Source organism: Plecotus auritus (genome assembly GCF_963455305.1).
Source record: "Plecotus auritus genome assembly, chromosome: X".
NCBI classification, from domain to species: domain Eukaryota; kingdom Metazoa; phylum Chordata; class Mammalia; order Chiroptera; family Vespertilionidae; genus Plecotus; species Plecotus auritus.
Window position 1 is genome coordinate 145,701,846 of NC_137784.1, and position 144,179 is coordinate 145,846,024.

General features: G+C 39.2%; 1 protein-coding gene across 1 annotated transcript; it reads right to left on the reverse strand.

Moving 5' to 3' along the window:
* Positions 1 to 11,988: 11,988 nt before the first annotated feature.
* On the reverse strand, positions 11,989 to 101,019 carry TSPAN7 (tetraspanin 7). The gene is made up of 8 exons (XM_080653331.1): positions 100,492 to 101,019; positions 29,461 to 29,649; positions 25,443 to 25,517; positions 24,422 to 24,517; positions 22,910 to 23,065; positions 18,551 to 18,634; positions 13,184 to 13,259; positions 11,989 to 12,914 (listed from the first exon to the last, which is right to left on the reverse strand). Exons 1-7 carry the CDS (start codon positions 100,570 to 100,572, stop codon positions 13,191 to 13,193), a joined length of 750 nt encoding a protein of 249 aa, XP_080509457.1. The 5' UTR covers positions 100,573 to 101,019; the 3' UTR covers positions 11,989 to 12,914; positions 13,184 to 13,190.
* Positions 101,020 to 144,179: the final 43,160 nt, after the last annotated feature.

Sequence of the window (144,179 nt, forward strand, 5' to 3'; positions counted from 1 at the left end):
CTGGTCTAATTAGAATATTACGCTTTTATTATTATAGATGTGACCTCAATAAAAACTGAATTGCCCTAACTGGTTTGGCTCAGTGGATAGAGTGTCGGCCCACTGACTGAAGGGTCCTGGGTTCAATTCTGGTCAAGGGCATGTACCTTGGTTGCAGGCTTGACCCCTGGCCCCAGTCGAGGCACATGCGGAAGACAATCAATCGGTGTGTCTCCCTCACATCAATGTTTCTCTCTCTCTGTCTCTCCCTCTCCGTTCTACTCTCTCTAAAAATCAATGGAAAAATATCCTCGGGTGAGGAGTAACAAAAGAAAATGAATTAAAAAATTATAAATGCCGAATGCAAATTTCATTTGCCAAACCCCATTTCTGGGAGTCAGATGTGGTGAAAGAAAGAAAAGGTGCCTTCCCAAAGGTGCCCTCTTCTGAATTTTCAGTCACCTTCTCCCCCCTTCAGCAATCCCCTGTAGTTTGCTTTATGACTTAAATGCATAAGGCCATTCTATTTACTGCCTTCAGTAGTTTGAGCTATCCCTCCCCTGGAGGAATTTCATAGATAAACTATTGCACACAATTACATAAAATAAATTTAACTAGATAGGATGAGTAGCAAGCAGACTAGTCTTTCTGAGTGATTCTACTGAGTTCATCCCTGGTAAAGAGGGGAAATCACTACATATAAATGAGATCTAGCTGCTGTCTTAACCAGCTGATAAATGATACCATCTGCTGGAAAGGAATTCTCAATGCCCTCACCACTCCCCCATCCATGTACAAGAATAGCCATTTCCCATTCATTATGTACTAGATTTCATATGCAAGGAGAATGTCAGGCTGAGGTGGGCTGTGGGTGGGGGTTCTATCTGAGTGACTTACACTATAAACCTGGTTCACCTGGTGGCCAAACAGCTCACACTTTCAGGACATCAATCAGTGTGTGGCCTAAATCAGTGTTCTCAAACTTGGCTGCACATCAAAATCCTCTGGGGAGCTTTTACTCCCAGATGATTGCAAAGCACAGCCAAGATTGGAAACCAGTGACCTAAATCAGCACCTCTCAAATATTTGTGAATATGAATCCCCTGGAGATCTTGTTAAAATGCAGATTTGGAGTGGGGCCCGAGATTCTGCATGCGTCACAAGCTCCCAAGCTAAATCCACACTGCTGACCTAGTCACATTTTGTGTAGCTCTGATTCCTTTCAGTAGCATCATAATCAAACTCAGTAATTTTTATACATAGAACTGGTGTGATCCTCAGGGTGAAAGTCCAGTGCTCACCCACAAAGCTAAACAACCATGATGATAGCATGCACATTCCTTGCTAATATATATACCACGTGCATTGTTATGCCCTTCTACAGGAAGTTAACTCTTCTTTGCAAGAGAATAGCTATTGTTAGAGATTAATTGAATTTCTTGAAGAGTCTTCAGGGTCCTTATTTGGGGAATGATTTTAGGTTTGTTTACATAACCATAAATGGATGGTTTCCATACATACAGACAGCCATCAGGAGCCACACTGCCTGATCCAAACTTCATGCATGTACAAACCTCACTTCAGTCCACCTTTAAATTAATTCAGATGAGAGGATATCAGAGCCTGAGTCCCCAGGCTCAAAAGTAATTCAAACATATAGTGAAGCTTGGACTATTTAAGATAACGTAAAGTTACATCACCAATGTTACCAATTTTTAGTTTTTCTTTAAAACATATCACTAACTAATCTTATTTATTCACACATTTATCATCTTGCTTCTGTGGAAATGTAAGCTACATGAAGGCAAGAGCCTACTTTGTCTTGTCACCTCTGTAGTCACACATTCAAAAATAGTGCTTGGCATAGTGTTTAATGAATATCTATGGAATGATTGCATAAAGGAAATTTACCAAAATTCTTATTTTAATCCAAACCAGACTGATCCATACCTTCCCTCAATGTGGTGTCCAAGTCAGCACTGCCACACTCTGGGTTTCTATACTTTCAGCCCTGTGGTTGTTGGCAGCTGAACTGTACAGATCTGTAGCTCCAAAGATGTGTGTGAGCTGGCTATTTGAAAATGGAAGTTACTGGCATATGCATAGTCACTTAATTAGCGAAGATGGGTAAAATTGCCTAGGAGAAGAGCATGCAGAAGATGGCCCAGGCTTAAGCTCTCATGAACTCAATATTTAAAGAAGAAAATGCTTAGCATGCCCCATTCCCTTGCACACAAAGCCCCTCTAACATAACGTAATTTCTAGGCCATTACTATTTTGGACAGTATGTTGGATATATTCATTTATTGGTTCATCAATGTCCCCTTAAAATTTAATCATTTTGCTACTAAATAAATTACAAATAAAACAACCCCACAGCTCCATTCATTTACCTGTAATAACCATCACTTAAAATAATTAATCCTCATGAAGTAATGGTAATGGAAGAAAGGGTAAAAAATCAAATACCAAGTCATTTATTTTTAAAGGTTTCTCTTCACGGATATTTTAACAAGAGGTGTGTGGAGATGGGATAATTATTAGATATTTTTTCAAGAGAGGATAGACATGCAGAAATGACAAAATCTTCCAAGATAATGGAAAAATAGCTCTGATATACTTGAAAACTTGCAGCATTTGATTCTGCTGACCATCAGTAATTCTAACTCTAAACAGAAATATTTCAGGAGGTCGTGCCAAAAAAAGCGTTGGCTAATCTTGAAAGAAACACCAAGATCAATTAAAATGGACTTTAAACTTACTTGTAAAGCAGTTTTCTTCCTAAATTTAGTTGCTATCTCAACTGTGTATGAGTCATTCACTAAGTCCCAAAGAGGGGGGAAAATCAAGTATAGTTGTGGCAGGCATCCTCTAAGATGGCCCTCAGTGATCCCAGCCTCCTGGCGTTCACACCTTTGTGTAATCTCCTCCCCTACTTGGGATAGACTTAATTCACTAACTTCTAACAGAATATTATAGAAGTGATGGCATATAATTTCTGAGGTTAGGTTACAAAAAAGTGGCTTCTTTCTTGAACATTCTCTCATACTCCCTCCTCTCTTGGATTTCTTATCTTGGGGCAAGCTAGCTGTCAAGGACCCCTATTAGAGAAGCCTATTAGATGGCAAGTGCCCAATGCCTGCCAACAATCACCTGAATGATATCAGAATCTTATTTCCCTTCCCCAAGTAGAACTTTAACAGAAGATCACAGCCCTAACCAGTAGTTTAACTGGAACTTCATGAGAGACCTTGGGAGCTAGAGGCACCCAAGTAACCTTGACCTGAATTCTTGATCCATAGAAATTATGGTAGTTTTCTTTTTTTATTTTCAGCTGCTAAGTGATGGGGTAATATGTTATAAAGCAATTTATAGCTAATATAGCTGCATTTGTATAATATATTATATTGGCCTTTTCACAATCAACTGTACAAACCTGAATTGTTCTGGTAGAGAGATGAATTAACAGCTTACACAATCTACTATATACATAGAAATTAATCAACACTGCTCAAAAACAAACATATCCTTATGCTTCTTTACATTACCCATGGTCAAAATCCAATAAGTACTCAATTAATCTTCTTTGAATTAAATTATATTACTCCATGGAAACATCACACAATAGGTCAAAAGGATATAGAACAGATAAATGAACTCCTAGTCAGGTATCTCTCTGCAACAAACAGTTTTGGGTAATAGGTCAAGCATTTTGTTTGTTGCAGAGAGATACCAGGGCTAGGAGGAGTTATCTGTTCTTGGATACTTTTAGTGTTTATTAGCCTATTTATACAAGTTATGTCGGAAGTTCTATTAGAAGACAGAGATCACCACTTTTCCTCCTCCAAGAAACAAAAATCTGGGGATTCTGACTACAAGTTTAGCTGAGAATCCAGGTTGAATCATAGTACCACTCATGTTGAGTTGTTTGAGTACACTGGGAGAAATTATGATATAACCATGAGATAAAAATAGTGATATATTAACTGGAAAACAAGGCATAAGGTAAAAATAGAGTGTCATAGAATTCTAGAGATAAAAAATAATAAAAAGATCAATAAAACCAAGAGCTGGTTATTTGAAAGGATAAACAAGATTGATGAACCTCTAGCCAGGCTCACCAAGAAACAAAGAGAGAGGACCCAAATAAACAAAGTCAGAAATGAAATCAACCCCACAGACATACAAAGGATTGTAAAAGAAATACTACCAACAACTCTACTCTAACATCTGGACAACCTAGATGAAATGGACATATTCCTAGAAAAATACAATCTTCTAAAACTCAATCAGGAAGAATAAAAAAAATCTGAATAGGCCAATAACTACCAATGCAATTGAAGCAGTAATAAAAAAAAAAAACTTCCAGCAAACAAAAGCCCTGGTCCAGGAGGCTTCACACGGGAGTTTTACCGAACATTAAAAGAAGAACTAAAACTTATCCTCCTCAGACTATTCCAAAAAAATTCAAGATGAAGTAATACTTCCAAGCTCTTTCTATGAAGCCAGCACTACTCTAATCAGAAAACCAGATAAAGACACTACAAAGAAATCGAATTACAGGCCAATATCCCTCATGAACATAGATGCTAAAATCCTCAACAAAATTCTAGCAAATTGGATCCAGCATTACATCAGAAAGATCATACACCATGACCAAGTGGGATTTATTCTGGGGATGCAAGGCTGTTACAATATCCACAAATCAATAAACATTATACATCACATAAAAAAATTGAGAGACAAATATCACATAAACATATCGATCGATGCAGAAAAAGTATTTGACAAAATCCAACACCCTTTCTTGATAAAAACTCTCAGCAAGGTGGGAATAGAAGGATCATACCTCAACATATTAAAAGCCATATATGATAAATCTACAGCCAACATCATACTCAATGGGCAAAACTAAAACCATTTCCCCTAAGAACAGGAACAAGACAGGGATGCCCATTTTCACCACTCCTGTTTGACATAGTACTGGAAGTATTAGCCATTGCAATTAGACAAGAATAAATAAAAGGCATCCAAATTGTAAAAGAAGAAGTAAACATGTCATTATTTGGAGATTACATGATATTGTACACAGAAAACCCTAAAGACTCCATTAACAAACTACTAGACTTAATAAATGAATTTGGCAATGTAGCAGGATACAAAATTAACACCCAGAAATCTGTGGCTTTTTTATACACCAATAATGAACTCACAGAAAAAGAAACTAAAAAAAATCCCATTTAAACAATCCCATATACCATTGCAACAAAAAATTAGGATGCCTAGGAATAAACTTAACTAAGAAGGTAAAAGACCTGTACTCAGAAAACCACAGGACATTGAAAAAAGAGATAGAGGAGGACATAAACAAATGGAAGAACATACCGTGTTCATGGATTGGTAGAATCGACATAATTAAAATGTCCATACTACCCAAAGCAATCTATAGATTCAATGTAATCCCCATTAAAATACCAACAGCATATTTCACAGACCTAGAACAAAATCTCCAAATATTCATCTGGAATAAAAAAAGACCCCGAATAGCCACAGCAATCCTGAGAAAGAAGAACAAAGTTGGAGGGATCACAATACCAGATATCAAGCTATATTACCAAGCCACAGTTCTCAAAACTGCCTGGTACTGGCACAAGAACAGACATATGGACCAATGGAACAGAACAGATAACCCAGAAATCGACTGAAGCCATTATGTTCAATTAATATTTGTCAAAGGAGGTAAGAGTCAAAACAGTGTCTTTCCTAAATGTTGTTGGGAAAATTGGACAGACACATGCAAAAAAAGAAACTAGACCACCAACTTACACCATACACAAAAATAAACTCAAAATGGATAAAGGATTAAATGTAAGATGGGAAACCATAAAAATACTAGAGGAATCCACAGGCAGCAAAATCTCAGACATATGTTGTAGCAATATCTTTACCAACACAGCTCCTAGAGCAATGGAGACTAAGGAGAAAAATAAACAAATGGGACTACATCAAAATAAAAAGCTTCTGCACAGCAAAAGAAACCATCAACAAAACAACAAGAGATCCCACTGCATGGGAGAACATATTTGTCAATGTTATATTCGATAAGGGTTTAATCTCCAAAATTTATAGGGAATTCATACAACTTAACAAAAGGAAGATAAACAATCCAATCAAAAAATGGGCAAAGGACCTAAACAGACACTTTTTTAAAATGGACATACAGAAGTCCAAGAGACATATGAAAGCACTAGAGGCCTGGTGCATGCATTCATGCTCCAGTGGGATTCCTCAGCCTGGCATGTGCCCTCTCACAATCTGGGAGCCCTCAAGGGATGTCGGACTGCCAGGGATCGGGCTGAAACCAGCAGTCCGACATCCCTGAGGGATGTACTAGTGCACCAGGAAGGACCCCGAACCTGGGCAGGGCGCTGCACCACTCCCGCTCATCCCAGCCCCACTGTGTCTGCCGCTGCCACTCGGTAGCACTGCTGCAGAGGTGAGAGAGGCTCATGCCACCACAGCAGCGCTCGCCAGCCATGAGCCTGGCATCTGGTGCCTATTGGTCAGCTGAGCAGCGCTCCCACTGTGAGAGCACACTGACTAACAGGGGGCAGCTCCTGCATTGAACAGCTGCCCCCTGGTGGTCAGTGCACATCATAAAACTAGTCAGCCAGTCGTTAGGTCATTCAGTCATTTGGTCGCTTAGGCTTTTATATATATAGATGCTCAAAGTCACTAATCACCTGAGAGATGCAAATCAAAACGACAATGCGGTACCATCTGACACCTGTCAGAATGGCTATCACCAACAAATCAACAAATGACAAGTGTTGGCGAGGATGCGGAGAAAAAGGAACCCTCGTGCACTGCTGGTGGGAATGCAGACTGGTGCAGCCATTGTGGAGAACAGTATGGAGTTTCCTCAAAAAACTAAAAATGGAACTCCCATTTGACCCAGTAATCCCACTTCTGGAAATATATCCCAAGAAACTAGAAACACCAATCAGAAAGGACATATGCACCCCTATGTTCATAGCACCACAATTCACCATAGCTAAGATTTGGAAACAGCCTAAGTGCACATCAGCAGATAGTGGATTAAAAAACTGTGGTACATCTACCCAATGGAATACTACGCTTCGGTAAAAAAAGAAGGAGTTCTTACCATTTGCAACAGTATGGATGAGCATTATGCTAAGTGAAATAAGCCAGTCAGAGAAAGATAAGTATCACATGATCTCACTCATTTGTAGACTATAATGAATACATAAAATGATGAACAAAAATAGACCCAGAGACAGAGAAGCATCGAACAGACCATCAAATCCCAGAGGGAAGGCCAGGGAGGGTGGGTGAGGGTAAAATATCAACCAAAGAACTTGAATACATATAAGCATAACAAATGGGCACAGACAGTAGGGGGATGAAGGCCGGGGATGGGGGGCAGGGTCAGGCTGGGAGAGGTCAATGGGGGAAAAAGGGGGACATATGTAATACTTTCAACAATACAGAATTTAAAGAAAAATAAATAAATAAAATTAAACAACAACAACAACAACAAAACCAACAAGTTGGACTTGGGGAACAACTAAAATAAATGAAGAAAATATTTGTACATAAGACCAGTTAAGTTTCTGGCACATAGTTTAAGGACATAGAGTTGATTTATTCATTATCCATACAGTAATTTGAGAAACTGAAAAGTTTTTAGTTATGTGTCCATCACTGTGGGGATATAAAGGCAGTATTGACATAGTCTTTGCCCTCATGAACATTACTGAAAGATCCCAAACAACTGTGAGTTAAGTGACTTACACATGAAATAATTAGAGAACAAGAAAGCAACATGTTAAATATTGCAAATAACAGAATATAGAACCTGGAAAACTGGACAATAAAGAAGCCACACACACTAGGCAGAACCTCAAATATTGGATAAAATATGCTTAAGAATTAAATATATATCTCAAGACAAAAAGATAAATCTTCAAGAGACAGAAACAAAGAAACTTAAAGCTAGAGCAATAGGTTCATTAGTTGCATTCCATTGAACCTACTGTACTCTTCAATGCCTTGAGTAAAGGTTTAATTCCTACAAGGAGTCAAGATACAATAATCTATATCTCATGACCCTGAATAAACCCAGTGAAAGGAGGAATAGAAAAATCCTTACAGAAATAACAAGCCATGTGAAGGTAAGAAACTGTCTTACAAAAATTAAAAACACAAGAAAACAATCTGCTATGAATGATAGCAAACACAACATACAAGAGGATGAGCACACATGAACTTTCAATATTAGGATATTTGAAATAAAGGATAAAAATAGTTGAGGGTTTTTAGAGACAGGATGTGAAGTCAGTGGAAAAAGAGGCCACTGTAAAGAGCTTTTAAAAAAGAAAATAAAAATATAACTTATTGAATATTAAGCAAATTAGACAAATTGAAGAAGAGAACTGGAAGACAACTGAGGTTATCCTTGATGGTCTATAAGAAATAAAGACATGGAAAAAAGGAAAGACATACAAGATAGAATTAGAAAGTATCCATCATATATGGTAGAGGAGAATGAAAGGAAAAGAGAAAGTCTTAAAGGCAACTAGAGAGAAATGATAAATTACCCATAAATGAACAATTAGACTTATTATTAATAATAGTAAAAGAAATATTCACAACTACAAATCTAGAATTTTATTCCTAGTAAAACTATCATTCAAGAAAAAAGATGAGCCCTAGCTGGTTTGGCTCAGTGGATAGAGTGTTGGCCTGCGAACTGAAGGGTCCTGGGTTAGATTCCAGTCAAGGGCACGTGCCTGGGTTGTGGGCTCGATCCCCAGTAGGGGGCAAGCAGGAGGCAGCCGATCAATGATTCTCATCATTGATGTTTCTATCTCTCCCTCTCCCTTCCTCTCTGAAATCAATAAAAATCTATTTAAAAAAAGAAAGAAAGGAAAAAAGATGAGGGTGAGGGCATGAGCGGGGGGTTGGGGTGGCAAGGGGGGTTAAGGACACATATGTAATATCTTAATCAATAAATTTTTTTAAAAAATAAAAAAAGATGTCATGATTTTTCAGACAAAAATTTAGATTATTTACCACGTATAGACCCCTTGATGAAATAACAAATTAAAAAAGTTACTTCAATAAAAACAAAATTAAACCCAAAAGTATTAAGATGCAAGTTGCAATGGTTAAAACAAAACAAATAATAACAACAAAACAATTATGTCCACATGTAGAAAAGTTTAAATAAACTCTACAAACACTAACAGTGATAATTCATTTGGGGAGACAGTAGAAATAAAATGTCAGGCAAGAAAATATAGAAGTTAAGTGAGATGACTGGGATGAAAACATTCCAAGGTCTTTGTGTTATTTTGGAGGAGGATGAACATTCTAATTAATTACATTTCGAGAATGTATGTTAAGAAATTAAGGTTAACCACTAAAAGAATAAACATACAACATATAATTTCCAAGAGAATGTAGGGCAGAAGAAAAACATGAAATTAATAGTAGACAGAAAAAAAATAATGTGGTAGGAGTAAAACAAAATACATCAGTAATAACAATGCATAACTGGACCAAATTTTTCAGTTATGACTTTCTCAGATTTAGTTGAAAAAGAAAACAAAATACAGTTATATGCTGCTTAAGAGACATCTTAAATATTACACAGAAAGGTTAAACACAATGATATAGAACAAAAACCTTGGCAAATACAGGGGTGGGCAAAAGTAGGTTAATAATAAAGTAATAAATAATGCAATAATTAATAATACAAGAATAAACTTTGTGTTTCGTGTACACACAACTGTAAATCTTTTTCCCACCCCTATATTTATCAAAACTAATTATAACAATTGTAATATCAGACAAAATAAAGTTTAAAAGACAAAACATAATTAGAGATAGAGTATAAGTGCATAATGATATCAGAAATAATTCATCAATGAGAAATAATCTTGAACTTGTATGTTCCTAAAATATAACTTAAAAATATATTAAGCAAATTTAAGAAAATCCACACTCACATTGGGGGATTGTAATAATTCATTCTCAGAACCTGGTAGGTCAAACAGACAAAATACTCATAAGAACACAGTTATCAATTTGAATAATTTTTGTAAGATTTACTATTTGGATATATTTGCAAGCTTGGTCTAACCTCACACCTATAATTAAAGAAGACACATACTTTTTAAGCACATACAGAACAAACACTGCCCACATACTAGGGCACAAAGCAAGCCTCACCAAATAAAAAAAATCTTTATCTTACAAACTAAATTTAAAAATAAAAAGGACAGTCTCAAATTCTATACATTTGAAAACTTTAAAAAACAATTTGTAATTTACCATTCCATGCATGAATCCTAATGGAAATTGCAAAATATTAGAACTGAATGACAATAAAAACTGTAAATCAAAACTGAAATGCAAAATAGACAAATTTCTGGAATGATTAAAAATGAAAGAAAAAAAATATTAGGAATGCAAAAGGTAACAAATTTAGATGCTATTAAGATTTCAAAAATAAGACATTATTATAACAACTTCATAAATTGAAGAAATGGGCAATGTTCTAGAAAATAACTGATCTAAAATGTTGGACATATATAGAAATTACTAGGACAGTTAGGACTGGAGTCAGCAGGAAGAATATCACAGAAGAGATGGTCTTTGAAGATGGGAGGCATTGGGAGAGGCATACCAAACAGGAAAAATCAGAGGAAAAGCATGAGGTAGAAATAAACATGCATTAAGCAGAGATAATCTCAAGTAAATGAGATAGAAGTAGGGCACGAGGTGAAAACAGAAAGGGGGACTCAGATTCTAGTACAGAGGTACCTTACACTGCCTATACATTAAAATCACCTGGGAAGCTTTAAAAAAAACTCAATGGCCAGGCCAAACCCCAAGAAATCAATCTCTGGGGTAGTCTATGATTATAATTTCAGATATCTTTCAACTTAAGTTTTGTCAGAGGCTTTTAACACTAACAATTAAATGTGTGCAAATAATAAAAATAAAATAGCATAAACAGTAAGAATAAAATACTATAAACAATAAAAATAAAATAGTATACTAATGAATGCATAGTTTACAAAAGGGTGAACCACATGAGTGGGGGTATTTAGGATTTTACAGAAAAGCCTCATTTCAATATATAATAAAGTAGAAATTTTAAAATGGACTTGGAAAAGTTTTGAACAACATGTTTTCTTAGAAGATATCTCCTTAATTCATGAAAAATATTGACATTTTGAAAAGGGAATATCTGAAGGTGTGGGACAGTGCCCTTTGTAAGCCTTTTAGGGTTTATCCCATGCAAAGTTCAGGCTAATAAATGCACATACCTATATTGGAATCTCCATACTAATTACAGGTTGTTCTACAGAGAAGGGGGGCACTTTTTAGATCCACTTATTTGGAAAACAGATCAATATATGTTTTACTAGCTTTTTAAAAGAATGATTCATTAAGAAGGAAAAATAGATCATAGATAATACATATTGTACCTATTGCTAAAATGCATTTTCAATCAAGTGTAAGGATTTCATACTTCAATGCAAACTGTGTATTGGGAGCACTAAATGGTGTTGTGTGATGTCATCTCTTCCTTGGATTAAGTGCATTCAATCCAGAGATGAAAGTGTAATATGTACTGTGCTCATTAGAATACATGCTCATTAGAAACAATGAACGAAAGAATAAATGCTCATTTCCTTTTCCTAAACAAAGATATTCAGACTTTTAAAACCTCTGCTGAAAGTTCTATTTTTGTAGTCAACAATTTATTCTGTTCATGATAAATGATGTAAATTTCTAAAATTCCCATTTAAAAAAATCTAACTCTTCAACATTTACACTGCCTGATGCTATTTTGGTGTGGGTAAGATTGATGGAAGCATTTATGGAGGGGTGTGTCAGCCTGTAACATGATGGAATAGAAATATGTGTTTAAAATTTCTGTAATAACCAAAGAACGAAACCAGAACACAGTAATTTGTAGTGACTCTATTTATTAATACATGTATCACAAATGTTCACAATATCAATGCATTCTTGTTGGCATGCTAGAGGCATTATTTTTAAAGATCTTTTAAAAATATTTTGACATTTGTTCCCCCTTCACACTCATTTTTTAATTGATTTGATGATGTCCTCAATGTCTGTAATATCAATGCAAAGGTAAAGTACAGAAAGAAGTAAAATAACACAATAGCAATTAATTGGAGAAAAACAGAAGTAATATTTCCTTCATGTGAAGCAACAATTCAGGTTTTTAATACAGGTTTCAAGTGAGAGCTATAGGTGCACTAAACTGTCTATACATACTAATGAGCGAGGAGACCACCTAATGCTCAACAATTTCCTTCATGCCTTTTCCACCTCATAAACAATTACTGATGTATCTCTTTACATGTTCTAGGCAGCCTGGAGAAAGTAAGAACGAGCCTTAGTAAAGGGATAACCAAACTATAGGAAATTAAGCCAAAAGAACAGATAGCTGTTTATCTATATCAAGGGGTGTGACATTTATCAATCTTAATGAAGAGTTAACAGGAGCCTCCCAAAAACATGCAGGGCCCAGGCGGCCAGTGATGGAGTGATAACCAGTCACCTATGGTGAGTTGCAGTTAGACCAAGTACAGATGGAGGAGCCTTGGGTAGGCTCCACTAGGACTGGATGCAGGGAATCTGGCTATACTCTGGCACAACAGGGCTTCACAAAATGGAACACTACACATGGTTTAGGTTGAAAGGCAGGGTAGAGACTGTGTGGGAGTATCAGTTGCACACGGGGTACAAAGTTAGGGGAATAGGTCAAGTGTAATATGTACTGTGCTCTAACATTCTCTAGAAGTCTTTCAAGGATTGCTGCAGTTCCTTTATTAATTCGGGTCTCTTATTCCGTCGTTCTTGAAAGACTACGAGAGAGATTAAAACATGTGAGTGACTCACCATTAATAAGGATTTAAAATAAGGTAACAATCTGAAAAGAGTATTGATACATTTTCCACAATAGTGGTGATCACATCTCCTTCCTAGCAGCACCACAGAAATGAGGTTTTGTCAGATGGACCAGTGCCACCAAGATCAGGTACTTAAGTGGCTGGATAGTACCCTTGTGCTTTGAAAGGTAGTATGTGCTCCAAAGGGAGAAACCCGAAATTAAACACTCCCCACTGCCACTCACCTTCTCCTTACACCATCTCATATTGGTTGGCCGTGATGAACCGGGAAAGACAGCAGGCCAGCAGCATGCCAATCAGCTATTGCCAGGAGGAAAAATGAGAATAGGAATCTTAAGCCACTGAACTACACCATGCTTTGACATCCCCCCAAATATATTTTAGACAACTGAGTGCTTTTGTACATGAATGGGGAAAGGGCACTAGAGAAAATGATCAAACCTGATTTCATCTGTGGGATCTAAGACTTAGACTGTCTAATTGCTGATAGAGGATAACTAGAGGTTCTTGAACTGGCCACAGGTTCTAGTTCACTCTGGCCATTTAAAAGCAACTTTTGAGTCCCAGCCGGTTTGGCTCAGTGGATAGAGCGTAAGCCTGCAGACTGAAGGGTCCCAGGTTCGATTCCAGTCAAGGGCACATGCCTGGGTTGCAGGCTCAATCCCCAATAGGGGCATGCAGGAGACAGCTGATTAATGATTCTCTCTCATCATTGACGTTTTTATCACTTTCTCCCTCTCCCCTCCTCTCTAAAATCAATAAAAATAATTTTAAAATAAATAAAAACAACTTCTGACACATAAGTAGTATTAAAATGTGTTTTAGGTTATAAGAGTAATGAAAAAATTAAGTACCACAGAATTAGTGAGAGATATCTTTTAATGCCCCAATTAAATTCAAAACCATAAGCACATGTATTGGAAGATATTTCAACAAAGTATGATACCCCAGCCATACCCAGCTGACCAAATAATAGTTCTTCCCTCGAGACAATGAGATGCTATTCTTGACCAGATGAGTTTGCCAGTGAAGAAGTAATAAAGTCATGGCTTGTTAGAGGCTGGGGGATTGGGGTGAAAGAGAAAGAGGAAAGGGGGGCTTTAATTTCTCTTTGTCTCTCAACCATGTAGATATCTTAGGCATAAATGAGTCCATCTACATCTAAGGGCCACCTGAATAAGCAATATCAGCGTATCTCTGCCTCCTCAGAGGACCTCAATCATCTACCTGTGTTTGTGCCTTGACTTAAACTGTAGCATAGATAGATCTGATAAAAGCTGTTGTGACACTATGAAGACATCCTTAAGCACATCTGTTCAGCTCGCTGGAAACCAAAATTCTCTTTCTTGACTCTGGAGGATTAGCATGCTTTACACAGGAGCCCAAATGTACACTTGAATTTAGAGGGTGCAGCTTCTCTTAGCCAAATTGAGTCCCTTCTCCTTAAGCAATTTGCCATATTTTATTGGATCAGAGTTGGGAATGACCTTTAGAGAAAATTGGGAACAGTGTCGCTCCAAGTGTGGCCTCAAGACCAGCAGCATCAACATCACCTAGGGCCATGTTAGAAATGCTAATTCTCGGGCCCCACTCCAGGCCTACTGAATCAGACACTTGTAAGGCCTAGCAATTTGGTGTCTTAACAAACATTGCAGGTGAGAGAACTAGTCATTTAGTCCATTTAGTCACCCTTATTTTAAAGGTGTAACACCTGCGGCCAAACTGGGTCCCATTCTTGGTCAGGGCAACACCTGAACTATGTTCTCCTGAAGAGTTTGTTACGCTGAAAACTCCTCAGGACAGAGACCTCAGAGTTACCATTCACCCTGCCTGTGGCTGGTGAAATGCCTAATATAGTTTAGGCAGTTATAGTTCAGCTTATTTATATTTGATTGACTAAGACTTTGTACTTAGTACCCATCTAATTTTTTGAAATAACATTTTATTTTATTTTTACTACTATCTGCCTTGTCAGTATGTATTCTATTTTCTTTTGAGTTGTTAAACCCTCAGGGAGGTCCTACTGCTTCAACAACTGAGAAACCAGAGAATAGGAAGAGAGGCTAAGAGAGTTGTAGGGGCTGTCAGCAAAGACAAGAGATGTCAAAGGCAACAGGGCAAGGGTGTCTTCCTCTGCCATCACAGAGTTGTAAAGGCAACTTTCTTAACAAGAAAGTGACAAGCAATAGATAAAAAATTTAGATCCCTGTAATGCCTGTGGAGATTTTATTTTAATTACTTAACTGGAAAACTAAGTAAAACTTCCATGACTTTAGGAAAGTGCCAAGGAATCTGGCTAGAAATGAAATGGTATAAATGTTGTTAGGGACCATCTGAGGCCCTGAAAATACTAAGGGCATGAGTAAATAGTTCTGTTAGCCTTTTTGGGGCCATGTCTTATCAAGGCTATCAATAGCTTTGTCTTGCCTTCTACATAGAAAAGGTAAACAAGTCCCAGAACAAAATTCCCAGCCAATAATGAATCATCCCAGAAGCCTGTGAGCTCTGGGGGAGGTTCTACAGTGGTGAAGGTCAGGGGATGGATGGGTAGGAGGAGGATATATTTTTTTGATGAGTACCTTTTTTCTTCCAATTCCACCGATTCAAACACTTTCATTATAAAAGCACAGAATAAGTTCCCTTTAGGTGCTATCTGAGGCAAGAACAAGGGTGAACTTTGGCCTAAATGCTTAATAGAGCAGACCAGGTGCGGAGGTCAGAATTGTAAACCTGGATCTATAGTAGATGCCCAATCTCAAGCAAGCCATTCAAACCCTATCAAAACACACTCAACCTCTTGCTATAAATATAAATAGGGTAGCAGGACCTGCATATCAATTCCAGGCAAATGGGCTTTTCCTTGAGAGGGCAAAGGCAGTAGGAGAGAAGTATAAAAGGCCTGCTTTAAATTAGTTAACAGGGCCAGAGTTCTTGCACATTCTATTAAAAGACTACTCAGCTTAGTTTTCTTTTTACTTTATACCATCTTTAATTTCTGAGACAACAGGTGTACAAATCCAGTTTGTTCCAATAGATGATAACATGGAGGTCACAAGAGCAGGTGAGGAAAAGAAGGAGGAGGAGGAGGGCAGTGAGGAAATGTGAAAAGATAGAGTTCTGTTCTTTATCTATATACTTTGGTCTGTCTGCAGCCTCTACTCAGTAGAGCTCACTTTATTATACTAAAGCTACTAGTAAGAGATAAGCTAACATTTGCTAAATTTCACTGTGACATGTGTCCTACAATTTTTGAACATGTGTGGCTAAAGGTTTGGTTCTAGGTCACTGACCAGAATCAGTACGGCTGGTAGTGGCCACCATTGTTCCAGAGAGGGATCTACTGGCATCTGGAATTCCACTTCAGCTTACAGGAACTCTGAGGCTGCTGGAACCATTAAAAGCTGCAGTTTCTAGCACATCTGGCTAATAAAAGACAGCCATGGCTATTCCTCTCCCTGCTGCAAGCTGAGCATAACAAGACTCAGGTCTCTTCACCACTGCATCTACCTTGCCATGTGAGTGATTGGTACTGACTTTGCAAAGTCACTGGGCTTTGTGTTTTTTGTTCTCTTATCCCAACAACTATGTGATACCTCATGAGACCTAAACTCTCTACAGAGAGTTTCTGTTTGGGGGTTCCTTGGAGCCAAATCCCCTCTCTTGCTGCCTCATAGGGCCACAGAGAAAACTCAGCAATTCCACATAAGGGATTTCTTCAAGGTAGCACAGAGAGATTAATGCTCAGCAGGCCAGATAACCACTTGTCTAAGCACAAATCAAGTTCTTTATGACTTGGGTCACCTCACTAATGAAAATAGGGTTGTCACTTCACTCCCTTATGGCCACATGTGTATATTCTTGGATGATGTTTCATACATGAGATTCTAGGCTCTTTGAGGCTCTCTTCTCCCCATGCAGACTACTGGCATCATGTCCCTTTATGGTTCTAGGATAGCCATTAGTGGGGACTTCAGCATATTCTTACCTCCAAAGGGACAGTTCTCCTCAAATGCCCAGAAAAAGTCTGTCCTGTAGGTGGGTATGAACCTGTTGCTGCACATATATGTGGAAAGTAAACTGTATGTGCAAGCTGTCAAGTGCATCTTGTTCATCTGCATCAAACACATGGTTTGGGATCCTCTAAAATGCCCCTTTGGCCATTACAGATATGTTACTGAGATGTTATTACTGAAATATGATAGCAACCAGAAGAAAGTTCAGGGCAACAATTTCCTCTGAAATGTCTCTGGAGACTGAGTTAATTGGCCCTGTTTGTGACAACACTCTGGTTTGTCTCTGTGTGAGTGTATTGAGATTTAAATCACTTCACGAGTTTTAAAAAGCAAACCAATGGTCAATGAATTTTGGAACTGTCACAAGAATGACATACTCCTATTGGCTGAGCCCACATGCTCTTGTGAAATGAAACGTCACGCAGGTTTTTTGAACCTGCTTGGAACAAAACTTTTTGACTTATCTAAGGCAAAGCCATCTATTTTCAAAAACTATCAGGCTAATGTTCAATTCCTAGATCTGACAGTCACATAAATATGTTCATCTCATGATAACTTATTAAACTGTATACTTTTAAGTTATGCACTTTTCTGCATATGTCATATTGTAATAAAAAGTTTTAGACTTGAATAAGATCAAAGTGCATCTGTTCTTAGCAGGAAGGAAAAGTACAGAGGGGTGGGGAGAAAGTAATTACAGTCTGAGAGAGCCAATACAGAATTCAGGCAGGTGAAATTAGAGCTGTGGACACATTACTGAGATAACAATAATTAGGCTTTGTTGGAAAAACGATCTGTTGGTCTGAAAAAATTCTAAGTAAAACATAAAGGTTTTATTTAAGTATATATGCCAATCCTTCTACTCATAGTAATATTATAGCAACAGTATATTATTCAGCCAGGAGATCAGAAGCGTGTGGGACAGTATACTGCCTGGTGGTGATGGACAAAATTTTAGATTTAGCTTAATCTTGTTCCATCTTTAGTTTGCATAATTACCTCTCGCACTGTTTTTAGAGGCTGGGTAGAGATAAAGGAAAATAAAATGTAATATACAGAAATTTGGTTTCCTCTTTAGAAATAATAGTCAAACCTAGAGATTAAAATAATAATCACAAAATGAAGTTGGCTAAATTTAGGTTTTTTTTTTTAAAGGGAGAGACCTCATGCATAATCTATAGGAATTAAGAACAGAAAAGTGATAGGTCAAGCAGGAAAAAAAGGCTTCCCTCCAATCCAGATCAGCCATTTGATGTTTGGAGTTGTTTATGCTCCAATTAAGCCAGCATTTTGTTCAGTTAACCTCCATTTGACCTATAGAAGAAGCAAGTTGTTTTTCTGGAGCTAGTCATTAATTGAACTGTAACCAATATTCCCTTGATGGCAAAACTTCATTTAAGTTGAAAAAGGAAAATCAATAAACAGATGACCTAAGGACTAATGAGCATGGAGCTCTGACCCCATCTATCAGCCTTTCCCAAGACACAGTGAGGCAGGCAGAGTCTGGAGACCAGGGAGGGAAAGGAGAGCAGGAGACAGGGAAAAGGCTTGACTGGATCACACAATTATGTAGGCTACCTGGGAGAATGCAATTCCAAAAGCCACTCCAGCAATGATTCCCATGTTAGTCTCCATGAAACTGGTCACCAGATCGTAACAACCCTGGAAACAGAGAGAGACCGTCTCAGAGGCATGTTTTATCCAGGCCAGACTGGACTGTGTTAACGTTTTTAATTCACCCTAGGAACTTACCAGCATTCTTTTTACACTTAAAAAATAATGAAAAATTTCAAACATACAAAAATATATACAGAGTAGTACAATGAGCCCCCAAGTGAACCTTTCTCTAACATCACAATTAAAATATGACTAATCTTGTTTCATTTAAATCTCTCATCCCTTGGCTGAGTTATTTTAAAGTAAATCCAATATATATATATATATATATATATATATATATATATTCACACACACATATATATATAATATGTTGATCCTTGAACAACACAGTGGTTGGGATGCCAACCCCTGCATAAAAATCCATATATAACTTTGACTCCCCCAAAACTTAAATTGATCTTCAGTATTCTCAGGGGTTTTGGTTCCAAAAATCCCTGCAGACACCACAATCCGAGGGTGCTCAAGTCCCCTATATAAAATGGCTTAGATCAATGCATACAATTGGCCCTCTGTATCCACGGACTCCCAACCATGGTTGAAAATAGTACATGAATTTATTGGGGGGGAAAATCAGTGTATATGCAGACCCGCACAATTAGTTAAACCCCTGTTGTTCAAGGGTTAACTATATATTCACTGGCAAATATCTCAGTAGTAGAATTAAATTTAGCAATGAATCTGTAAGACCTATGAAGCAAACACTATAGAGACACAAAAGTAAACTTGAACAGATGAAAAGGCATTTCACATCCTTGAACAGGAAGACTCTGAATCATAATCATAGTTAATAGAATTTTAACAACAAATGGAAAAATCTTGGATAAAGTGAAATCATTTGGTCAGAGAGAGGTGAGTGAATGCCTGCCAACTTTACGGCATTTTAGGATACTTCCTAAAGAGACTATTATATTTGTTTTTTAAAAAAATGGGGAAAACCTAAGTTCTAGAGTCTTTCCTACAAATTTACTATATGCCCTTGAACAAGTCACTTTTCCTTTCTGATGTCAACATCCTTACCCATAAAATGAAGGGAATTTTCCTTGAACATACTGGATTACATTTTATCGATCTAATACAGATAGGAGATACCAAATGTACATCACCCATAATGCAGAGGCAAAAACTCACTCTTCCTGTTAAAAACCTCACAGGTCAAACAACAGGGAGGGAAAAAGGAGGGAGAGAGAAAGGAGGGAGAGAGAGGGAGAGAGAATGAAAAAATGAGAATGAATTTATATGTATATCCATTTGAAACTGAGCCAAATCAACCTAGACTTCTGACATATTCAGCTTTTTGGAAGACTTGGTCATTTTCTAGTTTTCTGTAAAAGAGCTTCAATTGGGATGTATAAAGTCTATGAAAAATCAAGACATTAATTTTATAACAGAGTAAAAGGGACTCTTATTTATCAAGAAAGACACACTAAATTGTCATAACCTGTAAAAAAAAAAAAAAAAAGAACAGTGTCTCCCATTTTTAAATTCAAGATTTAACCATTTAACATTTTTCATAGCCTGTAAAAATTCTGCCAAGGCTGAGTCTTCTAATAAGTGATATTTTATGTATTCACAGTCTGTTTGCAGAGAAAACAATGCATTAACTTAGCAGCAGTGTTTGACACATGTTTTTAATGCAATGGACAAACTATACTCCTTAGTTACCTGACATAAATTTGAAGGCCAGGGCAGGGGTGGGAAAGGAAATACATTATTGCCATGGAGAGTTTTGAAATTTGATTCTCTCTTTATAGTAGAGGCTTGCTTGCTAATTTCATTTTTACTAGTGAAACCATATAATCACACTATTTTTCAAAAGACAGTGACAGAGCAGTTTTGGAGAGGAAGAATTCAAAATGAGAAGGGTGGTGAATATTCTAACCATTTCCCAAATGATAGTAGCTAACACAGTGTTTTGCTATGCTGGCCATTATTATTGTGGCTTCTCCCCACAGCGATGGTCAATGATCTGGTAGAGGAATGAAATTCACATCAGCACTGGTACTAGGTCGGCTCAAAATATGGAAACACAAACCCAATTAAAAAAAAAAAAACTAGAGAGAAGTGAGGTGGGTTATTATTTTACTCTGCAAAATAATTTGGCAAAGATTTTTCTGGCTGATCCCATACATAGAGAGGTCACCAGTTTGATTCCTGGTCAGGGCACATGCCTGGGTTGCAGCCTTTACCCCCAGCAGGGTGTGTGCAGGAGGCAGCTGATCAACGTTTCTCTCTGTCTCTTTCCTTCCCCCTTCCTCTCTCTAAAATCAACAAAAACATATTTTTAAAATATATAAAGGAATTCCTATGGAGGAGGAACTCAGCCAATACTTTTGGCCAACTGAACCTGCAGACATGCCATGATCCTGCTAACAGAACCAAAATAAAATCTGTCTCCAAAACAAAGCAATTAATATAACTGTTCTCAGCTCCTTCCTGTTCTCTCACAGTTATTTGTACAAGGTAGATTTCTCAGGGTGTCAGATAAGAGCTAGAGTCATCATTATGTGATCCTTCCTATGAGGACTGGCTGGGTCATTTTTAATGGAAGCCACAATGTGGTAGAGTGGAAGAAAAACTTCATCGTTGTCATAACATTTACTATATTACAGGTAATAGTTAATATTACAGTTAACATTTACCGTGTCCTTATTCTGTGCCAGGCACCATGCTTTAGATACTTTATCTTCTTCAATCTTCCTATCAATCCTAAGGGGCAGGAACTATTATTATCCCCATTTTACAGATGAGAAACAAGACTGAGAAAGGTTAAGTAACTTATTAACATTGCATGACCAGCAAGTGGCTGAGCCAGAATTTAACCTGGAGTCTGACTCCAGACCCTATGATCTGGACTTCTAGACCCTCAACTTGCACAAAAGAAGAGGAAGTTTGGGTATAAAAAATACTTTTATCAAAGTTGAGGTTTCTGCTTCTACAAATGACTTCCTGAGGCTCTGGTACACCAATATCTCCCTGCCGCAAAGCTCTTCTTGCCTTTTATAAATCAGAGTAGCCACCTTGTGCTACGTAAGGTGGCATTTCATAAAATGGCAGCATACTGACATGTATGGGTGCTTGGTGGGGATGTCCATGAAAAAAGCAGAAGTTATCTTACTGATGAGAGGCAAATGGGTTTCAAACTTTAGGTTCATAAGAAAATTTCAGTAGGAACAGATGTCCTCTTATCCAAGACAAGAAGCTGTCAGTACTGAACATGTTACCTCCCCAATCCAATAGCAAAGTCATAAGCCCAGCATGACAAACCAAGCTTCTAGAATGGCAACAATGCCTTACAGTTTTTATGCAATAAATACCAACATTAAATGGGTAAAATACAGAAACCAATATCTTAACATTCTGATTCTCAGAAAATGCTATCTCCTATGAATCATTCAGTAGTTGGCCCAGATCACATAGAATTTTGAAGACCTTAAAAGAATAGAATTTTATCTAAGAAAAGAAAATTTACCTGATGGCCACATAACCACAAGTAAACTCAATAGTAGGGTTTTATTCTCCCTCTTGTTTACCAAACTATATTTTCTATCTGGCACTTCTCTAAACATTTAAGAATATATATGGCCTTCACATGCATTTGTACCTTATCTTTAACATAGTCTATGTAAACAGAATAAAGAACTGATATTCCTTTTCTGACTACTGAAATTTCATATTCCTCAATTCCACTACATATTAACTTTCAAATATCTTTTAGCCAGTTTTTTCCTCTCTAATTTCTTTTGGAGTCAGGATGTTGACAGTGAGTTGGATTAGAGTTGTTTATTTCTTTTCCTATGACAATGAACTCCCTAAAATAAAGGCCACCCTCCTAGCAGAAACAGATGCTGTCTGTCAACTCTACTCCCCCTTCCTGCTAAGGACTGACACCCAGCTGTAAATGATTTCGTGTTTAGTAGATATATTAAGCAGAAAAAAAACACTCAGAAAGAAGAAAGCCAGCATTCCCCGTCTGACATCAGCATCAGGTTTAACAGAAACCACTTGCTAAACCTTCCTAACCATGCCTGGTAGATTCTTGCTGGGAGAGGAATGCGGAGCTGAACTGAGTTACAGCTTTCTCCTTAGAAGTGGGCAGCCTCAAGTACCTCTTCCAGGCAATAAAGGACCACAAAGGCAGATTCTTGACTCCTTCCTAGACTACCATTTCTTACCTACTTGTCATAATCTCACAGAAACAAAAATGACCTCCCCAAACATTCACCACTGGTCCCAATAGGACTGAAAGGAAGCAAGTACCTTCTGGTAAACTTTGGTGGAGGCCACAGTCAGATTGTGCAGATCCTGGGGATTACAATCGGTGTCATTCATGCAGCAACTTGGGGGGATGCCATGCTCTTGGAAGTAGGGGCTGGTGCTCCAGTTGGTATAGTTCTGCACACCACAGCAGCTCAGCTGTTAACAGGGAAAGGAAAAGAATCAAAGTGTGGCAGATCAAAGACTGTGTGATCTCCTCACTCACCGCCCTGTAACTTTTAAAAGAGAAACATGGGCCAAGCCTCTGAGTCAACAGGCACAGCTTTGGTGAGTAAAGATGAGTTGAAGCTCCGCTAACAATTGTTCTCACTGGGAAGCCCATTTGAACTCAAAGAAGAAAGTTCTAAATGATGGGTCATGTTGGCGTTCTTATGACCTCCTTAAATCAAAGCAGTGGCCTGGTTATGCATCAAAATCACCTGTGTCAGCTGGGTGCTGTTAAAGGTATATAGATCAACTCAATCAGGACTGCTGATGGGGAAGCCAAGGCAAAAATGGTTTTAAAAAGCTCTTCAAAGGATCTATACTAATAAGTAAATAAATGTTCTTTTGGGGGGAGGGAAGATACACATAGAGGTAGAAAGAGAGTTGGTGTTGCTAAACTATAGCCCACCAGCTGCCTGGTTTCATAAATCAAGTTTTATTGGAACACAGCCAGGCCTCTTTGTTTACGTGTTAACTATGGTTGCTTTTGTGCTACAGAGGCAGAGTACTTGTGACAGAGACTGCATGGCCCTCAAAGCCTCAAATAGTCACTATTTGACCCTTCACAACTGCTGACATAGAGAATATTAAAGCAAATGGGGTAAAATATAATTAATTAGTGAATCTGGTTAAAAGGCATATTTTTGGATAAGTTTGAAATTTTATCAAATAAATTAACCCCAAAATTAAAATGCCTCTGAAATATATCAAAAATACCCTAATAACAAAAACTCCCCAGGTGATCCTCATGGGCATCAGGCTTTAGCACCAGCACCTGCCCTGCTGAGTGCCTGTAGGCATGACACTTCTATTTTCCTACTATCCTTTGTAAAGCACCAGGCTGTCTGGGCCATTCATATACCTGACAGACCCTCAGGTTCTTCTTGGTCCACTCTCTATCCCCAGTATGCTGCAAAAGCCTGTGAAGGTAGTTTACTCGAGTTCTTCACCCAGACTAAAGATAACCACTTCCAGAATGCCAACCTTTGGGAGCCAACTCTAAGAAAGGCTGTCATACACTCACTGCCTACCTCCTTTCCAAGGCTTCAGATTTTAAGGTCAAACTTGCTTTCATTGGGATCCTCACAATCCTTACTTAAAAAACAACAAACAGAGCCAGTGATGCTTCTTGACAGTAATTACCTGGATAACTGGACCCTGGACAAATACCCTAACCCTTGGAAATGGAATGTGATCAAAAGTTTGAGAACAGGAATCAGCAGCAGCACACAAGTCTAACGCCACACCTCACAGGCAGTTCCCAGCCCCAGCTCCTTCCCTGGAACTTACGCTGCGCTGCACATGGTCCACTGCCTGGCTCCTCTCATCATTGCCATTGTAATTCTGCATGGCATCCATGTAAGTCCTCAGGAAGGTATCCTTGATCTATGGAAGACCAGAAGGAATAGCTTTAGAAATATAAAATTTTACATATAAATTAAAAACAAAGAGCTGTAGGGGTTTGGGATCATGACTATCTTTTTTCCTTTTCCCTCACCACCAGGCATAACAGCAGGGCTCCTTATTACTGGGATGTAGATTTTACCCACAAGTGGCAGGGGTGGCCCAAAGGGGCTCTGGGGAGGAGAGAAGAGAGCACAGGCTGCTTTGGGGAAATCTAGCACTTTGCCTTTGGGACACAACTAGTTTGGCTTGCCTTCACAGTCTCTGAAATCGTTATATAGATAAACACTTATGCTTTGCTGACGTAGCTATCTTAAAAGGAGTATTTAATCTATATTGAAGGTCACTGCTTTAAAACAAGGTGGGGAATAATTTTATGTAATATATATATATAAAAGGTTAAGTGACCAACCATCTGTCCAAATGACTGACCAGCCAGTACATATGACACGTACTGGCAATTTAAAAATAAACATTGACTCGTACATGCACAATACATATACTAGTAAAGCTCTCGCTGGCACCAATCGCACATGTATGTTTCGATCTGTCACTGTCAATCATGAATTTGGTTGAACACTTCTATTATAGAGAAAGGGCGAATAGTGATATTAAAATATTTCTTCTAATTAATTTCCTTTCAATGTGCACAGATCCATGCACCGGGGCACTAGTAACTATATAAAGAAACAGAGTGAGGATCAAGAACTAAGTTTTTGAGTTTGGCTAAATTCCTGCATTTAGAAATTTATTGGCATTTCAGCCCATAATATGTGATATTTGGAAAATAGCAATACCACTGGAGATGCCAGCTAGCCTATATGTGCCCTATACACATTTCAAGAGGTTTCAAATTTCCTCCTCCCAAAGATTCTTTAACTAAGTGATCCACTTTGTATATACTCACCTCATGACGAAACACAAACCCTGAAATGCCAGCTACGAGCTCAGCCAGGAACACCAAGGACAGAAACATGGCATACTGAAAATCAAGTGGGCAGGAACAACGTCAAATATGTCAAGATTAAGAAGAGTGCTTCTTGTCAGGGAGAATTAGACAAACCCTCCTTTTTCCTAGACCAGTGGTCGGCAAACTCATTAGTCAACAGAGCCAAATATCAACAGTACAATGATTAAAATTTCTTTTGAGAGCCAAATTTTTTAAACTTAAACTTCTTCTAATGCCACTTCTTCAATATAGACTCGCCCAGGCTGTGGTATTTTGTGGAAGAGCCACACTCAAGGGGCCAAAGAGCCACATGTGGCTCGCGAGCCGCAGTTTGCCGACCACTGTCCTAGACAAAGCTTAGGAAAAGTTTAAAAATACTCTTCTCCAGATTTACCCACATGAACCTCAATATAGGAATATGTCTGTTTAATAGGAGGAAGCATTTTGGGACTAGTATCATGCCTGTCAGCTCAGGTTGACCAAGAGAAATCTAAAAGGGCTTTCTACAACTTAAGGTATCCATTATTTTTAATGTTAGAATCCTTGAGCTAGTCTAATGTCACACAAGTCTAACGCCACACCTCACAGGCAGTTCCCAGCCCCAACTCCTTCCCTGGAAGGTCACTCTGGAGGTCACAGGACACAGTTCCACACTGTCTGGGAGTCCTTCATACCACCTTCCTCTTTATGGTCATTTGGCATCTGCCTGCACCTTCATCTAGCATCTGCAAACCCAGCTCTACCCACCCACCCCTTGTAGATCATTTAGTTTTCAAACTGTTTCAACTGCTGGAAAGACTTCCTTTCTCTTGGCCACAGTCTGCCTACCTGTAACTTCCACTCACTGGTGTTGAATCTGCTTTCAGGAGATATAAGAACCAGCCCCCTCTTCTATACAACAGGCCCTTATATGGGTAAACACAGCCATGGCGCAACCCTGCTTTTTTCCATTCAGGCACACTACTCCAGTTTCCTTAAGTAAGTCTCATATGAAATGGCTTCAAAATCTCTCGCTTTGGAATTGTATCCCTCCCATACTTACAGAAAAATCAGAATGTGCACAGGTTGACCTCCCTTCCTTAATATGGTGGTCAGACTCAAATGCAGCATATACAACAATGGTCAATAGGCTACCTACCTACCTTTCTTGTTCTGCACAGTACGTGGAGTTAATAGCCTTTTTAAAAGCCATTATGCTACACTACTGACTAACAACGTTTGCAGGCACCTAAAACCCTTAGTGCTTCTTTCTCATTTCATGCTTCCTGTACTTTCCAAGTTGATTTTGTGAGTGTGCATGTGCATGCCTAATTTCAGGGATATTACATGGTAGTTACAAGACATTAACGGTTTCCATTTTTGTGACTTTGAAAAGCAGATGAAAGGAAAGAGAATTGATTCCTTTCCTACAAGGCATATGTCTTACAATATGCTTCTCATCTCAAACTATATAAAAGCCCTCAATATTTGGAATGGCCCTAGATGATGCTGTGGAATTTAGATAGACTGCACATGGCCATATGACTTACTTGTAAAGTGTACACATGTCCTGTAAAGTATAAATATATACACAGGATCATAAATTCGTTTTCTCAGCTAGTGGTACATATATTAAAAGGAGGAAGTACTGGCTTAAAATGCCAGTTTCATTTGAAATATTAACAAAAGTCTCTACACACTTAAAGTACAGCCACTAAAATATGAAGCACACAGCTATGAGTAGAATGCCCTATGTAAACAACTTCTCTCTTTTGACTTGGTACAAAATGCAATTAGAAGCATATTTTACTCTAGGGAGACTCTCACACCAGGCCTAGACTCCACCAGGATTCCTCCTAAGTTTGAGCCCTAGTCTTTCTGTGGTGAAACTCTTAGGAAAGAGGCAGCCTCTCTAGGCCCCATAAAGTAAAAATAGTTATTTTCAGTTGTTTTGCAATTAATGAGGTTAAATGAGGACTGTAAAATTCTAGACTGACACTTAATCAAGTTACTTCCTCTCTCATCAGCAAAGTCAGCAATATCCTGTCTTTCAGAATTTCCCTGCTACCAGAACCTTTCAGAGAATAGCTTCTTCTCCTTCACAAGGCCTTAGCCAAAGTCTATTCGGAAGAGCTTGTGCTAAATACAGATGTTAGGGTTCAAGTTTTCTCCAAATGAAAATACTATAGTAAAAACTATCCTGTCTCTGGAAAGAGACATTTATGGGTTCCAATACCAGCTTTCTGTACTGGTATATTAGCTATATGAACCTTGGCAGGTTATTTAACCTCAAAGACTTTATCCTGTAATGGAAATACAACCTATACTTCATTCAGAGATGGTGAGAAATAAATGTAGTATGCACACAGGATAGCATCTGGCAGGTAAAAGGAACAAAATGATAATTTTTTAAATGTAAAAAATAAAAACTTTTTGTACTTCCCAAGAGGCTCATCTGCTAACAAGTTCTCAAGTGTTAGGAGAAAATGGTAGCATGGTGTGGCACCGCCTTCAGAAGAGGCCAGAGATAACTATTCCATTGCTGTATCCTCTCTTATGCCCCCCATTCACTCATACTATTTGAGCTGGAAGAAACCTTGGTGATTTAGTCCAATACTATTCTTTCATAAATGAGGACAAATGTCCAAAGAGATTACATCCTTGCCACTAAACACATAGATAGTGTCAGAATCAGTCAAGTCTCATGACCAGGTCTCCTCCATTATTGTTTAGACAGATGAATATTTAGTAATCCTTCTTTACTATGCATTTGAAGTTAATTCTCCTCTTGCTGCCCTGGTGATTTATTTAACCATGCATCCAAAGTTGAGGACTACTATACTAAGACTGAAACAAATCCTAGTGCTTGTAAAAAATACAAGGAAAACTCAGGGTATTAGCATAGAGTAGCAGCTGAAAGCAGCAAAAGTGCCTCAATATGGCTTTGCTATGGTTTTGCCACCAACCCAAAAGAATCAGTGGTGGCCAGGGCATGTCTCCTGCATGGTCTGCAGAAGAGAAAGTGACCAAATCAACCATGGCTTCCATGAGGTTGTCAACAAAGACACTGACCTGTGCCACTTTGGAAGGTGGTTCCTTTAGAGTGAATTATCTTTACACCCACATCTATCACTACATGGTATTAAATGTTACTACAACCTAGAGCTAAATGAGGAAGCACAAACAACAAAGTACTGGTGGACACTTTGCTAATGAGTTCTCAAGTGTTACGAGATGCCTTTGCTACCTTTTATCTATAAAAGCCTTTAACATTAACTTTCATTAATGAGGAGGATGGACAGTGAGTAGAGACTTAGGCAACTATTCTATTAAAAAATTAAGAATTGCAGTAACAACCTTTCAACAGCCTGCCCTTATTCTTTGGGAAACATCACTGCTCTGTCTGCCCTATTGGAGTAAAGGTACCCAGCACTGGTCCTGGTAGCCAATAGTTGGCACTGCATCAACCCTCTGTTGAGTGGAGAAGCTCTGGATTAGCTCAACTCCCATAGAACCAGGGTGTACAGGTTTCGAGAAGAGTGTGCCCATGCATCCACAGCCAAGTTCAAGGACACAGAAAGTATTTCTCCAGTGGGAACTTGGAGATGAAAGACTGCTTATGTTTGGGATGCTGTCTTGCCCACCAAAGCTGCACATCACATGCTTGAAGAGATTTCTAAGACAGGATTCAAAACTGGAACAGGGTGTCTTGCCACAAGGATATAAATGGCCTATTAGAACTGATTTCTCATCATTTACCTCAGGGGACCAGGACTGTTTTTTGTTTTTGTTTTTGTTTTTGTGCCAGGCTGTGTTTGGGGTTGTTTTTCCCTCCAAGGGATTAAAGGGTGGATTATGTAAGAGTCTGGACTAAAATTAGAATCAATGAATATTGAGGTCTTATCTGTGGCTTCAAGAAAGGCCACTTTGCTTTCATGTGATTGATATTTTTGCAAAAATGAATTGAAAAAGCAGTATGATGTTGTGACATACTCACCAGTTTCAACATCCATGGGCTACCACGGCATGTAGCAAAGCATCCAAACAGGCCAAAAACAACGATAGTAGTGCCAGTTCCAATGAGGACATAGGGGGCATTTGTGGAGTTCTCAGCAATGAGGGAGATATAGGTGCCCAGAGTGAGTTTGCCCCAGACTCCAACAGCCAGCAGGATCACCCCAGTGATCTGAAAATGGGAAGGGAGGAGAAGAGACTGTAAAACTGCTGCTGAGAGAGGTGACAATCAGCGTGGCCTGAATATGACAACTCCAGTTTGCATGAGCACATTGGCAATTGCTGTAGGATTCCCTACTACCCTTTACCTCTTTGCACACAATATGCCACAATTGCCTAATCCTCACAGCTTCCAACTACATGGTAACATTTAGTCTAGCCCAGTGGTCGGCAAACTCATTAGTCAACAGAGCCAAATATCAACAGTACAACGATTGAAATTTCTTTTGAGAGCCAAATTTTTTAAACTTAAACTTCTTCTAACGCCACTTCTTCAAAATAGACTCGCCCAGGCCATGGTATTTTGTGGAAGAGCCACACTCAAGGGGCCAAAGAGCCGCATGTGGCTCATGAGCCACAGTTTGCCGACCACGGGTCTAGCCCAATGGTCTGCAAACTCATTAGTCAACAGAGCGGCAAACCGCGGCTCGCGAGCCGCACGTGGCTCATGAGCAGTGGTTTGCCAACCACTGCCCTAGACAGAGTAATGGGAAAATGTTGAAGACCATTAACTAAAGCCATCATAGAGCAAAGACACTGATTTTGTACAATTAGATCTATCTTATACAATCCCAAATGCAGTTACATTAATCGGAAGTGAGGCCAACAATAAAGAATTTTTAAGCTGCTTAAGAAGTATATCCTAATACAATTCTCAGAGACTTTCTAGGTCTAGGCTGAGAGCCACTACCTGACGCAGAGCTAGGTGTAATCCCAATAGTAATGTCAGCCACCCACTTCAAGGGTATGTGAGTACATAGCATGTTTTAAGGACATTTCACATGTTTTAAGGAACAAGGTAATTTTCTTTCACTATTTTCACAAAAATCTCTACAAAAGCAAAACTTTCAAAGTATTTTTGAATCCATGTTGATTCACCACCTTATTTATATTACTTTAGTCAATATAAAACAACAGAAGAATCCAAATAATTCCTGGAATTAACTTTAATGCGATGTCTCAAACCCTACTGATCAGGCCAAAAGAAATCCCTACAGTATGTCTAAACTCTAGAACCTTGCATCAATTGGGCCCTTTCTTCACAAGATAGACTTGGGGCTGCATGCTATGCCTTACTCTCCATCCCCTGAAGCTTTAGCTACTGAAGCCAATGGTTGACTGTGTCTGTAGCTCCAAAACTGGCTTCTCCTTCAGTTTATTAGTAGCTTAGCAACTTAGCCCTCTGCTACCACTTCTGAAAGCTTATGAGGCAAAAAAAAAAAAAAAAAACCTGGGTGTCCAAGGGATCTCTTCCCCATACCAAATGCCTCAGTTCCCTGTCCAGTCTGCCCATTCAAGTGAGGAGTCCAGATGACAAACTGGAGAAAACCAGTATGATACAAATCAATATCCACCTCACCAACATTTCCCCTGTTGATCAATACACTGTTCACTGTTCCATAACATCTGTAAGTGAACACCACCAGATACATGCTGCATGAGGAACCAAACAGCTGGGCCAGTGAAGATGCCAAGGCCTCTCTCTGTACATTCTGAAAACTCCTTATGCAATTTGGAGCCATCAAGCTCCACCATCATATTGTTTCTCTGTGCAGGGAAAAGAACAGAACCTGCACCTTTTCTCATATCAGGTGAGAGTGGGCTCCACATATTTGGGGAGAAGGGTTCAATAGAAACAAGAATTTGGTGATACTCCCTTACCCCTACCCACAATAGCCTCTCTACTTTGTATTAACTATGAAAGAATTAAAAGCTTAAAATCATGAAAAGATTGAGGAACTAATGCAATTTTTATAAGGTAAAGGAATGGATGTGATTAGTCTTCAGGAGAAAATGTCTGACATTACTATTTGGGAGATAGTGGCCAGGTGGAGGTCTACTGCTTTTGAAAAATTCCAATGGAAATGACCTTAATGAGATAAGACAACCAAGGTCTCAAATGTTGCCAAGAGTTTCACGTCCTCTGCTGACACCTGGTGGTTGCTACAGAAAGTACCTTCCTTGAACAGCCTCTTCTTCCATATTCCTCCAAAAGGAAACATAAAAGGTTTTTCACCTACCAGAATCAAAATGTAACATTCAATTCTCCACTTATTAGGAATAAACAAATTGAATTGAACATTAGGTAGAAATGGTGGTGCCTAAGCTGTCTTTTATTACTCAATGCTTAGCACAGTGCCTGGCACAGAGTAAATGCTTAATATTCATTGACAAACAAATGTATTTCATTTCTCTGGGTCTTAGAACCTCTATTTTATAAAACAGAGTCCATCAAATGCCAAATACTTACAAAACTTCTCCATAAGGTAAATACTGTGAGATAAATTAAAAATGGAACCAGCCGAAACCGGTTTGGCTCAGTGGATAGAGCGTCGGCCTGCGGACTGAAGGGTCCTGGGTTCGATTCCGGTCAAGGGCATGTACCTTGGTTGCGGGCACATCCCCAGTGGGAGGTGTGCAGGAGGCAGCTGATCGATGTTTCTCTCTCATCGATGTTTCTAACTCTCTATCCCTCTCCCTTCCTCTCTGTAAAATACCAATAAAATATAAAAAAAAATAAAAATAAAAAAAAATTAAAATGGAACCAAAGAAAAACTTTCTCCCTTACTTCCCACCCGAGCACTATCTGCCTAAAGCTGTAAATATCACAATGTGTTAAACAAAAGCAAAAATTCGATTAAGCTAATCATTGTTTATTTAGACTGAATATAGGTCTCATTTAGAAACTTGCAATTTCACAAGACTGTCTACAAAGATTCAGTAATACTTCAGACATACACTGAGCAGCTGCAGTCCATACATTACTATTACCAGCCATTATTAGAATGATATTGTTTTAATGAAAGTATACACTACTGACCAAATTTGAGTCTGATATTATCATATATTTCTATGACCAGTGATTTCATAAAGTTCACTTACCACCATAACAAATATTATATGTGGTTGTCAAAGTTAACACCAATTCTGATTTTAAGGCAAACAGTATTAACATTTTTATTCCTTTTCTTCTTTCCAAAAATAATTCCTCCAAGTGTAACCATTGCTTTGTATAAGAAATATCTCCTCATTTAAAGTACAAAGCCTATAATACCAACTTGTTAAATATTCATTTAATGTAAATTATACAAATATCTCCCCCCCCCTTTTTTTTTGCAAACCTCAAGGTTGCCTCTTAAAGACTGCCAGTGGGCACCATATTGCATGGGGAAAAAAACCATCCAACATCTTGACATTGACCAAGTTGGTCATCCTCTAAGGAACTCTTCCACTGAATGACATGAAGACTGGGATAGCTAGGCCCCTTCAAGGACCCACGTGCTAAGAATCTAAGACCAATCTAGAGAGAAAATGCCTTCTCAAATGTTGGTCTTCTACTTAGACATTCCTGATGGACAAATTGTGTTTGAAAACCCAAACTCCACATATTTGCAGCCTCATCTCCTTCATGACTCTCTGTACATTCTATATCATTCCAGGAAAGTGTAGTTCTCTGTACACTTCCCATTCTTTATTGCTTCTTAACCATTGCTCTTGATGATCCTATTACCTAGCTTTGTTATCCTTCCTATCACTACCTGTCTACATCCTAAACTCTTTTGGTACACTGTACACACTTATCTCAGCCTCGTTAAACAAAACTTACTCTGTAGTATTCCATTGTTTGTCATGCTGTGCTCTATTCCCCCTCCCATGCACATCTAGTACTATGATACCAGTAAGGGCAGAAGCTGTGTGTCTTGGACATAGTCAATGCCCAATATGTCTGTTGAATGAATGAATAAGCAACCAATTGTAGATTTGACAAGGGGAAAAGTTTCATGTTATCCATCCACCTACTCTACCCTCTGAAATTATCTGAAAACCTAGCCAATCTGAGTTAGCATTGTAATCTGGAGAAACAACAATGCTAAGGATAAAGAAGAAAGGATTCAATAGACAAGGGAGAAAAAGGTTGGGCTGCAGTACACCCTGAGGTGAGTAAAACCATATTGGGTGGTGGTAGTGGTGGTCAACTTGGGGTATTATAAAACAATTGCCAGGCCATGGGAGAGGAAAAAAAAACTACAAGCAAAGGAGCCAGGGATACTGCACTTTCATGTTTCTCAGATGCCCAGAGGCATTTTACTTGATCCCACTTCCATTTGTGCTCACAGACCACAGACATTCTGATTAAACTTGTGTCATCAGAATAACAGTGTGAATCTGTCACATTTACAACTTAATTATTTTATTAAAATTATTTGTGTAAATGATTAATGTTTTAAAATAGACTAAGAACCCGAATTTACTGGGGCTTTTCCACAGGCTTCAGAACTCAGCCCAGATGAATGGCAAGAGGAGACCTAGTATATTTAAAAGGTAGATAAATGGAAGAGTTCGTGGCTGGGGGTTAGGATATCAGGATTTCAGCTATAGTTTAGTCACAAATTAGCTGTGTGGCCTTGGACAGATCAGATAACCTTTCAGGGCCTCAGTTCCCTGTTCAGTAGGACCAGGAGGCGGGCAAACCTGATTTTCAGTGCGTCCCCCATCTCTAACATTCAACAATAAATATGAACCTCAAGCTTCATATTTATTCAAATTTATTAACTCTGAAATATAATTATAGATGTACCATTGGGCAAATAAGCACAAAAAAGTTTATGAGGTTCTTCCTGTGACTGACAAACCATCAGCAGTGGGAGTAGAAAGTCAACTCATTTCTGGACGCAAACCCCACTGTTCTGCCAGCTTTCCAAGGTGACAAGTGGTTGCTGGGTGAGGGAAGGAAACATGCACAGTGAGTCATGTGTTATAGTTTTACACAGACTTCCAAAAATTCGTTAGCTCACTGGCATAACAACAAGCTTTCCTTTTAAATGATGACACTGCTATCTTAAGAGCAACAAGACATATGTTTTGAGCTTCTTCTTTCTAGGCAAGTATGTTAACCAATTCAATCTTTTTCTCCCTTAGTTTTATGTCTATGTATATGTATGTGGAAGAGAACACACAATACATGGTGGGGAGATCAGTGGCATCATTAAATATGAATAAGGAAATTGAGAACAATGAGAGGATTAAGAGGATTTTAAATGATGTTAAAACTGAATTTGAGAACCAATAGGAAATCTCTCTGTTCTAGGTCCTGTTTTCTGTTGGTTTTGAGGTGACACATATAACATGTTCAGATGGCAGTTATGGATGGAAGGCTGGAGTTCAGAATTTAGGATTTGATCAGAGCTGCAAGTGAGGGTTCAGGCCAGAAGTGACAGCTGAAGGAACAGTGTGTCTCAGGAAACAAAAGCAGAGGATGGTTGGAATGACAAGGGCTAAGGCTAGAACATGAGAGGACAACACTGGAAGACAGGTGATAGGAGATGCAGAACACAGTGGACACATCTATGAAGGTAGTTGCTAATAGGAAAAGTAGGAGACATGGAAGAGACTTTCTTTCTCTTCTAAAAACTTAATGGGGGAAGGGAACACCACCACAGTTCATTGACCCCATGTATGCCAATGAGCAGACATGGTACTCATTTATATACCCAGTACAGCCCACTAAGATTATATTTATTATTTAAATATTTCATTCTATAGCCAATTCATAGAATTCAAGTTCCAAAGAATTCATTTGTCACAAACTTTAGCTTCCATTTCAACTTTATCAATGACTATATAACCATGGTCTGAAGTGCATACTGTCTAACACAGTGGTTCTCAACCTTTCTAATGCTGCAACCCTTTAATACAGTTCTTCATGTTGTGGTGACCCCCAACCATAAAATTATTTTCGTTGCTACTTCATAACTGTAATTTTGCTACTGTTATGAATCGTAATGTAAATGTCTGTGTTTTCCAATGGTCTTAGGCAACCCTGCTAGCAGTTCTCAACCTGTGGGTCGCGACCTGGGTAGTGAAGCAGCTAATCATCTCATAGGAAATGACACTAAGAATGCATTAAGTCCAGCAAACAATGCTTCCTTCTCCCAAATGTCTTCAAAATACAACCACCAGCTTGTACCAGTCATGTTGCATATCTGTTTCTTAGTTCTTCATCTGTGAAATGACTAGTCTGGCTCTAGTCACATCTATAGGAGCCGAGTGCTTAAGTTTTATCTGTCTCCTTGAATTGCCCAAATGATCCTCAGAAGGGCCAAGATCCAACGTTTGCCAAGGGCCTGTATTGGTTCTGCTTTGTAGTTAGTCCATGGGAGTCTAGGTAAGGAGTGGCTTGAGCACGTGACAGGCTGGAGACTGAATAATCTCTAATGGCCTAGAGGCCCAGGAACTGATGGAAACTAATATGGTGACAGTACTTTATGAATTAAACACTGAGTCTGAACACGGTAGAGACATTTGAAATAGGCCTATCACAGAAAATCAGGGCTACATGGCTGCTAAAATCATAATAAAGGGTACTTATTAAAATAGCCTTTTACTACTTGAATAACTAAACCCCTTCCAATAAGGCCCAAGCAGTTCCAACTTATACTTAATTCTATTATTCAACAAAGTGTCACATTAAATTTCTAAACATGTTTTTAGGATCTCTGTATATCTCACTAGGAAAGAATGGACATCCCTGAATTGGTTTCTCATTTCCTGTATATTACCCTACAAGATTCAGGATTTTAGGTCTCTTCCCTCTTTAAAAAAAATCCCAAAAGAAAGGCCCTAAAATCCTTTCACTACACACTTATTAGCACATTGAGAAATATCCCATTATGCCATGGAGAAATTTTAAGGGCAGCTTATTCTGAGCCTCTTGGCATTACATTTTTATTTATACTAGTAAGTATTGTTGATGAGTTCTCCTTAAAAATTTACACTAATAAGGTGTGTCGTACTCGAACTTCTAGTCTCCAAGAGCATGTAAAAGGAAGAAGTAAACAAACCAGAGGTTAAGGCTGTCTGGATGTAGCTCACATCTCTGGTTTTAGTAATGACCCAGATATATAAATAGACTGCATATACTGGTAGGTGAATACCTATTATGAATTGGGGCCAGCAAAGCCACTTACGAGGAGATTTAGGTACTTAGAAATCAGGAGCAGCTATAGTGGCTAAAGTGACAGAAGAGTAATGTTTTGGGGATTCCCTCTATGACACTTCTCCTCCATGGAACCCCATTTGATTTCACTTGTATATAAAATATGTTAACCCAGTTAACACATAAAACATGAGTATTAGGAGTATGAACAGCATTAGCATCATTAGCAGGTGGCTGACCAAGTGCAGGAAGCACTGTAAAGAGAAACCACTTCCTTTGCTTCCATTCCTCAGTGACCTAGGACTGAACCAGCTGTGAAAATATGGATAAAATTCCAAACTAATAAGAAAAGATATTTTAAAAGAAGATCATGTCAGGATAAGCTTTTAAACAAGCTACAACTATATTATTTATGTGTATTGATAGAAAGTTTCTGCTGACCACAAATGTATCATATCCTGTATTGTTAATTGTGTATACATCAAGATTTAAAGAGCCTTGTGGGAGGAAATAAGGTCCTTTAACTCCTTTGTAAACACCAAAGCCTCACTCATATCCTGTGCCTGATTTTCTAACACATCATGTCCTTCAGACATTCTGTCCTAATATCTATTTTAAGTAGAATCACTGCTTATCTGATCATAATTCCCAATTTTTAATTTGAAAGCCAGTCACTGTGCATATAGTGACCACATAATAGAAGCTTCATAAATGCAGAATTAACCTTAGTATCAATCTCTTCTTCAAATTCAGCTCTCTTACAGTGGCCATGTCCTTGAGAGTTACGGGATAGGAATGAACCTGAATAAACTAGTCCTAACAATTATTCCATAAATGTGAACCTACATGCCAACCTGTGACTGAGCAGTACATGTTTCTCTTATGATTATTATGTTGAACAAATTTAGATTTCTAGGAGTTCCATTATTTTAAAAAGGGAATTTTCTTTGCATAGTTTCTAAATGGGATTATCATCTTCAAAATACCAAAAACAAAACCATAGTCACATATATATCTGACTAAAGATGGATATATATATCCATTATATCTTACACATACCTGTGTAAATAAACAGGAATAAGTTAGAACTTAGTGAAGAAATCTATTAAGGCTTGTGCTCTATCTGGCTATGAATTAATGGGGGTGAGGGGGTGAGGGGGGTTTGAGGAACTCACGCCTCTTTGTCCATGAAATTGGAGCTGATAACACCTAATGCTAGAAGAGGGCCTATTATTGAGTAAAAAAATATGTGGAAGAGGCATGCATGTAATATTCAATAATAAGATACTTACCTCCTTTCGGTAGTCCTAACTTTCTCGTGGGATGACTTAGGGGTCAAAATCACTTTCCTCTCAACATTCAAATATCCTCACTGCACAAATATGTGATACTGCTACCAATAACACATAGGAGGAAAGTTCAAGTGTCTAATGTTGATAGGTACTCTGGGGAAAATATTAACTGAAGCGAATTGACCAAATAACAGGTTTTTATCTGAGTGAAACTACCTGCCTGGTCCTTGTAAAGTCAAGTCCATATAGTGGACATTGCTTCTCAAAATGCTTCACAAATGTCTGCTTTTGACCACAAGGGGGCCTAAATAAGAACACATGGGAATGATTTAGTCTAATCTATCACCACTAATGGAAATGTAATTTGAAGCTCTAACAATCTATAACTCCATGAGGTCTGTAATTGATGGTTAGGAGAATGAGCAGTGCTTATACCAGAAAAATGTCTCTCTCTTAAAAAAACAACAACTGTACAATAGTTAGAGAAAGGGTAGTTCCTTACTATGTGCTGGACACTATACTAAGTGTTCTAATGTAGTCTGACTGGAGAAGTTTCTTTCTCCCAAACCCTCGACTTCTAACAGTTCTATAAGAAAACCTCAAAAGCTAGTGTCATCCATCCTGGCACTGATGCCAGATTGACTCTCAACCCTGAGAATTTGGCTGCCACAATTAAAAAATAAAATACGCAGGCATAGTCACTAATTTATTTATTTAAAAAATGCTCTCCATTATTCCTCCCCATTGAGGCAGGAAGCTCTATAGAAATGAAAACATGTTCTGCTCCACGCTACATCTTGACACTTTAAAAACCAGGATGGGAAATAAATATCCTGATGTATATGTTATGATGAGCCAGAAATGGTAACTATCACAAACAAATCCACACAAGGACCATCTGACTTTCAAAGCAGCTCTGGCCCAAAGTGGTGTCCTATCTGCCTATCCCATAGCCTGCAAGGGGGATGTGCAATCCTTCATAAACTAAGGGCACAGTCTGAAAACACAGTTAATTGTGTATGTGGCTGGAATAAATGGCCTTTATTGAGCAGTACTGTGCTCCCTATATGCTTCATCCCATTTATTTTTTTCTGTCACATTTATTTTTAATCTCTGTTTTACAGATGAAAAACAGGCTTTGAAAACAGCGTTAGACATGATGCCTGTGTTTTAGGCCAATTTTCAAAAGTCTATATTTAAGCCAGTATTAGGAAAGTTAACAGAAGGAAAGATTTTTGTCTCAATACAAGGAAAATTTTTCTAGTAATAGGCATTGCCCAAAATGGAGTGGGTTGCCTTGCAAATGTGACAACAGAAGGCAACCATAGAAGAGAAGTTCTATGGATGGAAAGCCAGCAGGGAAATGCAGAATTGCCTGGAAGGTTGTTTGATGCTATTGTTCAGGAAACCTAGTGATTTTCCTCGCCAATTATCTCCCTGGATTTTCATATATGACTGAATAGGAGCTTTGCGACACAGGAACCAGGGAAACCGTTTTCCCAGATTCTGAGTTACATTTCCTTTTATCTCTAAAAGGAAGTGAAAGACCACATAATTTTTGTCACATAAAGAGCAATGTAATGAGGTTGTAACTAAAATAAGCTGTGTTCTTTAAAAGGGGATATGGCACTTGAAGGAGTGTTTGCCCTATTAATAATAGCTCTATTTTCCCTAGGCAACTATACTCCACCATTTCTCAGCTAGAGTAGAAATGCTGGGTGACTTTAAGAATCAGTGAAGCTGGTTAAATATAAATGTACAAAAACTATAGAGGCAACCTTCATACTTTTCACATATAGACAAAGGTTCTTTCAAAAACCTGACATACATTAGAAAAAGAGAAGCTACGTATCTAATAAGGTGCTATTAGTAACAGTATATTGCACCAGAAATCTATTCCGTATAAAACAAGTACATAACTCCTTAGAAGAGCTATGTAACTAGCTCTTGGTAATGGTCATGGGGGAAATACAGCTCTATGTTTTATCCCTGTGGTGACACAGCTGCCACTGCTGAGCTCACTCCAGCATGGTGCCTGCTGGTTCTACCTGCTCAGGCCTCCTATTCCACTGATGCCCAGCCAGGTCCAACCTGTCCTCCAAAACCCAACTAAAATGCCCTTTCTGGCAAGAGGCCTTTCCTGAAAGACAGTAACATTTCATCCTCTTCTGAATGTGCTTAGGATTTTCCATGCTATCTCTTACAAATGGTCTTTTAACTTGTGTTCTACACCTCTGTGAACACCTTAGCACAGTACCAGTAAACAGCTCCCTGAAAACATATGAGTCCCTCTTGGGACTGTGTTAACTATATATATATATCCTGTGGCATCTAGCCTCTGCTTTTGATAAACATGATTAGACAGAGCACTCTGATAGCAAATATGTCTCATCTAGGACACATTACTTAGGCACAAGCAATAGAAATAAACATCTTCCAAAATGCTAGAGGGTATTAATATTTTTTCTTAGTAAATAATATACTAAATTTAAAAAGCAAGAAAGTTTGGGATTGCACCAGGGGCCCTCTTTACACAATGGGAATAACATAATAGTGGCATTTGTTGATTCTTAAGTCATTTAAATTGCAAAACCCTAAACTAACCTATGATATATAAATCATAAGAGTGACTATCCATGGAGGGGACAAGACTGACATGAGGGGGCACAAGGTGTGATGGAGAGAATTTTTATCTTGATCAAGTTGTGTTTTGGGAAAAGGCCTCAAAACTCAAGCAGAAAAAAATGAGTGAAGAAATATTATTATATAATCCCTGGAGGCCCGATGCATGAAATTCGTGCAAGGGGTTCAGCCCTCGCAGCCCCAGCTTCATCCAGAAGGTCGTTCGGAAGGATGTCCAGAAGGTCATTCGGCTGTCAGGTCTAATTAGCATATTATGCTTTTATTTTTAAATATTAGAGACAGCAGGAGGAAGAAAATGTCCTTGTATTTCACGTAACAAGAAAAATATTATCTTACATTTGTAATGTGCTTTACAGTATAAAGTATTTTGTTCATAAAATGCTATATAATACTTGTAATATCCTTCTTGTCATCTTAACATACAACCAGTAGCACTCAGTATCAGTGTCCTACTTACCACACCCACTCAAGAAATGCTTATTTTCTCAACACCAAAGCCTCACTATATTGACCACATAATAGAAGCTTCATAAATGCAGAATGAACCTTAGTATCAATCTCTTCTGCAAATTTGCATATATTTGAAGAAGAGATTGATACCTGTTAGAAATTAACAGTCTTAAAAAGAGAATCATGTAACAAAATTCTGTATAGAAATATATTTTGTTATATTTCAGGAGGCTAGTCACTAGGGAGAGGAAGCTGGGTGTTGCTATGTGACATCATTACCCAGCGCCCACAGGTAATGATGTCACATAGAACAAAGGGTAAAAGATTTTGTACCTGCTAGAAATTAACAGTCTTAAAAAGAGAATCATGTAACAAAATTCTGTATAGAAATATATTCAGTGAAACTTAGGACAAATTTATTGTGATGGTTTATGTATTAACTGAATGTGTTTTCTCCCTTCAATCCAAGTGGGGAATAATTTACAGAACTTAACTAAAAGTCTGTAGCTAGCAAAAACAACCTGTAGAAACTTCTGTTAGAACAGGACAGTGAAGATAATTTTTTAAATGTTTGCCTTTCCAGCTGAGTGTAAATCGAAAAAAATCTATAGTCAGTCCACCCCTTTCTAAACTTCCTTGCAGATCTTTTGCCACAGGGCACCTTAATGTTCTTCAAAGGTCAGATTGTTTTCAGGCTGAATTATATTCAAGATATACATTAGTGCTGTTCTTTCTAAGTGGAGTACAAGAGAATGTAAGTGCTGATTTCAGTGAAGGACCAAGAACTTAACCTGCTCTCTCATGGCCACCAGACTCTGGCAGTCTTAAGACACACATATACCAGAAGTAAAGATGAAAGCAATGAAGTTGCTTGATTGCACATATGCTTGCTCTTTCTCCTAAAGAGAACATTTTAAAAATGGAGTAACACCCCAAATCTATCACTTTAATGCAATTTTCATAATTTCAGGACATTTCATTTCACATGAATGCATATAATTACAGCATATATATCATATATCACTATGCACATAAACTGTGATGAAGTCACTAGAGCTTTCCTCATTTGCAACGTGGGTTCAGTGATGACAGTGCTTTCTTGCTAGGGTTGTTGGGAAGATTAAGCAAGCTGATATGGGTAAAGTACTTAGAATACTACCTGGTGCATCAGAAGCATTCAATTAATGTTAGCTATTATCTTTGTCAACATCATCACTTTGTCCAACCTCCACAATTTTAAAAGTAAGAAGACAGGGCTAGAGAAGGAAAATATTTGCCCCAAGATCATGCAGCTAGCTAGAGGCAGAACCAAGACTAGAATTTAAGCCACTTATTTATCCATACATATTCCTTCAAAGTCTATAAAGTGTCCTCTTTAAAGGCCTCTGAAAAATTCTAGTACAGCAAGCATGTCAAACTCAAAGACTAACATGGGCCAAATAAACAAGGTTTAAGTTTATGTGGGCCACAAAAATAAATAAATAAATAAAAGCTTCAATTTCCATAGAAACATAGGTTTATTTTGCTAGAGACATGCTGAATAGAAAGGGCTGAAATAAATGAGTAATATATATATATATATATATATATATATATATATATATATATAACCCTAAGTGACCATTACAACTGGTCTACCAAATGACCGGTCAACCTAACAACCGGTTGATGGGTCACTATGACGTGCACTGACCATCTGCCCCCTGGAGGTCAGTGCACTCCCACAGCCAACCTCTGATGGCCAGCCAACCTCCCATGGTCTCTCCCCGCAGCCAGCCGACTGGCCCCAATCAGTCCTGATCAGGACTGAGTGAGATGGCCCAGATCACCCGGACACCAGGCAGGCTGAGGGACCCCACCCATGCACAAATTCATGCACCGGGCCTCTAATTGTTAACATAAAATAATAGAACATAAAAATTAATATTTTCTTGAATATTAACTTACCAGACACTGAATAACTGCACAAATTAATAAGCATAATGCAAATAAACCCATTGTTCTTGTTCTCCAAAAGTGAAATATTTCCTGTTGCATACACCAAACAAGTCAGTACAAGACTAATGATGTGGAAATAGGCTGCCAAAATACTTGCTGCTAGTATTAGTGGAGAGAAATGGTGTGCCTGCGTGTAAGGCACATAAGGGAAATGAATGCAACGTGATTATAGTAATCAGTCATTAGCGAACATTGTAGTTCGTTATTAATAACTAGTGGCCTGGTGCATGGATTTGTGCACATTGAAAGGAAATTAATTAGAAGACATATTTTAATATCACTATTTCTCTATAACAGAAGTGTCAACCAAATTCATGATCGACAATGACAGATTGAAACACACATGTGTGATTGGTGCCAGTGAGAGCTTTATATATATTGTGCATGCACAAGTCAACTTAGCCTTTTATAGATATAGAATAAACTTGCTTAATTAGACCTGCTTTCTGATGTAAAATTTTCCAGCCCAGTGAAGCAACCCAACTTCTCTTTCAGGTAATTGTCAGCAACACAGCAGTAAATATCAACATGAAGCAGATTATTATTGTAGATCACGCAGGGAGAACAAAGGGTAAAATATTTAACTACAGCAGTGTTTGACTATATTCTGCACAGTGACAAAATCTGAAGTCATTTTCAAGGTCCACTTCTTTTCAGTCGGGTCAAGTTTCTAACCTTCTAAATCTCTGTTTTCTGGCTAATGAAAAGAAAATACGATTCCACCGAATCTCCTATCTACCTACTCCAGGACTTCTGTGAGGATCAAATGAGATGAGGCACAGGAAAACGCTTCACAGACATTTGGTTAAAGTGTGAAATGTTTGTACCTGGCTATAAAGCAGGTCCTGTTCCTGGGCTGAAGAAACTGCAAGGAGGCTAGTCACTAGGTAGAGGAAGCTGGATATTGATATGTGACATCATTACCCAGCACCCACAGCAACCATTTCCGGGCTGGACTGGGCTGTGGGCCGCATTTTGCACCATGGGATCTTGGCAGTGTTGGCTGTGATTTGTTGGGGTGTTGCTTCGGGGTGGTGGCAGCCGTGTGTTACTTTGTGGGCACCAGGTCCGCGGTGCCATTTCTCTGTGCGCATCATGGCAGCTCCTGCATTGAGCGTCTGCCCCCTGATGGTCAGTGCATGTCATAGTGACCAGTCGGACACTTAGCATATTAGCCTTTTATAGATACAGATTATGTATAACAGGATATTATAAAAATTAAGTTACAAAATTTTTATTAAAACGTTTCTAACATACCATTATATTGGCTGGGCCACAAAAATATTCATTGTGGACCACATACGGCCCATAGGCTGCGAGTTTGACATGCTTGTAGTACAGAGAGGGGTATGAAAGAGTTTCTGGGAAATGGGTAGATTTATCAGAACTGTTTATAGTGACAATATTTAATTTATTTAGAAATTCAAAAATCATTAAGAAAATTCAAAAGATACAAGTCAAAAGGGACACTCATTAAATTACTGAACAACCAAGGTACACTATGCTGTATGAAGATTTATTTTTATGTTAGCGTGCCTTCTCCCTATTCCCAATAACTATCGTCCAGTCATACAGGTTGAAAAAAAATTGAACATCACAGAATGTCACAAGAAAAACAGTGCTGCTGTTTCTTAAACTCAAGGTCAGAAGCATCAGCACTTTTCAGCAAAATGGTCTCAAAAACAGGTGACTCAGAATAATTTTAGCCTATACATCACTCTATTGAATCAAAATATCTCTCCTGTGCATAGTTTACTGAGAACAGAGGGGTAGTTTGAGCTCCACTAATTTTATCATACTCACTGGAGCTATTCATCCTACACTAAGAGCAAAGTTCATAGTGTTGGAGTGAGAGAAGCACAGAGAATTCATGGGATGCTATGAACTCTGGTGAGTTACCCTATTAGTCTTTTATAGCAAAGATATCAGCCCTTCTGCCCTTCCTTCTCATTAACTTTCATTAATTACCACCAAAGCAAAATGGTTTAAATTCCCAATTTTTCCTCCTTAACCTCTGCTTTGTTCCCTTGTCACTGATTTTTTTACTTTCATGTCAAGCTTCCATACAATTTTGTTTTCCTTAGTAAAATTGGAGAAACTAGTTTATTATAGATCAAATCTGAATTTCATGTTTTACTATTAAGTACTATTTCCTGAGCCTTACCAACCAAGCACATTGCTAAAAATGTCCCCATTGTGACCTTTTTTGTATACTCTTTTTTATTTGTTTGAATAAAAAGTGTCAGCTCTATACATTGCTCATAGTTTCTCCAACCTGAAAAAAACACTCCTTCCCATCTTTCAATATTCTACCCATCCTTTAAAGTTCAACTTGGGTCATGCAATTTTCTTTGTTCTTAAACTCCAACAAACATCTCAAAGGAACAAACTTTCACTTGAGAAAGTTCAAAGCCTCTCTTTAGAACTGCAGACAGTATAAATTCTTAGAGAGGACTACACTCTGAGCATCAATCACACTGGAAACTACTTGGGATCTCTCATTGGAAGGCTGTGCATTCATCTCTAAGGCCAAGAACTTACTCACAAATCTTCTTTGGCATGAAGACTGAGCACAGTCTTATGACCAGATGCAAAATCTAACTCCTGTGACTACCTAACCTTGGGTGGGACCCTGGGCAAAGCTTCCCTTATCTCATGTGTCAAGTAGGGATACCATGCTTATCTCATGGAAGTATTGTGAAGATTGAATTAATTACAGCTAAAGTGCTCCATGCTATGCCTAAAACTTAGAAAGTACTCAATAAATGTATTCCTCATCACTGCCATTTAACCTCCAAAGCAGAATCAATCTCCTCACCAGCAGATGTCTCCAACTTACTGTCATTGGAGAGGTATGAGGTGTGATCTTGCTCTAATCTTTACTTCTTATATAAATGTCAGAGTCCCTGAAATTTCACTTTAAAAGGCATATTTTGTATTAAAATTATAGTATTTTAAGAGAGAAAAGTATATTTTTTTGTTAATCCTTATCCAAGGATATTTTTTCTATTGATTTTTTTAGAGAGAATGCAAGGGAGAGGGAGAGACAGAGAGAGAGAAACATTGATGTGAGAGACACATCAACTGACTGCCAATGGCCTGCACCCCAACCAGGGCCTGCAACGGAGGCACATGCCCTTCACTGAAATCAAACCCATAACCCTTCAGTTCCGCAGGCCAGTGCTGTAACTACTGAGCAAAACTGGCCAGGGCAAAAGAAAAATATATTTAACAGGCAATATAATAATAGCAATCCATCTTTAGTAGTAGTCATTCTATTTTTTACTGTATTGAAAAAGTTGTTTATAGGTAGCAATCAGATTGCACCCTAGAGTGCATGCTTAGTGTTTTCGAGAGAATATGTCACATAAAGTTAAGGTAATAAGTAGACACAATTTCAATTAAAATGGACAGAATATAAAAGGCTACACCATATTGCCAGAATTAGGGAGTTAGTGGGAAGAGAGGTATAACTCCCTAAGATGTTATACCTGTAGGGAGCTCCCCTTCCTTCCCCCAGAGTTAACCAGAGATTCATGCCATGCCCTACAAAGTCAGGACACTTAGTAGAAAATCCTTAACACTTTCCTTCAACAGACCATTCAAGAGTTGGGGGGCTTCATGGTACTCTTGGGAGCTCCAGGTCTGCCATAATAGCCAGCCAGCCCTCCTGGGGCTAGGAAAATCTATTACCTCTTGAGGGGCCTACAGCATACCCTAATCTTGACACATCCTCTGCTTCACAATAAGCCCCAAATCACTACAATATGAAACATTTTTTTGCATCACTTGACACACCAGAGGCATTTCTCCACGAAGAAGCTTCCATCAATAAGGAGCCTACTATGTCATAGGCCACCTGTGTGGCACAGCACTGCCATCCAGGGAAAACAAACTCCTTGCTATTAGAGAAAACCATTGGCAGCCATCCATGCTGGCAAACTGCTGTGTATATGTGCACACAGAAAGATTTCCTATCAGCAGGGGTTTGCTCTCCTGTGAGGAAAGATGGCTGTGTTTCAAGAGGCACCGGGAAGGAAAAACTGAGTTCAACATCTCCAATAATAACTAAGTAACACAGGAAGGAAACCAAGCTCTGCTGAACTTGGCTACCCAAGGTACCCAAAATGGACATGAAACAATGACTGCCATGACATTTCTAAATCTAGGACCAAAGCCATAAGATTATGTATCTCTTAGATATGTACATGGCCTTGAGCATGTAAAATGAAGTCAGATGAGGAAGGAGTCTTAGAGGAAGGAAATATGTGCTATGGTACACAAGGTTAAAGCAACATCAGAATAATTGTATTCATGGACACTCACAGGTCATCTGAATTAAAAACAGCACTTTAGGAATTTTACAGGAAGGAATTTTGTCTGTAAGAATACTCAACGGCCAATTTTCAGGATACCAAAAGCAGCAGTAAGCTAAAATCCTACCACAACACAGGAAGTTCCAGTGTGGCCAGCTAAGGGAAAAACCTCCCAGAAAGTCAGGATGAAACAGTAAACCTGGATTATGAATAGGAGTACTTTCTTATACCCACATGTTTTGTGAGATCTAAGCAATTTGCCCTGTGATACTTCTTCAGTAGGACCATTGTTTTATTAGAGAATGTACTGGAAAAAATCACTGCCTTGCCCTCATACCAGCTCTGCTAGTCACAAGGGGCACAGCCAGGCCCATCCCACCAGGTGCCTCAGAACTGTCCTCTACTGTTGGTATCATCTTTCACTTCTGCTCAACATGATGGCCTCAGGGCTAGAGTTCCAACTTTTTCCATGATGCTCTACTCTTTGTGCTAATTGTCAACTAAAAATTACCTTCAGGATTTGCTGAGGGGCCTCTCTAATCCCAAGTGTACGAAATTTGTTTGTGAACAGGGACAACTGTTTGAAACAAAGGGTAATTTACAGTTTTAAATGTCTCTTTATGAGGAAAGAAGGATTAATATTCACTCAAAATTAGAATAATGGTTATGAAACAATTTGAGCAAAGGAAAAGTAAAACAATAGCTTTTGTCCTACTGCTGAGTGGTTTGACTTATTAAAGAGTAGAGAGAGCAGATACACTTAAGCTATTCTAATCAGTAACAATGAGAGATTTTTGCACTATTTGGTTCAAATGTGGCCTATCTGAGGTTAGGGTACCCATGTGCAAAAATATTTTCCCTAATTAGCAAGTGCATATAAATTAGTGGGGCTGCCAGTAAGGAATTTTAAAAATTTATCTGAAAATGAGTAATTGAATCCTTTGCCAGAAATAGGAAGCATGCAATAAAGTTGTTCATAAACTAAGGCCTGCATGGCACCCCCTGAATTTTTCAATGGGTTAGCTACACAGACTCATAACCCACCTCACCTGGAAAGGACATACAACTAGTGGAACAGTGTTTTAGAGAAGGGGTTAGACTTTCACTGTGTATTTTACTGTTGTGTGACTTGGGTGGTGGGCACACAATGCAATATACAGACGATACATCATAGAATTGTACACTTGAAACCTATATAATCTTATTAACCAATGTCACTCCAATAAAATTAATAATTAATAAATAAAAAGAAAATAAATATAGCAAAGGGAAAAGTATTTGTAGTACATGGCATAATTCTTCACTATATCAATGCTTCTTAGCTCACACCCAAAGACGACCTAAGACCTAAAACTCCTTGGCCATTAAAAATGGCTATAAAAATGCAATACATTTCAAATTGTACTAATTTCCTTAGGTCAGCAGTTCTTGTGTTTACCTGGCAACATGCAGGATGTGCTTCCGATATTTCTCTCACTATTAACTTCCCTCTCCCTGCATCTCACGAAAACCACTAGTCAGGTGATCTAGAAAAGTAGACAAGGGTAGCAATGGTGTACCTAATTTAGGAAGAAGAAACAATTTCAGAGCTATCAATTTCAGCAGAGGATGGAGGCTGAGGAAGAGAGAAGGACTGATTCCCCATTTCAAGCTGCAAGAGCCCCAACTAGAAGATCCATGGACAACACTTGAGTATCTCACTAGAGTTTTGATTCTTTTTCCAAACCCCTTCACACACTGAATGACAGCCCCTACCATGATTCTGATAAATCCTGTTCCACATATCAATGCTCAGTGGAAGATACATTTCTTTAAAGAAATAGACAGAGGACAGGCTGCTTATAATTTTTGAGCATCTGAAACTATTTGCCAAGTTTCTGTATTCAAGTAAATTTATAAACAAGTTGGCTTCTCATCAAAATTTAAAACTTCACAGTAGGAATACACATTGTCAACGTTAGGCCAATACTAAGCTACATGACTGATTTCTAAAATAAATAGGCAGAAATTTCTCAATACAGATCTCAGTTTCTAGACATATCCCATATGTCAGATTTACAAAACAAACCTAAATATCTATCTATATCTATATTTATATCTATATTTATATCTATATTTACATCTATATCTATATCTATATCTATATCTATATCTATATCTATATCTATATCTATATCTATATCTATATCTATATCTATCTATATACATATAATCCCAATATGCAAATAGACCAAATGGCAGAACAACTGAACAACCAGTTACTATAATGTGCACTGACCACCAGGGGGTGCACGTGGAACATCACAGGCATTGGCCGCAGTGGCATAGTGGAGGTGAGCGGGGGTGCCAGACAAAGGCGGGTGCCGGTCTGTCATCAGGGTGAGCCTCTAGTAGTTACTGGAAGTTCTTTTTCCCGCACATGCTGTGGTCCCACCTGGCACTTCACATCTGCTGCCAGTGCCCGGCGATGGCCCCAATTGCTCTATGCTGTCAGCAAGTGTGAGCAGCAGCTGCCGGCCCTGATCACCCCTGAGGGCTTCTCCACCTCCCCCTGCTCCTGAGGGGCAACTGGGGCAGCAGCCACCACTCACACCTGCTGATGGTGCCAGCCGCACTCACACCCGCTGCTGGCACCGGGCCCAATTGCTCCACACCATCAGCAGGTACAAGCGGGACCAGCACAGTCAGCACATGGAGGTGATGGTGGCAGCAAGAGTGGAGCTGCCAGCAGACAGGGGACCCGGCTGGGGGGGGGGGGCGCAGTGGGAGGGGCCGGGCGGGGGAGCAGAGGATGGGCTGAGACCTGCCCCTGTGCCCATAGCAGCCTCGCAGCCCACAGTTCCTTTCAAGGTGCATGAATTCATGCACTGGACCCCTAGTACTCTAATAAATGGCTCTAATACAGACCTGATGTGAAACATAGAAGAATAAGGCAGATAAAACCTAGCACGCAATTTGCCAATTATATCAACGATAAGGGTTAAATCTCCAACATTTACAGGGAACTCATGCAGCTTAACAAAAAGAAGAAAACAACCCAATCAAAAAATGGGCAACTGATCTAAATAGACAGTTTTCAAAAGAAGACAGAAGGAAGGCCAAGAGGCATATGAAAACATGCTCAAAGTCACTAATCATCCGAGAGATGCAAATCAAAACAACAATGTGGTACCATCTCACACCTGTCAGAATGACTATCATCAACAAATCAACAAATGACAAGTGCTGGAGAGGATGCAGAGAAAAAGGAACCCTTGTGCACTGCTGGTGGGAATGCAGACTGGTGCGGCCACTGTGGAGAACAGTATGGAGTTTCCTCAAAAAACTAAAAATGGAACTCCCATTTGACCCAGTGATCCCATTCCTAGGAATATATCCCAAGAAACTAGAAACATGAAATCAGAAAGGATATATGCACCCCTATGTTCATAGCAGCACAATTCACCATAGCTAAGATTTGGAAACAGCCCAAATGCCCATCAGCAGATGAGTGGATTAAAAAACTGTGGCACATCTACACAATGGAATACTACGCTGTGGTAAAAAAGGAGTTCTTACCATTTGCAACAACATGGATGGAGATGGAGAGCATTATGCTAAGTGAAATAAGCCAGGCAGAGAAAGATAAATATCACATGATCTCACTCATTTGTGGAATATAATGAACAACATAAACTGATGAACAAAAACAGATCCAGAGACAGAGAAACATCAATCAGAACGTCAAACTTCAGGGAAGGTAGGGGAGGGTGGGGGGGAAGGGGGAGAGATCAACCAAAGGACTTATATGCATGCATATAAGCTTAACCAATGGACACAGACAACAGGGGGGTGGGGCATGAACGGGAGGTGGGGGGTAATGGGGGAATAAGGATACATATGTAATACCTTAATCAATACAGAAATTAAAAAAATAAAATAAAACCTAGCATGCAGAGATTTTTATTGTGATACTTAAGTCAACTTGCATGACATTCACCTAGAAGCCTCCACAGATGGGTAGTATATGCCTAGCCATACCACACACAGGTGAGGTCACTTTCCCTGTTCAGTAAAAGAGGACTACAGATATTTAAAAACAGAATTGCCATGACAATTGTTCCCAGGATGAAAAGGCCATGTTTGGTGCCGTCTCTCTGGAGCCATGTTCATAGTCATAAATGGGCTCTCATATATGTGACCAGGATTACTCCACAAGTCAGCCTTCCCACAGAGTCATTTATGCACAGTAGCTACCTGTGGGGAAGCACAGGACTTGGTTGGAAAGTCTGTAAGCAGGATTCTCCGAAAGGTCAGGGGACCTTGCCAAAGGTGGCAGCCCTTAACTTTGACTTTTCCAAACAAGTCTGATTCCCCCAGATGTTTTGCTGGAATCTCTATGTTTAGTCTTTAGGACCTGACCTTGTAGAAGCATATACTTCCTCAAGGATACTTGCCCTGCTGATTGTATCTAGAGGTTAATTTGAGTTCAAGCTGTTGTGACAATAAAAGGCTAATGAGGCAGGCGAACAGGGCTGCTTTTGTTCCTAAAGCAAAACAGTCCCTTAACTTCTCTTTCACAGAAACGTGTGTCAAAGCAATCTGTCACTCAGGGTCTGCTGGTCAGCCCTGGCAGCTGGTGCCCCCCATGTGAGGAGGCCAGGAACTGCAACGAAGAGGAAGAAAATGAAAGTAACTGCGCAGTAAGTGATTGGAGCCTGCTTGGGATTGCCAAGTTTGAGGGAATTCTCTCTCAGCTAAGGTTTCATGAGACAACAGTTGTCCACAGAACAGCAGCAATATATCACAGTGCTGAAAGTTATTAAAAGCAGGTGGTGCCTGTGTTGTAGAAGAACTAAAAACTTATTAAAAATTGTTCTGATTTATAATCCTTGGTTCCCTGATGCTAGAACACTAGACCTTAATCTCTGGGGACAAGTGGGCAGGAATTAAAGAAATATCAGGCCCAGGGAAAGCGAGTGCCCTTATCATCATTAACTGTGTGGGCTCTTGTTTGAGCTGCATTATGCCCACTTCATAAAGAGGATCAAAAGCCTACAGAGCGACAGGAGGATTTACCACTGCCCCTCCTCCTGAAGCAGAGCCTGTAATACCTAAAGCCCTGCCGCTGGAGGAAATATTTCCCGATCCTCCGCCGCTGGTGTGGGAAGGACCCTCAGTTATGGGGTCCTGTGTCAGGCAAGCCATGTTAGAAGGAAAGCTTTTGGCTTGCCCAGTTATACAAAATCAACAAGATAATAAAGTTTATGAGCTGCTCTCCTTTAATACCTTTAAAGAAATAAGGAAAAGTGTTAAATAAAATAGGGCTAACAGTCCATTAACAAAAGGACTCCTTAATGCCTTGTCTGAAAATTATCACATGACCCCTTGGTACTGGCAGATTTTAGCCAAGACAACTCTGGATGCCAGTCAATATCTATTACGGAGAGCAGAATATGATTAGATCTGTGAACAACAGGCTGTTTATAGGTGTTCACTGGCGACCCCATCCAGGAGCCCTCTGGCCTGCCTTCTGGCTGTAAGTCCTGGGCACTAAAAGACATCTTCTAAACAATCCATGGAAAGGACTCTGGTTTATTAAGTCTTGCCTATAGGTTGTGCATGCCTATAAATGTTGTTCATAGAGTGTCTCTGTTAATTGTTGTTTTGTTGTTTAGTTTAATTTGTTTAAAAATTGGGCATATTTCACTTTGCTAGAGGCCCCAGCTACTTGTAGCAGGCTGAATCTGACAGGGATCACAGGAACTTCCCAGCAGCTGCCAAGAACTCTTAGTCTTGGGGACCTTCCTGCTCTCCCTCTCAAGACACTAGAAACTCGTAGCTAGTAGAAGTTCTTATCTGTCTGTAATGTAACTTGGTTACCCATTAATGTTCTTTACTTGCTCTCTTATCTTTGGGGGACTTAGTTTGCACTTCACCATTTTATGAATATAGGGAATCCTCAGTCTCTACTATTTAGGCTTTGTGCCACTCAGAACCCATTAATATAAAATAAGATTCTAAGGCTAATGTCCCAGTCCACCCTTTTATAAGTACTCATTCATTTACTGTAACGGTTTTTTTGTTTCTGTTTTTAAAATCTCTTCTTATATACAAGATTTCATATTGTTAGTCTACTCAAAAAGAGAAAAATATGGGAAATAATTATTTAAACTCCCCAAAAATTTATCCTAGGAGGCTGGAGCTACAAAAGTGCCTTGAATAGACTGCAAAAATGGCAGCAGCGGAGTAGGGGGCGCAGGGGACACTCTCCTTGTAAAAAAAAAAAAAAAAATGGTACTTTTACACTAAAGCCATTAAAGGCCCAGGAGTTGCTGCAGTCCTGGAACAAGCCCCTAGGACCTGCTATCTCCCCACATACCCACCCACCCTTTCTCCAGCCTCCTGAGAGTTGTCAAGGTCATATTATCTCTGTTATGCTTCTTAAGAATGTGAGTATATTTTACATTGGAAAAATAAGCCTATTTCTAAAAGTAAAGGGGAAAAAGTGTTTTCCTGTATTTGCCTAAGAAGCAAAAAATTTATATATATATATATTTTTTATTTATTAAAATAATTATGTTAATCAGGAACTTGATTACTTTAAATGAATATATTACTTAATACTGTTTAATAATAATAATAATAATACATAATCTTTTAGTCTAATATATTTGACTACCTTCCCAGGGTTTGAATTTTAAGAAACTTTTTCTTGACCTAGAATTGGCTTTAAATCATTTCAGCAGGTTCTAGAATGCCTCAAGTGTTTGTTTTCTCTCTCATAAAGGAAAATTTTATACTTAAAATATATGGGAAACTCTGTCAAATAAGGAAATAATAATTATATTCTATTTATAGCATATTAAATAAAGTCTAATATGCTTTCATTTATAACTAATTCTGGAAATTGTGTTTTATAGAAAGGACAAGATTCCATATCATTTACATTACTCTATAAAGTATCTGAATTTATAGAAATACTAGCAGGAAAAATCAGAAGAAACAATTTTATTATAGAGCTGAATAAATAAAAAAAGAATTATATAGTTTTTGTATCTTTTGTTGGAAGTATTGCTAATTCTTAAACTTTTTGTTTTTCAGATATAAGGAAACATTTCTAAAGAAATTTAGTAAATTAAATATTTCTCTCAGCAGGCAGTCTGGCCTAGGGTAATCTGACTAATGCTACTATGCCTACCATCCTTCCGTATAAGGAAAATATGCAGTGGGACCCCTCTGCTGAGGCATTCCATTGGGAAGTTTGTCAAGGAAATCATTCCCATTTGACGGTTCTGGGGGACCAACAGGTTATAGATTGGAGCTCACATAGTCATTTGCAAGCCAACCACATTGACATCCTGTACACCATATGTCTAATACTAGTTATATCAGTTATACAGACATACCTGAGGTTTGGACTAAGGGAGGGATGAATTCTACATGACCTCAAGTACTAGGCTTGCCAGTTCAGGAAACTTTATGGAGATTAGGCCATGTTTTCAGCCCTTTGAAATTGTGGCATGGTGACTGTCAGAACCCCTCTGACCACTATAGTATAACTTTTACTAATAATCTTACAATAGCCTGATTTGCACCACTCACCCCTTGTCTTTGTTATGGGCCCTGATCTACTAATAAGTTCATCTTTTCTAGTACAGGTTGGAGAAGGAGCTTATTCTGCATCCTGTATTACCACCCAGAATATTACCTCATTGAACATCAGCACTATTATGATACTTAGAAGATAAGCAGAAATCCTGATACCTGTTAATCTCACCAGGAAATGGCAAGGCTCATCAGCTATTGAAGTCTTAGAAAGAGCATGGAGCCAATTACGGCCCAAAAGATTTTTGGGAATAGTCATTGCAGCCATCATCTCGGCTGTTGTTATTCTTGCTACTGCCAGCGTCGCTGTGGCGGCCCTTTCTGAGTCATTTGTAGACAATATGGCCTACAATGTAACTAGGGAATTCACTGTACAACAGCACATAGATCAAAAAATATTAGCTAGTCTACAGGCAGTAGAGGCAGCCATTGAATATCTGGGGAAAGAGAGGACGCTATAGCATACAGGCAAGTGCTTAATTGCAATTGGGAGCATAAGCACATATGTGTCACCCCTTAAAATGGAATAGTAGTCACCATCAGTGGATTGATGTTAAAAAGCATCTATGGGAGTCCTTCATGATAACCTTACTGAAGAAGTAAACATGTTGCAAAGGCAAATTAAAGAGTCCTTACTTGATTTCAATGAACTTGAAAAACAGACGACTGCTTGGAATACAGTAAAGGAGCATTTAGAGTGGATAGACCCCACCACATGGTTTCCCAGAATCAATTGGTACCTGATTGGACTAACCATTGCTGTCATTGTGATTCTCTTTGTTTTTCTTATAGTCTACAAAATCAGAACTCAAGCAGTGAAAGCGCTTCGCAGACCCCGACCTTCCATAGCAAAAAGTTTGCCGCCTCCCTCCATCTTCTGCAGCCAACAAAACAAAAAGGAGGAGATGTGGGGAAGCACAGGACTTGGTTGAAAAGTCTGTAAGGAGGATTCTCCGAAAGGTGGGGGGCTTCTGGGGGGACCTTGCCTAAGGCAGCAGCCCCTACCTCGACTTTTCCAAACAAGTCCGATCCCCTGGGTGTTTTGCTAGAATCTCTGTTTAGTCTTTAAAGACCCAGCCTTGTAGAAGCATATACTTTCTAAAGGATATTTGCCCTGCTAATTGTATCTAGAGGTTAATTTGAGTTCAAGCTGTTGTGACAATAAAAACCTAAGGAGGCAGGTGAACTGGGCTGCTTTTACAACTAAAGTAAAAGAGTCCCTTAGCCCTCTCTTTCACAGAAACCTGTGTTGGGATAATCTGTTCATCCATCGCTCAGGGTCTGCTGGTCAGCCTCGGGAGCTACCTTTGGATAGGACAAGCTGCTGAAACAGATAAACCCACAAATTTCTCCCTTAACATTATGTTTCTTGTTCATGTAGAATTATACTGTGGAATTTGACAGGGGGACATCCAAAGATGGTCTTCAGTTGTAGACATATTAAGGGAGACACTAATAAGAATATATTACACTGAATAGTGCATGAAATGTTTCTTTTCTATGCCTTGGTAACTGGCTATGTACAAGTAGATAGTGTTCCAGATTCTGGACAATTAAAATGTTTAAAGGCAAAGGGGATCTGTGCTTCCTTTTCATATTTCTCACAAATAAGAAAAGTATATGGAAAATTCTAAGGAGTTCATGTGTCTTATAGAAAACAAAAAATTAGGACAGACATCTGCAAAGTATTTTCAGTACCAATTACAAGAACTCTCAAACCCTTGGTTGTGGATTAGAATAATCTTGGGAGCTTTTTAAAATTCCGATGCCTGGGCCACCACCCCAAATCAATTAAATTAGAATCTCTGGGGATAGAATCCAGGCATCTGTGTTCCTTAAGCACCCTAGGAGATGCTAATGTGCAGGCAAGGATGAGAACTATCACCTTAGAAGAGTGGACACTCAAATATTTTTACTTTTTGAGTGAACATGATACTGAAAGATTAAATACACTACTTATAATCAGGTAAGATAATTCTGCCTTGATCATTTGTTTCTTCTTGCCTTAATCTTTTATGCTCTAGGAACTGTTTCTAGGTAACATTTCTTAGTTTAGAGAATATTAATACTGAAATATCTTTCTAAGGACCTGTGAGCTTACTGAGCTCTATTAAGACCCTACTAAGGAAGTCAGCATTAGTCAAAAAGCGGAGAAGTTATTCCACTGCTAGCATCAATAACTTAATAACCTAAAAATAAATACAATAATTTGCCCTTCCATAGCACCTTTCATTGTGAATCTGGTTTTAAGGGTCTCAAGATATGTGCATGGTCAGAACCAATCTGGCAGCAACATTTCCTCTAGCAGCCTTATGATTCAAAGTTTTAAATAACAGCACTGTTCAGGGCTGAGGATTGTGGCTTACTGGGTAGAAAACTAAAATGCTGACTAGAAAATTATGGCTAATACTTGTATATTACTTGATTGTACCTCTTGCCTAAAGTCAACCTAGACTGTTCCATCTTTATATATGACTACACTGAATGACTCTGAAAATAAACACCCAAAACTCCCGCAGCTATCTTCCAAGAGAACAAGAATCTATGAAACCTGGCTGTGAGACCTTGGACCTCTGTCCTCAGCCTTAAAATAAGTGCAGTGAATGACAATGTGTTTCAGTTATAATATTGAGACACTTATTTCTCCTGCTTGTGACTTTCCCCCAGGCACTTGGTGGAAAACAGAAGATCATGAAGAAATATATAGAACATAATTTGAGAGAGAACATAGTGGGACCTTAAAGAAGGGTACAGTTGTAGGTAGAACTGGTTCTTTTGTTGTTGATTTTTTTAATACTTTTATTTATTTCAGAGAGGAAGAGGATGAGAGAGAATCATTGATTGGCTGCCTCCTGTATGCCCCCCCACTGGGGATCAAGACTGCAACCCTGGCATGTGCCCCTGACCAGAATCAAACTCAGGACCTCTCAATCCCAAGCCCAATGCTCCATCCACTGAGCCAAAACGGCTAGGGCTGTTATTGTTTTGAGGAGAGATCAGTTCATACTGGGGACACACTGAATAGGAGATATCAAAGTAGAATATGAGTTTGGGATTCAGGAAAAATCCTGGGAGTTTTCAAGTTTTACATGGTATTTAAAAAGTCATGAGATGGGATGAGGTCACCAAGTGAGTTAGTATAGAGTAAAGAGGCACAAACTAAGACCAGGGGCCTGCCTATATTAAGAGATTGGGGAGAAGAAGAAGAACAGGTCAAGGATGCTGGGGGGAAAAACAGTGAGGTATAAGGAAAATCAAGAAAACGGGGTACTTTGGAAGCCATGTCAAAAAAAAACCTCCTAGAATATATATGAGCTTTAAAATTCTCAGCAATTGACTTTTAATCCTCTTCTTGCTTAATTGGAAGAATAAAAGCTCCCTGGGAAGATCTTTGATCTTCTGCCTTAGGAACTCACCAGTAGCTTATCTCATCATTCCAATGAAAGCCAAGTTGCTCAGAAAACACATGGTCTGCCAGTAACACTTACTAACGGGAATAAATAAAATTGAGGATCATCACACTTCAGTGTTTACAAAGTGCTGCCCCACTCTCAAAGGGCTTTCCTTAAAACTCCATAGCCTCCATATGATGTGAGGAAGGGTTGTACTCAAATAAAAAAAAATCTGCAACTCAATTGAGACTTGTTCAAGGCCAGCCATCTAAGGTTGTAGAAAAGCTAAATGAGAGCTTGGCTCTTCAGACCTCAAATCTTTGGTTCCATATCACCATATTGCCTGTTATATAAATGAGGAGAAAAACAGCTCTTTATTATCCTCAGTAGGCAAGGCTATCCCGAACACTTTAAAACAAGTGCACAACTCATATTTACATACTGCTTTGTGGATCACACCATCACAAGCTCATCATCAGGGAAAGAAAAAAAAACTGGATGAATTAGGGAAACCAAAGTTAAACATAGGCATGAGAAATAGGTCTGTTTCTCTTTGCCTCACCACAGTCTTCCTTTACACTCTACTGAAGGTGAATTGCCAACATGGTTATCAATTCTTTCACTTTTACAAGAAGACTCAATCCTGATCTAATACAAAATATCACATACCAGCCAGAGCTTTAACCAAAGTTACGCAGAGCCTTTCAGTTCCAGGCAAATCAAAGAAAGCTTAGATTCTAAACCTAAGCATGAAAAATTTCAAATTCTCTTAAAGAACTAATTTAAAAGCCAATAATCAATAGACTGTGATCTGGCCAAGGCCTGGTAACCTGAAATTTTTGTCTTGCATCAGGAATCCAGAAGCAGAGTAGTACATTAAACTAGTTCCTTTTGGCTATAAAAAGCCAAGCAGTAGATTATAAATGTAGAAGTTACTTATCTCTACAGCATTCCCTAGATTAAAATTTTGCATCCGCATCTGTTTCTGAAATAAGCCTCATTGGAAAGTAATTACATCAGCAAAACTAAGTGGGTTGGGTCAACACAATTACCATCAGAGTTGGATGCTGTTTCTAAAAAACAAGTGACTCAGCAATTATTCACTCGTTCTCATCAGAAAGCTGCTGTTTTTGTTTGTTTAATTTCTGAAAGCTCATAAATGAATATAATACAAAATGTAAAATACACAAAGATATTATATGATAAACCTACCTAAAACTTCTTTAAATGAAGGTTAAAAATTATTTAAGAGTAAAAAATGAAATTACATATGATGGGCTGATATTGTTTAAAAACCAGTGAATCAGTATGTTCTAAGGGTAAATTAAAATGTCTAAATGTCTTTCTAAACCTATGCTACCCTTGATAACACACAGTCCTCATATATGAAGCCTGCTTACATGAGGCATATCTGTTTCTTAGAGTATAGACGGTAACTTTTTGGCAGGCTGTAAGTACATATCTACTGGGCTTTTCCTATGTGCTAGTCATTGTGCTAAATGTTGGGGATAGGCAGACAAGTCCATCCACCCTTGCCCTGTCCCTAAGGAACTTCCAAATAGACCTGAATAACAATAAACACATCACACTTATTTATCTAACACATAAGATACCATTGTCTTAAAGAAAAGAATGGGAAAATATAAATTTTTTAAATTAGGAAAATCTGAGTAGCTTCATTTTTCGTTTGAATAACTCACTGTTTCAGTAATTCTTTTTGCATTTCATCTCCCAATGTAGGTTTCTTAAAAACTTCTGTATTTATTACTATCTACAAGCCCCAAATAAAAAGATGATGCATAAAATGCAGGAAAACCCCAAATAATCCTAAAATTCCATTGTTAAATTGTATAAAATTTTGCAGTTTGATCTCAATGTGCTCTGTGTTGGCAAGCCACGAATACAAAATAGAGAATGTCAACACTGTGGAAGTCACAGGACTGCCTAGATTTACAGTCTAAATTAGGAACTAAAATGACAAGATGTCCTGCCTGAAAACAGGCTCCTGCCCTTCACACAGATATCAACCCCTTAAGGCTTCTGTGGCTCTAAAAATAAGTAGCAAAGAATCATTTCAGAGACAATACAAAGACCTTCTTTAAAATTATTTTTATAGTTAACATACAATATTATATTAGTTTCAGTTGTACAACATAGTGATTAGACATTTATATACCTTACACAGTGATCATTCTAATAAGTCTAGTACCTATCCAGTACCATACAAAGACCTTTTAAGAAGCTTTCCAAGAAGAACCCTGAGGCCATGACTTAGGTAATGAACACTGATAACCTTCCCATCTCAGCTGCCCTTTGAAGTATAAGCAAGGTGAGGGCAGAAAGACTATCTTCTACACAAAGAGAACAGCATGCTATTGCTGTGTTCTTTTAGGAGGCACCAAGTGCTCTAAGCTGAGTGAACACAGCAGGGGCGGGACAGCAGTGTGGGGTTCATGTTCTGGCATCCCAAATTCCAGCAGGGCAGACTATAGTGCTACATTCCTGGCACTAGTGGGACCCAAACAGCTGCCATGGCTACTACTATCTCCACCTCCTGGTCAAGCAGCTGGACACTCTTATCATTCAGGCTCTTGACACTAACAGAAAACTGCATTTGTGGGCTGGCTAAGATTTCGGAATAAATGGTAGGTAACTTGACAATGCCAGCAAAATGATAAGACTCTGAGATTAAAATCTCAGAGCAAAGACAAGATGGGATGGAGTAAGAGGAGCACAACATGCTCAAAGCCAGCATTTCAACCAACTGCCCAGTCTGTGCCAACAGGCACACCTCCCACCCACAAAAAAACTCTTACCACCCACTCTCATTTCACACACCCAGAATCTGTGTCCACTATCTCTGGAAGTGCCTGTACCTAGTACAGTATTTTTCAGAGAATTCTTCCCTTTAAACTGCTGAACTCATTGAGAAAGGAAATTTACATGAATATTTCCCGTTAGCATGATATAGTACCATTTTCAAGGGAGCTCTGTGACTAGGGGTGCAGTCTGAGAAGCCAGGACTGAGTGAAAGACTTGTGGAGGACTAAACCTTCCTTACTCTCCTACACTCACTCTCAGACATAAAGGACTGCTCCTCTGGAAAGCAAATCAGAGGGAAATTAGGTCTTAACCACTCTGACTTGATGGTAATTTCCAGATACACTGTATCAAGGACACCCACCTATCTGTCCCTTTGCTTTTTCACACATAGAAATAAACCAGTAAAAAGGAAGTCAGCTTGCTGACAGTCTAGGGCTTATCTGAATTTCCCCATATTCCGGAAATGTACAAACCAAGTTTGCTATTCTGTCCATAGAGGAACAACATTTGATGGAGCAGAACAGCTGCTGCCAGTTAAAGATCTACAAGGAAGTAAATGTATAATGGATTTCCAACTTAATGAGTTCTCACTTACCTAATGTGTTTATTGAGATCTCTGTACTCCTGACTAAAACCCATGCTGTTTTCCCAGTCTCTGTCCATCCTATAGGCCCTCCCACACAGGTCTAATGCTCCCTGTCTCTCTTCTCCACCTTCCTACAACTGCACTAAGAGCTTCCAAGGTTTAATCATCCTCTGTTGCAAATACCCCATGCAACTATTTTTATGACCATTTCAGATTAAGTCTCCCTCCATCCCTTTGGTTTTTCTCTTTGACATGAGCAGACAAATAGTCAAGATAAAAGATGGCAATGAGTTTTCCCCAATATCCTGTCTCCCCCTGTCCCTACCACACCCTATAACAAAGAAGCTATTTATCATTATCTGATCAAACGGATGGGTGAACCTCACAAAATGAGGGTTGGTTTCCCTAAATCAGGGGAGAGGAGTCCATAACAGAAAGGGATATTCCAGGAAAAAAAGAACAAAAATAATGCACCTGTATGCGGTGTTCCTCAAAGTGTGGTATGAAGTCTTTTTGCTGGACCAAAACTTTGGAGATGTGTTCAAAATGCAGATTTCTCAGTCTAACATCAGATCTATAGAACCAGTCTCTTGGGATGTATAAAATATTTATTTCAAAGGAAAATTCTGTATCATGTACATATAGCACATCCTTCTAGATTATCAGGTTCCAAGGTTTCACTGCCTGTGCTATTTTGCAACTCTCTAAGTTATAGTAACTGACAGATATAAAAGCTGTCATTGTACAGTTTTTATTGACTTCCCTCCTCCCTGCAGAAAAAAAAATCAGTTTTGCCTCCATTTGTAATTTAATTCATTTACTCAATATAAATTTATGCTTTTTTACTTTTTCCCTTTAAACTGCTTATAGCATTTGCTAGGTTCCCTAATATGAGTAAAATAAAATTGTTTCTACCTCTCTCTCCTTATCCCTTCCTCTCTGAAGTCAATAAAAATATATTTTAAATAAAATAAATAAAAAGGTATAATCTAGGCAATTCTTCAGCACTACAAAGGGGAACAATCAGCACTCTGTGGCAAGGCTGGCAAAAGACAGCTTCTTTTTGTAAAGTTTTCTTGGAACACAGCTATACACATCCATTATTTATTGTCTATGGCTACTTTCAAGCTACAATGGAGAACTTGTGACAGAGACGCCATTGCCTACAAGGTCTAATATATTTATTATCTGACCCTTTACAGAAGCACTGTACCAACTCCAGCTCTTGATGACTAGCTTTCAAAAATCTGTATACTATAGTACCTACCTTAGAAAGTTGTTATGCTTCAATGAGTTAATACACATAAAACTCTAAGAACAGAAACTAACTAGCAGTAAATGCTGTCAATTAGTGCTATAGTAGTAGAGCCCCCAATTATACACCAGTTGTTATAGTAGGCCCTTCCTTTATCTGTATTCCTGCTAGACTTTTCAATGACCATGCAATTTGGGAATTATGCCATCCCTGTTACTGACACAGAAACAATACCAGAGATGTCAAATGACTTTTCCAAGAACCCAAGGTATGGGCAGAATTGAACCCTATATCCAACTCCAAAGACCAGGCTTTTTCCAGTATAAGTCCCCTCACCCAAGATCTAAAGGGATAGCGACTCCAAGATTAATTTCTACATTTCTCTTCTGTGGTGACAATTTCTTCTACATTTCTCTTCTGATTAAAAATCTGGCTGTGGTATAGCAGAGTTTTCTTCTATGAGACACCTAAATATTTTTCCTTGGGTAATAAGAATGGAAGAAATGATATTCCTGTGATGAAAAATGTTAAAAAATAAATTAAAATATAAAGTGAAGCTATTTTATTTCTCCCAAGTAAAATACTTAAGGCATATGTTACCCATCGTTTTCTCTCCTAGGTAAAGATCTAGTTAAATCTTAAGGCCAATACTGTAAAGCAGTTTACAGAGTGGCCTTACAATGTTCTTTTCTTTGAAACTTGAGGAAACATAAAAAGGCCCAAATGTGCATTTTAAAACAGCTGAAATTGGTCCAGCACTCTTTTAATCCCTTTAAGTGAAAACCGTTCTCTCCATAGAGACTAAAGATAATTTGGCTTGAAACACTGCATTAAAATGTAACCCCAGCTAATTTCAGAAGTGCCAAAGCAAGTTGATGTTCCTTTGCATTAAAAAAAAAATACACCTTGTTTTTAGCTATTTGTGCTTTCGATTGCATTCTTCTAGGCAAAAGACTAGCTATAGTTATGGGAAGGAATATAAACAATTTTATTCTTAATAAGCAAGTAGTCATTCTTAGAAAGCTCACTAAAGCTGAAACCTGTTATATGAATAATACTCTCAACATTAAAAAAGTAGGTCTCATTATTTGCCAATACTTCCAATACTCTAATATTCAAACCTATCTAGTCCATACTTAAAGCTATTGGCAACATTACAGCCCTGAAGCATAATTTTTTATATATAATTTGTTCTGTAAATTGGTTTGAAAAAGGTTTGCAAAAAACCATAATAAATAATTCAATCTCTAAAGGCGCTAAATATCCCATTGCCCATTGCCACCGTATTTATTTTGCAAATCAATGGAGTCATGCTGTTGCAGTAAAAAAGCAAAACTGTCAATAGGGAAATGACATGCTAGTGTTTTTGACATTGAATGGGCAATGAGTTACCTAGCCTTGTAGCCATACACAAAATAAGTCCTTCATTACAGCACAGTCTCACCAATAAAACACACATTCTACTGGGTGGGCCAGAAAACCATGTATGCTTTGTTCTCCAGATAGATAACACAACAGTGCCTATGAATGAACTTCAGCCACACACCAAGTTAACAGGGAAGCATGAGGCACTGCAGCTGGGAAAAACAGGCACTTCTCACACTCAAAGGGTGCCACATTCACTTTTCAAAAGTCCAAACAAGGTTACTCAACCCAATATATGTGGGAATATTTTTCTCCTTGAAAGTCCAATTTACTCAGAGATCCCCACAGAATTCAGAGACATTCGTTTAAATCAGCTCCTGGTATAAGGAAATCATTTGGCTTGTTTAAAAACCTTTCACAGGGTTTTTAATCTTGGGCTGAATTCATATCCCAGGACTGCCATGTTTTAGCAGTGACCTTGGGTGCACTGCTTTATCTGAGTGTCACCAATTTTGTCTTTTGTAAACTAAGAGTAACATCCATTCCCACTTGCAAGTGTACACATGTAAAGTGCTCAACAGCACCTGGCACAACAGTGGCCAATATACCTTGTTAATGGACTTGGCCTTTGGCTTCAAATAGACAGAAATATACTGGATCCAATAATGTAAAAAGAAGAGAAAAGTTCCAGCTTCCAGGTTAAGTTGGTGGACTAAACACATGAACCTAATTTTACTCTCTTGTAACCTCACTAAGACCCATAAAAGAATGGTTTTTTGTAAAAGACAAATCAAGGAGAAAAGGAGAGGGAGCAACAGCAACCAAGTTTTGGAACTTGCAAAGCAGAAAGACAAGCAGTAACTAACTCAGCAAGTTATCTCAGACCATCAGAGAGAAAAGCTGAACATGGGCACCAAGCTGCTCTGGAAATGGGGATAAAGAGGATAGCAACGTGTAAATGTCTGAAAAGAAAGCTCCATTCCACTGAGTGATTATCCTTTCCCTAAATGCAGTGTCATTTCCAATTCTTGGAAGAAAAAGAGTTTACAAGATTCCAAAGAGAAAAAATATCAGGTCATAAGTAGCTTATCAGGAATCAGAATGGCTTCACACTTCTTGACAGCAGTAGTAGAAAGAGAGGACAATGGAGAAATGTCCTAATTTCCCTTCAGAATTTTGATTTCTAACTTGGAATTCTATTCCCAAACTATCGATCAAGCATGATGATAGAATAGACATTTTCAGGCATGCAAGGCCTCAGAAAATTTACTTCCCACATACTTTTTCTCACAAAGTTACTGGAGGGTATGCATAACCAAAACACTATAGAACCATCAGATATGCTCATGGTGGGGAGCCCGATTTTTCTTTGGATTCACTCATGGCCTTGCCCACCCACTTCCCCAGAATAACCTCATGGCACCTGAACTCAGACTTCTCCCAGATACTTGGCTCACTTCCCTTCTCTTTGGACCTTCATCAGCTAGAAGCATTGTCTACCTTACCTCATGGACAGCTAGGTTTTTGTTTGCAGCTTGGTTTTCAAAACCAAAACAATATAGCATTTAGAGATACATACATACATGGGGACACTAAAAAGAAAAGAAAATGAGCAACACAAGTCAGGTAGTGATCATCTCTGGAAGGAAGGGGTATCATGCAACTGGGAAAAGATGCCTTAAAGGAGCTGCTATTGTCCCATTTCTTAAACTGGGGCATGGACACATGGGTGGTTATTCTCTATACTATATTATAGCTACTGGACATTTTTTCTGTGCTTAAGGATACATTTTGCAATTTTGAAAAAATTATTTGGGTCACAGATTATATTACAAATTCCACATAATTGGTATCATTTGTCTCTGTTGTCCCCCAAAACAGCCGTAGACAGAGTATTCCAGTTATCACAATCCTTTCATGTGCCCCAAGACAGCAGTCGCAGAAATGCAATTCCAGAAGACATTTTACAACAGGAACAAACAGAAACAGGACTTTTTGTAATTAGCTTTCATGTACAGCTATAATGAGAAATGCCCTTGTGCTCCTCTACCAGTGGGATTCCCATGAGCCAACAAGCTTCTGAGACAAACTGAAATGTCTAGTCAAAATAGATTGTGCTCACCATCTCGCTGACATGGTTTAGTCTTATTTGAATAGACTGGCAATTCCAAAATAAATATCCCAAACAACAGCTTCACTTTTCCAGCATGATTCAGATGAAACAGCAAAAAATTTTACCATTAACTACTGACCCCTGTTTCATAGATTTGCTTAAATATTATGTATGCTATGCTCATACCACCATGACTAAAAGTCCTTTTCTTGAAAGGCAATTTGCTATTCAATTTCACAGAGCTGCTCCAACAGAAACAGCCATTCCAAATTCTCATGTGCTTAATGTTTCCCTTCCATGTCCAGTCAAAGAAAGAAAAAAAATTAGTTCTATAGCTCTCACAGGGAATTGAAGATGCTGCAGCCCAAGCCTCTTGACTTTGTTCAACCATCTGGCTAAGACATGACTTTCCTTCCCTACTGCTCTTTTTCTGGTAAAGTAATGACCATCAGTAATATATCTTCTCCTAGATCAGAGTTTCTCAACCTTGGCCAGGTGAATCACCTGGGTAGCTTTGAAAACTACTGGTGCCTGAGGCCCACTGGTTTACCAGGTGAAGGGTCTGTCTGATCTACTTCAGCTTGAAAAGCTCTCTAAGTGATTCTAATATGCTGCCAAGGGTGAGAACTATGGTCAACTGGAGGATAATGGTGAATAATTTCTTCCTGTTATAGATATAAACTAACATTTCCTAAAACTTATCACTGCTATGTGCATGCTTATATATGCCAGGCAACACAACTAAGTTATTAGGAGCACACAATCTTGGATTTGCCAATCCACTTTGTCACTGGCTAAGTATTCTTAGGCAAGTTATATAATTGTCCTATGCCTCAGTTTCCTCACTTGTGAAATGGGCTAATATTAGTACAGATAACTCATAGGATGGTGGGTATTAAATTAGTTGATATTCACAGAATGCTTACAACATTGGCTATGATATAGAACATGCCTTAGAAATCTTTGTTAAATACATCAAGCCAGTTTCTGTCAACCCCCAAAGAGAAACTGAAAAAGAAATTGGCAATTGTATTAACTAAAATAATTCAGAATCTCAAAAAAAAATGTTCTTCAGGATGCCAACTGCAGATTTTCTGGACTAAAATCACTCAAATTTTCTGTACTATTATGTTTTATAACTGAACTTCATCCAGCTCTGGTGAAAAGGACATTTTTGAGGTCCAAGAGGGACATTTAACATAGCATAGCAACATTCTTTCTTGCTCTGTCCACCCTTTTCATCATTCAGACATCCATGTCTTTGTTAATAACCTGGTGTGAAATCAGAGCAGGAATTGGCAAAAATGGATTTAGAATTCCAAGTTTTTCTTTTCAAAGGAATACATCCCTGTCTCGCTCACAAGATAAAGGAGTAGTTTTTCAAAGGATTCTCTGTACAGTTGTAGGAAACAGAGGTCCCTGGATTTTTTTAACTTTATTTTTTCTAATGCTGTATGCCAAGCACCATGCACAGAAATCTGTTAATTCTAAAAAACATTTAAAACAGGAGATCAAAACTGAATGTAGTCTTGAAATGTATGTGTGAGCCGATATTTGGCTGCATGGGCTTTTCTACTGCAAGAATAAATATAAAGTAGTATTTGAGAAAGATATTTTCATACTTGCAGCTCCTAAGTACAGAGGAAGCCCAGTGGTAAACACTTTAGCATCTCACCCACTGTCTTCCACTAATAATGGAACTGGCTGACCAAGGCAGTGAAAAAATGCTGCAGAAAGGTTGTGTGAAGAGAGAGCCAGCAACACTTCAAATACCTCCAGTTTGATAATGCTTTCATTCAAAAACCAACACTTAAATTCACTAATGCCATGAAGCAGTTCTTAAAAGTATTAAAAACTTATTTTGGCTAAAACCGGTTTGGCTCAGTGGATAGAGCGTCAGCCTGCGGACTGGGGGGTCCCGGGTTCGATTCCGGTCAAGGGCATGTAACTTGGTTGCGGGCGCATCCCCAGTGGGGGGTGTGCAGGAGGCAGCTGATCGATGTTTCTCTCTCATCGATGTTTCTAACTCTCTATCCCTCTTCCTTCCTCTCTGTAAAAAATCAATAAAATATATGAAAAAAAAACTTATTTTGAAACATGCAGATTACTAATCAGACACTGCTAAGAGTGTGTGTGAACAGGCCCAACACTTCTACAGGGCAATTTTGTACTGGTATCTGATTACAGAGTGTATATCCTCTGACCTAGGATTCAGCTTCTGAAGATTTATCCTTAGGAATTAATGGGGCACACAAGTAAAAATGCATATGCAAGGAAGTTCATCACATTGTTTAATAGCAAAAAACAATAACCCAGGAATAAAAGTATCATAGAACACTGGTTATCTAGAAGATTCCTGTGGTATAGAAATGTATTTAGCAAAATGGAAAAATATCTGCAATACTGTTAGCAAAAAAAAAAAAAGTGATTAAATAATTTGGATAGCTGGACTCCATTTTTGTAAAAAATAAGGATACTGATTATAGAAAAATGTATGAAAGGATATACTACAAAATGTTAAAGGAAGTCATCTCTAAGTAATGGGGTTGTGGGAGTTTTCCTTTGGGGAGTAATTTCTAATTATTTGATTATGTATGGCTGGTAAAATTAAATAAATGATTAAAAACATGAAATAAAAATTTCTCTCAAAACTAAAATTAGACCAAAAACCAGTCCTTGTGTAGACATTAAGCATGGCCATGATTTGGTTTCCCCATGTTCAGGATCAAAGTGAGTCCTAAAGATTATTAAGTAATTAAACGGCCAGTGCTCACATCTGGTCTCAAGCACATGCCTCAGATGTGAGAATATGAAATCAGAGAATTGTAGAACATTGGAATTGAGCATGGCTTTCTAAATTTTATAGATAAATGCTACCAAAGGTGTGGTTGCTTAGCAGCATTGCTTGTGTGCTTATTAGAAATGCTAATTCTCAGGCCTTACCAGACGCCCATGTATCTGCAGGTTTACTAGCTCTCCAGGTGCTTAGAGCTACCCTAAGTGAAAACTACTATGAATAAGAAACCAAAGCACAGTGAGGGTACAGTTGTCTTCACAAAAATAGAGGAAAGAGAACAGTTATTCTAAGTGAGACATCTAAATAAAGCTACATTACTTCATCTGTTTCAACATTTACAATATTGTACCTGCAGGTCTCTGAATTATCTTTCATTCCTACCTGTCTTTTCCTTTTTACATTACTACACTGGAAAAACTGTGGAAACCAATAAAGAGCAGCCCAAAGCAGTCTCTGAAGCATAAAGAAGCATTTAATTCAAACTCTTTTTACAAATCACTGGATTAATGAAATTCATCACACACCAGAGTTCAGGGATGTCAACTGCATGCAAATCACATTTAACCAGCTAAAGTTCAGACTTCTACATTAGCTCCCAGGACATTGGAGCAACAAGCATGACTATGCATGAATCTATAAGAATTTGAGCCCCTCATCTTCTCAGGCTCTCCTATTCTACATCCACACCAAGATAGAGAGGAGCTCTGAACTGTATGTAGTTCTATCTCACAAAAAGCTGGATTCCCAAAAGGTTCATTACTAAGTCATTTATTTGAAACCTGGACACATTTCCTCATACAAACAATGTTACAAATTAACTTCAATTTCAAATCACAATAGATTTACAATAAAACTGATACTATTTTTAAAATCTAGCCATTTAAAAATGCTTCTTCTAGGCAAAAAAAAGTTCTAAGATTCAATTTAGGTGCATCTTCACAAGGAAGGCTTCCCTTGTTACAGTGGCTCCCCTGAGTGTGGGGGTCACAGTAATGGCATATGGTGAGGTAGAATTGTTGGGGGAAGATGTCCTTTGTGGCATTTATAGCCTCCCTAATACTAACATTATGGACTCTAGATTCAGAATCCCATGGTCAAAAGATCTCTCTTACCATATCAGCTGCTACACTAAAACTCTAAATGAATACCTTGAGGAAAACTATAGCTGTGGTAATTTATCTTACACATTTTCCAACTACCCCTCCCTCTCCTCAGTTGGGCTAGTTGCTGCCTCTTTGTAGTCCTCTTTTCTGTTTATCACTGATTTTTTCTAAAACATTCCTATTTATATTTCCTTTTTAAAAGATTAAATGCATAATAAGATATTGAAGTCCTGTGGTGTGGCATGGGTTGAGTGTAGGAGGGCAAAAGAGGGTGAATAGGGGACAATAGTAATACTGTCAGCAATAAAAAAATAAATTAATTTTTAAAAAGCTATTGATATATTTAAAGTAACATTAAAGAAACCCCATCCCCCCTAGCTGTTACACCAAAATCCTCCCCAAGCCCAAGTCTAGGCAAATAATAATCTAGTTTCTAGTTCTATAGATTTGCCAATTCTGGACAATTTATAAAAATACAATCATACAGTATATGACTTTAATGACTGGCTCTTAGCATAATGTTTTCAAGGTTCATCCATGTTGTAACATGAATCAGTATTTCATTCCTTTTAATTGCCGAATAGTATTCCATAGTTTCTATATAGCATATTTTATTTATTCATTCCTCAGTTGACAAACACTTGGGTTGTTTTCACTGTTTAGCTATTATGAATAATGCTGCTATGAACATTAATGTAAATCATTTTGTGTGGAAGTACGTTTTCTTTATTATAAATATCCCAGTGGATGCAAAGTCTCTCAGTATAATTTTGATTTGCATTGTCCTAATGATCAATAACATTAAACATTTTTCAGGTACTTACTGGCTTTTGGATATTTGCTTTGGACAAATATCTATTCAGACCCCTTGACCGTTTTTAAGTGTATTACTTGCCTTTTTATTATTGACTTATAGGAGTAATTCATATATCTTGGTAGAAATTCCTTTTCAGGTATATGATTTGCAAAACTTTCTCCCATTCTGTGGTCTGTGATACCTGCTGTTTCTGATTGCATCACTATATGTTTATGTAATCTTATATACAAAAGCCTAAGTGACCAATCAACCAGTAGGTATGACGCACATTGACCACCAGGGGGCAGACGCTTAACACAGGAGCTGCCCCCTGGTGGTCAGTGTGCTCCCACAGCAGGAGCGCTACTCAGCTGACCAATGGGCACCAGATGCCAGGCTCATGGCTGGCGAGTGCAGCTGCAGAGGCATGAGCCTCTCCTGTGGACACTCTCCCTGCATGTCCCTCCCCCATCCAGACGGGGACCAGGATTGGGACCCTGCAGGCCTGATCTCCCACAATTGCCCTCCCCTGCCGGCCATCTCTACTACTCGCTACACAGGATTGGCATCGGTACTGACTGGGTGCCAGCCCACAGCCGCTTCTCGGTCATGGGCTCACTGGTATCGCCCTAGGATGGGTGCACAGAGACCACAGTGGAGCGGCAGCAAGCCTACCGAGCAGTGGCAGTGGCAGGTGAAGCGGGGCTGGAATGAGCGGCAGGGGCGCCTGACTGGGGCTCAGACTCCTCCCTGGCCACCTGCTGCTTTAGCACTACTACACCCCTCAGGGGATGTAGGACTGCTGGTTTTGGCTGATCCCTGTAGGCCAGACCGAGGGACCCTACCAGTACACAAATCCGTACACCAGGCCTCTAGTGTGTGTGTGTGTGTGTGTGTGTGTGTGTGTGTGTGTGTGTGTATGTGTATATATATATATATTAGAGGCCTGGTGCATAAAATTCATGCACTAGGGGGTGGGTGTCCCTCAGCCCAGCCTGCATCCTCTCCAATCTGGGACCCCTTGGGGGATCGGGCCTAAACCGGCAGTCGGACATCCCTCTCACAATCTGGGACTGCTGGCTCCCAACCGCTCGCCTGCCTGCCAGCCTGATCACCCCCTAACCACTCCCCTGCCAGCCTGATTGACACCTAACTGCTCCCCTGCCAGCCTAATCACCCCCAATTGCCCTCCCCTGCTGGCCCAGTCGCCCCCAACTGCCCTCCCCTGCTGGCCCGGTCACCCCCAACTGCCCTCCCCTGCAGGCTTGGTCCCCCCCAACTGCCCTCCCCTGCTGGCCTGGTCACCCCCAACTGCCCTCCCCTGCCGGCCTGCTTGCCCCTAACTGCTCTCTCCTGCTGGCCTGGTCCCCTCAACTGCCCTCCCTCCCCTGCAGGCTAGGTCACCCCCAACTGCCCTCCCCTGCAGGCCTGATCACCCACAACTACCCTCCCCTGCCGGCCATCTTGTGGCGGCCATCTTGGGACCACATGGGGGCATCCATCTTGTAACCACATGGGGGCGACCATCATGTGCAAGGGTGTGATGGTCAATTTGCAAATTACCTCTTTATTATATAGGATGTGTGTGTGTGTGTGTGTGTGTGTGTGTGTGTATGTACATATATTCTCTACTACTTTCCACAGCAGGTGGTTGCAGCCACACACTAGTTGTCTTTCCCACTGTTTTGTGCCACCTGAGGACCTCACCATTGCTCTTACCTAAGCCTGGAATGTTTCTAGAGCACATGGCCTATGCCCTCACTTCAATCAGGTCTCTGTTCTAATAGCACCACCTCATAGAGGCCTTCCCTAAAATTGCAACACCTATCTCTCCATTCCATTATCCTTCATTTATATTATGTAAGTGCTATGAAAATATATCAGAAATTGATACTTGTCAATTATATTTGTTTGCTTTCTTTGACTACTGATTACAACAAATGCTTTCTTAAATGTTTATTGGCAGCTATGTGTATATTTAAATTTTTTCTTTTGTAAATATCTTATGACCTTTCCTGATTTTCTTGTGGTCATTATTTGTCTTTCTTGTTAATTTTTAGAAATGTTTTCCCTTTGTCTATTATCTATAATTTTCCCAGGTGTGTTTTTCCTTGTTTATTCATTGTGTTTACCATATAAGAGTTCTTCATTATTATGCAGACTAGTTTATTAGTTGTTACAATTATTCACTGCCTTTAGTGCCTTACTTTCTCAAGAAGACACAAAAGTGATTAGGTTATATGCCTCAGACACCTTTCATAAAAATCCCTTTGCCAGACTGTCCTATGATTTCCCATTCAGAAAGTACATTCATCATAACACTGCAGAAACTTGGTTTTCCTCCATTCTCAACTCTCATCCCTCATCCCTTATCCCTCATCCCAGCAATCAGAAGCTCCGCATCCATTTTACTGAAAGCATCTGGCAACTCAAAAGTCTACTCTGGGAGACTAATTAACACCCCCCAAATATCACACCTCCCGGTATCCATGCTCTTGTGTAGTTTCCCCTCCAACAATGTCTCTGGGCTCTGTGATATGACTTGAGTAGGCCACTGGGAGTCTAGAAAACTTGTTATAGATAAAGGCAGGAAGAGTGTGTGTGCATTACTTCTGGGAACTCTTCTGCTAAGATGTGCAAAAGCCCAGGCTGGCCTCCTAGAGGATGGGACAGAATGTAGAGATAGTCCCTATTGCTACCAGAGAGAACACAAAGCTGCTTTCCTCCTAATTGGGAGAAAAGAACATTGCTTTTAGTTAGAAATTATCCAGATTCAATCAGGCAATAAGTTAATGACACTTGCTAGCAACACAGAGAATAGAAAGGAGGCTTGGAAAACGCAAAAATATCGGTAAATTATACTCTCTCAGGCTTCCTATTTATAGACCATCAAATAATAAGATTCCACTCTTAGCTGGGATGGGCAGGCATGACAGAAACAGCTGGCAGAGCTTAAGAGCTTCCCTTGCAGACTGAAGAAACAGAACAAAGGGCCAAAGAAGATAATGGCAGCCAGCAAGCCCTAAGTGATGTATTTTTCACAAATGGGCCTTCCATTTCTGTGCTGTACAAAAAAAGAAAGTAGGTGGTTGGGGAGACAAACAAGATCAAGGGAAACTTAAGACTCTTTGTCTGCTTAGACTTCCCAGCTGGGTACACAGCTCACCCAAATATCTATGCTCTCCGGCTGTTACTAAAAATACATGGAATAACTCTTTCAGGAGGAAAATGGTCACATATCACCAAGGAGACAGGAAGACACTCATGATATAGCTTTTTAAATGACTTAGAAATCCAAGCAACGCTTGATTCTTCTCTCTGGACTCTGCCAACAGGGTAACTAAAGCTCCTGCCTAAAGAGAGATAGAATTTAGATAGAATTTTGTCTGTGCACGTCTGATACTAGGAATCAGCTGAAATCTAAAGTGCCTTAAACTAGCTCATTGTGAATGCAGACATTCTGGCATGAAAACTAAAAAACGCTGCCATGGAAATAAAAATGCACATTGTCTTGCACCAATTGCTACTAGAAAGAGATTGCAAGGATTCTAGCAGAAAAGGGAATGTGCGATTGACAAGAAACAGCATGAGAGATCGTGCTGTTTGGGAGAAAGTAAAGCAAAACCATTTCAAATAAAGGGTTTTTCTCATAAAATTGGAAGACAGGGCTCTTTTTCTGTGGTATGAAACACAGAAGAGATAGGATGCATATTTTTCTCACAAGCCGCACAGTTGCTTTTCTTTGAATAGTGTCCTTTGCTTTCTTTCTGTTGCCAACAAAATGTAGGAAAAAATGGGGGACTCCATTAAAGCTGATTGCAATTCATCTCCACATCTCTACAACTTGATTGACTCAAATAAGACATGCTATTTGTGCATTGTTTCCATTATTTTCTCATTTTCATAATGCCTGTTGTCTTTGAATTCACCATTAATATTACATTTTAAATTTGGTCATTTTATTTAACTTCTTCCCCATATGAACTACTTAAAATCCTTACATGTGTGCTTGATCCACTTTCAAGAAATGGTAAAGTGTACAGACTCCCCTATAATTTCTAAATAAGGATTTTTTAAAGTATAGAATTCAGGTAAAAATAATTTAATGACTCAGTATGATCAAAACCCTTGGTTCATGACCACTCATCATGGTGTTCCTGTTTACTAGTGTTTATTATATTAACACACACAAACCCACTACCTAACATGGAGATTAAAACATGGACAAAAACTGGTATCTCTCTATGTGGTCTCTAGGGAAGGGCTCTTGTACCTATTTTTTTAAATATACTTTCATTAATTTCAGAGACAGGAAAGGAGAGGGACAGAGAGATAGAAACATCCATGATAAGAGAGAATCATTGATGGGCTGCCTCCTGCACGTCCCCTACTGGGGATCGAGCCCGCAACCCAGGCATGTGCCCTAACAGGGAATCAAATCCTGACCTCCTGGTTCATAGGTCAATGCCCAATCACTGAACATTTCTCAGCCTCAACACTACTGACATTTTGGGCCAGATACTTCTTTGTTGTGGCGGGGGGGGGGGGGGGTTGTCCTGGGACTTATAGGATGTTTAACAGCATTCCTCTACCCACTGGATGCCAGTTGCACCTTCTCTCCTCAGCTGTGACAACCAAAAATGTTTCCCGACATTGTCAAATGTCTCAGGGTGGGGCGGAGGGTGGGGTGGGGAAGGGATGAGGGCAAAACCACCCCAGGTTGAGCACCTTTGCATTAGATTCCTACAGCAAGATCAATTATGTAAATTTAAGCTAAAGTGGTGGTGAAAGATAACAAACCCAGAGAAAGAAAAAAAATGGAGAATGTTGATGACTTTAAGGTTATGTAGGACACTTTCAAATACAGGCAATCAATGCAATCAATGCCTTCCTCCACAACTAATGAGCGCAGGCAAATCTGGAAACATCTCAAGTATTATTTTCCCACATGTTGTCATTAAATTTATGTGTGAGGTTTTATCAATGCCTTCCTCTACTACAGCTAATGAGCACAGGTAAATCTGGAAATAGCTCACGTGTTATTTTTCCACATGTCATTAAATTTATGAGTGAGGTTTCATAACCATAAATCATCACCATTGACCTGCTTCTCAATAACTTCATAAATTGGTCATTTGTTCCAGTAAAACATGAGGGAATTAAATAACTGATCATATACTCTGAGGACAGAATGGAAATATGCACTAGACTTTTAAGAAACGATTTTTCAAGGAATTGATTTTTCAAAACCTAGGTCTCTAAGTTCAACATTTAGTCAACTTAAAAGAAAAATCTATTCTACGTCCCACTAATTAACAAAACTCATATTAAATAAAGCTGTATGTAAAATAGACTGTGTAAATTGCTAGTTTGATCTAGTTCATCTCCTAACCTATGAGATACCAGGTTAAAAGAGTTAAACTTTTTAATAAGTCCACATTTAGAAATATATTCCAAGGAAATTAAGCCTAAAAGAAATTAGATAAAAATATTCAAAACCTTCCTGATATCAAATATTGTATAATACCAAATTCTTCAAACTGAGGCAAAGGAAAAGACATAATGCTTTATCAGACACATAGATATTGGTTTAAACATGAGTTTCTAGTCCTATGCCTGGTCTCCAAACCACTGAGCTCCAGGTAATGGTGCTAAGCAACAAGATTCAGAAAAACAAAGAAGCAAGCACAGTCAGATGGGTAAATGACATGATTAATAATTTCATACTTTGTACATATACAAATTACTATTTATGTGCAAATATTGGATACAAATATATTTTTACAGTTATAAGAAATTACACTTATAAAATATTCTTAAAATGGAATTAATTAATCAAAAATATTTCAAATCATAGAAATTAGGGGGAAATAAGATGCATTTTTATGGGAAAAGAAGATAATTCCCCCAAATTGAAATAATGGGCAACAAACATATGAAAATACACATTTCCTCATTATTAATGAGGGGAACATAAAAGAACCATAATATTATTAAACATACAGTAGATTGGAAAAATATTGAGAAATTTAACAAGACCAAGCACTGGAGAAGATGTGAAACATGGGCAAAAATAAAGCATAGAGTTTTCCTACAGAGTGACCCCTTATCATATCGTCTTCTCTCTCATTGCAAGTTCACACTTGAATAACATCAGCTGGAAAAACCATAACTCAGTGTGTTTAGGATTATTATAATTGCATAGATATGAAGGTACAATGATAAAGACCACAGGCTAATTGGAAGTGAAATGATGACATGTTCATCAGGGGCTTTTCTAGATGTGAACTGATTCTACAACTAATATTTATCAGCGATGGAAAATTTTGAGTTGACAATTATATTTAATGGTAAAAAGGTTTTATTGTTATCATAAAGCAGGATTCTGTATTTTAGTGGTATAATCATAAAAGAAAGAGATAATATGTATGAATAACCCATGAGGACACATCAGTTAGGATAAGAGAAAAATAAATGGAGAAAAATTCAATGTTAGATGTAAGGGAAATGAGAAAGAAGGAAAGGATCAAGCAAGTTTCAGAAAATGGCAGAATGGCCCACCCTATTTTCATTAGCTCATACCAATCACAATTATATTTAAAAACAAAATGCTGCCGAAACCGGTTTGGCTCAGTGGATAGAGCATTGGCCTGCGGACTGAAAGGTCCCAGGTTCGATTCAGGTCAAGGGCATGTACCTTGGTTGCGGGCATGTCCCCAGTAGGGGGTGTGCAGGAGGCAGCTGATCGATGTTTCTCTCTCATCGATGTTTCTGACTCTCTATCCCTCTCCCTTCCTCTCTGTAAAAATTCAATAAAAATATAAAAAAAAATGCTTTCTATCATGGCCAACTATTACTTGCCCATGTGTAGGTTAACCAGACAGGTTTTTTGGTTTTGTTTTGTTTGTTTTTTTCACATTTCTACTGCACTGTTTATATACCTCCCTTAAAGAGAAGCGAACAATAAAAACTTGGGTTCATTTTTTTTTTAATGCTAAAAGAACTGATAATCAGGAAGACAAACCTGGTGCTGCTGCCAGTGGGGGGAGGGGAGGGAAGGTGATAACAATTCAAATCAGTAAACTGACTTCTAAGTTATCTGCTTTAGCACAGATAACTGGAATAATCAGGTTAACAATGATCAGTAAATTGTAAATAACAGGTTGATTTCTGCATCATCTGGACTCTAAACTATAGATCCTCCTTATTCTTCAGGTTGCAGTTCCAATGTCTTCTCCTCTGGGTGGCTTTCTATGATCACTCTCAAGTAGGCCCCTATACCATCATCTTATGAACTCTTTCCTTTGGAGCACCTATGACTAGGAAGAGGGCAAAGAGGAAGGAGACTGACTCTAGAGTGGCAGGAAGAGAAAGGCTGTCAAGAACGGCAATATTAATGGCAAGGCTTCTTGACACTCTAGTGCATTAATATAGTTAATCACACTGATTTGGGCAAGAATTTCTCTTGTCATTCATAGGAGATACAAACAACTGGTCAGATTATTGTCTGAAAGCAAGTTCAGGGGAAAAAGCATGATCACCCCAGCTGAAAAACTTTTACTTAGCAATTATGCCAATGAGCTTTATGTGTCCATGTGTGGATTATATAACTGTATTTAAGCTGGTGTCAGCTCCATGGGAAAATGCCTGATAATTCTTGCTGTTTTCAGCTTTGTTTCTTTTAAATATATATTTTTATTGATGTCAGGGAGGAAGGGAGAGGGAGAGAGAGATAGAAACGTCAATGATGAGAGAGATTCATTGATTGGCTGCCTCCCACATGCCCCACACTGGGGATGGAGCCTGAAACCCGGGTATGTGCTCTGACCAGGAATCGAACTCAGGACCCTTCAGTCCACAGGCTGACGTTCTATCCACTGAGCCAAACCAGCTAGGGCTGCTTTGTTTCTTTAAAGCAAAGAAAAGCTGCATATCTAGAAACTTTTAATGCCTTGCCTTCTGTCTTGTTCAAAGAGGTTGAGAGCTTTTAGCCATAGGAGACAAGTTCACATCCTTAGCATATTTTACAACAGCAGGAAAAATAATACCTATGCAATTTCAGCCAGCAATTTGGGGTCTCTTAGGTCTAAGATTTTTTTTTTTTAATGACAGAGTAGAAACATTAACTATCCCCATGAAATTTTTCAGGATTTCTTGTCTTGCCCACACCAGGCACAAACTGAAGAAGGGAAAAGACATACAGATTCAAACTTTTGAAAGTGAATGGGCAGATGCCCTGTTGTTCAGGAAGAGCACTAAGCCTGATACTACGAGTCCTTAGACAGTCTTCAACATCTATCATCTGCGAAGCAATACAACTCTCACTTAAAAACTCCAGTTTTGAGCTGACAGAAAAATAAATTGTTGAAAGATGGCCCTTACCTTAATTTTCTATGAAGGAACTATGTGGGAAATTACTCCCCTGAATTTATACACGTTGACCATTCTGGAAAACTGATACTTCCCTTTTGTGCATTAAGCCTTGGCCAGCTTGTAGGATCCAAGGCTGGAACTGATGAGGATTTGTGCCTCAGGTCAGTGTGGATTCTCAGAGTATCCTACATCCCATCTACAAAGACTCACTACAGAGAACTGTAACATTGAGCATCAGTCCCAGTGTGGGTAGAGAGGTCCAAATAAAAGCCACTCTTAAACATGACCTTCAGCCAAACTCTGGACCTCACTGTCTCTTCTCAAAATGAAGAGTAGTAATTACTATCAGCAGGTTGTTATGAGGATTAAACAAAATAATGCACGTGAAGTTTTTAATACTGTCCTTGTCTTTTAGCAAATGCTTAATAACCATAGTAGCTTCTATTAATAGTAATAATAACAACAATATTACCATAACCTTAATACAGTTAACTGCATACAGTGGGTATTCCCTTTTTGCTGATAGGACCATTCATAACTCTCACTTTCTCTATATGAACTGCTAAGCCTTTCCTCTCTTCCAGCAATAAAAATTCACTTTGGGAAAAACCATCTAAATCAATAGTAAAAATAACTTCTCTATCTCAGACTACTGACTAAATCACTTATCAGCTACAAGGGACCATATCTGCCTTGGAATTTGTTTTTGCTAAATATGAAAAACAGGAGCAAAATATAACAACATAATTGTTTCATGATCAATACGTGACAGTAGTAACCCTCTCATGTGGTATGGACATTATATATATATATATATATATATATATATATATATATATATATATAGATAGATAGATATAGATAGATATATAGATAGATATATAGATATATATATATAGATAGATATATAGAGATATAGAGATATAGATATATAGATATATAGATATATAGATATATAGATATATAGATATATAGATATATAGATATATAGATATATAGATATATAGATATATAGATATATAGATATATAGATATCAATGTTCACCAAAACAACTTCTTTACAAATAAACAGGAAATAAGTGTCCATGGACAGGAAAAATGGATAGTGAGATATCCATACAAACAGTGAACTAGATCAAAGGTCAGCAAACTTTTTCTATAAAGGGCCACATAGTAAATATTTTAGGCTTTCCAGGCCATACAGTGTCTGGCACAAGTATTCAACCTGCTGTTGTGGGGTGAAGACAGCCATAGACAATATGTAAAGTTTATTTACAAAAAGAGGTGGCTTGCTAGATTGGGCCCATGGGCCACAGTTTTTCAACCCCTAAACTTGGACCACATCTATCAACATGGAAGCATGTCAAAGAATGCCTTAAAAATGCAAGTTTCAAAACAATATATCATGTATGATTCATTTATACAAAACCTTAAAATCTGAAAAGCAATACTTTACAATAATTATGGATATATACATATAAGTAACTGTTTAAAAATAGGCTCAACTGATAAACTCTGATTTTATGACAAAAAAGGAGATATAAGGACATCAACTAAATTTTTCACATTCCTTTAAAAACTAAATGCCCAAAGCAAGTAATACATAATGACAAGATCTGATAAAGCTGAGTGGTAGGTACAAAGATAATTATCATAATATTCTATGTCTTAGTATTATATTTAAAATACATTGTAAAAACTTTCTTTAATGCTTAACAGAAACAGGTGTTTTCCTTTATTCAGAAGAGCAAGTTAAAGGCTTAAAAATCAAGTTAAAATGTATTTTTGCTCTGCATTAATTTAATTCAATCATTAAGATGGACTAGGTCAAAGAACTGCTAGATTAAAAATGACACGATGTGGTGAAAATAGGTACTCCATCTTAGAGAAACAAAACTATATACTATAAAATGGCCAGAAAAGTTTGGTTTTTAAAACAGCATTTACTGTTTTCTTAATTACATAAATAAGTCATGTCATATGTAGGGGAACAGAAAAAAAAACCTTAGGGAATAAAGAAAAGCACAAAGAAAAAAAGTACCCCATGAATTTTCTCACCACCCCACCATAACCATTAACATTTTGATATGGGTCTCCCTTCAGGATTTGTTACATGCATTTTTTTCCTTTAAAATGGTATATCCTATATACATATTGTTTTGTAAACAGCTTACTTGAATAATCTTTTAAAATTAGAATATCCATTTACACACCTTTCTTTTCCTGTATTTTATCTCAAAATAATTCCCATGCCAAATACAAAGAAATCTTAGTTTAAAAGACTTTGATCTCAGTCCTCGATGATGGAGAGAAGTACATTTCCCCTCCATTTGTGATGTAGGCCAAATCAAATCTTCCCAAAGGACTCATTGAGCCACCACTCAGAGAGCTGTCTATTCTAAGCCATTTGTAAAAACTAACAGGATAGCCACCACCTCTGTATGTATACCAGGACTATTTTATGAAGAATACAACATACAAAGCAGTTATTTATCCTCAACACATCTCTGAAGAAAAAAAAAAAAAAACTGCCAGCCTCACTTTGCAAATAGAACAGCTGCTGTTAATGAGATTAGTAAGTAACTTGCTGCTGAACCTTCATCCCTTAAAAAGACTTACTGGAAATTCAGGCTTCCATTATTGCTGCTAGCTGGATGCTTTGCTATACCTTTTACATGTATTATCATCAAGCAAGTTAGCATCAATTGCATTTAACTCTGGGCTCACTCTGTAGTTGAAAAGAATACTGTTTATGATCTCATGCCTCTTACATGGAGATATGGGCTTTTCTCAATTTGCATTTCCACATCAACCACCTCTTTCAATTCTAAACCTGCCTTTCTAATGGCTTCCAACATCCACATAATCAAGGAGAGTTACTGTTAGTAAAACTGTAGAACTGTCCAGGAACCTACACAATCTAGTGACCAGGAGTCCACTGTCCCACTCAGCTGTTCACCACTCTCATAACTTAGGTTTTTCCTGTCCCTGAAACTTCCCCCAGTGTTTCATTCCTCTTCTGTCCCTACACCAGCTGTCTCGTATCTCAAGTTCAAATGCCTAAAAAAAGAACTGTTCCACTCAGACCTTACAAGCCTGATCATCTCAAGTTCCACTGACTAGCCAACAAGCAAATATCCAAGGGTCCTCTTCCCCAGTCAAATAACTGTGACCATGGTGGATGGTGGGAAGGGTCAGGAAGTACAGAGATAGCCAAAAGTAAAGAATTGCCCAGGTATGCTTTTGTCAGCAAAAACAAAAGTGTGCAAGCTTCTGAGAGCTGGCCTATCTTTTGAATCTATTGGTACTCAAACTAAACACATAAAATTGAATACATCATGTTAGTCTCAAATCACTTCTTCTGAGGTCTGCATTTCCATGAGGGCATAACTTCATGCTGGTTTTTTGAGCACATAATACTGGGGTTCTCACTCACTCACAAATATCCTTGCCACAACATAAAGTGGCTTTGCACTATTCTCTGTTCCAGTTCCCCCAACCCCCAACCCCCGTTGACCTTTGTTAAATCACATTGTCACACTATGTTAGATCTTTGTTCTTTCCTAGTTAACCTGGTTTCATAACTTCTTGCCTTTCTTATTCTAATCTTACTGTTTCTAGATTAGACATACGAACTGCTTCCAAAGTTACTACTCCCTGCTCAAAAATATGGCCTTGACCCAACCTCAACTCTTCCTCTCCACCTGCCAGCCAAAATAGGTCCAAAGCCATAACCCACAAGCCAACACACAATAAGGCCTATGCCTACTTAGACCCATCACATGCTTTGTCCCTTATTACAGCTAAACTCACTACTGTCCCAAACTAAGAAACCATAGTGCTTCCTCCAGACTTCTACTTATGCCACTTCCTCTATCCAATAGTCTTTTTTTTATTGGTTAAAGTATTACATATATCTCCTTTTTTTTCCCATAGACCTTTCCCCAGCCTCCCCTACCCCCTGTCCGATGCCCTCATCCCACCCCCCCCAGTGTCTTGTGTCCATTGGTGTGCTTATATGCATGCATACAAGTCCTTCGGTTGATCTCTTTCCCTCCCTCCCCAACACTCCCCAGCCTTCCCGCTGTAATTTGACAGTCTGTTTGGTGCTTTACTGCCGCTGTATCTATCTTCATTATCCTCCCAGAGCACCAGTTGTCAAAATCCCATCATTCTCCAAGGTTGATTCTGTCCACATGACCTTTCTAAATTCCACAGCTAGATGATTTCTCTCCTTTCATCCCATAGCACTTAATTTAAACTTCTAGTGCTTCTAGTCCAGTGCTGTCCACTAGAGATATATTAGTAAGCTATATATCTAACTTTAAATCTTTTAGCAGCCACACTCACATTAAAAAGAAACAGGTGAAATTAATTTTTAAAATATTTTATTTAACTCAAGATGTCTAAAATGTTACAATTTCAACATGTAATCAATAGGAAAGTTGAAATATTTTACTTTTTTTCATATTAAGTCTTCAAAATCTGATGTGTATTTTACACTTAGAGCACATTTCAATTTGGACTATCCGTATTTGAAGTGCTCCATCCAGCCCCCGTCCCCCTTCCTCTGGTCATCACCACACTGTTGTCTGTGTCCATGGACTATGCATGTATGTCCTTTGGCTAATTTCTTCACCTTTCATCCAGTTCCCCCACCCCCAAACCCCACTGACCTTTGTTAAATTATATACACTAGAATTTATTTCTGGATTTCCTATCATTTCACTGTCCTGTTTGTCTATTTCTATGTCAACATCATATTGAATTGATTAGTGACTTTATAGTTGTGGTGGTTATTTTTTGCTACATAACAATATTAACCACAAATGTTAAAACTTAAAGCAACACACAATCATCATCTCATAGTTTCTGTGGGTTCAGGAGTCTGGGCACAGCTTAACTGAGTCTTCTGTTTCAGGGTCTCATAAAGCTTCAATCAAGGTAATAGGTGGCTGCAGTCTCATCTGAGGCCTAAATGGGGAAGAATTTGCTTCTAAGATCACTTGATTGTTGGCATCATTCTGTTGTTTGCAGGCTGCCAAACTGAGGGCCTCAGTTTCTTGCTGGTTGTCATACAGAGACTGCCCTCAATTCCTTGCTATGTGTCCCTTTCCATAAGACAAATCACAACATGGAATATTACTTCTTCAAGGGACAGAGACTTACAAGAAGATAGCCATTCCGATCTTATCTAATGTGATCATGTACATGTGTTCACATACATTCAAACACCTTTGATGTATTCTATTAGTTATAAGCAAGTCACAGGTCGTGCACACACTCAAGTGGAGGAGATGACACAAGGGCTTAAATACCAGGAAGTGGGGTCATGGCAGCCAACTTACAGTCTGATAAATGGTAAGGCACATACTTACTCCCCCCCCCCCCAAATTACTCTTGATATCTCAGGCATTTATCCTTCTGCATAAACAGTATTATGTTATCAAATATCACCCCTTCCCCTCAAAAAATTCCTTTAATCTGTTCAGATCACATTTTATGACCCCCAATAAGATTTTAATTTTCTTCATATACTAGTAGGAGTCTTGCCTGTTAATTTTATTCTTAAGTATTTCTGTTGCTACTGAGACTGAAATTTTTTCCTCCCTCTCAATTTTCTAAGGCTTATGCTAAAATAAAGAAAAGCAGATAATTTTTGTATTTTTATTTTGTATCCAACTATCTTACTAAATTTTTAGTATACAAGAATCTATTAGGTTTTTAGTATATAATAGCTACATCTCTGAAAAGATAATTTCATCACTTCTTTTTCCAACATTATCTTTTTATCTTATTGTACTTACTAATTAAATTAAAATCCTATCTAATAAAAGAGTAATATGCAAATTGACCGTACCTCTGCTACGCCCACTAGCCACGCCCACCAGCCATGCCCACCAGCCAATCAGGAACGAATATGCAAATAACCCCAACCAAGATGGCTATGGCCACAGAGAGCAGGAGGGAGGCTTGGGTTTCCCCGGCAATGGAGGAAGCCAAGCTTTCCGCCTGCCCTTGCCGGCCTAGGCCTCCACTCAAGGCTACAAAGTTTCAATGATAGAAGATACATAAACCCAAACAGAAATGGCGGCAGCCACGGAGCTGGAAAGAGCAGGAGGCTAGGGTTGCCCCCGGTGATGGAGGAAGCCAAGCTTTCCGCACACCCCGGCCGGCCCAGGCCTCGCTTAAGGCTACAAACTTTCAATTATAGAAGATACATAAATCCCAACAGAAATGGCTGCCGCCACGGAGCGAGCAGAAGGCGTGGCTCCGCTCCAGGCTACAAAGTTTCAATTGTAGAAGATAAATAAACCCCAGATACCAGGGCCTCCGCTTGGGTCGCCAGGGGGCGTGGCCGGCCTGAAAACCACCACAGGCCCCTCACCCAGGCCGCCCCATGCCCCAAGGGAACCCCCACCCTGATCCGGGACACCCTTCAGGGCAAACCAGCTGGCCCCCATCCGTGCACCAGACCTCTATCCTATCTAATAAAAGAGTAATATGCAGATTGACCATCACTCCAACACACAAGATGGCTGCCCCCATGTGGTTAAAGATCCTGCCCCCATGTGGACACAAGATGGCCACCACAAGATGGCCAGCAGGGGAGGGCAGTTGGGAGGGACCAGGCCTGCAAGGGAGGGCAGTTGGGGGTGATCAAGCCTGCAGGGGAGGGCAGTTAGGGGTGACCAAGCCAGCAGAGGAGGGAAGTTGGGGGCCACCAGGCCTGCAGGGAAGGGCAGTTGGGGGGACCCAGGCCTGCAGGCGAGGGCAGTTAGGGGTGACCAGGCCTGCAGAGGAGGGAAGTTGGGGGCAAACAGGCTGGCAGGGGAGCAGTTAGGCATCAATCAGGCTGGCAGGGGAGTGGTTAGGGGGTGATCAGGCTGGCAGGCAGAAGCCGTTAGGGGCAATCAGGAAGGCAGGCAGGTGAGCAGTTGGGAGCCAGCAGTCCTGGATTGTGAGAGGGATGTCCGACTGCCCATTTAGGCCCGAGATCGGGCCTAAACGGGCAGTCAGACATCCCTCGAGGGGTCCCAGATTGGAGAGGGTGCAGGCTGGGCTGAGGGACACCCTCCCCCATGCACGAATTTCGTGCACCGGGCCTCTAGTCATAAATAATAGTAAGCAAGCATCCCTATACAGTTCCCAACTGACCCAGATGGATTTAGCAGTTTACTATTTGCTTGAATAAGTATTTACTGTTGGTTTAACATTTTTAATTGAAATCATTATTAAGAGAATAATGGTAAGTATGCCACCATGAAAGAAATGAAGCATGATTCCCCATTCCTTAAGCTAGGCATAGTGACTTTTTCCCAAAGAGTACAGTATGGAAAGGGGGGGGGGGAAGTAATGTAGTGAAAAACTTCACAAACTATTTCAGTCAGGTGATCAAGAGCAATATTAACAGGGATAAGTCATGTTGATAGTATATACTTTTCATGTGATGTGATGAAAATGGCACTTAACCTCTGTAGTCTTCCTCTCCAAAACATATTAACCCAGTCTAATCATGAGAAAAACATCAAATAAATCCCAATTGAGAAACATTGTACAAAGTACATGATCTTCTCTCTTCAAATTATCAAAATAATCAAAAACAAGGAAAATCTGAGAAATTGCCATAGCCAAAAAAAGTCTAAGGAGACATGACTACTAAATGTAATGTGGGATATTAGGTAAAAATTCAGAAAATCTGAATGAAGTATGGACTGTAATTAATATCAATAATGTATCAATCTTGGTTCATTAACTGTATCAAATGTACCATACTAATGTAAGATGTTAACAATAGAAGAACTGATTGTATGCTATAGGGGAACTCTATGCACTATTTCAACAGTTTTTCTGTAACTTTAAAAATGTTCTAAAATTAAAAGCTTAATGAAAAAGAATAAGGGAAGTAATCAATTCTTTGTTTGATTTTAAGGGACAGGTTTATATTTATTTATCCTAGATAGGAACACCCTTTTCCCAATGACAGAGCTAAACTCAGCAACCTAAACTTAATGTATTTTTTGTTCCAATTCAAGTCCTTCTGGAATCCCAGCTCTCCTTGGTTGCAAACTATAAAACTCAAAAAGTAAATCATCCTTAATTTCCAGGATAGAAAGTGTTCTGATTAATTTATATGCTTATCAAATATTGTCATAGACCCCTATGTGCAAGAAATTTTTAAAAAGCAACACTCTACACTATAAGGAATAATGTTGCTAAAACACATGTATCAAACTTTACAAAGCACTTGAATATCATTTATCCTTCAACACTTTACAGAGGTGTGCAAGCATAGATATTCTCAATTCTGAAGAGGAAACTGAGGCTCAGAGTGGCTATGTGACTTGCATAAGGTCACCTGACAAATGTTGAAGCAAGACTTCACATAGAACTAATTTTAAATCGCCTGCAATAGAAAGCAAAAATTAAAAGAATACCAAGTGGGTGATATAGTTTAGAATATGAAACAAAAATTGGGAGAAAAATCTTCAAAAGCTTCATCAGAAATAGAAATTGAACACAAGTCAAGACAAAAATGTGAAAGTGATGTTTAGGAACAGTTATTGCCCAGCCTCATTATTAAGCTTTAGGTTCCTTTTCAACCCAAAGGGGTTGTGGGAAGTCCTGGTACAATCCATGGAAATCATAAACTCTTATTAGTATTTGTGGAATAATAGAACAATGAACTGACTGAGGAATTCTATATATCACCATATGATGTTTGAAGTATGGTAATTGAGGTGCACAAATCACCTTATTTCACTGAGAGGCAAGAATTGGTAATCTAAGAATAATTGTCTCTATTCTCCTGGGGTGGAGGGGAGAGAAGATTGATTATTCAATAGGCATGATAAATAGTAACCACTAGAACCCACTTTTAAACCTATTTGATCAATGACAATTCACCAAAATCTATATCAATGACAACTCAACTTGCTTCAGGGAACATACTTCTGGAAGCCAATTACAATTAGTGTCCCATAAAATTCAATGTCAACCAATCAGCTGCAGATGCACTGCAGTGAATATGTTTCTCAAAGTCAATCAACAATGTTCTCACCCAAATTGTCATGGTTCTAAGGCAAAGGTCAACTTCTTATGCCTCCGTAATCAAAGTGATCCCCAAACACCACCACACTCTTTCCAAAGAGATCAGCAATCTGCTTCACTCATAAACTTTGGTAAGTAATGAATTCAGCTTTTGTGTTTTACATATTAGACAATAGTCTCATCTTTGACAGAGGGCAAACAAAGATGCTTAACTTAGTGCAAAGATGAACAGAAATAGATTCCCACTAACAGATGGAAATTACCCCAAACTCCAAGAGTGCAATTGAAGAACCTTGCCAAAGACACTCAGTGAGTGAGAAAAAATACTAGATTGGCTACATCTTGTTTGTGGAACCTCCTCAAACTAGGTTTATGGTACCACAGATGAATAAATAGGAAAGAATTCATATGATAATAACTTTTTTTTAATAACAAACTGTATCATGGACCATAGAGTCACCTTCCAGGAATCAGAATCACCTTGGGAATAGTTTTTTAAATAACATGCTGAGGCCCCTCTCCAGATAAATTGAAACATCACAAGAAGTTTCTATCTGTGTTTTAAAAATCCCTTTAGCCTGGCCATTGTGGCTCAGTGGTTGAGCATTCTCCCATGAACCAGGAAGTAACGGTTTGATTCCTGATCAGGGCACATGCACAGGTTGCGGGCTCCATCCCCAGTGTGTGGCGTGCAGGAGGCAACCGATCAATGATTCTCTCATCATTGATGTTTCTGTCTCTCTGTCCGTCTCCTTTTTTTCCTCTGAAATCAATAAAAATACTTTTTAAAAAAATCCCTTTAGTGTTTCTGATGAGCACTCTTCTATTTAGGAACAAATAGCAAGGTTGTGTAAGAGTAACAGGGCCATTTTGGTTTACTAAGAAACTGGAAAGCTAGTCCAGACTTTTGTACAAAGCAGATAAAACCAACAGGCCAATGCTAGATACTCCCTAGCTATCTCCATATCCAGAAGATTCCAGATGAAGCAGGCCTGCTATTATATACTGAGTTCTCTCTGCATTAATGGTTTTCAATCTTACTTGCAAAACCAAATCACCTGGGAGATTATTTTAAACTAGTGGCCCGGTGCACGAAATTTGTGCACATTAAAAGGGGATTAATTAGAGGAAATATTTTATTATTGCTATTTGCCCTGTCTCTATAATAGAAGTGTCAGAGATGAAAGAAAATTAGTAAAATGTATATGAAAACCTTCCTCCTGTCAGAGTCTGGGGCGTGCCGCAGGACCCAGAGTCAAGTCCCCGCCCACCCACATGTGCCTCAAAATCGCGTGAGACCCAGACCCAGCCAACCCCACCCCCATTGGGCTAGATGCAGACCCGGCCAGCCCCACCCCTGTCAAGCCCCGCCAGGCGGGGGGGGCGCAGCCTCAGGTTCCCCGTCAAGCAAGCCCTGCCAGGTGGGGGGCGCAGCCTCAGGCACCCCAGTGCACCCTCAGGTTCCCCAGCCTGGTGCTGGGGTGGGGGGCATGGCCTGAGGTCCCCCAGCCCAGCACCAGGGCAGGGGGTGTGGCCTCAGGTCCCCAGCCTGGGCCAGGGCAGGGGGCACGCCTTGAGGGGGCGTGGTCTGATATCCCCTGTCAAGCCCCATTGGGCGGCAGGGGTGGGGGGTCGCAGCCTCAGGTCCCTGCCGATTGCTCGTTAAGGCTCGTTACAGGAACTCAGCCTCAGCTGTGGGTGCAGCCATCTTGTGTTACAGAAACCCCACCTCCACTGTGGGTGCCACCATCTTTGTGATGGTGTGATGGTCAATTCGCATATTCCCTCTTTATTAGATAGGATATACCAATATTGGTACCCCATTCAAGATCATCTGTTAGGGTGGGTCTAAGCAAATATGTTAGGACTACTTAGGTAATCTTTTTGAGTAAAGAGGATTCACTGATGTAGATGGCTCAACTAGTACCTGTCCCTGCCCCACCCCATCTTCTAATATAAGACACCTGCAATTTCTCCTAAAACAGATCATGAAAAAGCCCAACATACATTACAAAAAGCTCTAAGGAAAATATTCCACAGTAGAAGTGATCTTTAATTCTATCACCAAACTATGTAACATGCTTAAATGTTCAACTGATAAAATAACCTAAGGGGAAAACAAAACAAAGAAAAACTCTCATCTTTTCCCCCTCCATCCTTTCTTTTTCTTTTATGAATATTGGGGCTCTATATAAAAGAGGGCAAAATTGTTCAGCCAAGAATGAAAAGTATTCTGTCAAAAGTATTCGGTCCCCCCCGCAATGAAAAGTGTTCAGCAAGGGAGATAACAGTCCCCTGAAAAAATTAAAAGCAGTAATCCAATGATCTGCTTGCCATGAGGAGATAACCCAAATTGGAAGCAGCTATAATGGGACCAAAGAAGAAAAGACATAAGAATATATAAATTTTTTTAATTTTTAAAATTGTATTCTTCAATTACATTTTACATTCAATATTATTTTGTATTAGTTTCAGGTATACAAAATAGTGATTAGACAATCATATACTTTACAAAGTTGTATCCCTGATATTTCAAGTACGCACCTGGCACCATAAACAGTTATTACAATACTAGAGGCCTGGTGTGTTCCTCAGCCCAGCCTGCACCCTCTCCAATATGGGACCCCTCAAGGGATATCCAGTGGGATTGGGCCTAAATGGGCAGTTGGACATCCCTCTCACAATCCAGGACTGCTGGCTCCCAACAACTCACCTGCCTGCCTTCCTGATTGCCCCTAACTGCCCTTGCCTGCCGGCCTGGTCACCCCTAACTGCCCTCCCCTGCCAGCCTGGTTCCCCCTAACTGTCCTCCCCTGAAGGCTTGGTCACCCCCAACTGCCCTCCCCTGCTGGCCCAGTAACCTCTAACTGCCCTCCCCTGCTGGCCCAGTAACCTCTAACTGCCCTCCCCTGCCAGCCTGGTTGCCCTTAACTGTCCTCCCCTGCAGGCCTGGTCCCCCCTAACTGTCCTCCCCTGCAGGCTTGGTCCCCCCGCAACTGCCCTCCCCTGCAGGCTTGGTCCCCCCGCAACTGCCCTCCCCTGCAGGCCTGGGTCCCCCAAAACTGCCCTCCCCTGCAGGCCTGGTCCCCTCCAACTTCCCTCCCCTGCTGGCCATCTTGTGGTGGCCATCTCTTGTCCACATGGGGGCAGGATCTTTGACCACATGGGGGCAGCCATCTTGTGTGTTGGAGTGATGGTCAATTTGCATATTACTCTTTTACTAGATAGGATTATTGACTATATTTCCTATGCTGTATTTTATATCCCCATGACTACTAGTATTTTGTGATTAACAATTTGTGATGGATTAAGAAATACAAATTGGTAGTCATAAGAATATATTTTTAAATTTTTTATTGTTGACAGTATTAAAGATGTCCCCCATTTTACTCTCTTTGCCCCCCTCCACCTAGGCCTTCCCTACACTATTGTCTGTGTCCATGGGCTATGCATACAAGTTCTTTGGTTAATCTTGTCCAAGAACATATTTTTAAAGTGTGTCAAATTGATTTAGCAGTGCATTAGTCACCTATGTCAAGGGTTTAAAATGTTTAAACAAAGAAATACAGTCACAGATTACTTTTAATTCCCAGCACCTTCTGAGGTACTTACTTAAAACAGTATATATTGCTGAACAGCCAATGAATTATAAATAATGTAGCTCAAGGGAAGGTCAAATCAAGAAGTCTACCTATAATTAAAAATGAAGAAAGTATTTTATTCTATTTGGACAAAAATTGAGCTAGTTTCTAAGCAACAACTAAGTGGAAAAGACTTAATGTTCCCTAAATGCTATTAAAAGTAGTGCACATATCCTAACTGTAAATTGCATATTGGAAGTAAAGGTGATTAAATAAGAAAAGACTGTTCAGATTATAATGTACAAGTCCTATAATAAACATGAAGGGCCATCATTGTAATAACAGAAAAACAGCCCAGCAATAACCTATTTAACATTAAGTGCCCCACTTACCACCATACTTGGAACTCTGCTACTTCCACATTAAATTAATCTAGCAAGGTCTGAATTAGGTCAAAGACATATGGGCCTTCACCTGGTGGATAGAAATTAGAAGAGCAGAAAAAAGCAGCAGTAACCTTCAGAGCTTCATCCCCATTTGCCACACCCCATTCCCTGATGACCAGATGACCTTAAAGAGGATGTGCCTTCGTAAGCCTGTTGCTGGCTAGAACACTCTCCTTGACATCAAAAGCTTTTTAAAAATTGAAAAGTAGATAACAATATCTACTAGAATAGCCCAACCGCTGCCATTTTAGATGCTCTACTCAATCACTCACAATCAGCTATGTATTTAATTAGGACCATGCCATGTAGAAATACAGATATAAAGGGCTCCCAGTTAAAGATGATGGACTGAAAACATCTATTTACTTTGGCCAGCTCCCAAAACTCCACTGAAATGACACTAAAAATTTTTAACCCACAATAAGAAAGAGAATGAAACAGGAGACAACCACAATAACGTTTTGGAAGCTGAGAAAAAGCCAAATCTTATGGCAGCTATGAGAAAAATCCAAGAATTAAACATTTGCACACAAGTATTCCCAAAAGGCAGCTCCATGCACATCTAGAACTAGGGACAAAAGGAGGCTAAAATAAGGAGGATCTGGTAAAAAGCTTTTTGAAAAGCAATTAGATTCCCTCCAACTTGCTGTCTCTGGCCTATTTCACATTCTAGAACAGATTCAGACATTTATTTTCTAGGCAGGGTGAAACAGATCTGGAGAACAGAAGTGCAGCGGACACGGATTCTCTACTTGAAATACCAGATTAAACAAAGGTTTATATACTGCATGTGAAGACACCCATATCCCTAACCTTCTTCATCCAGAGAGAAAATTGAAAAAATTTTCTGTACCAAATCTGATTGGACCATGGGAAAAGACTTAAAGATATTGACCTTGGTTCCAAAACTCAATTGCCAAATCACCCAACTTATAATCAATAAACTCCAATTTCATGCTACAAGCTTTCGATCAGCTTTTTAGTGTTCTACTCTTAAACATGTACAGAAAAGAGAACAAATGGACACCAGAAATTTGAGGCAAGTCTGTAATATGCCAGAAAATAGACAAGTTTGGAAGAAACTCTGTAGAAAAAAAAAACTTTAAAAAAATCATTAATATTTTCAGAGGGATTTTTTAAAGATATTACACTTATGAAACAAGAACAAGATGATAGGTAAAGGAACATTCAGACCTTAAAAAGAGCTCATAGAAATCAATATATAAAATAAGTGAAAAATGCAATTGTGACAATTAGAGGATCCGTCTAAAAGTTCCAACATTAAAAGAGAGAAAACAGAGAAATAAAATTTTAAAAAATTTAATAAAATTTCCCCAAACAGAAGGGCCTGAGTTTCCTGATTGAAAGATTGCACAGGAAAGAGATGAAAATATAGACACAACAAGGCATATTATTGTGAAATTTTAGAGCACTAAGAACAAGAGTTTCCAAAAGCTTTTAGAGAAGAAAATTTAAATTTTTAGAAAAGTCATAAATATTTGATTTCTCAATAGTAACAACAGGAGCAAAAAGACTGAGGGTTTAGGCAGAGGGAGACAGCAACATTCTGAGGGTAAATGATTTACAAACTAGAATTCTATACTTAGCCAAACTATCAAATGAAGTGCAAGAACAAAATAATATTTTCACACCTGCCAGGTCTCAAAAATTTAACCTCCCATGCACTTTTCCAGAAAGTTACTAGAAGATTTGCACCACCAAAAAGAAGAAACTAAGAAACAAAAATTGAGGATCCAACATAAAAGGAGACAGCATTCCCCAGGATGATAGTATAGAGAGATTATAATGATGTCAGCTATTTCAAAACTAAAGGGAAAATAAGCTGTGCAAGCAATTATAATGTACACTACATGGCTCAGCTGTGAACAGGCTTACCTAGTTGCATTAGTGTGATCACTGTAGGATGTTACAGTAAAGGTGTTACTGTAGGAAAAAGGGGGTATGAGAGCTAAATGTTCATGTTCCATTGTGGGAAGACAATATATAAGTAGTAGAATAAGTACATTACCTAGAAATGAAGGTAAAATGCTAAATGCAGCAGCTAACCTTCTATTAAAATAACTGGCATATAAAAGACATTCAATGAATGTTTACTAAGGTGCACTGACATGCAAAATAAACTTCAGTATGTGTCCAAATTCAAACATTGTAAAATGTTAGGGACTGCTTTTTAATATTTCTCCCCTCTATTTAACCCAATTACCCAAACTTTCTTGATGACAAAAAAAAAATTAACAATCATTTTTTAAAATATTCCCCCAAAAAGATTAGTGATATTTCCCAAATGAAGAAAACAATCACTTATATTTCACCAAAAGATAATTTGATAGCACTATTGATAGCTAATTACTTCATTGCATAGTCAAAAAGGAAATACAATCCAATATACACTGGAATGAAGCAAATAATATTTCTTTTCACAATATTATTTAGCAAATTAGATACAATAGATTTAAATCTTAGCTTAAGACACAGATGAGTGTTAAAATATACTAAAAACTTAGAAATCCAAACAGAATTTACTCTTTAAGCAGCATATTTATAAAGTTTTCCTGCTTGTTGTTGAAAAAAAATGTATTTGTCATGGAGGGATGTTTTGTTTTGTATTAGGACAAGATTGATACCTTTTTTTATTCAAGCTTAACAAATTAAATTTCAATTAAAATTTTAGATATTGAACATGTATGGCAAATTAGCTGACCATTAACATATAATAACTGAACTATCATTAAGATAAGCAAATATTTATAAAGTCCTGTACCCTAAGTTTCCATACATCAATGTCAGGAACACATTTAAATCATCACAATAAGAATGGAAATAATATTGTTTTTAAAAGCCTCTCAAGTGAGGTGAGTAGAAATAAATGAGCACAAGAGTAGTTAATACAATTTCATTTATTCATTCATTCATTAGGTAAATACTTCCTAAGTAAACCTCCTAGGTGCAAGGCACTGTTTGCTAATCTTTAAAACACAGGGTAACTTACTCCTAGGTGTGTTTTTTCCTCCTCTTCTATAAACCTGAAAACAAAACATAAATCGAGGAAAATCAAGGATCCATTTATATAGAATTCAGGTGATGTTATTGAACTCTAAGACAAATCATCCTAATCATCTAAACACTATTATATAAAGAAGTACCTACCTTTTATCTTCAAATAAAGAATTATGGTACAGCATAAAGAATGTTTTTCTTCTTAATTGCAACTGTGTTGAGTATACTCTGGTATGGTGGCTCTAAACACCAGTAAATAGAGCGAGTTTTGCATAACACTATTTTTCTTCATAGGACTTACTTCATGTAAAGTGCAGTAGTGCAGAGGTTGCAGGCATTGTTTATATTTTGAGCCAGATAATTATTTGTTGTGAAGGGCTGCCCTGTGCATTGGAGAATATTTAGCAGCACATGTGGCCATTACCTACTAGGTGCCAATAGCACTCCACCCCCAGCTGTGACCAAACATGTCTCCAGAACACCTCAAAGAGAGATAGTTATTGTAGACAGCCAAGAATGCAAAGTAAAATAGAGATTTCTCTTTCATAATTGTAGACTCCTGCTTTAGCATATGCTCAGGTTCATCAACCTCTTAATGCTACTGGTCTACCACGATTTTAAACTCAAATGTCTTCCAGTCTTAAATTTAAACTGTGGTAAGGGAAGAGAAGTAGTCCTACTAAAATGATTCACCAAGAACAAAAAGGAAATAATTCTGCCAATATTCCCTCCATCTTCCACTTAAAAGAACACCAAGGTCATTTTTTTGTTAACTACTTTAATATAACCCCAGAAGTCCTGACAAATATTTGAGTATTTATTATGTGCCAGACATAGTGCTAGGTGCTAGAAAAAGATACATTTATCAACTGCATTTACTGAATTGATAAATCACTCTTATAAACAGCATTTTCTTCATGATCTTTGATTTAGCAAAGGATTCCTAAATATGACACAAAAAGCACAAACAGCAAAAAAAACAACACCAACTAAATTGGATTTTATCAAAATTTAAAGAAACTTTTGTACATCACAAGACACCATCAGGAAAATAATGAGATAACTCAAGAATAGGAAAAAATATTTGCAAATGATATATCTGATAAGAAACTTGAATCAAGAATATATAAAGGACATTTACAACTCAATAAAAATGATCACCCCAAATTTAAAAAATGGGCAAAGAATATGAATAGACATTTTTCAAGGAAGATATTCAAATAACGAATAAGTACATAAAAAGATACTTGACATCATTACTTATCAGGGAAATTCAAATGAAAACCACAATGAGATACCTACTAGGGTGGCTAGAATCAAAGAGTTGGTTAATAACAAATGTTGGCAAGGTTGTGGAGACATCAGATCCCTCATACACTGGTTGAAGGAATGTAAAATGGTGCAGTTACTTTGGAAAACAGTCTGACAGTTCTTCAAATGATTAAACATTGAGTTACCATATGATCCAGCAATTCCCAGCAAAGATAATTAAAAACATATGTTCATACAAAAATTTGTTTGTGAATGTTTATGGCACCATTATTCATTATAGCCAAAGGATAGAAACAACCCAAATGTCCATCAATGGAAAGTGCATTAACAAAATGTTATACAATCATGCAATGGAGTATTATCTGGCCATTAAAAAAATGGACATCGAAAAACCTTAAAAACATTATTCTAAACTAGAGGCCCAGTGCACAAAATTCGTGCATGGGGGGGGTGTCCCTCAGCCCAGCCTGCACCCTCTCCAATCTGGGACCCCTTGAGGGATGTCCAACCACCCATTTAGGCCCAATCCCACTGGGGCAGTCAGACATCCCTCTCACAATCCAGGACTGCTGGTCCCTAACTGCCCTCTCCTGTTGACCTGGTCTCCCCCAACTGCCCTCCTCTGCTGGCCCCGTCACCCCTAACTGCCCTCCCTGCTGGCCTGGTCACCCCTAACTTCCCACAACTGCCCTCCCCTGCAGGCCATCTTGTGGTGGCCATCATGTGTCCACGTGGGGGCGGCCATCTTGTGTCTTGGTGTGATGGTCAATTTGCATATTATTCTTTTATTATATAGGATGAAAGAAGCCACTCACAAAAGACCACATATTATATAATTTCATTTATATGAAATGAGCAGAAAAGGAAAATCTATATACAAAGAGAGTAAATTAGTGATTGCTTAGGGCAGTGGTCGGCAAACTCATTAGTCAACAGAGCCAAATATCAACAGTACAACGATTGAAATTTCTTTTGAGAGCCAAATTTTTTAAACTTAAACTTCTAACACCACGTCTTCAACATAGACTCGCCCAGGCCATGGTATTTTGTGGAAGAGCCACACTCAAGGGGCCAAAGAGCTGCATGTGGCTCGCGAGCTGCAGTTTGCCGACCACAGGCTTAGGGCAAGGAGGGGTGAGAATTTGGGGGAATTGGGGGATAATAGCTCAAGGGTATGGGGTTTCTTTTCTAGATAATGTAACTTCTAAAATTGACTGGGGTGCACATGTATGTGAATATACTAACAACCGCTGAATTGTACACTTTAAAAGGGTGAATTATATCTTTATAGAGCTGTTAAAAATAGCATTTAAGATACAATGGAAAACACAGCATTTGGACCACAGTTTATTAATGAAAATATCTTATTTAAAATACCCTTGCATCTGGAGAGATCTCATTCTTTTGGCTGTGAAATACGAAATGATTACTGAATGGTATTTAAACTATTGAAAATGTTCCAGATAAACATTTCATAAGACTATACAAATATTGACAGTAGGAAAAAATTAAAATGCTGGCATCAAGGAACTTCAGAGGGCATAAAAAGCCATGCTTAAGACATATTAGGGGCATTAAGATTCGCGGGGTGGGGGAGGTTAGGAGGAGGAGAAGGTAAGTAAGAAGAGTTAAAGAGCTCACATGAAAAGCCTGCAGTGATGCTTAAGGAACAACACTCCTTTGTATATACTGTAAACCTTATTTTTCAGGAAGCTAAAAATAATCACCCATATGATTTACTCCAGTAACAAATAGGAAGTCAAGTAAATACTAAAGGGCAAACACAAAGAGATTTAAGGAAAGAAAAAAGGTAAACCAGTTCCCAGGAATAGCTTTTAGGAAGGTTCATCAAGTAGCATGCATTATTGCCTTTTCCAGGCAGGACATAAGATGATCTGTGTATAGCTCACAATTCCACTACTGAACATTTTCAATCTGTGTCGTTTTCAGTACAAATAAAGTGCGTTTCAATTTGCCTTGTGCAATACGCCAGTTAATCTATTCTATCTCATTGCGGAGCTCTTGATATGCCTGGTCCCCAGGGTCCACAGTTTACCTGACCCAAAGAATCACCAATGCCAGTGACAAGGGGGTGTGGGGGGGGGAACATTAGGGATTTTTTTAATCCTTATTAAATTTCAGCTCCTTCCTTCGTCATTAAAAACAGCCTGGTTCACCATCAAGCAGAGTCTGGTACCTCATAGAGTAGGGTGCCCAGTTTTAAACCAAAATTAGAGCTATTTGGGACGGGGGCAGCAGGGGCGGGGGGGATGGTGGTGGCTGTGGCAAGGAGAAAAACAACCAAAGGCAGGACTGGCTTTTTCTACAGAGCCTCGGGTTTCAAAATGACTGCCTTGGAAGCTGAAATGACCCAGATTATTGAAGAAGGGGTGGGGGTTGGCGGGGAATGATGGACATTCATTCTCCAGCAGAATGGCTGTGGTTTGGTGTGGGAATGGAGAATTTCGGGGGGGGGGGGTATACATGGAAACAGAAATAACAGGAAATGTTCTTTAGGTACCACCCACCCCTCCATCCAAGTGAATCACTGCAGTGTCAGCCCAGCATTGATTCCACGAATTGCCAAATAGGATGAGGTAAGGCACAACCTTGAGCCCCCACCACCTCCCCCCCTCGCCCCCCCCCCCCCCCCCGCCAGCGCCCAGAGCTCAGCAGCACGCATCTCAAGGTGAGGTGCACCACACAACCCCTGAGACCTCGGCTGAGGGGCTGACGTCACCCTTCTGCATTGAGCTTCAAGGACCCATAGCAGCACTATTAAGATCCTGTCACCAAGTGGCGGTGATCCTCCCCCAGGGCTCTGCGGAGGAGCTCACGCAATGATAGAAAGACCGGATGAAAAGCGTGAGAGTGAAGGGGAGTGGGGAAAGGGTCGTAAGACCCATTTCCTGTGTCGCCAAGAAAGCTCAAAGATGCCTGCTGGCTTATGTAAGAGCCTCTCCTCTCCAGGCGTCTTCCCTCGGCGGTGGCTGCATTGATGGCGGCGCCAGACCCCCTACCCCCTCCATCAGTGCGCTTGGGGGCCTCTGGTTACCCTTGCCCTGCCAGAGACATACAGAGCTCCTGGCGCTTCCCTCTTGCAATCCCGCGGTTCGGGAGTAACCAGGAATCTGGGATCAAACCCTGCGCTCCCACGCCCGCTCCCAGCTGGCCACAGGTTAGCTCCAACTGGCACCGCGAACAAGCTGGTAAGGGGGGTTAGGGAGGGGTGTCCAGAGAGGAAAATAGACTAATAAACCCGCAACTTTCCCCAGAAGCTGACCCTATCCAGAGAGCTAAAAAAAATAAATCAATGCATTGAAAAAATGTTTGCAAAGGTCGACAACCTGCCGTTACCATCACCAAGCAGCCCCTTGCAGCCTACACCGGGCAGGGTCCAGGGTCCAGGGTCCAGGGTCCAGGGTCCAGGGTCCGAGCAGCCCCAACGCACCCCGCCATCCTGCAGCCCTGGCCCAGCACCCTGCTGGGGGTCCAGATTTGATTTTGGATTTGGGTTTTTTCCTCCCCCTTCCTTTCCCGGAGCATCACTGCACGTACCAACCCACTGCAGCCAGCTTACAGAGCCGGAGCGATCACTCACCCAAAAGACGAAGGAGTAGATGATAAGGAGGGTTTTGAGACAGGTTATCACAGGTTTGGTCTCCATTCTCCTCGATGCCATACTACAGAGCTCCGGTGGCGGCGGTGGCGGCAGCAGCGGCAGGCTGCGGCGGGCGCTTGGGAGGGGGGAGGAGGCGGGGCGGGGCGGGGCGGGGCGGGGCGGGGGCGCGTGCCACCAGAGGCCTCGTGCGCGCGCGCGCGCAGGCGAGGCTGTGAGCGAGGCTGTGAGCGAGCTTGAGCACGCACTCCACGGGGCACCCAATGAAGGAGCGGGACCTGGCAGTGACTGCGCATGTTGAGAAGGCTGCCTGCCAGGGCCAGGCCGCGCAGGCTCAGACCCCCAGCCAAGCCGCTGCACCAGACAGCTGGGAGAGCCTGGAGGCTTGGTCGTTGGTCAAGCCTACTAGTAAGTCTTACAGGCCGCTGTGGCACATTCACTTTGCACGTAGTAGGACTTTACATATGCCGGCTTTCTGCACCTGGCTACAAGACGATTATTGGTATCCCCGAAAAGCAATTCTGTTTCTGCATTTGGACGCCCCACCAGGCCCTTCTCAGTTGGAAGTGGCCCAGTAGTCATGTCCTTGGAACAAGCAGGCCTTGTTTGTGCCAGGAACAGACTGTGACAGGTGGTTGGTGATACAGCTGGAGGGATAATCAGGAATCCGGGAGCTCAGACAGACACCTCAAATCCTCGCGACCATTTTTTTTTTATTTCCTCACATTTTGAAATGATTAAACTGAATGACAAAAAGTTCTCTATGAAGGTACCATTATTCCCGCACATTAAATGTTTAACAGATTAAAAAAATGTTTAAAGTGCCCAAGAATCATTTTCCCCATGCTAACAAGCACAGGCCCAGAAAGAGAGCTGTATCAAGGTAAAAAAAATAATGCTCAAAAACAAATAGGAAGTTTCTCAAAAAGCTAAACATAGAGTTAGCATATCAGCCTGCAATTCCACTCCTAGATATATACCCAAGAGAAATGAAAACATCTTCACACAAAAGCTTTTATGTTAATGTTCATAGCAGTACGATTTATCATAGCCCAAAAGCAGTAACAACCCCAATGTCAATTATGAATGGATAAACATAATGTAGTGCATACATACAGTGGAAAATTATTTGGCCACAAAAAGGAATGAAGTACTGATACAACATGTACAAACCTTGAAAATATGGTAAGTGAAAGCAGCTAGACACAACAGAATATATAGTAAGTGATCCATTTATAGGCAACCTACACAACAGATCCACAGAGACAGAAATAGATTAGTGGTGGCAGGGGGGCACCAGGAATAAGGAGTGACTGTTAATGAATAGGGGCTTTCTTTGTGGAGTGACAAAAGTGCTCTGGAATTAGTGGTGATGGTTGCACATATGTGTGAATGTACTAAAAACCACTGAATTGTACACATTAAAAGGGTGGCTTTTATGGCATGTGAATTATATAAAAATAATAACATACACTGCACCCAGATTTCCTGTGGCTCCTTTGTTGAGGAGATTGAGCTTGATTCCTAAGCAGCTCTACAGCCGAAGTAGCAACACTATCACAAGCTAACTCAATCATAGGTGATGTTAAGGCTATTTCTTGTGAAAGAATAAAAACAGTCAATAAAGCTTGAGGAAAGCCTGCCAAGGTCAGATGTTGCAGGAGTAATTATTGCCTCCAATGAGTTGTACATGGTCCCAGGTCAGTGAGGTCATTGTATAAACAGGACACAAATATGAGGAAGAAGAGAACCTGCCTAAGGAAATGATCAACCATTACAAAAGGTTATGTGGGTTTAGAGGGGTGTAGAGAGGTTAAAAAAAGATTAGGAAAGGGTTGTCAAGGTTTCTGTTGTAAAGGAAGACCCTACATAATGATTCCCAATTCTGGTTGCTCATTTACTTCAGCTGGAGAGCCTTAAAAAACAAACAAAAAACTATGACTGCCTGTGTCCAATCCCAGGTAGCCTGTGTCATTTGGTGTGGGGTACAGGCTCAGCAGTTTTTAAAGTTCTTCAGCTGGTCCTAATAGGAATCAAGTTGAGGGAAACTCCCAATTGCAGTGAGCTTAAACTCAACGTCAGAAAGGAGTTTCTACTCCCTCTTTACAGTTTTCAGGCAGCAGTAGGAAAAGGACACTGAAGACTAAAAACTCATTGGGTACCCTTGGCTTCAAAAAGTCTTGCCCATACTAACCTAATTTTAGCTTAGCCTTCAACATAATTTGTTCCCTCAATAATAGAAGAAATATAAATACAGTAAGTTTAAATGATTGAATTGGTGCTTGAAGTTTATTGGCTTAGTTGTAATTTTTACACAGATTAATTATATTGAGGGGTAAGATACTCAGCAAATTGCAAATTCTTTTTTACAGAAGTGTGAATAACAGTCATAGTAATTCTTTTTTATAAATTGCATACTTAACACACTTGCTATATATGGTCATTTTTCTCTGGTAGAAGTTGCTAAAAGCCTTGCAATTCTAATGTGGTTATCCTCTGCTAGTTTAGGCAATGCATGTATTATTATGCATTGGATAGTAGTTTTAGTTTTTGTTTTTGTTTTAAGTTTTGTCAGGTGACTCTGTTTTTACTAAGTATGTGTTTTCCCTACTTTAAAAATAATTACTAACAAATATGCATTTCCTATATGTTTGTTTATACTTGGATTATAAAAAACTTTGTTTTATTTTTTTAACTTGCTACATTGTTCTGATATCTTTTTTGTTAGATTGTGTTTAGAAACTTTGCATGAGTTCATAAATCTTAATTATGAAAGTGTTTACGTGATTATGCCATTCCAAAGTGCATCAGAACTGTCATTTCCTTCTATTATCTTCTCAGGAGAAATACAAATCAGGTATTTCATCATCATTTGGTAATATATAAACTCCAGTGAACTCCCAAGGACACTCACAACATGTATATTCACGTGCTGTATGTAAGGGTGTGGGTATGTGTGAAGGGGTGAGTGTAGACACTTACTCTGTGTTTGTGTGTATCTCTACATAATCAGATATATACCACATTGAAAATATTCAATGTATATCTCTAGGTGTATAGATATATGTTTGTGTGTATCTCTTTCCTTTTGTTTACAACTGTTCAAAAAAACCTCAAAGTAGCTCTCTTCAATAGAAGAGATGTAGATTCCAAGCAACCCATCTTTTTTTCAGTGTATTCTGTACATAATTATCAGAGAGTATCAGTATCAGGCATATATAAGGCATATATATATTTGCCTATTAGCAGTGGTGACTAAATTGTCAGGTCAACATGTGCTATTCCCTACAAGAAAAACACTATGAGATGAACAAGTAGAAAAGCATTTCTTCAAGCTCTCAATGATAACCAGGGAGTTTATGTGGGGACATCAGTCACCTTTGGGGTTGCTGTGTACAACAAAATTTATAATCGTGATACTCTTGAGTGGTAGTTTTAAGACACTACTAATATGCAGAAAGCGTTCCAGCTCTTGCTGGCAACTACTGTTTAACAGTCAATCAAATCTGTGATGATGGTTGGAAGTGGTGGGATTATGAAATTGTAGATGTTTTTAGAAAAACTTGTGAATGAAAATGAATCCAAGTGTTTCATGTGAAGATGTTGAGCCATTTCTATCATGCATTCCAGTTTCATGGCAGAAAATTTTGAAGATTAAAAAAGAAAATAATCAAAATGTTTTTTAAAAAAAGTCTTGCCCAATCATATTTACTCTGTAAAGGGGTCAGAAATTGCAATTTTCAACCAAACAGGGACATTACTAAGCATCATAAATAATTTTGTGAATGAATGTATGATAGATGGTGCCCATCAGCTCAACTCACACCCCATTTCAGAGTTTTTCTGGAGATTTTTTAGGGTATCTACATATTAGGTTCAGATTCTTGAAACTTTGAACTGTTCTGGCAAAAATAAATTATTTAAATGTAAAGATAAATATGAATATGCAGTAATGGAGTTAATGGGCCAATTAACATAGCTGGTGGCTAGACCCTTACTCCTCAAATTGTGGTTATAATAGGTGACAAAACATCCCAGTTTTCTCAAGACTGATGAGTTTCCTTGCACTTTGGATTTTCCTTGCTCTTGGGCAAACCAGAACCTTAGGCCACATCCCAAGCCTATATTTACAAGATCACTGGGGAATTCAAATGCACAGTAATATTTGTCATTAGTCATTAACTGAATTGTGTTGCCCAAAATCACAAGTTGAAGTCCTAACCCAAGTACCTCAGAATGTGATCCTATTTGGAAATAGGGTTGTGGCAGATGTAATTATTTAAGTCAAGATGAGGTCATACTTGAACAGGGTAGACCCTTAATCCAATATGACTGGTATCCTTAAATGAAGAAGGGACAAGGAGAAGGTCATGTGAAGACACAGAGGCATACAGGGAGCAAGACATGTGACTGAATGGAATGAGGCAGCTGCAATGCAAGAAATGCCAAAGATTCAAGGTCACCCCTAGAAGCTAGGAAGAAGCAAGGAAAGATTCTACCCAATCTCAGAGGAACCATGGCCCTGCAGACACTTTGATTTCACACTTCTCACCTCCAGAACTGTGAAAGAATAAATTTCTGTTGTTTTAAGCCACACATTTTGTGATACTGATTCCAGTAATTACAGGCTGTTGTTGTTCCTTGTGATTAAGCCCCTATCCCAGTGGTCGGCAAACTCATTAGTCAACAGAGCGGCAAACCGTGGCTCGCGAGCCGCATGTGGCTCACGAGCCGCAGTTTGCCGACCACTGTACTAATACATGTCTAAGATTCACTTATCTCCAGTTCTTCAAAATATAACCACAGCTGCCATATCACCCCGCAATTCCACTGCTAGGTATATACACAAAAGAATTGAAAACAGGTGTTTTAACAAAAACTTGTACATGAATGTTCAAAGTAGCACTAGTCATAATAATTTAAAGGTGGAAACAACCTAAAAAAATGTCTATCAGCTGATGAATGGATAAAGCAAAATGTGATATATCCATACAACAAAATACTATTCAGTCATAAAAGGGAATGAAGTACTGACACATGATACAATGTGGATGAACCTTGGAAACATACTGAGTGAAAGAAGCCAGATACAAAGACCACATACTGTGTTATTACATTTATATAAACTCAAAACAGGCAGACACAGAAAGCAGAATAATGTTGCCTGAGCCTGAGGGAAAGGGGAATGGGAAATGACTATTTAATAGGTAAGGGGTTTCCTCGGGAGATGATAAATTCTGGAGCTAGACAGTGGTGATGATTGTACAATGTTATGAATGTACATAATGCCACTGAATTGTACACTTTAAAATGGTTAAAATGGTAAATTTTCTGTTATGTGTATTTTCTCTCTCTCTCTCTCTCTCTCTCTCTCTCTCTCTCTTTCTCTCTCTCTCTCTCTCACACACACACACACACACACACACACACACACACACACATACACACACTCACAAACACTCATAACATATAATAATAGCAAGGACAAAGGCCCTATGGAGAGCTTGGAGACATATGGAAATCAGGGCTTCATTCCCCCCATAGATTCTGATTGACTCAGTCTGTGGGGGGGGGGGGGCAGAAATAAGTATTTTTAAAAGTTCCTTAATAATATAGCTGGGATTAAAACCTCTTGGACAGATAAAAGAAACTGCAGAAATAGAATAGACAGTCCTCACAACAGTGAGAAAACTTGGAGGACAGCTTTTAAAATGCATAATCCTAATATATAATACATTCAAACAAGGGACTTGTTTACATTTATTAGAAGTATGTATATGAGGAAAGTTTTTAATTATAGAGGAATTTTTATTATAATATTAAGAAATGAAACAATAGGAAAATGTATATGCAATATGGTCTCAACCATGGTGGAACATACAGAAAAAAATTTTGGAAGAAAAATAATAGAAAATGTTCACATTGGCAACTTTGAATAATGGGGTTATAGATGATTTTTTTATATTTACTCTATTTCACAGAATTTCTATGTAACATTTATAAAAGAAAATAAGAATATTTTATAAAAATTACCCCCAAAATTAAAATATTAAAGTTTTAGGACTAAAGGCAGGAAAACTTTGAACTGTTTTGAGAACCTGCTTGGATGAAATTTGAGCATATGTCTATTCATTTATATTTCTATATTTATTGACATAACTATGTGCTTTCAGGGTCTCTACCTGAGCACCCAAAATTACTTTTACCCTGGGATTCAGAAATGTCTGCAGTATTAAAATTGTATTTTTTATAACTTTGTAGCAAATTACTAGCATTAGGTCCATTTCAGCACTAAATGCATAGGTTGGTTTTCTTTTCTTTTTTTTTAAATCTTTGTTGTTCAGATTATTACAGTTGTTCCTCTTTATTTCCCCCCATAGCTCCCCTCCACCCGGTTCCCACCCCACCCCACCTCATGCCCTTACCCCCCCCCCGGCACTGTCCTCATCCATAGGTATATGATTTTTGTCCAATCTCTTCCCACACCCCCCATACCCCTTTCCATTCAAGGATTGTCAGCCCACTCCCTTTCTATGCCCCTGATTCTATTATATTCACCAGATTATTCTGTTCCTCAGATTTTTTATTCACTTAATTTTTAGATTCACTTGTTGGTAGGTATGTATTTGTTGTTCATAATTTTTATCTTTACCTTCTTCTTCTTCCTCTTCTTAAAGAATACCTTTCAGCATTTCATATAATACTGGTTTGGTGGTGATGAACTCCTTTAGCTTTTTCTTATCTGTGAAGCTCTTTATCTGCCCTTCAATTCTGAATGATAGCTTTGCTGGGTAGAGTAATCTTGGTTGTAGGTTCTTGCTGTTCATCACTTTGAATATTTCTTGCCACTCCCGCCTGGCCTGCATAGTTTCTGTTGAGAAATCAGCTGACAGTCGTATGGGTGCTCCCTTGTAGGTAATTAACTGTTTTTCTCTTGCTGCTTTTAATATTCTCTCTTTGTCTTTTGTTCTTGGCATTTTAATTATGATGTGTCTTGGTTTGGTCCTCTTTGGATTCCTTTTGTTTGGGGTTCTGTGCGCTTCCTGGACTTGTAAGTCTATTTCTTTCACCAGGTGGGGGAAGTTTTCAGTCATTATTTCTTCAAATAGGTTTTCAGTATCTTGCTCTCTCTCTTCTTCTGGCACCCCCATAATTCTGATGTTGGTACGCTTGAAGTTGTCCCAGAGGCTCCTTACACTATCTTCATATTTTTGGATTCTTTTTCTTTTTGCTTTTCCGGTTGAGTGTTTTTTGTTTCTTTGTATTTCAAATCTTTGACTTGATTCTTACGATCCTCTAGTCTGCTGTTAGCTCTCTGTATAATATTTTTTATTTCAGTCAGTGTATGCTTAATTTCTAGTTGGTCCTTTTCATATCCTCGAGGGTCTCACTAAATTTATTGGCCTTTTCTAGAAAATCTTGAAAAACCTTGTAACCATGGTTTTCAACTCTATATCCATTTGTTTGCTTTCCTCTATTTCTTTCATTTGTCATCTGTTTCTTTGTCTCCGCATTTTGGTTGCTTTCCTGAGTTGACAGACTGGCTTTGTGTGCTAGGTGTCCTATAGGGCCCAGTGGCTCAGCCTCCCCAGTTACCTGAGGTGGACACTCTTGGTGCACCCCTTTGTGGGCTGTGTGCACAGTCTTGTTGTAGTTAAGCCTTGATTGTTGTTGGTATCACTGGGAGGAATTGACCTCCAGGCCAATTGGCTGTGAGGATCAGCTGTGTCTACGCTGGGAGAACTTCTGTGCTGGAGACACCCTTATGAGACAAGACTTGCAAAAGCCTCTGTGCTCAGCTTGGATGGGGCGGAGTTTCAGGGCAGAGCAGACAGCCCTGGTTTCCCATCAGCCCTGCCCTAAGAGGCCCCTGTGTCTCAGTGTCCCATGGTAATCACTGCAAGCACCTCTGAGAGAAAGCCGCCCTCGAGTTCCGCCCACTGCCAGACAGTCCAGTTTCTCCCCAAATGAGTCTGGGTCCCCAGAGTCTCACCCAGAACTGGAGTTCAGTGCAGTTGGGAGCTTTTGTCTCCCTCCTGCTTGAGAAAACCAGCTGTGTACTCAGTTGCCCGCCCTCTCTGCACGTGCCTTGGTACCTCTGCCTTCCACAGTTCCTCTGAGTCTCAGTGTGCTTTTCTCTTTCCTGACAGTCCAGTTTCACCCTGTTTGAGTCTGGGTCCCCAGAGTCTCGCCCGGAACTGGAGTTCAGCACAGTCGGGAGCTTTTGTCTCCCTCCCACTTGAGAAAGCCAGTCGCGCACTCAGTTGCCAGTCCTCTCTGCATGCGCATCTCAGTACCTCTGCCTTCTGCAGCTCCTCTGAGTCTCAGTGTACTTTCCTCTTTCCTTCTAGTTGTAGAATTTCCACTCAGCCAGCTTTCCTGTGGTTCTGGATGATGTCCGTTCTGTCTTTTAGTTGTAGTTTTGAAGTTGTTGTGCAAGGCGGCAAGTTCAGGTGTTTACCTAGGCCGCCATCTTGGTTTCTCCCATAGGTTGGTTTTCATTTGCCTGACTAGGTACTGACTATTACAAATGCTGTGTCCTTAGAATGGAATTCTATACAGCCATCAAATTAATGTTTAAGTAGAACTCTTCAACACAGGGAAATTCCCACACTATGTGTTTAAGTTAAAAAATTAAATTATAAATAGTAAATGTAGTATGATGCCAATTTTGGAGATACACACAAATAGTGGTAATTATTACCTTATGATCTGATTTTTTTTATTCTTTACCTTTTTTGCATTTAGTAAATATTCTATAAAATACATCTTTTATAATTAGACAATATTTTATTTTCAATTGTTAATTTTTCAGGACATCTAGATTCATGTTTGGTTTGGGTGAGCCATGATACCTTCTGTAACTTCCCTTTTTACCAATATATTCAAAATGACTTTTTTTTTCCAAAAAGATAGGTGACAAGAGAATGGCATCTTATCTCTGCCAGCAGTATTCCAGGTTGGATGGCAGTCACTCTTGTTGCCCTGTATTCTGTAATCATGCAGTATCATCTGAGTACGACATGAACCTTTTTTTGTCTTTCTGTCATCTTTCTAAATAATTCAAGTCACCTTACTACATAGTAGCTGCTGAAACATCATCCTGACATATATCTTATGCCATTTTTGAAGGATTTTGTGAGAACTTATAAACACCCCAAAGCTAGTTCTAGAATATCAGCTTTTTTCCTTTTAAGTTTCAAATTATATTTTTGTTGTATGTTGTATACCAAGTATGACTAGAGGAAATCGATCTATGTTAATCAATTTTAAGACAATACCCAAATCCCTAACACTTTAGAGCAGAATATGACTATAATTTCCTTATAGTTCACATGTCATGCCCTATCCTTTTATTAGAGAAGCCTGTCATTAATAAAAGAATCTACATTGCTTCATTTGTATTTGAAGAGCTGAAAATGCTGTACTTAGTAAGTTAACAGCCTCACTGCCAACAGGCATGCACCTGCCAGGTTGAGCAGGTACAGCCATCTGGAACAGCATGGAATAGGGTGAGGAAAGCTTTTTTTCAATTTGAAAAGAAAGAAATTACTGCATAAAATGAGTGCAATGGGACCAAAAAATGAATGCCCTTGCTGTTCCTGAGCAAGAATTAATCTAGTCATTTGGTTATTTTCAGGGAGTTTTGGGAAAAAAATCGATTTCATAAATCCCCATGGAGACAGAGATTGCTGCATGGTTATCATCACACCCACTGCCCCAGGATCCCTGTGGACTGTTACATGGCTTGGTTGACTCTGACTCACCAACACTTGCTGCTGTGAAGCACTTTGATGTCCTCACTGCTGATAAGCCCAGTATGAGGTTTTGAGAGCAATCGATCCAAGATGAAATGGCTGCCTTGGGCTCATTACAGGTATTAATACTCTTAGTTTTACTTGGGTGCAAGTCAGAAGACTCGAATGGTAAAGATTATATATTTAACCCACTGCACTCTCAGTCTGAGAATATAATGAAAAGATCCTTTTATTGACTTTACCCTTAAGATTTCCAGGATCTCTCTGGGGGTCCTCATGATACCAAAGCAATGGATATTCAATTCAGTTATTAATCAGCCAAACTAGGTGTCTTAATTTTGCTACCCCCAAAAGCAGGCCTCAAAAAAGTATCCAAATGCAAGTAATTTATTTGGGAGGTGATTCTGAGAAACACTGATAGGTGAATGGGGGAGCAAGACAGGGAAGATAAGAAAAGTGATAAAAGGGTGAATTTTCCAGCAAGATACTACTGTGGAATCCAAAGGAAACTTGCTGACCTTTGATGCAGACTTGCACCTTACAGTTATCTCAACTGAAAGGCTTGAGAGCTGGAGTCCTTATTCACCAATTCCCATCCATCAGTGCATGAAAGCTGCTCCCAGAGAGCTTTAATTTTCCAGCACATACACCTGACTTGTAGAATATACAGATATTCTGTGGTGGTTTCTTTTAATGAGAGAGAGAGAGAGAGAGAGAGAGAGAGAGAGAGAGAGAGAGAGAGAGAGAGAGAGAGAACACGAACATTGGTTTGTTGTTCCACTCATTTATGCATTCATTGGTTGCTTCTTGTATGTGCCCTGACCCAGGATCAAACCCACAACCTTGGTGTATCAGGACAATGTTCTAATCCACTGAGATACCTGGCCAGGGCACAATATCCAGGTATTCTGAATTCTATAAAAATTAATTCTGAACTCCAAATAACATAATTTCATATTTTCCTAATTAAACATGAAAACACACATTTTGTAAAGTCTTAGTTTTCTGAATTCCTGAGAAAACTCAGTTTCATTCTGGGTCCAAGAGCACAGAATGAGTTAAATGTTTCTGTCCATGTGCCAATCATAGATTGAATTAAGCAATGTAACAAGTTATATAGAAGTGCATTAGGTTCAAAATATGCTGCCTCTGTGATATAAAGTTTGTTTTCTCAAAGGACAACAATCCATGATAATGGGTAAGTTGTAGATGAGAATGTCTTTTAAGTCCACATAACTTCACCAAATAGATAGTGAGTTATTTCAGTTAGAATGATATCAGTGAGATTAAGTTACTTATTTAATCTCATAATTAACAATATCTTGCTTATAAGTCATTGAAATTGATGAAACATAAAAGGCAGAAGCATTTTCCAAGTAGTAATTGTAAATCAAAATTGCCTTTTGCTAAGGCAAAACTTGTTCTGCTACAGGATTCTAAACACCACTCATTTCCAAGACTGTATATCCTCTGCAAAGGTGCTTTTTATTTATTAAAAATATATTTTATAAAGTATAATAGTCATATAGAAAAGTTGCACATATCTTAAGTGACAACACCTGTGATATTAGCCCCTAGGTCAATAAATAAGATATGGCTAGTAAGACCAAAAGTCCCATCATGCTTACTTTTTAAATAAAGCCTGAACTTAGCCAATTTTATACAGCCTTTGTAGGACTAATTTACTAATTTACTTATATGGTCAGACACCACCAAACTCTCTTTCTTTAAAAGTCACAGTAGCAGCATAGCTTAAAATCCAAAATAAATAATTCAGAGAAGATTAAATTGAAAACAAAATCAAATTTTTTACTCAGAAACAATTTCAAATTTATTTCTGGTCATTAAAACTAAGCACAATTGTTTCCTTCAATAAATGTGTTAAAGGATCCAGAGTTTAGATATTTATCTAAACTAGATATTTATTTCCCAACATACAATTATATTGTTAAAGAGAAAAAGTCTATTTGTCCAAGCCCCAATTCAAAGTTAGAACAAACTGTATACTTTAATGCCCCTCTTATTTTTTACTGTGCGTGCTAGAGAACTCCCAGATTAAGTGTTGCCCAATTTCATTAGGCCTGTATAAAACTTCCTCCTGCTAATTTAAAGGTTAACCTTCCTGTGTTGTGATTCTCCCACCGACAGACAAGCCTCCTATGCAAAGCTATCCCAGTTTTCCTGCCTTAGGAGGAAGATTGGGGATAGCAGGGTAAGAAAGCACTTATGACCTACTTCTAGTTTTCTGGCTTGCTTTATCTGTTTTCCCCAGGCCAGCAGGCACTTTCCTCCCACTATTTAAGGTAGTTCCCCAAATTTCACTTACTCATTCAAATATTTTATTCATTTGATAAATCTTTGAGCCCAATAGGTCAGACAATATCCCCTCATATCCCCCTGCCATACTCATTCCCATCTACCACATACCCACACCCCTTTGACTCATCTCAGGTAAAGCATAAAGGAAGCTGGGGAAATGTATGCCCTGTCCTGGGGTCTTTCACATTACCAAAGTCACCAGAACCACATGGCATATCTCCACAACTTTAGATGGTAGAGCAGGGATGTGGTGGTTTACTCCCATGAGAGTTCTTCAGGAAACCAAAGTGCTATTACCAGCAAGATTTGCCTTCTGTCCCCTGAATGCTATTAGGCAGTTGAGTAGGTTTGACTATCAAAAAAATCAAAGTTATTAAGCATTGCAAGGTGTCAAAGTTCTAGCTAAGATTTAGGCAACATAACTTTGGGGTTAACAAGATAGCTCTGGAAATGTATGACAATTACAGTTCAGCTCTATTCCTATAAAAATCAGTTTTGTACTCAATATTAGGATAATATTATTTCTGTCCCCATTAGGCCAAGCAGCATGGTATATGGCCACAACAATTTTATTCCTATTTCCTCTCTCCTTTAAATCATAGCTAAATATTTTCCTGAGGGTTCCAACCTTAAGCTAGTGGATTTGCAAAAGAGTTTATCTATTGTTAGTGTACCAATATTATGTCTACCTCTTCTACTGGATATTTTCTTTTGAACAATAACTAGCCCCTTATTTCCATATTCTTGGAAGGAGTCCATTATACCATGCACCAAATCTCATTGATACCTGTGAGATCATATATGCCTCAGGATATTAAAATATTAGATCACCTTTTTATTGATTTTAATGATAACTACTCCTTGTGTAGCAAACACCTGGTAAGTATGCTCTAATCCCTCCTTCCTTCACAAGGCAGGCATTGCTAATCAGACACAGCTTTCTGAATACAGCTTCACAATATTTTTTAACACAAAGTTCAGAAAATCCCTACCAAGTTAAAGCCTATTTGCCATTCTTGGGAAGTTAGGTATGAATCCTGTTTTTAGGGGTTAATATCAAGAAAATTACTTTTGAAATAAGTCTGAGTCTATTTTTAATTTGGAAGGGATGAAAAGAAAGAGAAGAGCAAATAGACCATTGCTAATATAAGGCAATGTTTTTCCAAGGAGAATGCTTATTGGATTTAATTTCCATTCCAGCAGATGGATTCTAATGTATAAACAGAATCTCCTGAGTTTGGAGAGACCTCTCCTGGGTCATTTAGCTCATAGCTCAGCACTACCATAAGATATATCTCATTTTTCTTAAATCCTATCTTAAAAATGAATGAGTGTCTAATGATTCTTTAAATAGTGATTTTACTATCTCCTCTGGAAGCATCTGCCATAACTTCTGTATTCTAACAGCTTCATAACTTCTGTATTCCAATAGCTTCTGTATTTTAATAGCTACCAATTATTCTCTAATATTTATTTAAAATTTCCCCAAAGCATCACACGTCCATTGCTGCATCCTTTATGCTCACCCCTGCTTTTAACCTTTTGAACTAATTCATAGGGCAGTCACAGCTGGCAGCCACTGGTCATTATAACCCCCTCAGAATTAACAATTGTTCCTGACCAGTTCCCATTTTGAACTCCACCTCCCCTGACTCCAAAAAGCTTGCAGAATATTTGGTAGTCATGCATCTGGCCCTTTGGATTTAATATTGTTACTTTGGGTCTTGACTTTTCTCACGTGGTTCTTTTGTGTGTGTGTGTGTCTGTGTAGGTGTGTTTAGGGCTGCTTCAGCCAGAAACCCCTGCAGTGCTTCTCTCTATTATTCAACTCACATAGTGGTAATTCAGACAAATTCTTCTAGAGCCTCATTTAGAATGTTGAAATTAAAGCATGATTATGTCTAGACTGTGCATGCCAGGGTCTATTAATTAGCATCCTTAGTACCCATAGATGGAGGGAAGTTATCTTTGTGGTATGATTTGAGTGGGTAATCATTATAATAAAAAATATCTTCCCTATTCAGATGTGCTTGAAGTTTCTCACAGGAAAGCCTTCTTCTTGATTAATGATAATGCAATCCAAGATCCTCTTAAAATTCTGATGACCTTGAAGAGGTGACCCATTAGCTCAAAAACTCTAATATGAATTCGATTTTTAGCCCACTTTATTCTCAGATGATAGTTTAGCATAAGTAATATAATGGAGTCCTTGGAAGAAGTGATGCTTAAAGGGAAGAAATGATAGCAAAGCCATATTATTAAAGCACCAAAGGAATATTTTGCCTATTTCACCATGTGGTCATGGACTAACCTGAAGTCAAGTCTCACACCCACTATGAGTAAGACTTGTTTCCTTAAAGCTAGGTTCCAAATTAATCTCTCTCCCACTTATCAAATGTTCTTTATTCATTTATCTTACCTTTGGCTAGCTGAAACTTCAAAAAGTAGCTTAATGCCATCTTATTACCAGTATCCAAGAGGCCTTTATTATTTTTCACTGTCCATCAAATCTCAGCTTCCTCTCAAGGCCAAGATCATTACATACTCCCCACAAAGCCTTCTCTGAGACTTCAATGCTGACATAGTATCTCCTTACTCTAAATTTCTTTAGCAAAAATTACTCTAGGGAATGAAAGTGAAAAGGAAATAAATTATGTTCATTGAGTATCCAGTTTACTCCAGGCACTAAGCTAAGCACATCTCATAAGGTATTACATCTTTAATATTCACAACAACCATTTCACATAGGTGTTAGTATCTCCATTATATAATGAAAACTGAAATCAGAAAGGCTCTGTAGCTTTCCAAAATTAAAAAAATAAAACAGGTAAAAAGTTGTCCTTTTAAAGAACTATTTTAATAAAGAAAGGTTTCAGAATACTACTCCTTATTTGTGATGCACATGGTTAACTTTCTTAATTGACAAATGAGACTCAAGGCAAATGATGCTAGTTATACACTGAGTGGCCAGATTATGATGATCTCTGAATGCATAATAATCTGACCACTCAGTGTATATCCTATATAATAAAAGGCTAATATGCAAATTGTCCCCTCGACCAGGAGTTCAACCAGCAGGCAGGCCGGCCAACCGCCCATGTCCCCTCCCCCTGGCCAGGCTGGCCGGACCCCACCCATGCATGAATTCATGCACCAGGCCTCTAATACGCACACACACACACACACACACACACACACATTGAGTGGCCAGATTATTATGTGTTCAGAGATCATCATAATCCGGCCACTCAGTGTATAACCACTTTGCTTTCTTGTAGGTGTGAAGCATAAGGCTTTGTACTATAGAACGGATAAAATGGAAATTGGAGTTGGGTGAAGGGGGGATAACTGTTCTTGTTAAAGGAAACATAGATCTGCTTGGAAAATTGTCCTGCACTTAACTAGGATAGTTAAGGAGAAACATGCTATGTCTTATGTTCTTAAACTAAGCCATTAGATTAGAGCAGTCAGCAAGATTCTAATCCCAAACCTGTGAACATTCAAATAATCTAACTAGCTAGTGCTGGGCAGCTTTTTAGTACCTGGATGCCTAGAAAGTCTATGATTAAGACAGAGTAAAACTTTCCTGATCTACATAAAGATAGGAAGAGCATCAAATAAGGAATAAGTGAAGGTTTCCTACATACCAAGAGGCTGAGTGCTCCCAGTGAATGAAATCAGGGAGACATCATCCTTAAGTACTTGTCTAGAGTCCTGATTCCAGCAACTGTTACCCAGGGGACACCTCTGGAGGCCAGCAGGAACAACCATTGTGGCCTCACAGGACTGTGCAAATTTTCATACTATAAAAGCTGCTGACTGAGGATCTGACTTCCAGTCAGTCTGAAAGTACTTACTAAATGAGATTCCTTCTTTTGGAACAGTGACAGGTCCTGGTACACTCTCAACATTTGGTGCATATCAGGAATAACTAAGTCAGGCGAGACAATCACAAAGGTTTGAGAGACAAACAAAAGCCATAAGACCACTCCTTCACGATTGAGAAAGGTAGCTATTTCATCTAAATTATCCAATCAAACCACAGGGTGGCTGCATTGATTAAAAACAAACAAACACAAGACCCACCTATATGCTACCTAGAAGAGACTAATCTCAAACCTAACGACACACAAAATATGAAAGTGAAGTGATGGAAAAAGATATTCCATGCAAGTGAAAATAAAAGGAAAGCTAGAGGAGCAAAACTTATATAGACAAAATAACTTTAAAACAAACATTGTAACAAAAGAATAAGAAGGACATTAAGAGGATATATAGTTTACAAATATTTATACACCCAACATAGAAGCACCTGAATATGTAAAGCAAATATTAATAGAAATAAAGGGATAAAATGACAGTGTTACAATTATAATAGGGGATTTTAATATCCCACTTACATTAATGGATAGATCATCCAAACAGAAAATGGATAAACTGTAGCCTTAAATGACACAATATGTAAAATAAATTTAATTGATACATATAGAACATTCCATCCAAAAGCAGCAGAATACACATTATTTTCAAGTGCACATGAAACATTTTTTCAGGTTGGATGATGTGTTAGGACACACACACAAAAATCTCTGAATGAATTTAAGAAGATTGAAATCTTATCAAACATCTATCCTGACCACAGCAGTATGAAACTACAAATCAATTACAAGAAGATAACTAGAAGAAATACAAACACATGGAGACTGAACAACACTATTAAAAAGAAAATTACAGGCCAATATCCCTGGTGAACATGGATGCAAAAATACTTAATATAATGTTAGCAAATCAAATTCAATAACACATTAAAAGAAACATGCACCATGATCAATTGGGATTTATTTTAGTTTTGTAGGGATGGTTTAATATCCACAAATCAATTAATGTGATATACCACATTAAAAAAAAGGATAAGCCCCAGCCAGTTTGGCTCAGTAGATAGAGCATTAGCCTGTGGACCAACGGGTCCTGGGATCAATTCTGGTCAAGGGCAGGTACCTTGGTTGCAGGCTCCTCCCTGCACCAGCCCCTGGCTGGGACTTATGCAGGAGGCAACCAATTGATGTATTTCTCTCACATTGATGTTTCTGTCTATCTTTCCCTCTCTCTTCCACTCTCCCTAAAAAATCAATGGAAAAATATCCTCGGGTGAGGATTAACACACAAATAAACAAACAAAAAAAGAATGATAAAAATCATAGATCACCTCAATAGATACAGAAAAAAATCATTTGACAAAATTCAAAACCCAGTTATGAAAAACATTCTCAATGAAGTGGATATAGAAGGAGCACATCTCAATACTAGTGGCCTGGTGCACGGACTCGTGCACATTGAAAGGAAATTAATTAGAAGAAATATTTTAATGTCGCTATTCACCCTTTATAATAGAGGTGTCAATCAAATTCATGATGGACAATGACAGATCAAAACACACACATGCGATTGGCACCAGCCACAGCTTTATATGTATCGCACATGCACAAGTCAACTTAGCCTTTTATAGATATAGAATAAACTTGCTTAATTAGACCTGCTTTCTGATGTAGCTAAATTTTTTTCCAGCCCAGTGAAGCACCCCAACTTCTTTTTCAGGTAATTGGCAGCAACACAGCAGGAAATATCAACACGAAGCAGATTATTATTGTAGATGACGCAGGGAGAACAAAGGGTAAAATATTTAACTGCAGCAGTGTCTGACTATATTCTGTGCAGTGAGAAAACCTGAAGTCATTTTCAAGGTCCACCATTTCTTATTTCTTTTCAGTTGGGTCAAGTTTTTAAGCTTTCTAAATCTCCATTTTTCTGGCTAATGAAAAGAAAATAGGATTCCACCAAGTCTCCTATCTACCTACTGCAGGGCTTCCGTGAGGATCAAATGAGACGAGGCAGGGAAAACGCTACACAGACATTTGGTTACAGTGTAAAGTGTTTGCACCTGGCTATACAGCAAGTCAGGTTCCTGGGCTGAAAAAACTGCAAAGAGGCTAGTTGCTAGGGAGAGGAAGCTGGACATTGCTACGTGATGTCATTACCTGGTGCCCACAGTGACCATTTCTGGGCTGGGCTGGCTGTGGGCCATATTTTGCACCAGGGGGTCTTGGCAGCATCAGCTGCGATTTGGTGGGGTGTCACTTGGGGGTGATGGCGGAGCCTGTGTCCCACCTGGGGGAAGCCAAGTGTTGCTTTGAGGGAGCTAGATCTGCAGTGCCATTTCTCTGTGCACGTCACGGTAGCTCCTACATTGAGCATCTGCCTCCTGGTGGTCAGTGCGCATCATAGCAACCAGTCAGACAGTTGGACACTTAGCATATTAGCCTTTTATATAGATAGATAGATGATAAAGGCCATATATGACCAATCCACAACTAACTTCATATTCAATAGTTAAAAGCTGAAAGCTTTTTCTTTAAGATCAGAACAATAAATGGATGACCACTTTCACCACTTTTATTCAACACGGGAGAGGAAGCAATGGTCACTGGGCCAGGTGCAGAAGGAACGGACGCCAGACGCTGATGCCACCATCGGCACCCCGCCACCGCACAGTTCCCTGCCTCCCCCCCCCTCCTCCCCTCGCCACCACACTGCCACCAGGGCCTGCCACCAGGGAGAAATGGAGGGCAGGATGGTGGGAGGTTTGCCGGCCAGTGGGAGGGACCATGGGAGGTTTGCTGCCAGCCCCGAGAAGGGAGCCGGCCCTTGGTCCCCCTGGGAAAGGTATGCTGCATCCACTGCCACCCACCCCCCAGTTCCCCATTCCAGCCCAGGGCCTGAAGGCCCCAGCAGGGTCGGGAGAGGAGGCAACAGTCGCTGGGACAGGCATGAAAGGAATGGATGCCAGACGCTGACGCCACCGTCGGCACCCTGCCACTGTGCAGTTCCCCACCTCTCCCTCTCCTCCTTCCTGTGCTGCCACACTGCCACTGGCAGGCAGTGGGTCAATTGGGGCTTGCCAGAGGAGGGCTGGGGGGAGGGACTGCGGGAGGATGGCTGCTAGCTCCCGAGGAGGGAGCCAGCCCTCGGCTCCCCTGGGAAAGGGGCCTTGTCTGCCACCACCCACCACCGGTTCTCTGTTCGAGCCTGGGGCCTGGCCCTGATAGGGCAATTGGGGCCTCCAAGCTGGGGGTAGGGACAGTGGGAGGTTGGCCAGCTTGGGGAGGTTGGCTGTGGGAGCCCACTGACCACCAGGGGGCAGCTCCTGCGTTGAGTGTGTGACCCCTAGTGGTCAGTGCACGTCATAGTGACCAGTTGTTCTGGTCATTCGGTCATAATGGTCACTTAGGCTTTTACATATATAGATAGCATTGGAAGTCATAGCCATTAGATAAGAAAAAGAAATAAAAGGCATCCAAATTGGAAAGGAAGGAGTGAAACTGTCATTATTTGCAGATGACATGATATTATATAGAGAAAACGCTAATCAGACCATCAAAAATTTACCAGAACTAATAAATGAATTCAATAAAGTTACAGGATATGAAATTAATATACAGAAATCTGTTGTGCTTCTATATGTTATTAACAAAATATCAGTGAAATTAAGAAAACTATTCCATTTTCAATTGCATGAAAAAGAATAAAATACCTAGAATAAATTTAATGAAGGAAGTCAAAGAACTGTACTCTAGAAACTACATGACATTGATGAAAGAAATTGAAGATGACACAAATAAATGCAAGAATATATTGTGCTCATGGATTGAAAGAATTAATATTGTCTAAATTAATGCATTACTCAAAGAAATCTACAGATTCAATGTAATTTCTATCAAAATACCAATGCCATCTTTCTGTTGTTAATCCTCACCCGAGGTTATTTTTCCCATTGATTTTAGAGTGAAAGGGAGAAATGGAGGGCATGTGGGAGGGAGAAACATTGATGTGTGAGATACACCAATTGGTTGCCTCCCACACACACCATGACTGCTGAGGATCACACCTGTAACTACAAATCAATTTCAAGGTATGTGTCTTTGACTGGGAATCAAACCTATGACCCTTTGGTGCCCAGGTTGATGCTAACTACTGAGAAACACTGGCCAAGGCACCAATGGCATTTTTTATAGAACTAGAACAAATAATCCTAAAATTTGTAAAAAGAAACACAAATGACCCAGAATAGCCAAATATTGAGAAAGAAAAACAAAATGGAGGTATCACACTCATAATTTTAAACTATAGTACAAAGCCATAGTAATTAAAACAGTATGATTACTTACTCAAAAACACATAAATCAATGGAACAAAATAGAGAGTCCAAAAATAAACACACATATATGGTTAATTAATCTATGACAAAACAGGCAGAAATATACAATCATAAAAAGACACTCTCTTCAATAAATGGTGTTGGGAAGCCTGGACAGATGCATGCAAATAAATGAAACAGGACCACTATCTTCCACCATGAAGAAAAATAAACTCACAAAGGATGAAAGATGTAGTTGCCAGAGGATGTGGGTGCATGGGTGTGTAGATGGGCAAAATAGGTGAAGGGGATTAAGGACCACAAACTTATTACAGTTATAATAATTCATAGGGAAGTAGCAAACAGCAAAGGGAATGTAATAACTTTGCATGGTGACAGAACATAACTAGATTTATTATGGTGATCAATCCATAATATATATAAATATTGAATATAATATGTCAATTATACTTCGATAGAAATTAGTGTTCTCCTTTACTTCTTGGAACATTTTAATAATAGTTGCTTTAAAGTCTTTGATATTTCAACATGTGTCATCTAGGCATTGGTGTTTGTTGGTTGTCTTTTCCCATGTGAGTTGAGATTTTTTTTCCTGGTTCTCTGTATGCTGAGTAATATTAGATTTTATCCTGGGTATTTTGGGAGGCTCTGGGTTATGAAATTGTGGATCTTGTTTAAATCCTATGGGTAATGGAGACACTTTTTAACAGGCAATCAAATTGTTTGAGTTCAGGCTGCGCATTCCAACCAGCCTACCAGCCTTCTATGGGTTGTGGTTCTAATGTCAGTTGAGTTTCAAAGCTTTTGCAGTATTATTCAGATTTGTCTTATGTGTGTGTGCCACCCAGTGGTCAGTCTGGGACCTGGGATGTGTTCTAACCCATAATTCAATTCTCAAAATTTGTGTTATGTTGGTTAGGGTCAGATCCACATAAGCACAGCTAAGGAGTGAGCCTGGGAATTCATAAACAACTTTATAGGGTGGTTTTCCCAAGCCCTACTCTCTTCAACATTTTCCCATTACTTTTTTCCCCCTGAGATTCTCCTTTAAGTCTCTGACCCCAGAAAGATGAGGTTTTAGATATTATGCTATGCACTTCCCACTATTGTACCCATGTCTGGGACTGAGCAGCGGGAGGAAAGGGAGCGAAAAACTGCAGTAGGATTCACCACATACTCCTGGGACATAGCTCATCTGATCATAGATAATGATTTTCCTCCTCACTCAGAGTTTTGAGGATTTGTAGGCCTGAATCAATAGTGCTGTCTCTAAGCATCAGGAATTCTCTTTCCTTACCCTTCTAGATTTTGGGCTGCCTTAAGTCTAGGCCATGTGTAGCAGAGGAAAAATAATTCATAAACTCACCACTAGTTTGGTAGTACTTTGGATTCTGGTCTGTCTTCTTTCTTAGTCTGCATGCTATTGTTTACTTTTCGGAATCCTCAAATAGCTGCTCTATGCGTTCTTAGAACCAGAATCTCCTATTTTATATCTTGCTACAAATACATCTCTGTATGTATTAACAGAATATCTTTTTATATTTTTACAACTTTTTTCCTTCAAAAAGCCACCACAACTGCTGATTAACAATAGTACCTTAGGTAGAGTAACCTAGAAGCAGAGAATGAGACCGGGATTCTTTGAGGGAATGTTCTCAGGAGAAACCTCTAAGATAGTGAAGGAAGCTGGAAAGGCAGGAGAAGAAGCAAAACAAAGAAGTTATTTTCTATTTAGCAGCTTATAGCTCACAGATGCACTTTTTTTTCTGGAGAAATGATCTTGATTCTGGGTAAGATGGAGTCAGAAGCTGGGAGTTGGGTGGGGCATTAATCACACATATCAGTGGTGATAATCACTGAGTGCAGACATTTCCTTCCAAAACACAGAGAACCAATAACTAGTGATGGCATTGCAGCCTTTAAGGAAATGCTTCTCAATATTTAGTGTGCATAGAATCATTGGGAGACTTGTTAAAGATGTAGATTCCAACACCAATTCAGAGATTCTTATTTAATAGATCTGCATTGGGACCTGCATTTTAACAAGGAGCCCCCTGATTCACTTTTAGATTATGTGAATGATCATATAATACAACCTATTTCAGTGATGGCAAACATCACTGTTTTTTGTGGGGTTTTTTTATCTCCCGCAATAAATTTGAGACTCTTATGGGTAGATGTTAAAATGTAGTAGTTTTCACTATAGTGATGTTCACAACTATAATTTTTTTAATACTGAATGTTTTTTAAGAACCCTTATCAATTCACTGTTCCAAGTAACTACTTCATGGGGGACCTGAAATGAAGTGGTTATAGGTATCTGGGGCACAAAAGCAAAATCTCAGAACATGATCCATAGGAGTTATAGAATCCTAGGAAGTAATAGAGGCAGTTAGCCCCATCAGCAATGAATCATAAGTTTTAAAAAATAATCTTCAGATAGTCCAGGGGTATGAGAGGCTGACCAACACAAAATGCCATCTCTGTACCATAAATCAAAACATATGTCTGGGATGGGCCTGGGAGTCTAGCATCTGTTTTTATAGCTGTAATTGTCCCTATAGATTGGGATCAGTATCAATCATGTCAACTTTCACTATAAAGGACAGAATATTGATCAGTACCCAGGCCTGCCTAAAAATACCAGCTCCATTTTAGATATCGAGACAGACGCTGATATAAAAAATGAAACAATATTGTCAAAAGGACATAATAAAACAAAAACTAATATGAGAAACCAATAGACTGTCAAGTATTTCTATAATTCCTTTGTAAGAATTAAGCTCCATGCTGTGAGAGCAAAGGGTTTACTTAGGAAGATCTACTTAATATGTTAAAGTATCCTCCTACAGAACATCTTAAAAAAATAAGTAATTATACTCTCCTGCTTTTTATCTTTTATGATTTTATTAGTTTTTCAAATATGCCATACTGTTCTTGAAGATCAAATGGAAGCTATGTGGTTTGTCCAGTTGTAGTTTAGGAAATCTGATATGCATGGAAACATGTTAAGATCTTATGAGCTCTTAAAAATACAGATATTTTAATGATTACTCAGATCAAGATGTCATTTATGGTCATAAAAAATAAGTGGTTTGTGATTTGTTATTCCCAAAGTGGGTATCCTTGAGGCTGACCCTTGCCCAAGGGCATGTTTATAAATGTATCAGCTTTACAAAACAGGTGAAGATCTTAGTTGTTTATATTCCCTTAATGACTGACGCTTTGTTTGCTCCTGACATATAGTTAAATGAGCTTGTTGTTTGCTGTTAAATCCTCCTAGGACTCAAGAGGTCAATGTAAAGAACCAGTGTTGTGTGGCAAACCCTGATCAACTGTCTCACTTCCTTGAGGAAGGAGAAGCCCTGAGCTGAAGAGACGAACAGTAGGCAACAAATTGATTAATGGGCATTGGGAAAGATCATTTTTCTGGCTTCATTTATGTGCTTGTGTAAACAGGCAGGCTAGACTAGTCATACCTCTGAGAAAATGTAAAATAATGATTGAGGATGAGTTGGGGAATTTACTAAGGAGTTATAATCCTAGGAGGCCATTTTGTCTTCTGGGTTGAATAGTTTCTGGAAGAATACAGAGACCATGAAAATGAGTGTGAGTGAATTAGGCTAGACCAGGTGTGATAGGCTAGGCTTTCCAGGAAGCTGACTGTGAGACAGAGCATAGGAGGGAGGAGGCTTGTTAGGACATGCCTTTGGGATCAATGCCTGGGGAAAGGAGGAAGCAAGAGTGGGAAATCCCTGAATGGGCTGAGAACTAAGGGTTGTCTACCACCAGAACACCTAGGAGCTGCAACAAAAAAGACTTAATTGAAGGTGAATCTTGGCAGTGCATAAAAGTGGCTAACACACATGGTCAAATTTGGGCTGTGGCTTACTTACATGAGTGATTATAACAGGTAATGGGAACCGAAAAGAACTCTGTTGTAAAAGGCAGACCTGAATTTTGTTGCTCCTGACTAATAATTATTTTATTTTGAGGTCTGACAAGGAAGGGCAGAAGTGAGGAGTTCTTGCCCTGGCCCTAGATCTAAAGTATGGAGACATGTAATAAGCTAAGTAGTAGATAAATACCTAAATAATGTCAGATAGTGGTAAAAGTTATGAAGAAAATGAAACAGCATGAGGGCACAGGGAGCCATTGGGGTGGTGCTGTGGGAAGTGGTGACTGTGTGCTACTTAGAAAAAGAGATCAGGAAAAGCCTTTCTGATGAGGTAACATCTGAACAGAGACCTGAATGAAGTGAGGGAAGGAGTCGGGCAATGATCTGGAAGACAAGTCCATGCACAGAAAATGGTGAGAAAAGCAGGCCCCTCCAAGTTGTTCTGAGTTGGGAGATGTGGGCTGGCCTTAGAAGGGGTCAAGATGTAGGGCAAGGCTGTTTTCTTCAGTGGAGGCAATTTCCAAGGTGGGCTAATAGCTGAAGGCCACCTCCTAGCATCACTCCTGGCAGCTGGAGGACTAAGTGTTTCAATCCCAAAGGACCATCTGGGTGGTTCATCCCAGCTTCCATCATCCTGTGTTTGCTTCTGTTGCTTGTTCTACTATTTGGCTTACTTATGGAGAAACAAATCTTTGCCACCAAATAATATATGCTAAACATTTTGAAGCCATCACCAAAATTTTTGTGCAAAAGTACAAAGGATGAAATGTTACTTTAGATGTAAGTAGCTAGAAAGACAATGTTGGAATACTGAATAACATAGGAGAAAAGAGCAAAAGTCTAAATCTGAAAGTTCTTTGGAAGGGAGTACTTGGCAGATGGATGATTTTAAAATGTGATATCATGGGTACTTTTGCAACTTGATAACACATAAACACTGCCCACATGCTCTAGAAACCATGTGAATGAAGAAGGCTGTCATTAGAGCTGGAAATTGCCTTGTGAATTTGGCAACGTTTTGCTCTTAAGCCAGGTTCAGATTTCCCAGTTTCTGAATTCTAACCAGTAATTGCCATTACAAGTGTTTTGGGGAAATGGTTGCTGGATACTGTGGCAAGAAGGTAGAATTCTCTGCCTTTTAATGCATCTTATCACAATTTTGGCAACATAGGAACCTTCAATTTAGTAAACTGAGAAGCCATTCCCATAGCAAAAATATAAGCTACTGTTTGACTCAGGGAGGGAGCCTTTGGCTATTGTTTGTTGACCTGAGCCAACGGAAACAAGATGACAGATTGGACAAGCAGCACACCATGCAATTTATGCCCTTCACGGACTGTCAAACATTAATTTAATTTAATTTTAATCATGACCATCTGGTGCTTATATAGAGAGTCAAGCCAGATAGATATTTCCTTATCTTGAACAGAGGAACAGTGCTGCATTTTGGCCTGCAGCCAGGTCCATACACCCTAAGGAGGAGGCAGGGGGACTATGGAAGTGCAGATTTGTACTGGCTGTGCAAGCATCACCAGCCCCAGAAGCTGTAAATGGGACCTGTGGTTGGTGCTGGTCCCACCACAGGTCAGTGGCCCCTTCTCCTGCCTCAGTCATGAAGACATAAATGCTGAGTCATGTCTTTTTATTCCTGGGTATGGTGTATAGATGAATTGGGATATCTGACTCTGTGGCTCAAACCTCTTGAGTAGCTAAATTGACCAGTAGCCACATTTTATGTTTATCATGTAGTTATTAAGCAATGTCAATGGTGATAAAGACTGAGATCAAATGACATTTGAGTTTTCATCACTTCTGAGACTCTATGATTCTTTGTACCTATCACAATGCCCGGCCCAGCAGGGAATAGAAAGAAGTATAAGGAAGCATCCCTGTCCTACAAGTCACCTCAGTCCCAGGATGGATTTTCCTTTCTCCCCAGTCCTCAGATTGAACCTCAGGTTTTTGGTGACTAATCGGAGGTAGAAGGATTGCCAATGAAGTCCCGAGGAAGTAGGGAAGGGGGACATAGAGAAGCACTTCATTTTCCTGAATTTTAATTTCTCAAATGCAAAGTAGCTTGGTATCCACAAGCCTGGAGGATTCCATCCATCAAGACAGCTCTGGCTTCAGGAGACAAGCACTGAGCCCTGTTCATTGCTTAGTGGACCAGGATCATGTGACTTACTTGAACAAGGAGAGCAAGTTTTTCCCTTTTCTTTGAAAATAGAAACATGTCTTTTTCTGATTTTTCTGCAGTAATTTTATATACATCCTCACACACAGATACAGACGACTGTTAACATTTTGGTACACACACACACACACACACACACACACACACACACACACATGTTAAAGGTAATGAAAAACAAAATCTCTTGCTGGGTGATTTTCTTCTCTAGCCAAATGTCAGCATGATCAGAAGGAACATTCAGGGGCTTTAAGCAGGGGAAGGGAGAGTGGCATTGCAAAAATTGCCACTTCAAATTTCAATTCTGGATGTTCTTTCAGCTCAAACTATATCTGTCCAACCTACCTCTTGGCAACCACCAAGGGCAGACTTGCCAGCCCTTCTGAAATATGAAGCCATCTCTATTCAGAATGTGAATCTTGTTTCTATGAAACATTACATATTTTCCATGTAAAAAGTAATCGAAAGCACTTTCAGTATAGAGGGCTAATGGACAAGTGCAGGTTGGAAGAAATATTTGCAAGGGTTAAAATGGAGCAAGGAAAGAGAAAGTTATTTCCTGCCTTCCTTTCCTGAATAGGCAATTTTTTCTTTATGCTAAAAGAGAACTCGATTCCATATAGAACTCATTTTGAACCACGTGCATCAAAATTGAAAGGATGTGATCTCCAAGTGTATGTTGTCCCAGGTGATGGTGTGTTTGAAGCTCTCCTTGTGGTGGATTCCACTCTCTTTTGGAGAGTGACTAGAGTAGAGGCCTAAAGAGCCAGGCCATTAGAGGAGAGGTAGAGGACACCAGGCCTGTGGGGTGGACTTATTTTATATTTTCCTGGAAATTAGCACCAGAATGAAAGGATCAAACATTGTTAAGCAGAGAACTGACAAATGAGATTTTAGAGGATAGAGATGGAAAAGGAGTGGAGGCAGCTAATATTTGTTCAGCACCTAGTATGTGTGAGAAGTTGTGCTAAATTACTTGTGTTATTTAATCTTCACAGTGATATTAAGAGGTAGATAATATTACTGATATTTTGTAGCTAAAGAGAATAAGACTTAGAGAGATCAAGTAACTTGCCCAAAATTACATAGCCATAAAGTGGGAGAGTTCAGGTTTAAACTTAGATCTGCTTGGCTCCCAAGTGGCTTTCTTTTTCTATATCACTCTCTGAAAATGGAATGGGTATCCCTCATGATAGGTGTTCCTGGTAACTTGGTGTATTCAAGCAAAGACTCAATGATTATTTACCAAAATGTTCTTAAGGACATTCATGCATTGGTACAAAGCTGGAACACATGGCTTCTAAGAATCCTTGCAGTTGCATTTTCTAACTAGGTCTCTCTACCTAAAACATATCACTTTTTCTTGTGTGTTAGGATACCTGCTATGGTTATGATTAGATTACTTTTTTGGCTAAGGCATCATCTTCAGAAAAAACACTGAAGATATATTCCCATGAATGAAGGACCAACTTCAGCATACATTGTTGGTGCCCTAACCATACCTGTTCAGCACTCACCATTCCCACACATGCCCATGGGGTCCTGCCACAAGCACCCGACCTCTCTAAGTAAGGCATCTTTTTTGTAATTTGTAAAGGGTAGGCTGGGAGTATCCTAGGGAGCAGTTCTCAGCTCCTGATAGATGGGATTTGGAAGATAAATATTCCTTGTCTTTGTTTAGGACAATTCTGAGGTGTGCCTCATATAGTCTCCCAGAGTTCCCCAGTAGGAGTGAGTCCTAGTTGCCCATGGGGGTAACCTGCTTTTTAACACCTTTTATTGGCTTTTTTCTTCTGCCATGTCTCATTTACCCTCATGTCTACTAGTGCTTTCAGGGATCATCTCTCAAAGAAGCTAGTTGTACTCAAATCCTTGTCTGCTTTTGGGGGAAGCTAAACTAAAACATCAACATTATTTATGCATTAGCACAAGATTTCTCATCCTTGGCGCTACTGGTATTAGGGGCAGGAGAATTCTTTTTTTGGAGGCAGTGCTATCTTGTGCACTGTTGGGTGTTTAGCAGCATCCTTGGCCTCTACCTACGAGATGCCAGCAGTGCCTTTCCCTAGCATTACAACCAAAAGAATGTTACCAGACATTGCCAGACATACTCAGCCCCAACTGAGAACCAGTTCTTGTCTGAAGTGCCTATGGGAAGCACAGAGAGGATAGATTTTATGAGACAGATGTGTGGAGTGAGCTGTGGACAAGCTTTTCAGCGAACTCAAGTTTAGTGGAAGGCACAGGCAGAGGTGGGATGAGGAGGGTGTGTGTGTGTGTGTGTGTGTGTGTGTGTGTGTGTGTGTGTGTGTTGGGAGAGGAAAATGATGAACCAACTCTTCCTGTTTCACAACTATGCCTGATTCCAGGCTATCCCTTTTCCAAAGTAGATGAACAGCTCAGAACAAAATTGTACCCTTTACAGTTCCTTTTAGAAAAATGACAAGCACGTCGAGAAAATTTTGCAGTTTGTGTAACATCAGTTTACAGGTGAGTTTAGCTTGGATGAAAGGTCCTTAAGAAGCCATTTAACCTGTCAGTTTCTGGGTTGCTAGGGGTGTTTTGACATTTAAATACTTGTGTGCAGCTATTGAAAAAACCAATACACAATTACAACATGGGGAATGCTGTCAAATAAAGTAGAGGGTCTCATAAAAATGAAAATATTTTCTTTTTTTGTGTGTGTTTTTTCCTTTTGATTAAATTTATTGGGGTGACATTGGTTAGTATGATCATACAGGTTTCAGGTGTGGGTTCCATGTTACAAGATCTGTATATTGCACTGTGTGCCCACCATCCAAAGTCAAATCTTCTCCTGTCACCATATATTAGGACCCTCTTCACCTCCCACCCCCTTCCCTCTGGTAACCACCACACTGTTGTTTGTGTTCATGAATTTCAGTTATATATCCCACATATGAGTGAAATAATATGGTTCTTACCATTTTTTTACTGACTTTTCACTTAGCATAATATTCTCAAGGTCCATTCATGTTGTTGCAAATGACAGTATTTCATCCTTTCTTATGGCTGAGTAGTATTCCATTGCATAGATGTACCACATCTTCTTTGATCCAGTCCTCTATTGTAGGACATTTTGGTTGTTTCCATGTCATGGCCACTATGAATAATGCTGCAATGAATACAGAGGTGCATATATCTTTGCAAATACATGTTTTCGGGGTTTTTTTTTTTGGTTATATACCCAGGAGAGGGATTGCTGGCTCATATGGTAGCTCTATTCTTAATTTTTTGACGAATCACCAGACTGCTTTCCATAGTGGCTGTAGCATTCTATATTCCCACCAGGCGTGAATAAAGGTTCCCTTTTTTCTACAACCTCTCCAACACTTGTTATTACTTGTCTTGTTGATAATGGCCATTCTAACGGGTATGAGGTAGTATCTCATTGTAGTTCTGATTTGCATTTCCCTAATTGCCAGTGAGGTTGAACATTTTTTCATGTATCTATTGACTATTTATATGTCTTCTTAGGCGAGATGTATTTTTAGATCCTCTGCCCACATTTTGATTGGGTTGTTTGTTTGGTGTTGAGTTTTATGAGTTGTTTATATATTTTGAAAATTAAACCTTTTGTCAGAGTTACTGTTTGCAAATATCATCTCCCATCTAGTTTGCATGTGCCCTGACCGGGAATCAAACTGTGATCTCCTGGTTCATAGGTCAACACTCAACCACTGAGCCACACCAGCTGGGCCGATATATTGGATAATGGTATTGTATCAGTGTTAAATTTTCTGATTTAGGTAATTCCATGGCAGCTAGGTAGAAGAATGTCCTTGCTTTTGGAAAACACACATTAAAGTATTTAGGATGATCAACAATTCTGGTTTGCCAGGGGATGAGCTGTTTCCCAAAATACAAGACTTTCAGTGCTAAAATGAGAAAAAGTTCAGACAAATAAGGACAGTTGTTGCCAACTACTGTTTGAAAAGATGGAGAAGGTGTGAGATTTTCCCTGTGGGTCATGATATAATTGTCTTTATCTTCTGAATTTTTTCTACTCCTACCATCATTTAACTGTGTCTCAGTGTCACCCATTCCATCGTTGCAATTTCTTGCTGTGGAACTTGGAGGGCTGCATATTTTTCCATTTTACTTCTATCTTGGATGAGTTTTAATCTGTCATCCCATGGTAACAAGAGAGATAAAGAGTTGGAGAAAGCATCCTTGGTTGATGTTCATTTACATGACAACTGTGCTATATGTGGGTGGGGATTGAGGGGCACAAAGAGGCACATGTCTGAATACACAATGGTGACTGGGAGGCACTGAGCAGAACTTTGCATATCATTGCACAATATGCTAGCTGATGCCCAATTTGCACTGTTGCTTCTTGATTGATTAATTGATTAAAACAAGCACTAAACCAAAGGCTTATTTTAGATGCATTAAAAAATTCTTTACCCAATCCTCACTCATAGTTTATTTGTTGTTTACTTGGTTCTAAGGGCACCAAGTACCAATCACACTGGAAAGTTAATGCTTTTCAAGCAGTTTATTGCCACCATTCTAGCTAAGTTTATTGGACTGTAAAAATCGCAGAGGTGATAGATTATTGGTTAGCCTTTCTATTGATAAGTCGCTGAACCAGGAGTTGAAAGTGTTATAGAGAATAACGACTGTCTCTGTTTTTCAGGAAGCAGGTATATTTTTTTAATACCACATATTTATTTTCTCCAGTTTCTGTAAGTCAGGAATCTGGGCCTAGCTTAGTTGAGTGCTCTGGCTCAGGATTTCTCTCGAGATGCAATCAATATTGTGAACTGTGGCTGTAATCTCACTGGGAAAGGATTAACTTCCTGCAGTTGTTGGCAGGATTCTGTTTTTCAACTGAGGTTCTCAGTTCCTTGTTGGCTCTTGAGTGGAGGCCACCCTGAGTTCTTTCCTACATGAGTATCTCCAACATGGCAGCTTGTTTTAACAAAGCCAGCAAGAGGGTCTGCTAGCAAGAGGGAAGTCAGTCTCAGATAACTAATCATGCGTCATCTCATTATTTTTGCCATATTCTGATTGCTAGAGGGAAATTAATAGGTCCAATTCACACTCAAGGGGAGAGGATTACATATGGGTGTGAATACCAAGAGGCATGCATCATGGGGGGCCTTCTTAGATGTTTGCCTTCCATTTAGCAGTTTTGGAAGGAGCATAGCAACTTCAGTAGCCTGAGGGCAGCCACCATTGTGACTTCTATCACTGTTACAGATTGTTTTTCTATTTTTATTTTCAATGTTATAGAAATGAAACCTTGCAGCACATACTCATTGGTGTCTGGCTCCTTTCACATGTCATTATGTTTGAGAGTCAACCCCGTTGTTGAATTCAGGGTTTAGTGTCTGTCGTTATATTCATTGCAGCAGATTGTCTCATATTGGAACAAATTTCCGCATATTAGGTGGCATGCCATATATCTTTCACCTTCAGTCCCTGTAATTACACTTTCTTCCCTGCTATGGTTCTCCATATCTTGGTAATTTCTGGCAAGTGAACAAATAGAATTTAGTGATTATAAAATGATGATGAAGCTCAATTTGTTCTGCCTTTAATAGCACCTGAGGAAATCATTGATTTAAGAAATTTAAGTTTGGTAGATAAAACCATGGACATTGAAAAACTCATCAAGGTTAGAGAGAAAAATAATGACCAATAACAGAGTGCTGGAAAACCTTTATGAGTGAGAGGAGGAAGAAAAACAGCAATAGGATTGACAATTAGCAGGTCATCAGTGACATTGGTAAATGGTTTCTGTGGGGGTAAGCTATGAGAAGGTTATGATAATTTCCTTCAAGAGATTTGATTGCAGTGAGTTTGGCAGTTTGTGGCAGTTAGGATATAATTATTTTTAATAGAAGATAGATCTAAAAATGTAAGCAAGGGGAATGGACAGTAAAACAGAATAATTAAAAATATAAATTGATGGGGCCAGATCTAAAGTGTCACCAGAAGAGATTAAGGTCAAGAGACTATATGCATTCTTCTAGGCACCAGTCAAGTAAATAAACTCATTACAGCTTCCTGTGATTGATGTAATAATCATTCCCCCCAGTTCCTTGAAGCTTAGAATCTTTCAAATTGTTACTCAGTGTCTCTAGCAAAGTGCCTAATTTCAGATGACGCTTGCCATTTGAGAGAGTAATTTGCAAAAGATGACTATATCAGGGTGAGAAATAGCGGATGCCTGCCTAGCAGTGAAAGCTCACAAATCCGCCCACCACACTGATCATTATGGAGCAATCACTCCAAAACAGAATGCAATTTCCATTTCAAATATTTGTTTTTTGTGAAAGTTTACAGCAGCACACAGATAAAAAAAAATACCCTTCACTTGAACTTCATGTGCCCAGTCACGCTTGACACCTCTAAAAGTAATGATTTGGGGACAAGTTTGTTAGTCAAAGGCTCTAAATCAGAAATGAATCTTAAAATTAGTCACTATACTATTTTTATTTTCAATATATTTGTTGCTGCTATTGTTGTTTGGATTGCTTTACTCAGACACCAGAAGAAGGGATTTGAGATTCTAAAGTAGGCGTGGAGATGAAGACAGTAAAGCTATTTTGTGAAATTATTAGTTTTTCCCAGAGTAGCATCCTGGATTAAAAACATGAAATTAAGCTTCTTAGACACAGAAAGAACCTACCTTGCATAGACAGTGACAATGGCAGCTATGTTCCCCATTTAAGGGCTTGGTGGTGGTGATGGTGGTGGTGACCTCTAAAAGCTGTGTAGAGCATTGTTTAGCCGCTTTAGTACTGCTAGATTTACATATGCCATTGTTAACAAACTGGAAATCAATGTAGCCATATGGTATGTGCATTAGGTGGCTTATTTTCAGCAATCTGTAGCCCAGAAGGAAAAAAAAAAACACCTAAGGAACAAACAATGGAACAGAAAAAGAATTCACAGATATAAACCCAGAAAACATTGCTGAAATAAAGGCAAGAAATTATCAGACTCTAGAATTTTGGGGGAGGGGAGCCTAACATGGAACCAGCTGGCAAATGAAAAATGTACTATAATTTGCAGAGTCTCAGACCCAACATCACCAAGTAGAATACACAAAGTTATGTTTGGAGCTGAGAGATTAATAATTGGCATGCTCATTCAGTATAAAATTTTCCTGAGATACATTATATTATTTCCATCTGTACATACAAGGCACCCTGGGGGCAGAGAGCAGGATGGAGAAGAGTAGAAAGTTGAAGTGAAGGGATAAACAGAATATCTGACACACAAAAATCCTTTCAGCACCAGTCTGATTCCTTAATATATCTGAACAAAAGAACAGACTTTATAAAGATGCTCCCAGCCTTCAGGAATTCTCAATTTCATCCTCATGATGAAAACCAATAAGAAGCAGGCTTACCCAGCCAGCATGGCTCAGTGGTTGTATTCCAATGCAAAACTAGTTCATAGCACATTAATTTATTTTTCCCAAACCTGACCTACTTATCTGAAATGGCCAATTGTTTTTGGTGTGTGTGTGTGTGTGTGTGTGTGTGTGTGTGTGTGTGTGTGTGTGGAGAGAGAGAGAGAGAGAGAGAGAGAGAGAGAGAATGAGAATAAGATTCCAAACAAATTATTCAGTGCATACCAACCATTATTAAAAAAATTTTTTTCATAATAATCTGTGTGTATCAGAAATTTTTTTCTTTTTTTAAAGGAAGTTTAAAAGTAAAAAATCCTCTCATAGGCATCATTATGAGCAACTCTTGGTGAATGAAGACTTGGAAAACCTCCACTTCAATTACTGCTGGAGCTGCAGCTGACCAACTAAAGACAGAGGCTATTGTTATTTCCATATCAAATGCCTTACTTCTCTCTCCAATGAGAAGTATTATTCTTCATATGCTAGTAGTGAAAAACATTTAGGAAATACTTTATGATTTATAAATATGTAGTATGGTAGATGAGAACCAAATTATAGTGTGATGAAGTCTAAATTCTTGATACATGAAAGTTTCTAGCCATTACTCTTCCTGTGCACTTTACAATGAACTATTTTCTTGCTGTTTTCTTACCCTCCAATAAGGGACTTCTGATGACAGACTAGCTTGTGAGCTTCTGTGCTGGGGAATCATAGGAAAATGATGAAGCAGATTATGTGGACAAAAGTTTCATGGAATTGTGAGTTGCTAGATGTGGCTAAGACATCCATGTAAGCATGGATGTCAAGTTGTTGTTCAGAAGGAAAGAGATGGGGAAGCACTGTGGTGTGTGATGGGAAAGGAATAAAAAAGGGAATTTTAAGGCTTATTGCTGAGGACTGTGTGTTTCCCTTCATGGAATTGCTGAAATATAAGTAAAAACTTAACCTATTTAAACTTACTTTCAGTTGTATGTAATATGTTCTTTTGAAACCAAAACCATTTGAGGGATGGTTTTATAACACTAATTTATCGCCTTTAAACTAGTAATATTAACTAGTAACATTTTACTCTGTCCTTTTCCCTCTCAGGGTAGGCACACAATGTTTGAAGCTGGCTCTTCAGATGGTCTGTAAGAGTTGCTAGATTTTCTTTTGTTTTAATATATTTTTATTGACTTCAGAGAGGAAGTGAGAGGGAGAGAGATATAGAAACATCAATGATGACAGAGAATCATTGAGCAGCTGCTTCCTGCATGCCCGCTACTGGGGATTGAGCCCACAACCAAGGCATGTGCCCTAACCAGGAATCAAACCATGACCTCCTGGTTACAGGGCAATGCTCAATCACTGAGCTATACTGACTGGGCTAGGTTTTCTTTTGGTGAATGCAAAACAAACATGGATAATGTTGAAAGATTCCCATGAATCAGATTTGACATTTTATTTGGGCCATTATAGCCTGATTCAATTAAAATTGGGCCATTTTGCCACTTCATGAGAACCTCTTAAATGAGGAACAGATAAGTAACATTTAGTTTGGGATTCAAAGATGGTGGCTAGGAGGACAGCAGTGAGGGAGAGAGTGTGAGTAAGTGAGGAAGCAAAAGGGGAGTGTGTGGACATGTGTGTGTGTGTGTGTGTGTGTGTGTGTGTGTGTGTGTGTCTGAGTGAGGGACAGCTAGAACTCGTAGGACCTTAAGGGGCTGGTGGACCGGGGTTGCATAGCTGGGCAGCCTCAGCTACTGCTATAAACTCTCCCAAGGCCGCAGGCTCTGCCACAGAGGCTGCGCCATCTTGAAGGGGAGAGCTGCTATGACTGGGAGCCCAGCTTCACCTCCACCCAGGGTGATCTCAGACGCTACCCGGGACTCTACAGCCACACCATCCAGGGAACTGCTGCCTCAGATGCAAACCTATGAATACCCAGACTCTAGCCTCTCCAGCTGAGGGCTACAGTGAGTTCCAGAGGCCACTCCCTTCCCGCCAGCCAGACGCTTTATCCCTGGGCACCGCGACTGCATATGTGAACCTCCACCACCTGTGACCACACAGGGAGCCAGCAGCTGCCACCCATGACAGTGCACATGAGGGGAGCCAAATGCCACCACCCGCAACCATGCACGAGGGGAGCCAGCAGCCACTGCCCACGACCTTGCATGGAACCAGCAGATGTTGCACGCAACTGCACAGGGAGCCAGCAGCCACCACCCACAACCATGTGGGGTGCCATCAGCTGCCCCGCGACCCCTGGGGAGCAGCCGACAACCACATGGAGAGCAGCTGCCGCTCGTGACAGCCCGAAAAATAGCTGCCCACCCACAACTGCCCAAGGAGCAGCCACTGCCTGAGACTGCGTGACCTGCCAAGAGGCCCTCTGCTGCAGCCACAGGCCCCACATGATTAGACACCTAGAGCCTTCAGTGAGAGCAAAAATGGGGAGACAAGAACAAGCTCCAAAGGAAAGAACAGGAGGAATTGCCAGAAAAGGAACTAAATGAAACAGAGGCATGCAATATGTCAGAAAAAAAGAATTCAGAATAAGGGTTATACAGTTCATAAACTGGATGGATGAGAAAAATCAACAACCTGTGTAAGAATCAAGAAGAAATAAAGAGTGATATAGCCACAATAAAAACCACTATGGAAGCTTGCAACGGTAGACTAGGAGAAGCAGAGGACCAAATTAGTGAATTAGAAGTCAGGGAAGTAAAAAACACCCAAACTGAACTGCAATTGGAGCAAAAAAATCAAAAGACAGGAGGAGAGACTGAGGGAGCTTTGGGACAACATGAAACGAAGCAACATACGTATAATAGGGGGTGCCAGAATGACAAGAAGAAGTGAAAGGTCTAGAAAACCTATTCCAAGAAACAATGTCAGAAAACTTCCCTGATTTGGGGAAGAAAAAGTCACACAAGCACAGAGAGTTCCAAACAAGATAAACCCAAAAAGACCCACACAAAGATAGGTCATAATTACAATGGCAAACATTAAAGACAGAGAATCTTAAAGGCTGCAAGAGAGAGACAGAGAGTTACCTACAAAGGACCTCCCATTAGATTATAAAATTATTTCTCAACAGAAACACATCAGGCCAGAAAGGAATGGAAGGAAGTATGCAAAGTGATGCAAAGCAAGGGACTGAATCCAAGAATACCTATCCAGCAAGGCTATCATTTAAAATTGAAGGAAAATCAGGAGCTTCCAAGACAAAGAAAGGCTAAGGGAGTTTATCACTACCAAGCCAGAAATACAAGAAATGCTAAAGAGACTGTTGGGGGAAAAAAAAGAAAAGAAAAGAAAAGAAAAAAAGGAGGGAGGAGAAGGAACACAGGCAAAAAAATAGAAATGGCTACAAACAAGTGCCTATCAATAATAACTTTAAACATAAATGGACTAAATGCTCCAATCAAAATACAGCAAGTGGCTGAATGGATAAGAAAACATGACCCATATATTTGCTATCTATAAGAGACCCACCTCAGAACAAGAGACTCATACAGATTGAAAGTGAAGGGATGGAAAAATATCTTTCAGGCAAATGGAAATGAAAAAAAGGCTGGCGTAGCAATACTTATATCTGACAAAATAGACCTCAAAGTGAAGGCCATAACAAGAGGTAAGGAAGGCCACTTCATAATACTAAAGGGATCGATAAAACAAGAGGATATAACTCTGGTAAACATATATGCACCCAATGCAGGAGCACCCAAATACATAACAAAACTCCTGGAAGATATCAAGGGAGAGATCAACAATAATATAGTCATAGTAGGGGATTTTAATACCCCACTGACATCACTGGATAAATCCTCTAGACAAAAAATCAGCAAAGAAACAGCTATCCTAAATGACTCACTAGATCAGATGGACTTAATTGACATCTTCAGAACATTTCACCCCAAAGCTACAGAATACACTTAAGAAGAAGTGGACATGGGACATTTTCAAAGATAGATCACATATTGCGTCACAGGCAAAGTCTCTCCAAATTCAAGAAGGTTGAAATCATATCAATCATCTTCTCAGACCACAATAGCATAATATTAGAAATCAACTACAATAAAAAAAATCAACAAATTCAAACACTTGGAGGCTGTATAGCACACTATTAAACAATGATTGGGTTACCAAAGAGATCAAAGAAGAAATTAAAAACACCCTGGAAACAAAAGACAATGACAACACAACAATCAAAAACCTATGGGACACAGAGAAAGCAGTCCTGAGAGGGAAGTTCATAGCATTACAGGCCTACCTCAAAATCAAGAAAACTGGTAATAAATTATCTAACTCTACAACTTAAAGAATTAGAAAGAGAGTAACAAGAAAAGCCCATAGCAAGCAAATGGAAGGAGATAATAAAGTTCAGAGCAGAAATAAATGACATAGAGACAAAAAAATATAAAAAATAAAAAACCACAATACAAAATATCAATGAAACCAAGAGCTGGTTTTTTGAAAGGATAAACAAATTGATAAACCTCTAGCCAGGATCACCAAGAAGCAAAGAGAGAGGACCCAAATAAACAAAACCAGAAATGAAAGAAGCGAAATAACAACAGACCCCACAGAAATACAAAGGATTGTTTAAAACTACTATGAACAACTCTATTCCAACTAACTAAACAACCTAGAGGAAATGGACATATTCCTAGAAAAATACCACCTTCCAAAACTCAATCAAGAAGAATAAAAAAATCTGAACAGGCTGATGACTAAGGAGGAAATTGAAGCAGTCATCAAAAAGCTTCCAGCAAACAAAAGCCTGGTGCAAGATGGCTTCACAGGGGAGTTTTACCAAACATTCAAAGAAGAACTAAAACCTATCCTCCTCAGACTATTCCAAAAAATCCAAGAGGAAGGCACACTTCCTAGCTCTTTCTATGAAGCCAGAATTACCCTAATCCCAAAACCAGATAAAGACACTACAAAGAAAGATAATTACAGGCCAACATCCCTGATGAACATAGATGCTAAAATCCTCAACAAAATTCTAGCATATTAGATCCAGCATTACATTTGAAAGATCATACACCATGACCAAGTGGGATTTATTCCATGGATGCAAGGCTGGTACAATATCCGCAAATCAATAAATGTGGTACATCACATAAACAAATTGAGAGACAAAAAATCACATAATCATATCAACTGATGCAGAAAAGGTATTTGACAAAATCCAACATCCTTTCCTGATAAAAGCTCTCAGCAAAGTGGGAACAGAGGGATCATACCTCAACATAATAAAAGCCTTATATGATAAACCTACAGCAAACATCATACTCAATGGGCAAAAACTAAAACCATGTCCCCTAAGAACTGGAATGAGACAGGGATGCCCACTTTCACCACTCTTGTTTGACATAGTACTGGAAGTGCTAGCCATAGCGATCAGACAAGAAGAAGAAATAAAAGGCATCCAAATTGGAGAAGAAGAAGTAAAATTGTCATTATTCACAGATGACATGATATTGTATTTAGAAAACCCTAAAGACTCCATCAAAAAACTACTAGACTTAATAAATGAATTCATCAATGTAGCAGGATACAAAATTAACACCTGGAAATCTATGGCTTTTTTATACACCAATAATGAACTCAGAGAAAGAGAAACTAAAAAATCCCATTTACCATGTAACACAAAAATTAAGGTACCCAGGAATAAATTTAACCAAGGAGGTAAAGGACCTGTACTCAGAAAATTACAGGACACTGAAAAAAGAGATAGAGGAAGTCATAAACAAATGGAAGAATATACCCTGTTCATGGATTGGTAGAATCAACATCATAAAATGTCCATACTACCCAAAGCAATCTATAGATTCAATTCAATCCCCATTAAAATACCAATGGCATACTTCAAAGATCTAGAACAAACTCTTCAAAAATTCATCTGGAATAAAAAAAGACCCCGAATAGCTGCAGCAATCCTAAGAAAGAAGAACAAAGTAGGAGGGATCTCAATACCAGATATCAAGCTGTATTACAAAGCCACTGTTCTCAAAACTGCCTGGTACTGGCACAAGAACAGACATATGGACCAATGGAACAGAACAGAGAACCCCAAAACCGACCCAAGCCATTATGCTCAATATTTGACAAAGGAGGCATGAACATACAAAGGAGTCAAGACAGTCTCTTCAATAAATGGTGTTGGGAAAATTGGACAGAGACATGCAAAAAAAAATGAAACTAGACCACCAACTTACACCATATACAAAAATAAACTCAAAAGGGATAAAGGACTTAAACATAACACAAGAAACCATAACTATCTTAGAAGAAGCTATCAGCAGCAAAATAGCAGACATTTGTTGTAGGAATATCTTCACTGATACTGCTCCTAGGGCACTGGAAACTAAGGAGAAAATAAACAAATGGTACTACATCAAAATAAAATGCTTCTGCACAGCAAAATAAACCATCAACAAAACAACAAGAAAGCCCACTGTATGGGAGAACATATTTGCCAATGTTATCTCCAATAAGGTTTAATCTCCAAAATTTACAGGGAACTCATACAATTTAACAAAAGGAAAATAAACAATCCAATCAAAAAATGGCAACGGACCTAAATAGACACTTTTCGAAGAAAGACATAAGGAATGCCAAGAGACATATGAAAACATGCTCAAAGTCACTAATCACCTGAGAGATGCAAATCAAAACAACAATGAGGTACCATCTCACACCTGTCAGAATGTCTATTATCAACAAATCAACAAATGACAAGTGCTGGAGAGGATGTGGAGAAAAAGGAACCCTCGTGCACTGCTGGTGGGAATGCAGACTGGTACAGCCATTGTGGAGAACAGTATGGAGTTTCCTCAAAAAATTAAAAATGGAACTGCCATTTGACCCAGTCATCCCACTTCTAGGAATATATCCTAAGAAACTAGAAACACCAATCAGAAAGGATATATGCACCCCTATGTTCATAGCAGTACAGTTCACCATAGCTAAGATTTGGAAACAGCCTAAGTGCCTATCAGCAGATGAGTGGATTAGAAAACTGTGGTACATCTACACAATGGAATACTACGCTGCAGTAAAAAAGAAGGAATTCTTACCATTTACAACAGCATGGATGGACCTGGAGGGCATTATGCTAAGCAAAATAAGTCAGTCAGAGAAAGATAAATATCACATGATCTCACTCATAGGTGGGATATAATGAACAACATAAACTGATGAACAAAAACAGAACCAGAGTCATAAAAGCATCAATTATACTGCTATCCTATGAAGGAAGGTGCGGGGGAGAGGTGAGGGAGTAAGAGATCAACCAAAGGACTTGTATGCATGCATATGAGCATAACCAATGGACACAGATGGGTGGGTGGGTGGGGGATGAGGGCATGTGCTGGGGTTTGGGAGTGGCCAGGGAGAGGTCAATGGGGGAAAAAGGAGACTTATGAAATGCATCCTATATAATCAATCCCTAATATGCAAATCGACCAAATGGCAGAATGGCCGGCAGAACAACCAGTCGCCATGATGTGCACTGACCACCAGGGGGCAGACGCTCAATGCAGGATCTGCCCCCTGGTGGTCAGTGCACTGCCACAGGGTGAGCGCCACTCAGTAAGAAGCCAGGCTCACAGCTGGTGTGCACAGTGGCAGTGGTGGGAGCCTCTCCTGCCTCCACTGCAGGTGGGCAGTAAAAAGCAAGGGGTGCCAGACTGCAAGAGCCCCAGTCTGTGAGAGGGATGTCTGACTGCCAGCTTAGGCCCAGGGGGGTGTGGCCTAAGCCGGCAGGTGGACATCCCCCAAGGGGTCCCAGACTGTGAGAGGGCACAGGCCGGTCTGAGGGATCCCTCCCCCGCCCAGTGCATGAATTTTATGCACCAGGCCTCTAGTTAAACAATAAAGAACTTAAATTTTAAAAAAAGAAATTAGGAACCAAGATTTCACTGTTTTACAAATAGTAACATTTAGTTTTACAAGTGGGTGACTTTAGGTGCAAGAGATTATATGCTTGCTGTAGGGTCACTTGGTGAAATGGGTCTCATTCATTAAATGCAGAGATGGCATGAGCTTCTAGTATTTTTTGTCCCTAAGAGAATGCCCAGATGATTTTGGCAACTAGATCTGCTACAGGTAGAAGGGTAAGATGTGATCAACACACTGATGTTCCAGCAGTCTCTTTATCCAAGTATCCTGCCTTGTACTCCAGATGTTCCCCAGAGACATCACTCTTGAGGAAGGGTCATTTGGTCTCTTTGTCCTTTGAAAAAGGCTTCACTCCTGCCAGTATCCTGGACCCCACCTCCAAACTCTCTTCTCCTTGCACATTACCCTAGAACAGTGGTCGGCAAACTCATTAGTCAACAGAGCGGCAAACCGCGGCTCGCGAGCCGCATGTGGCTCGCGAGCCGCAGTTTGCCGACCACTGCCCTAGAAGAACCATATCCTTAGCTATTTTATATTGGAGTGACATCTAGAGGGATTTCAGACGTTGAAATTTTAGAAAATAAGATTTTTATTTTGTTGTTTTGAAGAGCAAATACCTAGGAAATATTGCTAATACAAGAGTGGGACAAAAAAAGACAAAGTATGAATTTTGGTTAAATTTATTTCTATTTTATTATGGTATTAAATAGAAAGTTTAAGATTATACTTGATAAAATACTTATGAATAAATGGATCAGAGAGGAGTACTCTAAATCAGTCCTGTCACTAATAAGAGAGGAGGATGTCATCAGCCTCTTAAACACTCTCTAATGGGTAACAGATCTATTAGGTAGATATTGTCCCTCTTCATGACAGCACAATTAATGTCATGGAGAAAGCTCCAGGGTGGTTAGGAGCACATATTTTATATAAAAAAAGCCTAACTGTCTAAAACCTAAAATGTATAAATTGAATTTTCTCCAGAAATGGTTTGCAATTATCTTGCCTTGTCACTGCATTTTTCAGGATGGAGAAAACCATGTGTTTGTGGTACACTTCGAGTTCTTTGAGTGACTGATAGCATTACAACTTGGATGATTCAGGAAGGATTTTTATTCTCTTTAATGATTTTTTTAATAAGTAAAATTAAGGCCATCTATTCCTCCAGCTTAATTGGTTTTGTGACATTCCATTGAGTCCTGGTAGTTTATATAATAAGGCTGACTCTGTTAGTAGGGTGATCTGCCTGGCAAGAGGGAAAGAAAATCACTATTCACCCAAACCTATTCCCAATGTTGACTCATCTTCCCAAATGCATCAGCATAATCTTATTCACCTTGACCAAGGATATGGCAAGATTGAGACCACCGATCTGAGTCAAGAACTCTTCCAAATTCTGTTTCTGGTTCTTCCAAGGCATAAATGCAAATTCAGCATCTGGCAAATGGGTTATAAACTTTGTCAGGTTGCAGACCTTTTGAGTCTCTGATGAAACTGTGTTGATCCAGGTCCTCTAAAATGGGATTAACCGTGCAAGAGATTTATTGACAGAAAAACTTCTAAGGGAAAATGAATGAGGAGGCTAGAGGAGCTGTCAGACTGAGAAGGATATCTGATCTGATCCAGGAAAGGAAGAAAAGTTAGGTGGAAGTGCCCTAGACTTCAATACAATTTTAAGGGAGTTCTACAAGGCTCTCAAGGTATCCTAGAACCAAAGTTGCCTGCCTTATTGTCCCTGTCATGCTCACTAACTGCCTTGGGAGCCGCTAGGCTCTCAGTCAAGTACACTGCCCATAGTCAGAAGTCTAAGAGGAGCATTCTCATGACAACCAGTCTACTCCTTGCACTACACAGATTTCCTTCACACAAATTCAGGAACAGATCCTGCATGGTTCTTGTGGACCTCTCTTCCTGAGAGAAAAACTCAGAAAAGGAGGGTTAGTGGGACAATTTACAACCCTTCTTGCTACAGTTGGTCTTGAAGCTGCAATTGTTACTCATCCTCT

Coding starts and splice junctions, on each gene's coding strand:
- TSPAN7 (XM_080653331.1), bottom strand. CDS start 100,572: ATGGCATCGAGGAGAATGGAGACCAAACCTGTGATAACCTGTCTCAAA. Junction 25,518..29,460: donor GCCCATGGATGTTGAAACTG/GTGAGTATGTCA, acceptor CTTGATTTTCAG/TATGCCATGTTTCTGTCCTT. Junction 23,066..24,421: donor TGGACCATGTGCAGCGCAGC/GTAAGTTCCAGG, acceptor CCCTGTTAACAG/CTGAGCTGCTGTGGTGTGCA.